Genomic DNA, 122,179 nt, shown 5'->3' on the forward strand with positions numbered 1-122,179 from the left:
TCACTGTACCTAAACAATATGGTTTCTGTGGAACACCTGCTTTTTTTCTGGGAATCTGGAATTTTGATTTGTGCACAATAGACAGTGTCTACATGAGCAGCCCCCCAATAAAAAGCTCAGGCACCGAGTCTCTAAGGAGCTTCTGTGAAAACATTTTGCATTTGTTATCACAGCGTGTTGCTGCAGGAATTCAGCACATCCTATGTGACTCCACTAGGAGAGGATGCCTGGAAGCTGGTGCCAGGTTTCCTCTGCACATGGCCCTGTGACCTCTCCCCTTTGCTGACCTTGCTGTAATAAGTCATAGCTATAGTGTGACTATATGCCAAGTCCTGTCAGTCCTCCTAGCAATTTGTTCAGCCCAGAAGTGTTCTTGGGAATTCGCAATACAGTTGGCATCAGAAGCAAATTTTTTTTACTTCTGACTCTGTCACCCAGGCTGGAGTGCTATGGCACAATCATAGCTCACTGCAGCCTTGAGCTCCTGGGCACAAGTAATCCTCCTGCCTCAGCTGGGACTACGGGTATGTATCCTCCCGAATAGCTGGGACTACAAGCACTTGCCACCATCCTGGGCTCTTTTTCTTTTTTCTGTAAAGATAGGGTCTTGCTATGTTGCCCAGGTTTATCTTGAACTCCTGGCCTCAAGTGATCCTCCTGCCTCAGCCTCTCTAAGTGCTGAGATTACAGGTATGAGTCATTGCACCTGGCCCAGAAGTGGAATTTGCTAGAACAACCCTGACTCACTAAGATTTGGCTCCATCACTGTTTGGGAAAAGGAAGAATGAAAGGGAACGGTGATAAGCCTTTGATAACTGGGTGTCTATGGAGCCCTCCATGGTTTGAGAGCAGCAGCTGAACGGCATGCATCTGCTGTTGGAAGCCACACTGACCTTTGGGGTTAGAAATGGATCCAACCCTGGCTTCTTTGAGCTGTGCTGGATGAAGTGAGGGGCAAAATATACATCTGGGGATTGGCTTTGTTTTTTGTTCTCTTCTCCAGGTGGGAGGAAAAAAAAAACAACGTGACAAATTATAACGGTGAGTCTTAGGTGGCCCCAAAAATGTTAGAAGTTCTCAGGGCTGCAGCAAAGCTGGGGTGGGAGGGTGGGAGGGTGTGGAGGGTGCCAAGACTCCATCCAGCCTCTTCTTCAGCCCAGCTGCTGCCATGTTGCAAGAGCTGCCTCCTTCTTTGCCACCCCCTGTACCCTCCCCCATCTGCTTTCCAATCTGAATCTTTCCCACAGCAGTAATGCTAACTTAACTGCAAATGCTGGATTTACTGCTATGGGTTTAGTTTGCAACAGAAAAAAAAAAATGTTTAATGGCTTTGTGTTTTGTGGCTATTACATCTAGATGTATTAATATGATAAAATTGATATAAAATGTTAAATGCTTTCAATTTCATAAATTCTAGAGGGAACACACTTATCAGGAAAAGCTGCAGAGGAAAGTGAGTGTGACACAACTTCCTTGCTTTTTGCAGCTAGTGGGCAGCTTGGAATTTAAATTCTCAATACTGGAAACAGAACAAGTCTCCAAAATTAACAATTTTTGCTTTAGTTTTTGCCTATTGGAGCCACTGGAGAAAAGGAGACAATATTAAGAGAGGCAATCTTGAGCTAGAGATATGCTTCGGAATTTACAAAGCAGTTTTTCATCTCTAATGAGCTCTTGTAAGATCATATAGCTGACCCTCAGAGGCTGATGATTTTCTGGCCCCATGTGTATAGTTTTGAGTTGGTCAGCTTGGACTCTAAGGTGAATAAGGTAAAAAGAGCCCAACAAAGCCTTGCTTGTCATTCGGCTAAGAACACAACTGTCTGACCCTGCAGCATCTCAGTCTCCAGTTACTGGAAGAACATAGATGTTGGGGAAACTATAAGGCTACAGGGTGATGCTGAATGTTGGCAGGGAGAATTGTTCAAGGTAGAAACTGTGGGGAACAAAGAGAGAGATTCTCATCTGTGTAGCTGCTGCTACATACTTTTTTGGGGGTAAGAAAACTGTTAAGGAATAAAAAAGCCAAGACCTCTGTCCTCACAGGGCTTTCAGGCTAGAAGGGAAACTGGCCACCATACAAATTGCATACAACTCCATTAGTACTTAAGAGGTCCGATTTATTGCTTTGAAACACAAGTGCAGGATGTTTAAGGTTTATCAGCAGCCTTTCCCTTTGCGGAAATTGTAAACTAAAAATGAAATTCTAAGCCCCCACCAACTGAAGGACACTCCCCTTAGCAAAGGGGACCCCAGAAAAATCTTACAACTGAGTTCCTGGCCATGATGAGATGGGAGGTCAGACATGTCTCATTATACCCTCTCATGTTTGTGGTTTAGACACAGCAACTGACCAGCATTAATGTTAAAATAGAGATCATAAGATTGGCAGAACGGACTTTTTGTGGCAATGAGATACCAAATTATAAACAAGACCTAAGACCATGCCAAGCAAGGTTAGGTTAAGCACTCTAAACTTAAAGATTAACAATGGTCTAACCGCCACAAGGTTTTTCTTTTTTCTCTAGCAGCTAAATAAACGCTTGCCTTGACATAAGCAAAATAAAAACAATTGTAGCTCATCACCAGACACTAATTGGCTCCCAACTCCTGTCCCAATCACCGTAACTACAGCTTTAATTAGACAAGAGACTGATTTCAGTAACTTTCTCCTGATAAGAAGACCACCCACCATGAACTGGTTCTGGCTGGGTTTACAGAGGTTGCACATTTGAGTGCCTTTGTGTCCTGTAAAGACATTTTGACTGATGAGGCCTAATTATAATACATTCAAATGTTAGGTCTCCATTCCAAAGTGAACATGGGTCATATGTTACATGCATATTGGTTCAATACACATGCGTCAGGATCACCTTCATGCATATTCATAGCCCCTCTTGAAACCTGTTGAAGATGTATGTTTAGCTAACTTGTCAAGCATAATGCTCCTACCCCAACCTATCTCCTTCAAAGTGCCTGTCCCTGGTCCCTGGTCTTAGCCAGAGGCATTCTTCTCAGCCTGTTGCAGGCTGTAACCCCTTTTAAAAAATAAAGCCTTCTCTCCATTCCAAATAGTTAAATCTTGTGAATTTTTTTGTTGTTGTTGTTTTGTTTTTTTTTTTTTTGAGATGGAGTTTCACTCATCACCCAGGCTAGAATGCAATGGCACGATCTTGTGTCACTGCAACCCGTGCCTCCCAGGTTCAAGCGATTCTCTTGCCTCAGCTCCTGAGTAGCTGGGACTACAGGCACCTGCCACTACGCCCAGCTAATTTTTATATTTTTAGTAGAGGTGGGGTTTCACCATGTTGGCCAGGCTGGTCTCGAAGTCCTGACTTTGGGTGATCCACCTGTCTCCGCCTCCCAAAGTGCTGGGATTACAGCTGTGAGCCACTGCACCTGGCCTAAATCTTGTGATTTTTAAATCCAACAGAGTCAATTAAATGGTTCCTTGACAGAGAAACATTTAAGGCAGACATTAGCTTTTATTGCCCCATAACGCTTCAGTAAGTTTCCCTGAATATTTGCATTTACTTGTCAATCAACTCACAGGGACTGAGGCAGAAGTAAAACCCACAATTACCTTACCCCTGGCCTATGTGATAAAGTAACAAATCTTTTATCACATATTTGAGAGGCATCTCTGCTACTGAGAACTTTTTTTTTAACCTTTTATTTTAGGTTCAGGGGGATATGTGCAGGTTTGTTATGTAGGTAAACTTGTATCACAGGGGCTTGTTGTACAGATTATTTCATCACCCAGGTACTAGGCCTAGTACCCAATAATTATTTTTTCTGATCCTCTCCCTCCTCCTACCCCACCCTCATGTAGGCCCAGTGTCTGCTGTTCCCCTTTGTGTCCATGAGTTCTCGTTATTTAGCTCCCACTTATAAGTGAGACTGGGGGATTGCTGACCTGCATCTCTCTTGGGTGGATCTCCCAGGACATAAGCAAAAGACCCTTGGCCACAACCATTACCAAAGTCCCATTTTCTGCTGCCTCCAAGTTGGGGAGGAAACATAAGCCCTAAGATCACCCCAGAGGTGTGGTGGGAAGCCCAAAAGAGAAAAAAAACCTGAGTAGTTTTAAACTAGAATATGCATGTGGCTTTTTAAAAATGTTTGCAATTTTTTTGCTATTCTCCCCTTGAGATTTGGGGGTCTATGCCCACCCTTACCAGACTGGACACTAGTGCTCACCTGTCACTGACACATGACATGAAAGTGATGCTGTGTGACTTCCAAAGTTATGTTTAAAAAGGCCATGAGCATCTGCCTGGTTCACTCAGGTCACTCACCTACGGTGCCCTTGATCACGAAGTCAAAGCTCTGAATGTCCTGAGACTGCTCTGCTACCTGGAATCCCAGGGTACCTGGCGGGTCCTGCAGCCAAGCCCCATGTCCTCTGCAGACATGTGAGTGAAGTCACCTACAGATGATGCCAACCCTTTGCTGTGGATTCAACTCCAGCCAATGAGTCTTCTCTGCAGTCCCCAAACACCAATAAGCAGCAATAAGCCATCTTTTCTGTTTCTTCCTAGCCCTGTGAACCATGAACAAAATAAAATGGTTGTTTTACGCATTATTTTATGGTGGTGGTTCTTTCTTTTAAAAAAATTCACAGTAAAAGCACCAAGAATAACACATTTGTGGGACATTCACAAGGTACAAAATAACATACATTGAAATCTAGGTTTCCTTCTTTCCCTCTTCCACAGCCTATCAGGTTCTGCCTCTGGAAGTAACAATGGTTAAGTTTCTGCACATCTTTCCAGATTTATTAATTAACAATCATATAGCACTGACACTGTGAGGAAGCTTTTTTTTCTTTTTGAGACAGAGTCTCCCTGTCGCCCAGGCCGGAGTGCAGTGGCACGATCTCGGCTCACTGCAGGCTCCACCCCCTGGGGTTCATGCCATTCTCCTGCCTCAACCTCTTGAGTAGCTGGGACTACAGGCGCCCGCCACCTCGCCCGGCTAATTTTTTGTATTTTTAGTAGAGACGGGGTTTCACTGTGTTAGCCAGGATGGTCTCGATCTCCTGACCTCGTGATCTGCCCACCTCGGCCTCCCAAAGTGCTGGGATTACAGGCGTGAGCCACCACGCCCGGCCTTGTGAGGAAGATTTTTAAGGGCTTTGCTTATATTTATTCATTTACTCTTCATTCACTGTGGACACTCAGGTGGCAGCAGGAAGGAAAGTATTTTGCTCAACCAAATGAAAGTCTGATCTGCTCTTTGAAGGCTGTTCCTTTAATCAGATAATTCTATTTTCTTCATATATTACCAAATCTTTTTTATTTTCTCCCCTAATTGGGCATTCAGAGATGTGACTCTGTTTCTAGTTTTTCTTACGTTTCACCACTAAATCTTAAATTTCATATGAGACAGGCAGCGATGAAATTCCTGTCACTGGACATATATATGTATGTTTATGATGGTGCCTTACACATACACATTTTTCTATCTAGCGATTAACCATTAAAATTCTATACTCAGAGTGAGGAAACATTACACGTTCCTTTCCCAACCTTGTCAACTACCCCATCAATTAAATAATCCCTGAAAAAATGGCAACATCTATATTAACGCAGTTTTTATATCTCATCAATGACCCATTTGATAAAATAGTTCTAGAAACTTGTAATGAATCAGCAGTGATGGAAATCTGTACTGAACTATTTCATATCTAAAAGGGTATCTACTTTGTTTTAGACATGACAACTCTCTCATGTTTATTTTAGAATTTTCCATTGTTGCATGTTTAAAGGGCTTGTCAATTCCCTTCCCTTTCCTAATTCTCATGACCAGATCATAAGAATGTGTGTGATCAGGCTGACTGATGTGCCACAACACATATTTAATACTGGAATTTAGGGTTATCAGAAGTTTCCATTAAAAAAAGTATCATATGCTTTCAAACAACCCACTGTTGAACATATAGTGCTTCATTTTTCTTAATGTCTCAGTGAATAGCCAGCCTTTTATGCATACATGAATAGAGGATCTCTCAATAAATTCAAAGAGATTCAGAAATAAGTACATAAACTTAGTTGCATAGAGAGAAAAAGTAGGTAATATACGTAAGTGATAAAAGAAGGTTTTACATAATTACTTTTTCAAACTAAATTTATAATATTGCTTTTTAAACTAAATCTGGAACAAATGTTAAATTATTTAATCTAGAAATGTCCAGTGATTCAGGAACAGTAGAAATGGTTGAGGAGGGCATTTCAACTCAAGCATGGAACTCCTTTTATTCTCAACACGTTAGCTTTTTCCCTCTTCACTCTAAAATGTTCACTATCAAATATATTTGAGAGGTCTTTTTTCCTCATTTAACATTTATTTCATACACAGAGAATAATACTGTGGGTCTGAGATTCAGTTTTTGAAATGCAACATATACTCTAAGTGACCCTTTTACCCATGTCAAAATAGCAGCAGTTGGACCCCATAATGTGGCATGTATTCATTTGAAAATTCTACAGTGACCTATCACTGTGATCATGTGATGAAGCATATCTTGCCTTCCATTCTAACCATCACTCTGTGAGCTTCAAGCTTCAAGTTTGACAGTATTTGTCAATTTCGGAATGTCATACAAAGAACGCTCAAATATGGGGAATTTTACGTACTGTTGCTGAGGCATATTCACTTTCATCTTCTGATCGTGGTTTCTTCAAATAGGCCAGTTCACTTGTACTCAAAATGTCTTCCTCATTTTTTTGTTTCCCCCACTCCAATTCGTCTATGGATTTATGAACATGTTTTATAGTATTATTACTGATTTGTACTTTTGATTCATCCACCAAGCTTTTTGTCTTAAATATTTTCCTATTTTTAGAAAAATATACTGTTTCCCCACACCACTTTTGTACGCAATGTTTCATGGGATACAGAAAAAACACAACCACACTGCCTTCATCAGCTGAGGAGAATATTGATACCAAATACAGTATGAGACATTCCATGAAAGGGAAATTATAGATCAAAATCTTCTGAGTATAAAAGTCAAAATCTGAAACCAAATATTAGAGTGGTCTAAATCTGGAGATTTTTAGGAAAAGAAACTGAAATTTCATGGTGGGAAATATAATTTTGCTTAGTTTAGAGGTTTTGAGGGATTGTTTTAAAGAAAAATTTAAATGATAAATAACATTAAATGGATACAAAAATTATAAAATAAAAATATAGTTATAAAAATTAAAATAAAAATATATTAATATAAATTGTAGAAATATAATAAAAGGTTATAAAAATATTATAAAAGGTTACAACATTCTTTTGCTGTCAAGATTGATTGGGATTAGATTTGTTTATAAGGTCTTATTAAAATTAGCCATAATATTAAAAATACAGCCGTGTGCGGTGGCTCACGCCTGTAATCCCAGCACTTTGGGAGGCCGAGGCAGGTGGATCACGAGGTCAGGAGAAGGAGACCATCCTGGCTAACAAAGTGAAACCCCGTCTCTACTAAAAATACAAACATTAGCCGGGCATGGTGGCAGGCACCTGTAGTCTGAGCTACTCGGGAGGCTGAGGCAGGAGAATGGCGTGAACCTGGGAGGCGGAGCTTGCAGTGAGCCGAGATTGCACTACTGCATTCCAGCCTGGGCAACAGAGGAAGACTCGGTCTCAAAAAAATAAATAAATAAATAAATATAAAAATAAATAAATAAAAAATATTAAAAATACATTAATATCCAACTAAATTTTTTTAAAATAAGCGTAAGATTTGTTCCCAATGGAACTTAACAAAAAGAGTACGTATTCCCGTGTGCCAGAGTGCCAGGTCACCATATACTATTATGTTGGGTTTGCATATTTGATGATGTGTCGCTACCAGGATGCCATCCGGGTCTTTGCCAACATCCTCCTCTACATCCAGGGGACCAAGAGCATGTTCCAGAGGACCACATACAAGTATGAGATGATTAACAAGCAGAATGAGCAGATGCATGCGCTGCTGGTCATTGCCCTCACAATGTACCCCATGAGTATCGATGAGAGCATTCACCTCCAGCTGCAGGAGAAATACAGGGACAAGATGCTGCACATGCAGAAAGGTGACCCACAAGTCTATGAAGAACTTTTCAGTTACTCCTGCCCCAAGTTCCTGACACCTGTAGTGCCTAACTACAATAATGTGCACCCAAACTACCACAAAGAGCCCTTCCTGCAGCAGCTGAAGGTGTTTTCTGATGAAGTACAAGAGCAGGCCCACCTTTCAACCATCTGCAGCTTCCTCAAGCTCTACACCACCATGCCTGTGGCCAAGCTGGCTGCCTTCCTGGACCTCACAGAGCAGGAGTTCGGGATCCAGCTTCTTGTCTTCAAACACAAGATGAAGAACCTGGTGTGGACCAGCGGTATCTCAATCCTGGATGGTGAATTTCAGTCAGCCTCAGAGGTTGACTTCTGCATTGATAAGGACATGATCCACATCGCGGACACCAAGGTCTCCAGGCGCTATGGGGATTTCTTCATCCGTCGGATCCACAAATTCAAGGAGCTTAATCGAACCCTGAAGAAGATGGGACAGAGACCCTGACGACATTCACACACATTATTCAGGAACCTGTTTTGATATATTATAGGCAGGAAGTGTTTTTGCTACCATGAAACCTTCACCTAGATCAGCCATCAGCCTGTCAACTCAGTTAACAAGTTAAGGACCGAAGTGTTTCAAGTGGATATCAGTAAAGGATCTTTGGAGCCAGAAAAAAAAAATATTTGTTCTCAATGAGATTACACGTAGTAATAATTTTTAATTCTCAAATCTGTTTCTTTTTAAAACTTCTGAGATTTGTATCTCAGAAGTTCAACCTTTACTATATTTTTTTTTACACATTATTTACAGATCACACATCATTACCCTTTGTTTCTTTTCCCCTTCGAAAGGTATATCTTTTTACTTGGCTAGAATGGTAACTTCGTACTTCAACTTTTCCCTCAGCTCTTTTAACTCTTCCCTCATATTCTATGTCTGCTGTTATAATACCAAAATATTGATCTCAAAGGTAAAAAAATTTTTTCTCAGATGTAACATGATTTTGTACTCTTAACTTTTTGATATGTCGAATTGTTACATGTAATCAGGAAACTTCCCATGCTATTAGGTTGGTGCACAAGTAATTGTGGTTTTTGCCATTACTTTCAATGGCAAAAACCGCAATTACTGCACCAACCTCATACTAGGAGCCATATATCCACCTGCTTAATGTGCTAGTTTTCATGTTTACATTCCTCTATAATACAATGTTCACTCATGATCTTGAATACATTGTGCCTATGTCTAATTAAATTCAAGTATCTTTTTCATTAGGTTTGACTTCCAAGTTATTTAAACAGACTTTATCTAGACACTTCCCATTCTCAAGTATGCCTTAGTCCAGGTTGTTCAGATAGTTGCTCAGATTAAGCCAGTGAGACGGTTGGGGTCATAGATTTAATTCATTAAGCCACTAAAGCATCAGCCCAGATAGCTATATTTTCAGTTAATTTCAATTAGCTGCTCATGAAGGGTTGGTCAATTGAATGGAAGTTGATTCTTGGCACAGCCTTCAAGTGGCAATTGGTTTAAAAGGTCCTGAGTTCTGAGCCAACTTGGGGGCTGATACAGGTTGGATATGTGTCCCTGCCCAAATCTTATGGTGAATCGTAATCCTCAATATTGGAGATGACTGGATGAGACGGTGACTGGGTCATGAAAGTGTATGTCTCATAAATGGTTTAGCATCATCCCCTTGTTGCTGCTCTTGCAACAGTGAGATTTGGTTGTTTAAAAGTGTGTGACACCTCCTCCTACCTTGCTCCTGCTCTGGCCTTGTGATGTGCATGCTCCCACTTAGCCTTCTGTTATGATTCTAAGTTTCCTGAGGCCTCCCCAGAAGCCACGCAGATGTCAGTATCATGCTTCCTGTAAAGCTTTCAGAACCCTGAGCCAATTAAATCTCTTTTCTATATAAATTACCCAGTCTCAGGAATTTGTTGTTGTTGTTGTTTTGTTTTGGGGGTTTTTTTGTTTTGAGACAGAGTCTCACTCTGTCACCCAGGCTGGAGTGCAGTGGCGTGATCTCGGCTCACTGCAACCTCCACCTCCTGGGTTCAAGTGATTCTCCTGCCTTGGCCTCCTGAGTAGCTGGGATTACAGACGTGTGCCAGTATTTTTAGTAGAGACAGGGTTTCACCATGTTGGTCAGGCTGGTCTCGAACTTTTGACCTCGTGATCTGCCCACCTTGGCTTCCCAAAGTGCTGGGATTACAGGCGTGAGCCACCGTGCTCAGCCAGGAATTTCTTTACAGCAATGTGAGAACGGCTGAATACAGAAAATTGGTATGGAGGAGTGGGGCATTACTATAAAGGTACCTGAAAATGTGGAAGCACCTTTGGAACTGGGTAATGGGCAGAGGTTGAAAGAGTTTGGAGAACTTGGAAGAAGACAGGAAGATGAGGGAAAGTTTAGAACTTCTTAGAAACTGGTTAAATGGTTGTGACCAAAATGTTGAGAGTGATATGGAAAGTGAAGTCCAGGCTGATGAGGTCTCGGATGGAAATGAGGAACTTATTGGAAACTAGAGCAAAGGTCACGCATGTTATGCCTTAGCAAGAGCTTGGCTGGATTCCATCCAAGTCCTAGGGATCTATGGAAGTTTGAACTTGAGAGTGATGTCCTAGAATATGTGGCAAAAAAAAAATTTCTAAGCAACAAAGTGTTCAAGAAGTGGCATGGGCCAAGCATGGTGGCTCACACCAGTAATCCTAGCACTTTGAGAGGCCAAGGCAGGCAGATTGCTTGAGTCCAAGAGTTCAAGACCAGCCTGGAAAACATGGCAAAATCCCATCTCTGAGCAAAAATATATAAAAAAAAACCTGGTGTGGTGGCATGAGCCCATAGTCCCAGCTACTCAGGAGGCTGAGATGGGACAATTACCTAAGCCTGGGAAGTCTAGGGTGCAGTGAGCCATGATTATGCCATGCCATTTCAGCCTGGGTGACAGAGTGAGACTTTGTCTCAAAAACAAAACAAAACAAAATGAAACAAAGCAAAAAAACTGGTGTGACTGCTTCTAACAGCCTATGCTTGGATGTGGAAGCAAAGAAGTAAATTGGAACTTCTATTTAAAAGGTGACCAGCACATAAAAGTTTGGAAAATTTGCATCCTGCAGCCTGGCCACGTGGTAGAAAAAAAAAAAAACAAACAAATCCCATCTTCAGAAGAATTCAAGTGGGCTGCTGAGTAACCACCTGCTAGAGAAATTTGTATAACTAAAAAGAAGGCAAGTGCTGATAGCCCAGACAATAAAAAGCCTTGAAGGCATTTTAGAGATCTGAGGCAGCCCATCCAAACACAGGATCAGAGGCCCAGGGAAGAATTGTTTTGGAGGCCAGGCCCAGGCCTGCACTGTCCTGCACATCCTCAGGACACTGCTCCCTGCCTCTTGGCAACACCAGATCCAGCTGTGGCTTAAAGGGGCCCAGGGGTAGCTTGGGCTGCTGCTCTGACAAGTGTAAGTCATAAGCCTTGGTGGCTTCCACGTGGTGTTAAGTCTGCTGGTGCACAAAATGCAAGAGTGAATGAGGCTTGGCCCCTCTACCTAGATTTCAGAGGATGTGTGGAAAAGCTTGGGTGTCCAGGCAGAAGCTTGCTGCAGGGGTGGAGCCCTCACAGAGAACCTCTACTAGGGTGGTGTAGAGGAAAGATAGGGGGTTGGAGCCCCCACACAGAGTCTGTACTGGGGCATTTGCTAGTGGATCCACCATCCTCCAGACCCCAGAATGGTAGATCTACTGGCAGTTTGCACCCTGCACACGGAAAAACTACAAGCACTAAACTCCAGCCCATGAGAACAGCTTTGGGGGCTGAACCTTGCAAAGCCACAGAGGCAGAGCTGCCCAAGACCTCAGGAGCCCATTGCTTGCACCAATGCCCTGGATGTGGGACATGGAGTCAAAGGAAATTATTATGGAGCTTTAAGATTTAATCATTGCACTGCTGGGTTTTGAATATGCATGGAGCCTGTAGCCCCTTTCTTTTGGCCTATTTATCCCTTTTGGAATGGGGTTTGTAACCCAATGCTTGTACCCCTACTGTATTTTGGAAGTAACTCTGACTTGTTTTTTATTTTACAGGTGGAAGAGATTTACCTTGTCTCGGATGAGACTTTGGACTTCAGACTTTTGAGACAATGCTGGAATGGGCTAAGATTTCGGGAGACTGTTGGGAAGGCATAACTGTATTCTGAAATCTGAGAAGGACATGAGATTTGGGAGTGGCAAGGGGTGGAATAATATAGTTTGGATATGTGTCCCTTCCCAAATCTCATGTTAAATTGTTATCCCCAGTATTGGAGGTGGGGTCTGATGGGAGGTGATTGGCTCATGGGGGTAGTTTTCTCACGAATGGTTTAGCACCAGCCCCGTGGTGTTGTCCTTGCAAAACTGAGTTCTCATGAGATCTGGTTGCATGAAAGTGTGGGGCATCTTGCTCTCACTCTCCCTTGCTTCTGCTGTGGCTACATGGGATGCCTATTTCCCCTTCACGTTCCACCATGATTGAAAGATCCTGGAAGTCTCCCAAGAAGCAGATGCCACTATGCTTCCTCTACATCCTGCAGAACCATGAACCAATTAAACCTCTTTTCTCTATGAATTACTCAGTCTCAAGAATTTATTTATATCAATGCAAGGATGGACTAATACGGGGCCAAGCAGACCACGGTCCCTTAGGATGGTCAACTGATTATAAGGTGGCTTATACTGCAAGGTGAGGTCAGGGATTAAAACCTAGAGGTTGAAAGATTCTTTTTTCATTATTGTTTCAGCTCTTCTTTTGACTTAGCCACCTCTTCCAGGGCATCAGATTCCTGAAGCAACTTTGGGGTAGGAGCAGTTGAGAAAGCAAGTGAAAATAGCTCTTTGTTCAGGGTTCAGGGAATTATTTCAAGGCCTCAGGTCTTCAGACACCTCAGTCCCCAGAAAACCAATTACCTTCTTATGCCAGATCCATCACTCATCAGTGCTGTGACTCTGGGCAGAGCACTTCAAATCTCTCCATTTCACTTTCCTGAGCTGTCAAATATGGGTTGTAGCCCCTGCTCTGTGCATTCCTCCAGGCTGATGTAAGCATCACAAGAAATAACAGATATTCTCCATGAGCTGCAAAGCATCATACCCGTGGAAAGAAAGAAGAAAATCCCGTCCTCCACTCCCCTGGAGCCACCCACGTTTCTTCTCTGTATTCAACCACTACCAAGGTTCTGGCATATTCTTCTAGACATATGATGATCGAACACTTTAGGGCACTTATGAATCGCCAGTCTTCTAAAGGCTTTACCTCCATTTCAACATTTTTAGCCTTGTAACATAACATAGGCCATATTAACATTTCAATACCTCAGAACGGGAACTGAGGCACAGAGAGGTCTCTATAACTTTGTCAGGTTTGTGCATCTTCTAAGTAGGACTTGAACCCACACCTTTATGCACCAGGCCCAGTGTTCTTGGTCACTCCAATATTTCTATATTGTCTCATCTCAATACAGGTATTTGCCTACACAGTCAGTCTGTTGGTTATGAGTGCAACTCACACTGCAGGTTCTTGTTAAAATCCAACTGAGATTCAGGGGGTTTCGCTATGCAGATGGTGAACAATGGGTCAAACATTTAAACTGTCAATAAATGATTACTCATTTCTCTATGGTCTTTGGCAGGAAGATGTCAAAAGCTGTCTTTTTTATAGTACATTTCCCAGCATCTTGCCTCCAGGATATGACAGTAGATCTTGAGGGATCAAGAGAATCTACTGTCCACACAAAGCTGAGGAAGAGAGTAATCTGCCACTGGCCTCATAACTGGGTGCATCCTGGAAAGCAGTCAATTGAAAGTACTGTGGAAATTTAATTGTTAAGTTCATTCAAGCATAACAATTCTAGATTATTCAGTGTCTCATATTTCAGACAACTCTAAAATTGCTATGCTATATTCTTTATTTCATGTGTGCAAATTTGAGTTTATTAAGCCAAACACTAGTGCTACAACTACATCAGATATATTTACAACTTCAAAATTGTTTCAGCTTTAATAGCATAGAATATCTCAATGTAGTATTTATATATTTAGCTGCTTGTTAAACATTAGCTAAAATGAAACACTTCCTGAACAATGCTGCCACATTTTTAAAATTAATGGACATTATATGAAACTGTTTTGAATTAACATAAAAACTGCAGTAGTAGTACAGGAAGTTCTCATATACCCTTCCCCCACCTCAGCATCCTTTTGGAATCACATCTTACCTGAGTGTGGTAAATGTTACAATGACTGAGCCAATATTGATACATTCTTATTAATGAAAGTCTACAGTTTGGCACAGAGGTAGAGATGGGCAATCTTGATGTCCAGTTTTTTCATAGCTGTATGTATCCAGTGATTAATTTCCCATTTGGTAGGAGGGCAACAGTTTTGTCTTCATCAATATTTGTATCGTATGTTAGTGTAGGTGACATTTCTTCTCCATTAGATGCTGGCTTCATTTCTCCTTGTACTTGAAATTAGACTTCTCACAGACCAGCAAGGGGCCTGCAACCATTCACAGACTACTCAGGGTTGCCATGGTTATGTTGGCCCTACAGGAGCTTGACAAACAGTAGGTGGTCTTCCTATCAGGAGAAAGTTACTGAAGTCAGTCTCTTGTCCAATCAAAGCTGCAGTTATGGTTTGTGGAACAGGGGTTGGAGGTTAGTCAGTATCTGGTGTTGAGCTACAATTATTTTAATGTTGCTTATCTTGAGGGCCAGTGCTTGTTTAGGTGCTAGAGAAAAATTAACTTGTGGCAGTTAGAACACAAGTTTATTCCTTAAGTTTAGGGTGCGTGACTTAACCCTTACCTGTTGTCGTCTTCAGTCCTGTTTATAATTCGGTATCTCATTGCCACAAAGAGTCCATTATATCAGTCTTACGACCTCTAATTTCACAGTAATGCTGGGCAGTTGTGTCTAAACCATAAACATGAGGCAGTATAATGAGATGTGTCTGAACCTCCTCCCATCTCATCATGGCCAGAAACTCAGTTTTAAGGTTTTTCTGGGGTCTCTTTGACCAAGGGAGGGCCTGTTCAGTCAGTGGGGGGTTATAATTTCATTTCTAGTTTACAACTCCCACAAAGGCAAAGGCTGCTGATAAACATCTGCACTTGTGTTTCAAAGCAACACACACACTTTTTTTTTTTTTTTTTTGAGACAAAGTCAAAAGACGGGCACACAGAAAAGTCATGCAACATGGTGGTCCTACCACCATCTACAGCCTCTCCTCCTCATTAAAGTGGCCTGTGGACGGCTTAGCCCAGCAGGCTTAGAGCTTCTACAGAATGGGTATCTACTCCCTGGGAGGATGTTCTCAGGACATCCTTCATTTGCCTGCAGAGATTTTGGGGGTTGTTTTCAAAGCAAAAGTGTGGTCCCTATCAGCTAAGAGCAGCCTATCAGCACTCTCCTCAGATGTGTTGGTCTCCTTGATGGGCCAAAAGAAAGTGAGAAGCCACTGAAAACACATACACTTATTTGCCTTCCCTTTTTTATGTTACCCACTCCACCATCACATTTCCTCTTCCTCTTTGTCTCCATCCTTCATATCTTCCATATCTTCTCCGAGATGGAGGACAAGAAGTCAGAACGTTTGTGTCTCAGTGAGTTATTTCAAGGTACATACCAGTCTCCCCTGAGGCTGATGACATCTGCAGTCATATTTTAAAAGCACTGTGAGGATTACATTATGCTGTGCACTTCACACAGGTCTGTTTTTTCTCTTGACTTTAGAAACCTAGAAGGGGTACAGTGGTTACATCAAAAATCAAGGTTCCCCCAAACTAGCACAGAGGATACCTGTGGAAAAGATAAGACCTTTTCCTGCCACATTTATCTTTCAAATTGATTTAGATGAGCAGTGGCACAGTCCTTAATTCAAAGGGGAAAACTGGTGCTGAGGAAAATGCCTCTATATTACAGTTTATCATGGAAACTGTCAGTTGGTAAGAGATGCCCACCTAATACCACCTCAACCAAGGGTATTTCATGTCTCCCATAATGTACATTTTCAGATTTTTATCTCTAAATTTCACTGGTAAAGAAATAAACCAGGAGAGCAAAATTTCTGTATAAGAAAGAAGCATGGTCTTACATTGACAATGTCTTCTTCATTTGGAGATGACTTGTCCAAAAGTTTCTCCAAAAGCTGGGAGGACACAGAGTGACTGTCAGTGCCCTGGAGGTTGGTGATTATGGATCACTCAGGGAGCTGTGCTTAATGTGGTGCATGGAGGTGTTTGGTTCACATGCATGGACTGAGTTGACACAAGGCCATCCTCCTGGGTAGAGGAAGGATGGCAAAGAGGAGCATCAGGAAAGAAATGAGAAACCGCCAGGAGCCTGGAAGAAGGACAGGTTTCCCCTAGAAGCGTCAGAGGGGACCTGGCCCTGCCTATGGATTTTGCACTACTAGCTCTGAGAACTGCGACATTTCTGTTGTTTTAACCCCTCCCAGTTTATGGTCCATGTGATTTCAGGCCTAGGAAGCTAATACACCAAGACAAATCAATATACCTACATTTTGAATTTGCATGCATTTCTTTCATGTATGCCCCCAGTATTTCCACAATTATGATTATTTTTGTGTTTATCTTTCTATATTTTATATACCACTAGTGTCATTTTAGGTTAATTTAATTTCCCTGGTCGTGAAGACATTATAAGTATATAATGACTGCATAATAATTATATATATATATATATTTTGAGACGGAGTCTCACTGTGTAGCCCAGGCTGGAGTGCAGTAGCACAATCTCAGCTCACCGCGACATCTGCCTCCAGGGCTCAAGCGATTTTTGTGCCTCAGTCTCCCCAGTAGCTGGGACTACAAACACGTGCCACCACGCCTGGCTAATTTTTTTTTTTTTTTTTGAGATGAAGTCTCGCTCTTGTCCCCCAGGCTGGAGTGCAATGACGCAATCTCAGCTCATGCAACCTCCACCTATGCGTTCAAGCGATTCTCCTGTCTCAGCCTTCTGAGTAGCTGGAATTACGAGTGCCTGCCACCACGCCCAGTTAATTTTTGTATTTTTAGTAGAGACAGGGTTTCACCATGTTGGCCAGGCTGGTCTCGAATTCCTGACCTCAGGTGATCCGCCCGCCTTGGCCTCTCAATAATTTTTTGTATTTTAGTAGAGACAGGGTTTCACCATGTTTCCCTGGGTGGTCTCGAACTCCTGAGCTCAGGCGATCTCCCCGCCTCGGCCTCCCAAAATGCTGAGGTTACAGGTGTGAGCCATTGTGCCCGGCCACAATATTATTTTTGTCATAGGTACTAATACATATTGATTTTTAGCTAATTCTAATTGCTTATTAATATCAATAAAAATATGAGGATCATCTTGTTATTGAAGCTCTATGGATCTATGAGCTCAGGGGAGATGCCTCCGTGTGCAGTGGGAAGCCTCAAGTGCAGGATGCCTGGCATCTCTTGCTCAACACAGAGTGCAGGCAGGGAGCTTGCTGGGCATGTTTGCAGGAGGGAGACTAGACTGAGGCATGAGAAACAATCTGTCTCCCACACCCACCAGTGCTTTCACGCCTGAGTCAGACCAGAGCTTTTCAGATGTTACCGTGCACACATGTCATCTGAGATCGTGTAAAGTGTGAATTCTGATTCCGTGGGTCTGGAATAGGACCTGACTTTGCATTTCTAAGGGGTCGTTTCCCCCAAATTTTCCCATACATATTTTAATATCCTCAAATTCATAAGAAGGTTGGAAAACAAGAAAAGAAGCCATGAGAAGACAGAAACCAAAGAGTAATCTCTTGCAGAGAGAACTAAAGACTTTTGACTCAAAAATTTCCCAGTCCAGGGCCGGGCACCATGGCTCATGTCTATAATCCCAGCACTTTGGGAGGCCGAGGTGGCTGGATCACCTGAGGTTAGGAGTTTGAGACCAGCCTTACCAACAAGGTGAAACCCTGGCTCTACTAAGAATACAAAAACTAGCCAGCTGTGGTGGCAGGCGCCTGTAGTCCCAGCTACTCAGGAGGCTGAGACAGGAGAATTGCTTGAACCCGGGAGACGGAGGTTGCAGTGAGCTGAGATTGTGCCATTGCACTCCAGTCTGGGTGACGGGGCAAGACTCCATCTCAAAAAAAAAAAAAAAAAAAATCCCAGTCCAGGCCGGAAGATGGCTAGAGAGGACAGCTGAGATGCTGACAGAGGTTCCACTTTAAGAAACAAACCAGAAATGAAAGTAGACACACCCCAAACCTCGACCTCCCCTTTGACTCCTGTTCAATCTCCCCACTGGTGCCTCCTCCAGTCTTTGATAAAGTGTGGAACATCCTCACCCTCTCCCAATCCTTATCTCTGATTCACAATTTCCCATCTTGACTCTCCAGTCTCTCTTTCCTACCATCTCCTTCTCCCCTGTGACCTCCTCACTTAGTCAGCAAGTTCTCTATGTCCTAAAAGCCATGGGAAGTTTTTCAGATCTTGGAAGTTGTCACTCACATCCCCTTCCTTTAGTGAATCTCTCTAATCCCTCACTTCAGGAAAAGCCCCAAGGCTTCTGATTCTCCAGTACTTTCTCCTTATACTCTCGGGTTCTCCTCACTTGACAGAGAATTCAGTGGATCTATCAATCAGGTGAACTTATCCTCCTCAGCACTCACCAGACTGCTCACTACATGTTGATCTCTTGAGCAATCAAGTGGGGAGAGAGAAACCTGGCTTCATGAGTACCCTGGCAATTGGATTCAGGGCTGAATCGCCCCTGCTTGTAGATAATGTATGTTTATTTCAGCTGCAATTTGTATATGAGACAACCCTTCCCTTAAGAATTCCTTATAAAGTGAGAATTGTGCACCCTGTTCCCACTGAGGAGGCCTACATAGAAAACTAAAGACTGAGACATCAGGAGGCTGCCCTGAGGAAGAATCTCACTCTGTCATTAGGCAGTGAGTGGGCAGGGGTCCTGGCCTAGGTGGAAGCAGGAGCCTCTGTGAAAACCACCCCTCCTCTAGATACAGAGAGGATAGCCTGTGGGCCTGCCCTGAGGGGTCCTGTGGGGCTCTCAGCTGGGGAAATGAGGAAACAGACACTGATCCTGGCCTCCGCTCAGGACTCATTGGGCTAGCAGCTGAGTCCTCCCTGGGCCCCTGCAGAGCCTCCAGCCAGGCTGAGCACAGGCCCACGCCTCCCAGAAATGACACCCAGCCACAGGGCAGCAGGAAAGACCCAACGAGGGTTTGGTTGGCTAAGGATTTGCATGAAGGGCCCCTGTTTCTCCACGGTCTGGAGGGTGGATAAGAGGCCTGCAGCATAGCTGCCTTGGCAGAGCACTGGGGTATCTGGACAGTGGCATACACCCTACTCTTCCTCTTCATCCTCCTCCTTCATGGGACAGGCCAAGATGGCCCTCAGCATCCTGATCCCTGGCTCACTCATGACGGGATTGTCCCCTCTTCTCCTTCATCCAGGATGTAATGAGTTTGTTTTCAGGTTCCCTCTCCCAGCCAGGGAGTCTCAGCCAAGCTCACCTGCACACTGAGCAGTAAGCGTAGCACCTACACCACTGCATGGTAGCATGGCCAGGGAAGCCCCTTTGTGTGTGATGTGGCTTAAGAGTGATGGAAACCACGGCAAGAGGGATGGGATCCCTGATCACTACTCAGGCTCCAGGTCTGAGGCTGACCACTCCTTAACCATCTCTAACATCCAGTCCCAGGACAAAGCTGACTGTATCTGTTGTGTATCTCACAGCACTGCAATGTCATGTGAATGATGCACGGTGACCCAGATGAATGGAGATGTGGGACAAAAACTGTTTTCTCCACTAGGAAGGCTGCCACACAGCTCTCAGAAAATGTCTGGTGTCATAAATTCTAGGAAATGTTGGTGGATTTTTTGTTGTTCCTATTGTTTCCTTTTCAATTTTACAAGGAGTGACATAGATGCATTCTGATTCCTGCCGAGAGTTCCCTGGGAACCAGTTTGCTACACAGATCTTCAGTAATGCTGCAAATATTACAACAGATCTTGACACCCTGCTGGTCATTGTCTCTGCATGGGGGATGCCAGGCCATTCACTCTCCTCTTCAGATATAAACACTGGGACTCAGCTACATGCCTCCCTCCTACTACATCATGGTTCATCCTAATGACCACCCTTCGAAGATAACATCTTTATCTTTTTTTGACAATTTTAAAAATAATTTCTATTTTTATCTTAAGATTCAGGGGGTACATGTGCAGTTTTGTTACATGGGTATACTGTGTGATGCTGAGGTTTGGGGAATGACTGATTCTGTTATTCATGTAGTGAGCATAGAGTGCAACAGGTAGTTTTTCAACCCTTGCCCTATGTATGTTTAACCCAGGAAGTCTAAATTTGGTTTTCACATTTTGAAACTAAACGTTTCATTCAATGTCCCCTTTTTCAACTGGTTTCTGAGTTGTTTGTGTGTAATGTTATGAATGGCATGAGATTCAGTTTTTGGTGTGGATCTCTGGATGAAGGCTATCACCCTTTCTAATCTGTGTAATGCCCTGTGCCCAGTTAATCATGGAGTGTGTATCCAAAAAGTACAAACACAGAGTGACCACTGGGACTCAACACCTTCAACCTGGTATCAGGTATCTGCAACACAGATGTGAATCCACAACAAATCCTTCCCATGGCTTTGACCCATTTCTCTAAACCAGGCTGTCTCCCAAGAGAATCTCCACAAAGAATTGTTTTGAACTCGAGTCAAAAGGATGCCCTTCAAGCATTGTTTAAGCAGAACTCCTACCCTGGCATACCAACCAGAGAACAACTGGCCAAAGAAATCAGCAGTCTGGAGTCTAGGTTACAGGTGGGCTTCTATTTCCATTTCGTTTCCTTGGAGTCAAAGAAAAAAGACAAGCTGGGCTAAGCAGTCTCCAAGCATACCATGTTAAGAATGAACTGAAAGTAAGACCCCTATCTCTGCCTTTTACCTGTCGTGGAACATGTGGTCTGGTGTATTCACTGATGAGGGAAGGAAGTTAAATTGGGCCTTTCTCCTGGTAGGAAGAAATTAAATCATATTTGCATGCTCCAGTGAATATAGGTAATATGGTCACCATGATCATGATAGGTTGTCATTGATACCTGGCACCAATATTACAGAATGCTCAGGACGCTTGTTCTTTAATAGGTAATATTGAGGACAGTGAGGTCAGGGCTGCCATAAAGTCCCATTTCTCATCCCATGGTTTTTGTTTCTTTTCTACTGTTTTGTTTTGAGACAGAGTCTCACTCTGTCACCCAGGCTGGAGTGCAGTGATGCAATCTCAGCTCACTGCAACCTCCACCTCCCAGGTTCAAGCCATTCTCATCCCCTACCCTCCCAAGTAGCTGGGATTACAGGCATGTGCCACACTTGACTAATTTTTGTATTTTTAGTAGAGATGGGGTTTTGCCATGTTGGCCAGGCTGGTCTTGAACTCCTGGCCTCAAGTGATCCACCCACCTTGGCCTCCCAAAGTGCTGGGGTTACAGGAGTGAACCACTGTGCCTGGCCTCTACTAAATGTTTTTATGTGGGCTTTACACACTGGAGAGTTTAATGCCTGATCCCGTTTTGGAATATTTTGAGTGGAATAATGGATATAAAAATAAAACCAGCTGGGAGCAGTGGCTCGTGCCTGTAATCCCAGCACTTTGGGAGGTTGAGGCAGGTGGATCACGAGGTCAGGAGTTCAAGACCAGACTGGCCAAGATGGTGAGACCCCATCTCTACTAAAAATACAAAAATTAGCCAGGTATGGTAGCGGGCCCCTGTGGCAGAGAATTGCTTGAACTCAGGAGGCAGAGGTTGCAGTGAGCTGAGATCGTGCCACTGCACTCCAGCCTGGGTAACAGAGCGAGACTATCTCAATAAATAAATAAATAAATAAATAAATAAATAAATAAATAAATAAATAAATAAAACCATTCTGTTTCTCCAGTTAAGAAATAGCTGGAAAGATCACAATCACACCAGGAGAAGTGTGTCCAGACTGTCAACAACTAAGTAAAAGGGACTCTGTTGAAGAAAAGCCTACGGTCAGGGTTTTATATCCAATGCTATAATCCTGAGTAAGCCCTGGGATACAGGGATCTGAGTTTCAGGCAGGCCAAGTGAAGATGTATTTCCTTCTCTTTATGCACCCAGTCCAGGTGTCAGAGTGCTACATCAAATCCCAGAATGAAAGTGTGGCCCAGGCTGGGGTCAGTGGTTCATGTTGGTAATCCCAGCGCTTTTGGAGGCCAAGGCAGGAGTTCGAGAACAGCCTGGCCAACATGGTGAAACCTTGTTACTAAAAACATAAAAATTAGCCAGGCGTGGTGACATTTGCCTATAATCCCAGCTACTCGGGAGGCTGAGACAGGAGAATCGCTTGAACCCAGGAGGCGGAGGTTGCAGTGAGCCCAGATCACACCATTGCACTCCAGCCTGGGCAATAAGAGCAAAAATCTGCCTCAAAAAAAAAAAAAAAGCGTGTCCATGGGAAGACATGGAGATTGGCTGGAGCATTGGCAACCAGCCCACTGGAATTGATGGTGCTTAAGGAAAGCACAAGAAACCATGTGGAATGAGGCTAGATCCGCCAGGGTGTTCACTGATGTATTTGTTGCCCCCACATTTCCAGCCGTGTTTAAGACTTCTTTCCTGATAATATTTGAAGTGACATATTGAGAGAATAGATGAAACAGTTTTACAAACTGCCTGGGACATAAGAGCAGGTCAACAGGTATTGCTTGTCTTTTAGGATAGAATCCTTATCGTGAGTTATCAAGTCCCCACATGAAACACTAAGGAATGATTAAAAGCACATTCCTGGCTGAGCATGGCAGCTCATGCCTGTAATCTCAGCACTTTGGGAGGCCGAGGTGGGTGGATCACCCAAGGTCAGGAGTTCAAGACCAGCCTGGCCAACATGGTGAAACCCCGTCTCTACACAAAATACAAAAATTAGCCAGGGCATGATGGTGCATGCCTGTAATCCCAGCTACTCGGGAGGCTAAGGCAGGAGAATTGCTTGAACCCGGGAGGTGGAGGTTGCAGTGAGCCAAGATCACACCATTGTACTCCAGCCTGGGCATTGCAGTGAGACTCTGTCTCAAAACAAATAAACAAACAAAAAACTGCATTCCTCTATGCCCTCCAGTAAGGAGGAGGCAGCCACAGGGTTTGATTATGACAGTCACAGTCTATTCAGAGTTAGGTTTTTGGCTCATAGGAGTCTCCTTATCTAGTACTGCATCTGGAACGAATGAACTCTGGGGTATATATGAATGATTCCAGGCTCAGCAGTAAGTATTGGTAATTAGTGAGCTCCTCTTTAAATGAATTTTCATCAAAGGTCCCTTCACATGGATTGTGTTATGAAATGCCTTTGATTATGGGGAGATGACAGAGAGCCAGGGAAAGTCAGTCAGTCCTTGACCAAAGCCTTTGTGAGACCTAAAGAGTGAGAGGGAGGCAGAGAGAGCAAGTGAGCGTGAGACAAAAACAAGTGTGGGGTGGGGAAGAGGTGAAGGAAGAGTGGATACACACCCGTCAGCCAGCTCTGGCTTCAGGATGCCAGCCAGTGTCTCCTAACCCAGGGACCTTTCCTTTGGAGACCACAGATGGGACAGAGAAGGAAATGATTCTCGGTGTTGAGCTCAAATAGATACTTAAAATTATGTAGACTAAATCGGATAAAACTTGAATCTTCTTTTCCCACTTAGATTTCATTTCAAAACCAGAGAAGACACCTGAGGCTGAACTGGCTGCAGTGTGCACACTCCTCGGGAGGACAGCAGCTCCAAGGACACGAGAAGCCTCAGCCTTGGGCCCCAGGTGAGTCCCCAGCAGTGCCAGTGCACTTCCTCAGCACAACTCTTTGAAGTAGAAACGTCTCTTTAGGCTGTTTCCAAATTTGTTGCAGAGAATGCTGATGTCTCTTCCACAGCACGCTAGTGTTGGAGATGTGACCACCATCCCCACCTCGTGGGAAGGTACTTTGGAAGAAGGGAAGGCCATGGAACTTCCAGTTCTGGTGTGGCAGGCAGTACAGAGTCTTCTTCTTCCAGCACTGCACGGGTTTAATCCAAGGGCCAGGATCAGTGCATGAACACGTCAGGGGCCTGGGAGGGAGTAAGGGTGGTGAGAACAGTATTTGAAAATGTCTGTCTTAGGGTTGATGTGAAGATGGCCTGAAAGCCCTCTTTTCTTCTTGTGTTTTCCTACAGAATGCTTAACCAAAGGAGACAAAAGTGATGCCATCACCAAACCACAGCCAGGTGTCCTCCTTCAAGCTTTTCAGAGGAACTGATTCCCTGGAACTGCCATCAAGGAAGAGCTGGCAAAACAAACAGGCATTCCAGAATCCAGAATCTAGGTAAGTTTTCTGTCTGTGGTGCACAATTTGTCCCATAATTTTGGAAGTGGTATTGCCTGCTGAGATGGTACTAGATAAATGTGAGCTGGTATCTTCAAAAAAGTTGAGAGTTCTTTGTTATGAGGGTGCTGTCTTATGTGTCTTATCCGTCTTATGTCATATGTGTCTTATGTCTTATGTGACCTTTATCTCCATCTCAGGCTTCTAGGCACTAGACACCAGTATAGACCTTGCCCTCCACTAACCCCCAGGTGTGATAATCTAATAGTCTAGGGTCTTCACTTTTGTGGGAAAATCTTGCCATTCTAACAAATCAATGTGGGATCCATTCATGGGCCAGTGCAATAATTCCCTTAACTCGTCCATATTTTGCAGACTAAATGCTATGTACAGACAGAATCACCGAGATAAAGCCAAACAGATATCACTTCTGCCTCACAGATGAGAGAATGAAGCTGGAACCTCTTATGTTTTCTGACATCCTTGTTTCCCTTTCTCTTAGATGTAGGATCAGAATCGAAGAGCTCGGCCCCCAGGCCAGAGCAGAGGCAGCCCCGTGAATTCCCTGGCAGCCCCAGTCACAGACCTCACCCTACTGCTCAGCTGCAGCACAGCAACCTGTGCATTGCCCGAGCAGCTCTGCGCACAGGCCTCCCTCCAACTCCCCCAGCAGCCATTGGTCATCTGTACCAGCCCTTCCTCCACTAAGCAGGTCTGTGGAGGCTGTGTGAGCCAGGCACCAAGGGCCATCTTGCACCAGTCCACCTGGGTTGTGCCAGGAGATCTCTCCTCTTAGGACCCATGTGTCAACAGGACCAACTCTTGGAGGGGTACTCTCACCCACTTAGTCTCCTTTCTGGAACGTGTACCAAAGAAATTGCCAGAATGACAAGGACAGGGACGGCACTAGGCTGGGAGTTCTGCCCTTCAAGGACACTACTCAGCCTCCGTCTGGTCATCCTGAGCAAGGATCACAACAACAAGGTCTCCAAGACACAGCTCACCTTAGGCAATGGTGGCCGTGAGCAGCCCCAGGGTGTGGTGATCAAACTGCCACCTGGGGACAGGGTGCTGTTCCACAACATGCTCACATAGACACACCTGCAGCAGCCTATTACATGGCCAAGCAAGGTGCCATCCCGTTCCTTTGACTTTTTTTTTTTTTTTTGAGACAGAGTTTCACTCTTGTCACCCAGGCTGAAGTGCAATGGCACCATCTCGGCTCACTGCAACCTCCGCCTCCCAGGTTCAATCGATTCTCCTGCCTCAGCCTCCTAAGTAGCTGGGATTACAGGCACCCACCACCATGCCCTGCTAAATTTTGTATTTTTAGTAGAGACGGGGTTTTACCATGTTGGCCAGGCTGGTCTCGAACTCCTGACCTCAGGTGATCCACCCACCTTGGCCTCCCAAAGTACAGGGACTACAGGCGTGAGCCATTGTGCCTGGCCTCACCTCATGCCTTTTAGATGAACTCCTGACAACCTCAGAGTTTCAGAAATCAGCATCACCAGTTAGGATTAGGACAAGAGAACCCTCCATGGACTGCAGCCAGGAAGAGTTTCAGGCTCTGATGGATGCCCTGCAGAGCTCACTAGGGCTTCAGGTTTAGGAGGGAGAAGGCGTTTTTCTCACCCCACATCCGGCTCCTCCTCAGGATGAAGAAGTAGTGTGACCCACAGGAGGATAAACAAGGGGACACACCATGTCCTGGAACAAGACTAATGCAAGAGGAAACTGACCACTTGGAAACCCAAAAGGAGTGTCTTTTCTCTGCCTTGTGGAGACCACTTTAGTCTCTGGCCTCACTTCATGGCCTACGTGATTGTTTCTAAGCTCCACACTGTCCTGCAGACACCACAGACACCAGGCAGTGGATACCTTTGCTGAATCCTAAGGAGCCAAAGTGTTTTTATAATGAACACGACCTCTTCCCTGAGATTGTCACATCCTGGGCAGTCTGGACAATGCACCAATTAGAACTGAACCAAGGTGAAAATAGGTAAAAGAGACACATCCACACTTCACTCCCTTTGGTGAGTTCACAGGGTGAGCCTGAAGTGAGGCTGATGCAGAGAAAACGGGGGTGCTATATTTCGTCTTGATGTCAGTTCATCACAAAGGGTTTGCATCTTAGCTCTTACCGGAGGAGATGGGAACTAGAAGTTATCTCACTATCTATCTACCAGTGATTGATAACACAAGCTTAGATGCATAATACTGAATAGTGTTCACATGTAATCCTCCTTTTAAACATGTAGACAGAGAACATGACAAGGAAATGCAAAACAGCAACTCCATGAAATCACTGAACAAAGCAGGATGTTCATCTTCTGACACTGTTAGCATTTTGTATATATTTACATGCACCTTGCTGCCCTTTTTGTTATAAATAAATTTTTTGGCAAGTTTAAGTCTCTTGGTTGTCTTTGTCTGTGTCTCCTCTCTTCCATTCAAGTGGTACCTTGTGAGAATACACCACAGATTACCAAGCTATGTCTGCTTCCACTGGTGCCTTAAAAATATCCTTAAAAAGCAAATGTGATTTATCAAGATGCCTGTTTTTCCCACAATTATTTCATTCATTTGTGCTGTCTCTTTCCATGTGAACCTGTGGGACCAGAGTCAGGATGCCTTGCTCTAGTTCATAGCTTGAATCTGCAGATGCCAGTCTGTTATTACTACACACAGACACAGATGCATTTTGCTTTAGGGTTTCTCTAGGGTGTGCATACTCCAAACCCACTGTTTACTTCCAGATGATCTGCACAGGATAATTTTCCTCAGAATTTTTTTTTTTTTGAGACGGAATCTCTCTGTGTCATCCAGGCTGGAGTGCAGTGGCACCATCTTAGCTCACTGCAAGCTCTGCCTCCTGGGTTCACGCCATTCTCCTGCCTCAGCCTCCCGAGTAGCTCAGACTACAGGTGCCTGCCACCACGCCTGGCTTTTTGTATTTTTAGTAGAGACAGGGTTTCACCATGTTAGCCAGGATGGTCTAGATCTCCTGACCTCGTGATCTGCCTGCCTCGTCCTCCCAGAGTGCTGGGATTACAGGCGTGAGCCACTGCACCCAGCCTTTTGTTTTTCAAAGAGACAGAGTCTCGCTCTGTCACCCAGGCTGGAGTGCAGTGGCACCACCGTAGCTCACTGTAGCCTTGAATTCCCCAGCTCAAGCAATCCTTCAGATTAACTATTAACTGGGGTATTATAAATCTCTCTCCCAGCCCCACCTCACATACACATAGGCTGCACGCGCACACACACACACACACACACAGTCATAACAGTCTCACAGTTTCCCCTGAAAATAATCTGACAAATGTCTTAGGCAGCATTGGGACCATGCCATTAGGTGTTGAGTTTGATTTTTTCAGCAGTGTCCCAACACATTCCTCATGTGCAGAGATGAGAGTGTAGCATGGCCAAATGCCAAATTTCCAAGAGACTTTTTGTCTTCGTCCATTTGTGCGAACCACCTGAGACTAGGTCATTTATAAACAATAGAAATTTACCTCTCACAGCTCTGGAGGCAGGGAAGTCCAAGATGAAAGCACCAAGATGAAAGGTGAGTATCCGGTGGGGACCAGGTCTCAGCTTCCAAGGCAGCCCCTCCTTGCTGTTTCCTCTTGAGGGGAGTGACACTGGGCCCTCACATGTCAGAAAGGCGAGGAGCAAAAAGGGGCCTAGTGTGTTCTCTCCAGCTGGCTCCAAAGATCACTAATTGTTCATGAGGTGGAGTTCTCATGACCTTACCACCTCTCAAAGGCCAAACCTTTGCAAGCTGTTGCACTGAGGATTCAGTTTCAACATGACTTGTTTTTGTTTTGAGACACAGTCTTTCTCTCTTGCCAAAGCTGGAGTGCAATGGTGCCAACTCGGCTCACTACAACATCTGCCTCCCGGATTCAAGCGATTCTCCTGCCTCAGCCTCCCGGGTAACTGGGATTACAGGCGCCCACCACACCCAGCTAATTTTTGTATTTTTAGTAGAGATGGGGTTTCACCATGTTGGCCAGGCTGACCTTGAACTCCTGATCTCAAGTGATCCTGGCCTCCCAAAATGCTGGGACTTGTGCTCAGTCTCCCAAAATGCTGGGATTTGTTCTTGGCCTCTCAACGTGCTGCGATTTGTTGAGCCACTGCACCTGGCCTCAACATGACTTTTGGAGGGGACACAAACACTCAAAGCACAGTGGATGTCACAGTTGCTCTCCCTATGCTCAGGGTAAGGTCATATGGTCTGTGGTCCAGGTGCAGGCCATCAGGCCCCATGATTCCAAGGTTCACCCTGTGGCATGTTGGCAAGTAGCAGTGCCAGGCCATGCTCAGGCACACTGCCGAGAGGTTTTGCATTGGGAGAGCAGGAGAGTTACTTCCTCTGGTAATCTGGGGAGAACTGGTACCTTTTTCTCTTCTCATCAGCACCTGGACCATGGGTCACCATGCATGTGCATCTTGACATTCTTAGGGGTCAGGAAAACGTGTGGTGGCAGCAAGTGAAGGAGCAGCACACGGTGCAGGTACTACCCTTCCTGAATGCCTCCTTAGGCAACTGGAGTGCCACACTCACCTCCCTCAATTGTCTCCTGCCTTTCCACAAACCTCACAATAGGCCATCTGCATGCACAACCCAGGGGTATGCAATAACAAACAATAGTCTATAGGGATGTTCCATGCAGCCAGTGATGATAATCAGAGAGCTCCAGCCAGTCCTTTGGAAAGTGGGGCTCAAGTGCTGATCGGTTCGTGTGCAGTGTGGTCACTACCTTTAGAGGTGGTAGCCTCAGAGACCACCTGCCAAACAGGCTGAGCCCAAGTCAAGTCACGCAGGGATACAGCCAATGGGAGAGAACTCTTGTCCTGCACACAAGAGCATTTTAGGATGGGAAGAGATGTGACACTCACCTCCCCTAAGAAAAGTGCATTACAGCACAGGCAAAGTGCAAACCTGCCAGCAACTGGTGTTTCTGTCCAAGAAGCCTTTGCCATAATATGGAACCTGTCAGTTAGCCAAGAGCAGTTAGTTAAAATTGGACTAGATGACCCTGGCTTTGGATGGGCCATCCTGTTTATGCCAATGGTTGTAACTGCTTCCTTTTCACCCTGATGGTGAAGGAGGGATCCCCACTCTGATGCTATAGACAGGTTGAACACTGAACACTTGACACTGGACAGATAAGATCTAGGTGAGTTTGTCAGTCACACCAACTCTCAGAAAGGTGAGGAGGACATCACATGCTGGGCAGAGCCACAAAGGGTTCCACTTGGGAGCAGAGTGGAAAAGGAGAGGTTGTGGTGAGCAGCTGTATTATCCAGAGAGTACAGTGACCACTGTTTGCTGTGGGAGGATGTGAGGGGTTTGGTGAATAATTCCAAGAGCTGGTAGGGAAGCAGAACTTACTACTTAGGAATAAGCAGGAACTGTGCCTGGCCCCCCTGACAGGGAGGACTGTCTGCTAAGGTACCTCACCTATGGAAGCAGAGTGGGGATGGAAACGAGTTTAGGTCATTTGAGGCCCTTTTGGCTTCAGATGTCAAGAGAACCAAGAATACTAGTCCTTAATTTCAGGTCACAGTTACCATAATTTAAAATATATTAAGGACGTATAAAAGCAATTCAAATGTTCATTAATGGTGATTTACAGGTTCAGTCAGAAACACACGACTAACAAAAGAACACCTTAGCACAGAAACAAGATGTTCTTCAGGGTTGGTTGGTTATTTACTTATTTATTTACTTAATACACTTCATTTTTTAGAGTGCTTTAGGGTTACAGAAAAATTGAGCAAAAAGTACAGAGAATTCTCATATTAACCTTTACCCCTCCCATCCTCCACAGGCTCCCCAATTATTAACATCTTGCATCATTATGGTTCATTTGTTACAATTGATGAACCAATAGTGGTACATTATTAACTGAAGTCCAGAGTTGACATTAGGGTTTACTCTGTGTTTTCCATTCACTGTTTTCCATTCTCTGCATTTTGACAAATTACAGTACCCTAGAGAGTACTTTCACTGCCCTAAAAATCACCTCTCTACCTGCCATCCCTCCTTTCCCCTCAACTCTCAGCAACCACTGGTCCTTTGACTGGCTCGATAGTTTTGCCTCTCCCAGAATGTCATATAATTGCAATCATACAACACAGAAAGCCTTTTCAGATTGGTTTTCACTTAACAATAAGCATTTAGGGTTCCTATATGTCTTTTAATGACTTCATGTCTAATTCTTTTTTATCATATACCTGAGGACTATATTCTGCAACCCTGCTATAATTGCTTATCAGCAGGTTTTTGTTGTTTATTTAGAATTCTCTACAAAGACAATCATGTTATTTGAGAACAAAGACAGTTGTATTTCTTCCTTCCAAATTTATGTGCATTTTATTTCCTTTTTTTTTTGTTTTGTATCACTGCATTAGATAGTACTTCCAGTACAATGCTGAAAAGCAGTGGTGTTCCTTGCCATGTTCCTGATCTTAGTAGGAAAGCATCAAGTTGGAAACATCAAGGATGATGTTAGCTGTAGGGTTTTTTGTAGTAGTTCTTTATCAAACTGAGTAAATTCTCCTGTATTCCTTCTGTGTTGAGAGGTTTTATCATGAATGGATATTGGATTTTGTCAAATGCTTTTTCTGTACCTATTGATATGATCATATTTAATCTTTGAGCTGCTAGTGCATGCAATGGATTGCATTGAATATCAAATGTTGAACAAGGCTTGCATTCCTGATTTGTTAATATTTTGGGGATTTCTGCATCTGTGTTCAATGGAAATATTGATCTGTAGTTTTCCTTTCTTGTAATGTCTTTGCTTGGTTTTGGTATTAGGGTAACACTGGCCTCACAAAATGATTTGGGAAGTGTTATCCCTTCTTTTATTTTCTGAAAGAGATGGTAGAGACTTGGTATCATTTCTACCTTAAGTATCTCGAAAAATGCACATCAGTGAACCCATGTGGTCCTGGCACTTTTTTGGAAGGTTTTATTATTATTATTATTTTTATTGAGATGGAGTCTCACTCTGTCACCCAGGCTGGAGTACAGTGGCACAATCTTGGCTCACTGTAACCTCCACCTCCCAAGTTCAAGCGAATCTTCTGCCTCAGTCTCCTGAGTAGCTTGGACTATACACGCGTGCCACCATGCCCGGCTAATTTTTTGTATTTTTAGTAGAGTCAGGGTTTCACCATGTTGACCAGGCTGGTCTTGAACTCCTGACCTCGTGATCCACCTGCCTCAGCCTCCCAAAGTGCTGGGATTACAGGTGTGAGCCACCGCACCCAGTCTTGGAAGGTTATTAATTATTGCTTCAATTTATTTAATAGATATATATGCCTACTGAGGCCTACCTTGTGTGAGCTTTGAGAGAATGCATCTTGCAAGGAATTGGTCCATTTTAGCTAAGTTATCAAATTTATGGACAGAGTTGTCCATATTTCTTTCTAATCCTTTTGGTGACCATAGGATCAGCTGTGATGGCCTCTTTCACTTTTGGTATTAGCAATATTTGTCTTCTGTTTTTTCTTAATCTAGCTAGAGGTTTATCCATTTTACTGACCTTTTCAAAGAACAGTTTTGGGTTTTATTGATTTTCTCTTTTCAATTTCACTAGTTTTTACTCTAATTTTTTTCCAGGTTACTTTGGATTTAATTTGCTCTTCTTTTTCTAGTTTTCTAAAGTGGAAGCTTAGATTACTTGTGTAATCTAGGGTCACCAGACTGTATAATCTTAGATTATTTGTACGATCTGATCATGTAATGTAGTGTACAATCTTCACACTGTCAATAAAAGCCCCATGCCAGCTTGATTCTGGCTCCGCTCTAGCCTCAACCCTCCTCTTCATATTCTCAAAAGTCTCTGAGGGCCCAGATCCCTGTCTGGGTACAATGAGCCTTGAAATGACAGTCCAACAGCCCTGGGCAGCAACTGGGCTGTATGTGTGGGCCTCCTTCCAGGGCCCTGTCTTGGAGAGCAGCTGCTTAAAGAAAATTTGGACTATCACTTACACTGAAGTCTGGAGTGTTCACATATGTACCCTAGGCACTTCATGGCATGGGATGAGCCATAGGTAGGAAGAGAAAGGGAGTAACATGGAGGCAAGCCTAGATCTTCAAACGTACAAGATAGATTTTTTTTTTAGATAATTTGTTATTTTGATTTATAACTTTTAAATGGATAAACATTAGCTCAGTGGGTCTCTTTTTAAATTGTTTCAGGACATGACAAAAAACTGGGATGGGCCTGATGAAGTAACCACTACTAAATTAGGATACCTACTTCCTATTCACAATTACGTTAAATACCATTACACATATGAAACACACGATTTATATCACATACCACTTGTACATATGTAAGTCCTATGAACTTCAGGGATAATTCACAGATGTGTTTAATGCTATTGCCCTGATTATTCAATTTATCTACGCTTTACAAAAAGCTTCATAGTCAAGTGGATGCCAGGGATAGGGTTGCAGAAAGGGTGTGGTTATTAATACGACAAGGGAACTACTTGAGGCTAAATCTGGATTCCTTTGTAATCCTGATACAATACAGATCTCAGACTCCTTTTCCATTCTGTAAACCAATTGTGTTGTTGGTTACTCAAATGTAAAAGTGGTAAAAGTTTGATATAACCACACACACACACACACACACACACACACGGTGCACGCAAACCATAGCAAAATCTGAGTAAGTCTGTATCTACTAACAAGGTAACATCAATTTCTTGGACTTGACCATATACTATGATTATATATTATCCTTAGAGGAAGCTTGGTGAAGGGTACATGGGAATTCTATGTACTCATTACAACTTCTTGTGAGGTTATTTTAATTATTACTTTTTAAAAAATTCTTAAAGCTTTACATTCCACAATGTACATCTATAAATTATTGTTAGGTACCCTAAAAACTATTATGGCATCAAACTCAAAACAGAACTTGTCATATTTTATTTCTAAGAAAAATTTTCACTTTAGATTTCTTAAATTGACAATTTTCTCCTCAGTGTAAACTCTAACATAATCCTATTTGTACTTTTGCCAAAAACTTTCACAAATTCAAAAAAATCTGTGAGGTTTTATGCCAGTATTAACCATCTGATATTCAACAGAATATCACTTCCTAACAAAAGTTGTCCTATAGTTGTTGTAGTCTATGGGTTTATCCCCTACTGTGACTTTGGAGTAACATAAGGTGAGTTTGTGGACAGTTACTGAACATTCAGGATGTCAACAGGGCTTTCTCCACAGTGTGAATACTCTCAGGCATTATGGAGGCTGACTTGTGGCTGGAAATTTCTAATATCCAATTCATTCATAAGGTTTTTCTCCTATGTGTGTTCTCTGATGTACAATGAGATTTGACTTTTGAGAGAAAGTTTTCCTGCATGTGTTACATTCATAGGGCTTTTCCCCTGTATGTGATCTCTGATGTTTAGCAAGGTCTGATTTACGGTAAAAGATTTTTCCACATTCATTACACCAACAAGATTTCTCTCCTGTGTGAGCCCTGTGATGTACTGTGAGTGATGATTTGTGACTGAAGGATTTCCCACATTGATTGCATTCATAGGGTTTCTCCCCCGTGTGCTTTCTCTCATGTAAAATAAGTCCTGACTTCACACAGAAAGATTTTCCACATTCGTTACATTTATAGGGCTTTTCTTGTGTATGGGTTCTCTGATGTACAATTAGAGCTGACTTATGGCAGAAAGCTTTTCCACACTCATTACATTCATAGGGTTTCTCCCCCATGTGAATTCTCTGATGCTGAGTGAGTTGTGACTTCTGGCAGAAGGTTTTTCCACATTCATTACATTTATAGGGTTTCTCCCCTGTATGTGTTCTATTATGTTTAGTTAGGTATGATTTATTGTAAAAGATTTTTCCACATTCATGACATTCATAGGGTTTCTCCCCTGTGTGTGTTCTATAATGTTGAGAGAGGGTTGACTTATGGCTAAAGAATTTCCCACATTCAGGACATGCAAAGGGTTTCTCCCCTGTGTGCGTTCTCTGATGTACTGTGAGGTCTGACTTCAAGCAGAAGGTTTTCCCACATTCATAACATTCATAAGGTTTCAACCCTGTATGAATTATCTGATGCCTGTTGAGTACTGACTTGTGGTAGAAAGTTTTCCCACATGCATTACATTCATAAGGTTTATCTCCTATGTGAGTTCTCTGATGCTGTGTAAGATGTGACTTTTGACAAAAGGATTTCCCACACTGAAGACACTCAAAAGGTTTCTCACCTGTGTGAGTTCTCTGGTGTACTGTAAGGTGTGAATTCATACAGAAGGATTTTCCACATTCATAACATTCATAGGGTTTCAGCCCTGTGTGTGTTCTCTGATGTTTAGTGAGGTCAGATTTCTGGTAAAAAGTTTTCCCACACGCATTACATTGATATGGTTTCTCCCCTGTATGTGTTCTCTGGTGTAATGTGAGGGCTGACTTATGGCTAAAGGCTTTCCTACATTCATTGCATTCAAAAGGTTTCTCCCCTGTGTGTGATCTCTGATGTTTAGTGAGGTTTGACTTCTCCCAGAAAGTTTTTCCACATACATTACATTGAAAGTGTTTCTCTCCTGTGTGCACCCTCTGATGTCGAGTGAGATGTGACTTCTCCCAGAAAGCTTTCCCACATTCATTACATTCAAAGTGTTTCTCTCCTTTATCACCTTTCTGAAGCTGTGACAGACACAATTTCCTCCTGAAATTATTCCCACTTTCACCACAATCATAGTGTTTCATAGGTACCCCATGATGTTTAGAAAGGGTGGACTTCACATATAAGAACTTCTCACAATCACTAAATTCACAGTGACTGTCCTTTGACAGAGGTATCTGATGGAACAAGAGGGATGAACTATCACACAAAGTTCTCCCAAATTCATTATATTCACAGTTATTCTCTTCTGCGTTCTCGCTCTTCCATGTATTGAATACTGCCTTTTCAAGGAGGGTTTCCTGACATATATTGTATTCAAAATTGTGCTCTAAAGTTTGAATCTTCTCATGCTGCAAAGTGTTCTCATGATGACTCAGAGTTTTCCTATTTTTCAAAACTTCATTTTTCTCTTGAGTACAAGTTTCATCATGCTTAATATTGAATAACAATTTCCCACAGGCATTAAATTCATCAGACTTTTTTCCTAAATAGTTTATCTTACTGATAACCAATTGTGAAACAGTGTTAAAACTCATTCCACATGAGTCACACTGACAGAACATTTTTCTGGAAGGAAAAGAACTTACGTCCATGTTAAATGGTATTCCTATTACATTACCTTGTTCCTTAGTCAGCATTTCATTATTGATGAATACAACTTCCCACAAATGTTTAGATTGGTTTTCTTGGCTCCTCTCTTTCAGGTGATCAGCTGTCCAGACTTCTACAAACAAACAAAATTAATCTTACCATATAAATACCAAAACATCTCTTAGGGAATGAAATCTCTATACAAATGCCCTATGTTGTAGCTGACTCTGGTTTTTTGGCCAATTTCCAGAGATGAACATAATTCTAAGTGCATATTTTTTGTATTTCATGAGTTTGGGGTGAAAAAACAAAAATGAAAACCAGAAACAAAAGGCCTAGGCCAATGGAAAAACAGAGAGGAATTTAACTATTTGAATGCACACATTTGGTTTCTAATGTAAGAATAATAACAGCAACTGCTTACATCTGCATTTCCCCATGCATCCCCCCAAGAACTATAAAGGTCAGCATAAGTGGAGCAAATAATATTATCTATAACAACCCATGACTTTAGCATAACTAGGAGATGGTGAATATTACTAATTTGAAATCACCACTATGCAATAGATATTCAAATACAGCAAAAAGTGACAGCCCATGCCTACAAAGACAGTCAGCCAGAGACTGTGGTGATCACATGGAATAGAGGAGACAGACAGCCCAGAAAGGATGAAACACAAAACTACTCCCAGAAAGGGAAAGTTTTACTATGAGTGGGAAAATACTCAGAAGATGTCTGAGTTCATGTAGATTAAAGCTCAGGCTACTGGGAAATCCAAGAGAAGAGACTTGGATTGTATGCAAACTAAAGAGGCAAAGGGTAATCAAACTCAGGAATGAAGTTGTAAAGAGGACAGAGTAATCACAGAAAATAAGACTTATAATTCAAGTCTTATTAAAGACTTATTAAAGACATTCCTTATTAAGGAATCTGTCATGGACTAAACTGTGCCCCCCCAAAAAATGTGTATGTTAAAACCCCAACCTCCAGTGTGACTGTATTTGAAGATGGGGACTTTAAGGAGATTAACTAAGGTTAAATGAAGTCATAAGGGTTAGACTAATACAATGGCATTCGTGTCCTTATAAGAAGAGGAGGAGACAGGACAGCACATGCATGAGCTCTCTTTCTCCCCCTACCCACCACCCCCAACCACTGGTCATATGCACAGAGAAAAGGCTGTGTGAGGACACCAGAAAAAAATGCCATCTGCAAACCAGGGAGTGAGAACTCACCAGAAACCAACCCTGCTGGCATCTTGACTTTAGACTTCCAGCCTCCACAATTGTGAGAAAATTTATTTAAGCTATCTAGTCTGTTGAATTTTGTTACAGCAGCCTGAGTAAACTAAAAAAGAGCCAAAGGGGAAACTACACTTGACTGAAACTTGAATAAACAGCATTGTAAAGGAGAATCAAACAGAAAAAAGAGAAGAAACAATAATTTTAAAAGAGTAAGAAAAAAGAAAATTGGATCAGAAAGAAAGTTCTGGGTAAAGCTGATCTATAATTAAATAGATAAAATTGTAATACAGTATATATGTTATTGCAGTCCTTAAAAGAAGAAAAAAGAAAACAATGGAATAAATCTAATATTTAAAAGTATAATCTAAGAAAACTGTCCAAAAATAAAAGATCTGATCCATGATGGTTCCTATTCAAAAGAACCATCATGAACCTGGGAAAACTGTTCAGCAACAGTTTTCTCTAAAACATATCTTAATAAAACTACTAGATGTTAAAAATTGAAGAAAAATTACTCTGGACAAAAAGACCAAGTCTCAGCAAACTTTTACTTTGATAATGAGTCTTGAAATCAGGTAATATTATACATACAACTCAGCTTTTATTTTTCAAAGTTTTAGTTATTCTAGTTCCTGTGTATTTCCACATAAGGTTTAGAATTACATAATCAATTACTACAAGAAATCCTGCTAATTACTACATGGAATTATATTATTTTAAATCTGTAAGTCATTTTAATGACAAAATACGTTAGCAATATTGAGCTTTCTGACATAAGCAGGGAGTTCCACTTGTTTAGGTCTTCAATTTCTCTCTGTAGTGGATTATTGTTTCTAGTGTGGTTTTTCACATCTTTTGCCAGACATAGCTGTAAAAAAAATATTTTTGATACTATTGCAAATAGAACTTTAAAAAATTGCAATTTCCAATTGATCATTGCTAATATATAGAAGACTCATTTTTAAATATTTTTCTCCCGCCACCTAGCTACATTTAATAATTCTAGTCATGCTTTTTCCCATATCTTGGGAGATTCCATTAGATTTCCTACATAGATAATCATATCTTTTGTGAATAAAGACATTTCTACTTCTTTTCCACTCTAGTCTCCTTTCTTTTTCTTCCCTGGTTATACTAGGTAGTATATATTATACTATCAAGTATGAATGGACATCCTTGTCATGTTCCTGATATTGGAAAGAAATCATTCCATTTTTCACAATTATATACAATGTCAATTGTACATTTTCTATAGATGACTTTTATCAGATTAAAGTTATCTTCTATTCTTCATTTGAGAGTTTTAATCAGAAATGGATGCTAAATTTTGTCAAATGCTTTCTCTGCATATATTGAAATGGTCACACGGGTTTGACTTTTTTTCTATTTTTTTCTTTTTAATACAGGACAGAGATGACTACATAATTGATGGGGCCAGTGCAAAATAAAAATGTGAGGTCAGTTACTCAGAATGTATAAAAAGAAGTATAGTAAAAGGTAAAATAAATTATGCTTTTTTCTTTTAATATATTTTACTACTTGTAAAATATAATAGGTATAATAGTAATATAAAAGAACATAAATTTACAAATCACAAAAAAGTTTTGTTGTAATAACTTTAAATAATACAATAATTACTAATAGTTTGTTAATATGATATCTTGATTGATCATAAGATTTTCTGGCACTCTTTTTGCAAATTCATTTATTAAGTCATCAAAATTTATATTTTTAGCAACTTCATTTTCAACATATAATTGAAAGTAACATGTATTCTTGGCAAATGCAAGATAAGTAATTTCTGCTAATTTTTAATTTTGAGAAGGTTGATTTTTCAGCTGATGCAATCATTAGGGACCTGTTGGTTCTTTATACGTTGTGACAATATGAGCTAAATTTCTGATTTCTGATACATTACTGCACAATGAAAGTTAAAAAAATACAAGTATTGGTATATATAGACAAAGACTGGAGTAGCAGTTCTCTGAAATTAACTCTTCGTGAATATTAGTTTTGTACAAAACTGAATTCAATTTTACATGTAAATTTATACAATGGCATTTTAATGTTTCCTCTGACATTTCCTACATCTTGTACAAGAAACCAAAAATGGCTTCATGATTTGCATATAATTGGAAACACCTGTTTATGCAGTGTATTGCTGTATTTTCAAATGCAAAAAAAAAACTGTTTTTAAAGTTGGCTTCTTTGTTAATACTTGATTCATCCAAAATTTTAAATGAAAATAATGTTTTCTCCCATCAAATGAAATTCCTATTTCTAAGCCTGTGGATATTTGCTTTGCAATGTTGCAGCAGTTCTTAAGACCAGAGAATCTACACTCCAAAGAATTCTAGTAACTGCCTAGTGTGCCTTAACACAATGTCCACAAGTATGCTTTTATTTTCTAATACTTTACTGACCATGATGACTGCCTGAAAGCTGGAGGTTACTGTCCCAGTACTTAGCCCAGAAAATTAGTACTTCCTAAGAATGTCAGAGGGACAGATTTAGGGGAGAGACAAACCAGCCTCACAGTGTGGGTCCTCTCTGGGGTGCAAATGTTCATGAGTTTGCTGCTGCTGCAACCAATGCAGACAAAGGTCATGGCCTTGGCCACCCATACACAATTCTAGGACACTCCCAGGCCATACTACACAGACCAACAGCTGAGTAGGGCACTGCCTCTCAAGTATCCTGTCTACTTGCACACATAGTCCAGTGTCCATCAGACTTCACATACAAATCACAAGTTCAAAGATAAAACTGTGAAGAACTTCAAGATGACAACAGCAGGGCATTAAGTGAAGTACAGGATCCCTTCTTACAAGAGTGTAGCAACATGTGACTGCACAGGTCACCTAGCCATGAAGTTGGCCTAGACACAGGGAATTACACTGACTGCTTTTCAAATGTTGAAAAAGCCAGCCAGGGATTAACCACACTCGGTCATGAGGTATTAATAACCTTGTTATATACCACTGGTTTCTAATCCTTAATGTTTTTGAATTTATGTTCATGAAGGACACTGGTCTACAGCTTTCTTTCCTTGCAAGGTCTCTGTCTGGTTTTGTTATTAGGGCAATGCTGAACTCAAAGAATGATTTAGGAAGTATTTCCTCTTCTTCAATTTTCTGGAAAAGTCTGTATAGAATTGGTACTATTAATTGTTTGCTGGAATTCACTACTGAAGCATCTGGGGACCTGGGGTTTTCTTTGTGGAAAGGTTATCTATTTGTTTTGGAGTAAGTGGTAGTAGCTGTTTATTTGAAGGAAACTGTTCATGTCATCAAAATCGTCCAATTGATAACTTACAGGTATAGTATTCCCTCACTTCCTTCATAATATCTGTAGAATCTTCAGTGATACATCATTCTTAGTTTTGATATTGATAATCTGTTCCACCTAGAAGTTTATACATTTTATCAATCTTCTCAATGAAACAGCTTTTTGTTTCACTGATTTTCTCAACTGTTTTTCTGGTTTTACAGGTTATATTGTTCTCCATTTTGTTTTTTGTTATTTCCTTTCTTTTACTGCTATATGGATTTGTCTTCTTTTCTACATTCTCAAAGTGGAAGTAGCTAAGACCATTGATTTAGACCTTTCTTATCCAACACAAGTTAAACTTCATACATGCATATATCAGATATATACATAACGCATAAATACATACACATATGAAATTCCCTATATGTGAAATTTACACATTATATATTTAATATATATTACACATAATACATTATATCCCATATATGAGAAACTTCATATATGCATTTACATATTGTGGAAACTTCATATATGCATTTACATATGGTGGATATATATGCACATAATACAAACACACACAATGCTTATTTGTGTTGCATAAGAAAGATCTCAAATCAACGACCTCAGGTGCTTCCACCTTAAAAAGCTAGAAAAAAGCAAATTAAACCCAAAAGTAAGTAGCAAAAAGCAGTAAGGATCAAAATGGAAAACAATGAAATCAATGAGTATTGTATGTATTTTATATTTCCTATAAATTTCCTATATGTAAATTTCCCATAAATTCTGTTTTCATTCACCCAAAGTTCAGAACACTTTCTAATTTCCCCTTCGAATTCTTCTTTGAAGCATCCATTATGTAGACTTATATTCAGTTTCCAACTATTAGGGATTTAATAGATACTTCTGTTATTGATTTTTAATTTAACTAAATTTAAACCCCTTATGCTGGGAGAAAATATATGACTTCAATCCTTTTACATTTATTAAGATTTGCTTTATAATCAAGAATATGATTTACCTTCGTTAATAAATTCATTCATCTGCCCTTGAAAAGAATGTATATTCCACTGTTTTATTTGGGGAGGAGGGTGCAGAAGGATATTTTGTAAATGTCAATTAAGTTATTTAGGGTTAAGTCTATTATATCTTTGCTCCTTTTCCATTTCCTGTTTTATCAATTATTGAAAGGATGCTAAAACCTCTGATTATAACTGTGGATCTATTTCTCTTTCCAGGTCTATCAGATTTTGCTTCAAATATTTCACAAATCTGTTACTAAGTTTAGGATTGTTAAATCTTCTTGATGAATTGATCTCTATCAATATGAAAAAAATCTTTATCACTGGTATTCCTGGCTCTGAAAGCTACTTCATCTGGCTGTCACCGCACTGCAGCCTTGTGAATAATTTTACCATTCTACATCTTTTCCCATTCTTTTTGTTTATCTATTTGTCTTTGAATCTGACATGTTTCCTTTATAGGCAGCATGATTGGATCTTATTTTTATTTATCTTATCCAGAAATCTCTGCCTTTTTTTTTTTTTTTTTTTTTTTTGAGACGGAGTCTCGCTCTGTCGCCCAGCCTTGGCCATGTATTTTTCATCTCCAGCATTATAGTTTTCATTTCTAGAAATCTGATTTCTATCTTTTCTGTTACACTGAATTTTGATTTTTTTTTTAAATCATCTGTGTCTCTAAAGTTTTAGAACATATGGAACTAAATTATAATACTGTTTTCAATGAACTTGTCAGTTAATTCTAATATCTATGGCAATTCTGAGTCCATTTCAATTTCCTGGTTAGTCTCTTTGAGAAAGCTCATGTTTTCCCATATGTCTGTAAGTCTGGTAATATTTCAATGGACTGAGAGTTTTACTTGGTTGGATGCTGGGTACTTTTGGCTTCCTATAAGTATTTTTGTGCTTTGTTCTAGGATGCACTTAAGTCACTTGGAAACAATGTGGCACTTTCAGGTCTTGCTTTTGAGATTTGTTAGGCAAATCTGGAGCAGTGCTCAGTTTGGGGCACATTACTCCTCACCACGGAGAAAAGACCTTTCTGAACACTCTACCCAATACTCTGAATTATGAGTTTTTCCACTCTGGCTGGCAGGATCAGTCCTTTTCCAGGCCCTATGTGAGTACTGTGTACTGTTCCCTCTGATTCTTTTCAAAAGTTATTTCACTCATTTCCTCACCTGCATGAGCTGATTAGTACTTTGCTGATCATTCATGAAGGCCCCTTTACAGATCTCCAGACCTCTCTCTGTGTGCATCTATCTCCTGCAAGCCACCAGCATTCCTCAACCCCCACAGCTTCAAGTTCTAGGAAAGAACTGCCAAAAGTCCTTGAGCCAGCTTCCTCCACCACCCCAATTAAAATATCCAGCCAAGTCATGGCAGTCTGAGAATGGTGGAGTACAATGCCCACCTAGCTCATTGAGAAGAGATTCCAAAAGAAACCAAGAAGACCAGAGACTACTGCCCCAACCCACATCCCTGATGATAAACCACAGTGTCATCCATCCAGAGAAAAGCAAAACACTGCTGTAGTCTCCAGATCCCGAATAATGGAGCAGGACTCTCACCTAGGGCCAGCTGTAAGGACAGAGAGTTCCAAAACTCTCCTCCAGAAAACTCACTTTGTTCAGAACAGAGTGTGGGTGAGTGCAAGCCTAAGGTCACCCTCAAAAAGAATGGAAATTCAATGATAACCAATTAAGAAGAGGGTGGCAGTTCTATGACAGCAACAAGCTAAACCACAGACCAACTGAAAGTTTACTGGAGAGAGCAAGGGAAAGAGATGGCTAAGAAGAGACATCCAGGGCAATTAGATGTGTTCCTATCTACCGGAAACACTCATACAAATACATACACAGATTTTCTACAGTAATGATTTTTAAATTTATGTTTTTTAGGAGGTGACTTTCAGAATGGCAACATAAAAAGCAAACTCAAAGCCTCAAAGACAACCCTCTAGAAGGAACCCAAATTTAACAAGAGCAAACTAAGAGCAACATACGGTTCAGGACAGTGCTGAAAACAATAGAGCAATACGTCAGCAATCAGTAGCGGCTATCAGCAAAGTGTAACAGCAACAGAGGCAGACAGGCTAACACAGCAATCACAGAAAGAGACACTCAAAGAGAGCACTGTTAACACCACTGCCATCCTAAAGATAGTGTGCATTTCCAAGGTGGAGCCCTCTGACAAGCATCATCAGTGGGAACCCAATGGGGGTGAAAAAGCTTCTCTCAAATAGTACAGTCAAATCACCTAAATAAATAAGAAACAACAACAAGGCCTAGAAAGAACAGAGGAACCAGTATCTAGAGAAAATACAAAGTATTCTCTAAAATGTTTATTCTTCAACAAAAAAATTACAAGACATACAAAGAAACGGGAGACTGTCATCTACATACAGGAAAAATGGCAGGCAACAGCAACTGCCCTTGAGAAGATCCGGATATCAGACTTAGCTGACCTCAAAGCAGTTATTATAAATATGTTCAGGCCAGGCGCAGTGGCTCACACCTGTAATCTCAGTACTTTGGGAGGTCGAGGCAGGTGGATCATCTGAGGTCAGGAGTTTAAGACCAACCTGGCCAACATGGTGAAACCCCATCTCTACTAAAAATACAAAAATTAGCTGGGCGTGGTGGCTGGCACTTGTAATCCCAGCTACTCTGGAGGCTGAGGCAAGAGAATGGCTTGAACCTGGGAGGCGGAGGTTGCAGTGAGCTGACATCATGCCTCTGAACTCCAGCCTGGGTGACAGAGCAAGACTGTATCAAAATTATAAATAAAAATAAAAATATGTTGATAAGGAAACACTACTTAGAAAAGGGAGGTATGATGATGTCTCATCAAACAGAAAAATATTAGTAAGAAGACAGAAAAGAATACAATGCAAATTCTGGATTCAAAAATTATAACTGCAATGGAAAATGCACTAGAATGACTCAACGAAAGACTGGGCCAGGCGGGGTGGCTCATGCCTGTAATCCCAGCACTTTGGGAGGCCAAGGCAAGCAAATCACCTGAGGTCAGGAGTTCGAGACCGGACTGACCAACATGGTGAAACCCCGGGGTCTCTACTAAAAATACAAAAAAGTTAGCTGAGTGTGGTAGTGCACACGCCTACTCTGGAGGCTGAGGCAAGAGAATCGCTTGACCCCACGAGGTGGAGGTTGCAGTGAGCCGAGACAGTGCCACTGCACTCCAGCCTGGGCAACAAGAGTGAAATTTCATCTCAAAAAAAAAAAAAAAAAAAAGAAAAGAAAAGAAAAGAAAGGTTGTACCTGGCAAAATAATCAGTAAACTTGAAGATGGATCAATAGAGATTAAGTAATCTAAAGAACAGAGAGAAATAAGAGTGATGAAAGATGAAGAAACCCTCAAAAAAATGAGGAATACCATTAACTACACCGATATATTAATAATAGGAAGTACCAGAAGGAGTGGAAAAATATCAAGTAGCAGAAAAAATATTCAAACAAATGAATGGCTATGCTCACCTTGCAACACATATACTAAAACTGGAACAATATCAAGAAGATTAGTACAGTAGCTACACAAGAAAGACACAGAAGTTTGTGAAGTGTTCCATTAAAAAAAAAAAAAGCCAAAAACTTGCAAATCTGTTGATTAAGAGAAAATCTTCAAAGCATCAAGAGAAATACAACTGCTCACATGCAAGGGAATGTCTTAAGATTAGCATATGGCTTCTCAACAGAGACAGTAGAGGCCAGAAGGTGGCAGGATGACATATTCAGTGTACTGAAAAAAAATTTTTTTTAATAACTTGTCACCTAAAATAGCAGAACTATTTGCAAAACAGAGGGTGAAAATTTAAAATCCTGAAATTAAAAAACAAATAGAAACCAAAAAAAAACTTGAGAATCCATTGCTAGTAGACTAAGCATAAAAGAAAGAAAAGAAGTTCTTTAGGGTGAAAACAAGTGATTTCAAACACTAGTTCAAATCCACAATTATTGTGGGTAAAGGCAATGACATGAGAGAGTAAAAAAGGCACATTTTTTCTCCTTTCTTTTCCTACCCAATTTAATAAGCAAATATGTATGTCAATGTTTATAATTGTACTGTTGGACCTATAACATATAGAAATGCAATACATTTAACAATAAGGCAGGCCAGGCACGGTGGCTCACGCCAGTAATCCCAACACTTTGGGAGGCTGAAGCAGGAGAATCACTTAAGCCCAGGAGTTCAAGATCAGCTTAGGCAACATACTTTGACCCTATCTCTAAAAAAAAAAAATTTGTTTAATTAGCTGGGCATAGTGGCACACACCTATAGTCTCAGCTACTCAGGAGGCTGAGGTGGGAGTATTGTTGAGTCCCAGAGGTTGAGTCTGCAGTGAGCTGCGATCCTACCACTGCACTCCAGCCTCAAGGACTCAGAGAGACCCTGTTTCAAAAAAAAATAAATATATTGATAAACAAGGAAACAAATAATAAAGCAAAAAAAAAAAAAAGAATAAATCAAAAAAATAAGCAAAGTGGCTGGGTGTGGTGGCTCACGCCTGTAATCCTAGCACTTTGGGAGGTCAAGGCGGGCAGATCATCTGTGGTCAGGAGTTCGTGACCAGCCTGACTAACACGGTGAAACTCCGTCTCTACTAAAAACAAAAATCAGCTGGGTGTGGTGGCGCATGCCTGTAATCCCAGGTACTCGGGAGGCTGAGACAGGAGAATCACTTGAACCCAGGAGACAGGGGTTACAGTGAGCCCAGATCATGCCACTGCACTCCAGCCTGGGCGACAAAGCGAGACTCCATCTCAGGGGTAAAAAAAAGAGGAACAAATCTGTACTGGAGTAAGGAAATTACACTAGATGGTAACTCTGAATCCACACAAACAAATGAATTAAAGCAGAAATGATGACTAAGAAGGTTAGTATAACAAACTCTACAAATAGATACTTCCTATCTTTCTTTCAGCTTCTTTAAAAGACACCAACACATGAACACAGGGAGGGGAACAACACACACTGGGGCCTGTTGAGGGGTTGGGGGCGAGGGGAGGAAACTTAAGAGGATGGGTCAATCACCATGGAACACATATACCTATGTAAAAACGTCCACATTCTGCACATGTATCACAGAACTTAAAGTAAAAAAAAAAAAAAAAAGACATCAAATGACATAAAGTAACAATTACAGAGTATCCCTTATCTGAAATGCTTGGCATCAAAAGTGTTTCTGACTTTAGATTTTTTTCCAAATTCTGGAATATTTACATTATACTTACTGGTTGAGCTTCCCAAATCCAGAAATCTAAAACCTGAAGTGCTCCAACAAGCATTTCCTTTGAGCATGTTGAGCATGTTGGCACTCAGTTTCAGATCTTGGAGCATTTGAGATTTTTGGATTTGGGATGCTCAGCCTGTATAACAATATATTGTTGGGTTTTAAATATATATGTAATATATTTAAAAATAACAAATGGAGAAGAGGAAATAGAGCTATATATAAGTAATGTTTCTGTATTTTACTAGAGTTAAGGTAGTAGAAATCTGAAGTAGATTTTGATACGGTAAGATTTATTGGGTAAGTTCTAGAGCAACCACTAGGTAAATAAATTTTCAAAGAGACATAGTAATTTTAAAAATTAAAACGTTATACCAAACTATATTCATTTCATGTTGTGTACACATAAACATAGAGAGTGGAATGAGAGACACTAGAGACTTGGAGGGGTGGGGAGGAGGGTGAAGGATAAGAAATTACTTGATGGGTGCAATGTATACTATTCTGCTGATGACCACACTAAAAGCCCAGACTTCGCCTCTATTGGATATGTCTGGGTAACAAAACTGCACTTGTACCCTCGAAACCTATAAAAATAATAAAATAAAATATATTCATGTCATGCAAAAGAAAGCAGAAATAAAAGGAATAAAGTATCAAAAAAGCATGAGACCGAAAACAAAAATGGCAGAGGTCAATCCAACTACAGATGCTCCTTGACTTATGATCAAGTTACATCCTGATAATAGTCAAATTAGTTGAAAATATTGTTTTTCCACTTAAAATGGGAACACATTCTAGTAAAGTCAGAAAAAATAGTTAAGTTGAACCTTTGTAAATCCTGAAAATACAAAGGGGTTTCAACCCAATAAACCCATTGAAAAGCTAAAAAATCATAAGTCAAACCATTGTAAGTCAGGAACCATCTGTATAGCAATAACAACAGGAAAAAGGGAATGATTTGAAAATCCAATCAAAAAGCAACAATTCTCAGGTTGTCGAAAGTGTGAAAGTCCAAACATGTGCTGTCTATAAGAGATAGATACAAACAGGTTGAAAATTTGAAAACAGAAAAAGATGTATCAGGCACATGGCACCTATAAGGCTGGAGTAGCTATCCTAATATCACACAAAATACACTTTAATACAAAAATTTTACTAATGATAAAAAGGGGAATTTTATCAATATAACAATAAAAGGGTCAATCTATAAAGGAGGCATAGCAATTCTAAGCATATGTTACAGAGCCTCAAAGTATGCATAGCAAAAACTGACAGAATTAAAAGAAAAAATACACAAGTCTACGATACTCATTGCAAACTGTAATAACCCATTTTCAATAATGGTTAGGACAACTGGGCAGAATATAAACATGGAAACAGAAGATATAGATGACACTCTAAAGCAACCAGATCTAAGAGATATAGACAGAACATTCCACTCGAAAACAGTGGAATAGGTATTCTTTAAAAGTACACATGAAACATTCCCCAGAATAAATTTAAAATGATTCTCTAACCACAGTGGAAATTACAAATCAGTAAGACAAAGGAATTTTGAGAATGCACAAACATGCACAAATTATATAACACATTCTAAAGTTAAAAAAAAAGTCAAAGAAGCAATAAGAAGGGAAATTAGAAAAAATGCTATGAGGTAAAAATGAAGACATACTGAAACTTATGGAACACAGATAAAGCAAAGCTTAGAGAGAGATTTGTAGCTGTAATAACCATATTAAAAAAATCTCAAATCAATAAACTAATTTTCCACCTTAAAACACTGGACAGGAGCAGCAATACAAACCTAAAGCAAGCAGAAAGCAGGAAGGAAAGCAGAAAGATTATAGAGTAAAAATTAATGAACTAGACAACAGAAAAATAGCTGATTTCTGGAAAAGATCAACAAAATATACAAACCTCTAACTAGACTGACATTGAAAAAAAAAAGAGAAGATTCAAATTACTAAACATAGGGATTAACAATGTATTACTAGTACTCTTACAGAAATAAAAATAATTACAAAGAATGGTATGAACAATGTATGTCAACAAATTATTTAACTTCAACAAAATGGAAAAATCTATAAAACAAAAACGACTAAAACCAACTCAAGAAGAAAAAGAAAAATCTGAAATGACCTACACAAGTAAAAAGATTGAAGTTGTAAATTTAAAACTCCCCATTACAGGTGGGATGCAGTGGCTCATGCCTGTAATCCTACCACTTTGGGAGGCCAAGGCAGGCAGATCACTTGAACTCAGGAGTTTGAGACCAGCCCAGGCAACATGGTGAAACTCCATCTCTACAAAAAAATTACAAAAAATTAGCTGCATGTGGTGGCATACACCTGTAGTCCCAGCTACTTGGGAGGCTGAGGTGGGAAAATTGCCTGAACCTGGGAAGTCAGGCTGCAGTGAGCCATGACTGCACCACTGCACACCAGCCTGGGTAATATAGTGAGGCTCTGTCTCAAAAAAGACAAAAAACAGACAAGAAAACTTCCCATTACAAAAACAAAAACAAAACCCAGGCCCATATGGCTCACTGGAGAATTTTATCAAACATTTAAAAAGAATTATCAATTACTCAAAAACTCCAGGAAAATAAGAAGAAACACTTGCCAGCTCATTCTATGATCCCAATACTACCCTAGTACCAAAATCAGACATGAAAAAACTACAGATCCATGTGTCATGATTACAGACCTACAAATCCTCAACAAAATACTAGCAAATTTCATCTAGTAGTATATAAAAAGGATTACATACAATGATCAAGTGGGATTTATACTAGTAATGCAAGTTTGGTTTATCATTTGAAAATCAATTAATACACCACACAAGCAGAAACGAAACAATAATCACATGATCATCTCAGTATACAGAGAAAAAACATTTAACACAATCCAATGCCTATCTTCTCTATAAAAACAATCAACAAACCAGGAATAGAGTTAAACTTCCTGAGCCTGATTAAAGGCATCTACAAAAAGTCCACCACTAACATCATACTAAATAATGAAAGGTACAATGATTTTACTCTAAGAACAAAAACAAGACAGGAATGCCCTCTTGCTGGTTACACATCATGCAGGAGATTCTAGTCAATAAAAGCAAGGGGAAGGGGAATTCAGATTGAAAAAAAAAAAAGTGAAACTATCTGTCTTTGCAGTTGACTGCTCATGCATATAGAAAATCTTAAAGAATCCACTAAAACGCTATTAAAACCAATCAAAGAGTTCAACAATGTTGTAGTGTGCAAGTTCACTAACAATAAAAAAATCATAAATGAAATTTAAAAAAGAATTCCGGCTGGACATAATGGCTCAAGCCTGTAATCCCAGCACTTTGGGATGCTGAGGTGGGTGGATCACCTGACGTCAGGAGGTTGAGACCAGCCCGGCCACCATGGTGAAACCCTGTCTCTACTAAAAATACAAAAAAGTTAGCCAGGCGTGGTGGCACGTGCCTGTAGTCCTAGCTACTTGGGAGGCTGAGACAGCAGAATCGCTTGAATCCCAGAAGCAGAGGTTGCAGTGAGCCAAGATCACACCATTGCACTCCACCCTGGGCAATAAGAGCAAAACTCTGTCTCAAAAAATAAATAAATAAGTAAATTCCATTTACAATAGCATCAAAAAGAATAAAATACTTATAACTTTAATCAAGGAAATACAGAGCTTATAGTGTGAAAACCACAAAACGATGGAAGAAATTAAAGACAGCCTAAATAAATGGAAAGGCACTGAATAGCGCTCATATGGTTAAGATGGCAATAACTGCCAAATTAATATCTAAATTCAACACAATCCCTACCAAAATCCCATCTGCCTTTTTGAAGAAACTAACAAGCTGGTCTAAAATTTTATGTGGAAATTTAGGGAACTGAATATAATCAAAACAATCTTAAAAAAGTAGAAAGTTAGAAGACATACACTTCTCAATTTGAAAATTTACTACAAAATTATAATAATCAAGATGGTATGATACTGGCATAGAGGTAAACATTTGAAATAAAATTGAGAATTCATAAATAAACACTACTATATATTATGTTCAGTTAATTTTCAACGATGCCAAGAAAATTTAATGCTGAAAAATCACCTTTTTGGCTGGTCGTGGCAGCTCACGCCTGTAATCCTAGCACTTTGGGAGGCTGAGGCAGGCAGATCACAAGGTCAGGAGTTCGAGCCTGGCCAATATGGTGAAACCCCATCTCTACTAAAAATACAAAAAAATTAGCCAAGTGTGGTGGCGCACGCCTGTAATCCCAGCTACTCGGGAGGCTGAGGCAGGAGAATTGCTTGAACCCGGGGGGCAGAGGTTGCAGTGAGCCAAGATTGCGCCATTGCACTCCAGCCTGCGTGACAGAGTGAGACTCTGTCTCAAAAAAAAAAAAGGAAAAAGAAAAATCACCTTTTCAAGAAATGATGCTGAGACAACTGAATATTTGTATGCAAAACAACCAAAATTATTCCTTTCCTCACACCATATACAAAAACTAATTGAAAATGTATCACAGGTCTACATTTAAAAGCCATTACTTAAAGAAAATATAGGAGTGGATCTTCATGCCCTAGGGATAGACAGAGCCCTTTTAGATAAAGTACCAAAAATACAAGCAACAAAAGAAAAAACAAATTAGACTTCATGGAATGAAAAACTCTTTTGCTACCAAGTACAAAGTAAAGACAATAAAATGACAACCCACAAATGGGAGAAAAATATTGGCTAATAATACATGTAATTAGTGACTGGTACACAGAATATGTAAAACACTCTTACAACTCAACAACAAAAGGACACATAACACAACTACATAATAAAAAAAGTAATTGATTTTTCTATATTAAGCTTCTATCCTCCAACTTGGCTACAAAGACAATAGTTTTGGGAGTTCTTTAGAATTTTCTCCTTAGGCAATCATGCCTGTACGAACACAGAAAGTTTTATTTCTTCCTTTCCCATCTGTATGCCTCTTATTTTGTTGTCTTATGGCATTACCTACAATTTCCAATGAGATGTTGAGTAAGAGTGAAGAGACAGGACATCTTGTTTCCTTATATCAGGGAGAAAGTATCCAGTGTCTCACCATTAAGTATGATCTTAGCAGTAGGTTTCTTGCAGACTTTTTTTTTATATCAAGTTGAGAAAGTTCCTCTCTATTCCTAGTTTGCTCAGTTTTATCATGAATGGGTGTTGGATTTTATCAAATGCTTCTTGTCCATCAATTGACATGATATGGTTTTCTTCTGTAGCCTGTTGATATGGCAGGTTACAGAATTGATTTTTTTTTTTTTTTTTTTTTGAGACAGAGTTGCCCAGTCTGAAGTGCAGTGATGCAATCTCAGCTCACTGCAACCTCTGCGTTCCAGGTTCTAAGCGATTCTCCTGCCTCAGCCTTCAGAGGAGCTGGGAATACAGGAGCGCTCCACCACGCCCAGCTTATTTGGTATTTTTAATAGAGACAGGGTTTTACCACGTTGGCCAGGCTGGTCTTGAACTCCTCACGTCAGGTGATCCATCCGCCTCAGCATCCCAAAGTGCTGGGATTACAGGCGTAAGCCACTGCACCCAGCCACATTAATTGATTTTCAAACTCTGACCAGCCTTGAGTGGTCATGGCATCTAATTATTTTTATACAATGTTGGATTCTACTTGGATTTTTGCATCTATATTCATGAGGGATATTAGTGTGTGGTTTTTCTTCTTCGCAAGGTCTTCATATGCTTTTAGGATTAGAGAAAAAATAGCCTTTTAAAAAGGTGTCAGGAAGGTTCCCTCTGCATCTCTTTTCTGAAAGACACTATAGAGAATTGGTATATTTCTTCCTTAAATGTTGCACAGAAATCACCAATGAAACCAAAAAAGTCTGATAATTTATTTTCTTTCTTTCTTTTCTGAAAGCTTTATGGATTCAATTTATTTAACTGATATTGGTCCATTTGAATGGTTTATTTCTTCTGTGTAAGTCTTGGTAGTTTGTGTATTTCAAGGAATTACCCATTTCACCTAAGTCATGGGTTCAGAAGAAGCCAGGAATAAAGGCTTCCTGTACCAAAACCATCTAATTGCATTACAAATGCAAAAAATAGTATCAATGAAGGACCCCCTTCAATGCAGGAGGAAGTCTTGACCTTAATTGCTTTGGAAAGAGATAGAAGTCTGTGAGACTAAAGGCAAGTCTGCACATAAGTACTATATTTTAGTTGATAAAATTATAAAATTATTTTCCACATGGGTATGATTAACAATTCTGACAGTGCTACACATGTATACAGGGAAAGAATAATGAAGGTAAATGGAAGGCCAGGCTTGGTGGCTCACATCTTTAATCCCAGCACTTTGGGAGGCCGAGGTGGGTGGATTACCTAAAAGATCACAAGTTCGAGACCAGCCTGTCCAACATGGCAAAATCCCATCTCTACTAAAAACACAAAAATTGGCTGGGTGTGGTGGTAAGCACCCATAGCCCCAGCTACTTGGGAAGCTGAAGCAGGAGAAATACTTGAACCCAGGAGGCGGAGGTTGCCATGAGCCGAGATCACACCACTGCACTCCAACCTGAGTGACAGAGCGAGACTCCATCTCAAAAAAAAAAAAAAAAAAGAAAGAAACTAAATGGATGATGGATGGTTAGAGCCATATTTCTTACTTATTTCTTACTGTTGGGTATGGTAATTTACAGTGAAGCAAGGGAAGAAAGCTAGAATGACCCATGTGGTAATGAAGAGTTGAAGGTGTAAGTATAAACACGTTTAGCTTAAGAGAGATACAGATGGTTACATGTAGAACTATTTATAAGTAAGTATATTACATGGTTTATGCACATGTATATTTCCCCGTTCTGCGAGCTGAGACGGCCACACCCTACTGCTGTAAGCAGACTATTAGCCCCTATCTCAGTTTCTAATACCATTGTCAAATAAAAGGAATCAGGGTTACCTGAAAAATAGTGGCTGATTTCAGAAAGGAAATACATAAGATGAGCCTGCACCATCTTGTAGTGACAGAAAGAAAGTTCTCTAAAAAACAACGGCAACAAAATTCATAAATCTCCACTTCTTACGTGTGAGTTGTGTAGAGTAACATTGTTCCAATGTGTACAGTATGGAAAATAGGAAAAAGGTGTAACTTTATAGCGGACAAACTGTATGTTTGCCAACACTTTTAAGGCCAACATCAAAAGTCATAAAACATGGTGACAGTATGCATGCTTGATATAATGTGACAAAAAAGGTACTTTACCACTGTGGCCTTTTTCCCCAAAACCTATAATCCCAGTCTTATCTTGAGAAAAACATTAGACACATTCCAAGAAATGGAATTTATATATACCTCACCAGGACTCCTCCAAACTGTCAAGGTCATCCAAAACAAGGAAAGTCTGGGAAACCACCATAGCCAAGAGGAGCCTAAAGAGACATAACAACTAAATGTAATATGGTGCCCTGGAAGGGATCCTGGAACAAAGAAGGACATTAGGTAAAAATCAGCAGACCCTAAATAAAAATATGGACTTTAGTCAATAATCATGTACCAATGTTGTTCAACAGCTGTTGCAAACATACCATCCTAATATGTTAATAACAGCAGAAACTGGGTAAATGGCAATTCTCTCTACTACCTCCCCAATTTTCTATAAGTCATGAAATAAAGTGAATGTTTTAAATAGACAAAGGAGACACAGAAATAGCCAACGAGTGCATAAAAAGATGTTCAACATCAGGCCAGAAGCAGCGGCTCACGCCTGTAATCCCAACACTTTGGGAGGCCGAGGCGGGTGGATCATGAGGTCAGGAGTTCAAGACCAGCCTGGCCAACATGATGAAACCCCATCTCTACCAAAAATACAAAAATTAGCTGGGTGTGGTGGTGGGCACCTGTAATCCCAGCTACTCAGGAGGCTGAGGCAGAGAATTGCTTGAATCCAGGAGACAGAGCCTGCAGTGAGCCGAGATCGCGCCACTGCACTCCAGCCTGGGCAACAGAACGAGAGTCCATATCAAAAAGAAAAAAAAAAAAAAAGACGTTCAACATCATTAGCCATTAGGAAATGCAAAAAACCACAATGAGATACCTCTTTACAACTACTGGATTGGTATAATAAATAATAATAATAATATTAATAAAAAGTGTTGGCAAACTGGAGAAACTGGAAAATTCATGCATTGCTGGCAGGATTGTAAAGTATTGTGGCTGTTATGAAAAACAATCGGGCAGTTCCCAAGAAAGTTAAACACAGAGACACCACATAACCAGCATTCTACTTCTAGGTATATATCTGAAATGACTGAAAATACATGTCCATGTGAAAACTTATACATGAACAATTACAGCAGAATTATTCATAATAGTCAAGAAGTAGAACTAAAACCAAATGTCCATCCACTGACAAATGGATACATAAAATGTAGTATATATCTATACACCATGTTATATGGCTATAAAAAACAAGTGAAATATTGATACGTGCTACAACATGGATGAACCTTTATGTTATGCTAAGAAAAAGTAGCCAGGCAGAAAAAGTCACATACAGTTCCATTTTTATGAAATATTTAGATTAGGCAAATCCACAGAGACAGAAAATTCAATTTTGGTTGCCAAGGGCTACAGGAAAGGGGAAAGAGAAAGTAATTGCTAACAGATATTGGCTTTGTTTCAGGGATGATGACAATATTCTAAGAAACATTGTCAGCTGGGCGCGGTGCCTCACGCCTATAATCCCGGCACTTTGGGAGGCCTATGCAGGCAGATCGCTTGAGGTCAGGAGTTCCAGACCAGCCTGGCCAACATGGTGAAACCCTGTCTCTACTAAAAACACAAAAAATTATCTGGGTGTAGAGGTACATGCCTGCAATCCCAGCTACTCGGGAGGCTGAGGCAGGAGAATCGCTTGAACCCAGGAGGTGGAAGTTGCAGTGAGCCAAGATCGTGCCACTGTACTCCAGCCTGAGCGACAGAGTAAGATTCTGCCTCAAAAAAACAATTGTCGGCCAGGTGCGGTGGCTCACACCTGTAATCTCAGCACTTTGGGAGGCTGAGGCACATGGATATTCTGAGGTCAGGAGTTTGAGACCAGCCTGGCCAACATGGTGAAAATATAAAATCAGCTGGGTGAGGGGGCATGCGCCTGTAATCCCAGCTACTCAGGAGGCTGTGTAATCCCAGCTACTCAGGAGACTGGGGCAGGAGAATTGGCTTGAATCCGGGAGGCAGAGGTTGCAGTGAGCTGAGATCGCGCCACTGCACTCCAGCCTGGGCGACAGAGCAAGACTCCATCTTAAAAAAAGTAAAAAAAAATTGTCAGGAAGGTTGCACAATCCTGCAAATACACTAACAGTGATTGATTTATACACGTAAAATTGGTGAAGAGTACAGTATGTGAATTATATCTCATATAATTCTCAAGAAAATTGTTTCTTATTTACCTGTTTCGTGGTGTATAAATAACACAACTGATATGCATTGTTCTTACAGCCAACCACCTAATTTTTTTTAGTAATTTAAATCACTTCTGTGTAACACTTACTTTTGCTTGTACAGATAATCAAATCGTCTGCATACAAAATGACAATTTGCCTTCCCAAACTTTATGTTTTATTATTTTTTTCTTGTCTATGTAATGGACAGTAGATCCTCTATGAGATTCAGTAAAACTGCTGATACAAGAGATCCAGCAACTCTCATATAGAAAGTGTGCTGTGATTTTTCAACAAATAGTGTACAATATGTTTTTGTCCATTACCTTTATTTTATTTTTTGAGACGGAGTCTCGCTCTACTGCCAGGCTGGAGTGCTGTGGCGCCATCTTGGCTTACTGCAACCTCCGCCTCCCGGGTTCAAGCAATTCTCCTGCCTCAGCCTCCCGAGTGGCTGGGACTATAGGCGCACACCATCATGTCCAGCTAATTTTTTGTATTTTAGTAGAGACGGGGTTTCACCATGTTGGCCAGGATGGTCTCCATTCTCCTGACCTCGTGATCTGCCCACCTCAGCCTCCCAAAGTGCTGGGATTACAGGCATGAGCCACTGCACCCGGGCTGTCTATTATCTTTATTAAAGATTAAGATGCTGAATTATTTATAGTTGGTAGGCAATTTACAAAACTTTTTATTTGAAGACAATTCTTTTTTTCTTCTTTCTTTCTTCTTTTCTTTCTTTTTTTTTTTTTTTGAGGCAAGTTCTCACTCTGTCACCCAGGCTGGAGTCAAATGGTGCCATCAAAGCTTACTGCAGCCTTGACCTCCTGGGCTCAAGCAATCCTCCCACCTCAGCCTCCCAAGTAGCTGGGACCACAGGCATGCACCAGCACACCTGACTAATGTCTTTACTTTTTGTAGAGATGGGGTTTCACCATGTTGCCCAGGTTGGTCTCAAACTCCTGAGCTCAAGTGATCCACCCACCTTGGCTTCCCAAAGTGTTGAGATTACAGGCATGTACCACTGCACCCAGCCTGGAGACAATTCTTAAATTGACATGCAGCTGGAAGAGATAATGAGAAGATTCTGTATACCCCTCATCCAGTTTTCTCCATGGTAAAAATTTGCAGAACTATAGTCCAATATCAGCCAAGAACTGACATTGATTCATTCAATCAACCTTATTCAGATTTCACAAGTTTCACATGCCTTAGTTGTGTATATTTAGTTTTATAAATTTTGCCACATGTATAGATTTTTGTGAAAATCACAACACTGGGGATACAGAACAGTCCCATCACCAGGATCCCACACACGGTAACTACAGCCATCTCCCACCCTCTCTGCCTTCCTAACGCTGGCAACCACGAACCTGTTCTCCATCCCTATGCTGTCATTTCAAAACTGTTACACAAATAACAGATCATGAGGTATTATGATAAACAGCCTAACTGCCTTTGTGATAATTGGCTGATAATAGATTTCAAATCCCACCCATCTCCCTTCTTACCCTACATTTGGGCAAGCCAATAATAAAGCCTAGGTGGTCTCTCCCTCAATGCCAGTAGGAAACTCAAACCACACAAACTCCATCCTTTTTGTGTGTGCTCACCCCACCCCAAATTCCTAATGACAAGCAACCATTCTTCTCCCTTCTTTCTCAATCCACATTTAGACCTGCTTAGGAGCCTTCTCTGGTCTCCCTAGAAACCTGTCTCTATAAGTAATAAACTCTTTTTTACACTCTTGGTATCATTACCAGTTTTGATATCTAAACCAAACACAGGGGGTAAGAGGGTTCATCCCAACTCTGTGGGGTGGACCAGAACCAACATGTAAATTTTTGAGATGGGGTTTTTTAAAACTCAGCTTAATCTCTTGAGATTCATCCATAATGTTACATGTATTGGTCATTCATTCCATTTTAATGCTGGGTAACACTTCATGGTATGGACACACCACACATTATTTATCCATTCAAGAAGATCTGGATTATTCAGGTTTGGGCTATTACCCATAAAACTGCTGTGGAATTTTTTTGATGGAACACTAAGTTTTTATTTCTCAAGGATAAATGTCTAACAGTGCAACTAGTGGTTCACATGCTAAGTTTGTTTTTAGTTTTAAATGGAACTGACAAACTACTTTCTAGAATGACTGTAGATTTTATATACCATCAAAAATGTATGAATAATTCAGTTTAAATCTTCACCAGCACTTGTATTATCACTTTTATAAGGCAGGTCAAATAAGAGCATGATAAAAACATCTTTCATTATGACGTGTCTGGGTATAAGTCTCTTTGCATTTATCCTCCTATGAGTTTGTTGAGCTTCTTGGATGAATATATTAGTGTTCTTCAACAAATTATGGGTGTTTCTGTGAATTCTTCAAAAAATTTTTCTTTCCCTTTCTGTTCTCTCATATTGATACTCCCATTTGTATATGCTGATGCACCTAATGATATCCATTTCCCAAGGTTTTGTTCATTCTTCATTATTTTACTGGCTCTTCCTCAAATTACACAATATACATTGATCTGCACCAGACAACCCAGTTTCTGCCAACTTAAATGACAGTTATTATTGTGTTGCCTGTTGATAGTCCTGTGCATGGGTCACATTTTTCCTGTTTCTTTGCATATCTCATTTTGTTGTTGTTCTTGAATGGACAACTGGGCCATTCAGTTAACAGTGTTGAGTGACATAATCAAATGGTGGAGTACACAGCTCCAAACTGTCTCCACACAGAAACACCAAAAAACAAGAACTATAAAAACCAACCTTGTTAGAACTCTGGAAAACAATTAAAGGTTTACAGTAACCAAGTGAATGCTAAATCAGGAAAAAGGCGACTTCAAATGGTGGGAAAGTTTTGTGGCATTTTTACTTTACAAGAGATCCTCATTAATATTAGGAGCCGATATCTCCTCAGAAATCAATTGAAGGCCTGAAGACAGATGGATGACACATATAAATCCTGAAAGAAAAAAACTATCATCTGAGAATTCTCTAGCTGGTAAAACTGTCCTTCAAAATGAAAGAGAAATGAAGATAATCCCAGATAAACAAATTCTGAGAGAGTTTGTTACTACTAGGCCTGCTATACAGGAAACACTAAAAGGTGTCTCTCAAGATGAAATAAAAAGAAACTAGACTCAAATCTGGAGGAAAAAATAAAGATTTCCAATAAAGTTAACTATATAGACAAATACAAAAGCCAGGGTCATTATATGTTTGCTTTGTAACTCCATTTTTTTACTTCCTGCAAGACTTAAAAGACAAATGGATGGCCGGGCACGGTGGCTCACGCTTGTAATCCCAGCACTTTGGGAGGCCGAGGCAGGCGGATCACGAGGTCAGGAGATCGAGACCACGGTGAAACCCCGTCTCTACTAAAAATACAAAAAATTAGCCGGGCGTAGTGGCGGGCGCCTGTAGTCCCAGCTACTCAGAGAGGCTGAGGCAGGAGAATGGCGTGAACCCGGGAGGCGGAGCTTGCAGTGAGCCGAGATCGCGCCACTACACTCCAGCCTGGGTGACAGAGCGAGACTCCGTCTCAAAAAAAAAAAAAAAAAGACAAATGGATAAGAACTAAATGTAAATTTACATTATGGGCACACAATGTATACAGATGTAATCTGTGACAGCATAAAGGGGATGAGTAAGGTGCTAGGTAGAAGCCAGGTTTTCATACGATATTGAAGTTACGAGAGAATCAATTTAAACTAGATTGTCATGAATTTAGAATGTGAAAGTAATCCCCATGGTTAACTACAAAGACAATAATATCTAAAAAAATATACACAGAAGGAAATGAGAAGGGAATAAATATAAAAATCAGGCCAGGCGTGGTGGGCTCATGCCTGTAATCTCAGCACTTTGGGAGGCTTAGACGGGTGGATCACTTGAAGCCAGGAGTTCAAGACCAGCCTGGCCAACATGGCAAAATACCATCTCTACTAAAGACACAAAACTTAGCTGGGTGTGGTGGCACGTGCCCGTAGTCCCAGGTACTTGGGAGGCTGAGGCATGAGAATTGCTTGAACCCAGGAGGAGGAGGTTGCAGTGAACCAAGATCATACCACTACACTCTGGCCTGGGCACCAGAGCAAGACTTTGGTCTTGAAAAAAAAAAAAAAATGAAACACAAAGAAGGCAGTAATAAAGGGAATATGGGACCAAAGAAGGTATACAACATACAGAAAACAAAATACAATATGGCAGAAGTGCTTCCTTGTTGGTGATTACTTTAAATGATAATTGCTTGAACTCACCAATCAGAAGACAGAGCCTGGCAGAATGGATTTATTTATTTTTTAGACAGGGTCTTGCTCTGTCATCCAGGCTGGAGTGCAGTGGCACAAACAGGACTCACTGCACCCTTGACTTCCTGGGCTCTAGGGATCCTCCTGCCTCAGCCTCCCAAGTAGCTGGAACCAAAAGCGCACACCACCACACCCAACTATTTTATTTTTTATTTTTTTTGTAGAAACGGAGTCTCACTTTGTAGACCAGGCTGGTCTCCAACTCCTGGGCTCAAGAGATCTACCCAAAGTGCTGGGATTACAGGTGTCAACCACCCAGCTTCAGAATAGATTTTTTAAAAACATGATCAAACTACACATTGTCCAAAACAAACTGACTTAAAATCCAAAGACACAAATAAATTAAAACTGAAAGGCTGATAAAAGATATTCCATGAAAATAGCCACCAAAAGAGAACTGGGGTGGCTATACTAATTTCACTCAAAATAGATTAAGTCATAAGCTGTTACAAGAGACAAAGAAGAATACTATATATGAATAAAGGGTCTTTCCATCAATAAGATATAAAAATTATAACTATATATCTACCAAGCAACATCCTGAAACATGTAAAGCAAACACTGACAGAATGCAAGGGAGAAAATGACAGTTCTTACAGTTAATAGTTTTAGACTGAGGCTGGGCATGGTGGATAGCACCTGTAATCCCAGAGGTTTGGGAAGCCAAAGTGGATCACTTGATGTCAGGAGTCCAAGACCAGCATGAGCAACATAGTGAGACCCTGTTTCCACCAAAAAAAAAAAAAAAAAAAAAGATAGCTGGGCATAGTGGGCATGGTAGTATACAGCTGTAACCCCACCCCCTCAGGAGGATGAGTGGGGAGGATCACTTGAGCCTGGGAGTTCGAGGCTGCACTGAGCCATAACTGTGCCACTGCACTCCAGCCTGGGCAACAGAGTGAGACTCTGTCTCTTAAAAAAATACAAATGCAAATGAATAAGTGAATGAATGAATGATGCATATGAATACACATACAAAGCTACACAAACACATACACACACACACAAATACCAGTAAAATATATTTAATGGTATATTAAGAGGAGTATACACCATGACCAAGTGACCAAGGCGGACTTATCCTGGAAATGCCTGTGTGGTTCAACATAAGAAAATCGATGTAAAAAAAAAAAAAAAAAAAAAAGAAAAGAAAATGAATGCAATACACTCATTAATAAAACAAGTAAAAAAGGGACACGATCATCTCAGTTCATGCAGGAAAGGCAGTTGACAAAATCCAACCCCCTTTCAGGATAAATACATTCAGAAAACACAAAACAGAATAGAACTTCTTCAACATGATACACGGCACATATAGAAAATTCACAGCTTTACATCATATTCACTGATGAAAGAAAGCTTTCCTCTTAACATCAGGAAGAAGACAAAAATACCCACTTTTGCCGGTGCTATTTAACACTGCAGTAGAAGTTCCAGCCAAACAAGAAAAAGAAAGAAAGGCATCCATTGCAAAGGAAGACATAAAACTATGTCTACTCACAGGTGACACAATCCTAAAGATAGATCATAAAGAAACTACAAGAAAGATGCTATAGCTAATGAATGAATTCTGCGAAGTTGCAGAATACATCAAGACACAAAAATCAGTTGTGTTGCTACACACCTGAAAAGAACAATCTGAAAAGAAAAGTAAGAAAACAATTCTATCTATAGCACCACCTAAAAGAATAAAATACTATCTAGAAATAAAGTTAACCAAGAAGGTGCAAGACTTCTATACTGAAAACTACAAAATATTGATGAAAAATATTAAAGAAGGTGTAAATAAAGGAAACAGTATCTCATGTTCACAGTTAGACAGATGTCATATTGTTAAAAGGATAATACCATCCAAAATGATCTACAGATTTACCACAATCCCTATCAAAATTCCATCAGCATTTTTACCAAAATAAAAAGCTGATCCTTAAAGTCGCATGGAATTATAAGGGCCCTGAATAGCCAAAACAATTTTTAAAAAGAACAAAGTCAGAGGACTCAAAATGTCCAATTTCACAACTTATTAGAAAGCTACAATAATCCAAACAGTGTGGTCATGTCATAGGTGCAGACATACAGACAGATGGAATACAAGTGAGAGCCCAAAAATACACTACCTATGGTCAATTGATTTTTGACAACGGTGTCAATTCTATTCACTGCGAGAAAGAAAAGCCTTTTCTTTCAGTTGATGCAGGCCACATATTGTCATGCTACTGACATGAAATGTAACAGTCATACTCACAGACAAAATAGATTAGAGGTTACCACAGGCTGGTGGGAAGGGGCAATGAGTAGTTACTGCTTAATGGCGATACAGCTTCTGTTTGAAATGATGACAAATGACCAAAAAATGATGCTCGGTTAACTGGATTTCCACATGATAATAAAGTTAGAAAATAAAGTTAGATCCCTACTTTGACTATACACAAAAATGAATTGAAAATAAGTTCTAAAAAAATAAAATGTTTAGAAGAAATGTTCAGAAGAAAACATAAGGAAAACTTTGGGTTTGATGATGGATTCTTAACTATGACATAAAATGGATAAGCAACAAAAGAAAGAGTAGGTAAGGCTGGGTGCGGTGGCTCACGCCTGTAATCCCAGCACTTTGGGAGGTCAAGGCGGGTGATCACCTGAGGTCAGGAGTTCAAGACAAGCCTGGCCAACATGGTGAAACACCGTCTCTACTAAAACCACAAAAATTCGCTGGGCGCTGTGGCATGTGCCTGCAATCGCAGCTACTCGGGAAGCTAAGGCAGGAGAATCACTTGAACACAAAAGGCAGAGGTTGTGGTGAGCTGAGATCGCGCCACTGCACTCCAGCCTGGGTGACAGGGTGAGACTCTGTCTCAAAAACAAATATCTGTGTATATATACACATTAAAAATAATTCAGTGGTACCCCAAAAAGCTAAAAGAAATACACTTTGATAAAACAATGCTACACCTAGGTTTATATCCAAAAGAACTGAAAACAGGAACTTTGAGCAGATATTAATATTCCAGTGTTCACTGAAGCATTATTCACAACAGCCAAAAGGTACACCCAAGTGTACATCAACAGATGAATGGATTAAACAGCCAGAAAAGAATGTCTTGGTACTTGTTACAATACAGATGAAAGCTGAAAGCATCATGCTAAGTGAAATAAGGCAGACACAAAAGGCCAAATGTTGTCACACTACTGACATGAAATATTCACAACAGTCAAAACTCACAGAGACAAACTAGATAAGAGGTTACCATAGGCTGTTGGGAGGGGGGAATGTGTAGTTACTGCTTAATGGCAATACAGTTTCTGTGTGAAATAATGCAAATGTTTTAGAAACTGTGGTTATGGCTATACAACATTGTGAGTGTAATGCCACTGGACTGTACACTTAAAAACTGTTAAAATGGCAAATTTCATGTTATATATATTTTACTACATACAAAACAATATATTGTCAAAATGCCCCAGCATCATTTGCTGAATACCTGACTGAATTTCTTTTGCATTTTTGTCAACAGTTTGTCAAATGTCTTAGCTTCAGCTGCCATAACAAAATACCACAGACTGTATGGCTTAAACAACAGAAGTTTATTTCCTCATGGTTCTGAACGCTGGAAGTCTGAGATCAGGATGCCAGCATGGCCAGGGCCTGGTGAGGGCCTCTTCCCAGCTTGCAGTCAGCCACTGCATGTTCGTGTCACCTTTCCTCTATGCACACGGAGAGTGAGCAAGCTCTCACTTCCTCTTCCTGTAAGGCACTAACCTCATTGTGAGGGCCCCACCCTCATGACCTAATCTAACCCTAATTACCTCCCAAGGGCTCCACATCTCCAAATGCCACCACACTGGAGATGAGGGCTCCAACATATGAATTTTGGGGAGACATGAACATATAGTCTATAACAGCATAATCAATGTTGAAGTTTTCTATTCTTTTCCATTGTTCTACGTGTATATTCTATTAATGTGTATATTCAACCAACATCCTGTCCTCTTGATTATAGCTATTAATACATACATACAGTAGTCACTCCTTATCCAAGGGGGACACATTCCAAGATGCCCAGTGGAAGCCTGAAACCTCAGATAGTATTGAGTCCTATAAATACTATGTTTTTTCCTAAATATACAAACCTATGATAAAGTTTAATTTATAAATTAGGGACAGGGAGAGATTAACAACATCATAAAACAGAAAAGTTATAACAATATGCTGGCATCACTACTCTTGCGCTTTAGGGCCATTATTAAGTAAAATAAGTGTTACTTGGATACATATAGTGACAGTAAATAATCAAGGCAATTACTAAGTAATTAACTCATGGGTAGCATATACAGCCTGGGTATGCTGGACACAGGGTTGATTCATGTCCTGGGACAGGACAGTGCAAAATTTCATCATGCTACTCACAACAGTGTGCAATTTAAAACTTAGGAATTATTTATTTCTGAAGTTTCCTATTTAATATTTTTGAAACACAGTTGACCTCAGGTAACTGAAACTGCAGAAAGCAAAACTACAGAAAAGGGGAGACTAAGGTAATAAGCCTTAACACTGGATACAATAATTCCTCCTACTATTCTTTTTCTCAAGACTTCTGATAAAAAGTTTCTCAAAATTGTTTCATATTATATATATATATATATATAGTTCCTTTGACTGTTTATGGAAATTTTGGAATAAGCTTATTTAAAGCTGAGAAAAACCTTCCTGGAATCTTGACAGGAATGCCATTAAACTGTAGGTCAATTTGGAGAGAACTGGCATACTTACTAAGTTGAGTTTCCCAGTCTATCCAGAGACCATGTATCTTCATTTATTTCAGTATTCTTTTATTTCTTTCATCAGCATTTTGTAATTTTCAGCACAAAGGTCCTATACATATTTTGTTCAATTTATACCAAAGTATTTAATTTTCTATGGAATAAGTGATATTATGTTTTTAATTTAGATTTGCATATGTTCATTATTAGTGGAGAGAAATTGATTATATGTGTTCATCTTGGATCTTGAAACCTTTTGGAAATCATTCATTCATCCTGGGAGGTTTTCATTTTGTTTTGTTTTCTTTTTTTTTTTTTTTTTTTTTTGAGATGGAATTTCACTCTTGTTGCCCAGCCTGGCGTGTAATGGTGTGATCTCGGCTCATCACAACCTCTGCCTCCTGGGTTCAAGCGATTCTCCTGCCTCCCGAGTAGCTGGGATTACTGGCATGCGCCACCACACCCAGCTAATTTTGTATTTTTAGTAGAGATGGGGTTTCTCCATATTGGTCAGGCTGCTCTTGAACTCCCAACCTCAGGTGATCCACCCGCCTCGGCCTCCTAAAGTACTGGGATTATAGGCATCAGCCACCAGGCCTGGCCTGAGGTTTTTATTTTCTAAGATTCCTTGTAATTTTCTACATATACAATCACGTCAAATGTAAAAGTAAACAGTTTTATTTCTTCTCTATGTGTATGCCTTCTATTTCATTTTCTTGCCTCATTGTGCTTGAAAGAAGTTACAGTACTACAATGAATAAGAGTGGCGAGATCAAACATCCTTGCCTTGTTCCCAGTTTTACAGGGAAAACAATTCATCTTACCAGCAAATATATCTGCTATAGATATTTTGTGCATGTTCATTTATCAAAGTGAGGAAGATCCTCTTAATGTCTTGTATGAGATTTTTTATCACGGATGGATATTGCATTTTGTCAAATGCTTCCTCTATATTAACTGATGTATCATTTTTCTTCTTTAGCTTATGGTGGGTTAATTACATTGATTGATTTCTGAATGTTGAACCAGCCTTGCTTGTATAACTCAAGTAAATCCCACTTGGTTATAGTGTATACTTTTTACATGACTATTTTCTATTTGCTAGTATTTTGTTAAAGATTTTTGCTACTAAATTTATGGGAAGTATAGGTCTGTAGTTTTATTATTTTTGTACTGCCTGTATGGTTTTGACATCAAAATTATTTTTTAAATGTGTTAAGAAATATTCTCTCTTGGCCCGGCACAGTGGCTCATGCCTGTAATCCCAGCACTTCGGGAGGCCGAGGTGGGCAGACCACAAGGTCAGGAGTTTGAGACCAGCCTGGTCAACAAGCTGAAACCCCGTCTTTACTAAAAATACAAAAATTAGCCAAACGTGGTCACATGAGCCTGTAGTCCCAGCTACTTGGGAAGCTGAAGCAGGAGAATCACTTGAACCTGGCAGGCAGAGGTTGCAGTGAGCCGAGATCGCAACACTGCACTCCAGCCTGGGTGACAAAGCAAGACTCCATCTAAATAAATAAATAAATAAATAAATAAATAAATAAATAAATAAATATTCCCGCTTCTATTTTCTGAGGACATTGTGTAAAATCATCATTAATTCTTGTGTAAATGTTTGGTAGAATTCTCTAGTGAGAACAACAACTCTCTTGTACTTGGAAATTGGTTTTTTGGAGGTTTTTATTTAAAATTTAAATTCTTTGATTCAAATTATGTCAACCTGTATGAAAACCTGTGGGTCATTCAAATTATCTATATCACCCTAATTGAGTTGTAATAGTTTGTGGTTTCTGAAGAACTGGTACATTTCTTCTATGTTGTCATTTTTCTTTTTCTTTTTTTTTTTGGAGACAGAGTTTTGCTCTGTTGCCCAGGCTAGAGTGCAATGGTGCAATCTCAGCTCACTGCAACCTCCCACTCCCTGGGTTCAAGCCATTCTCCTGCCTCAGTCTCCTGAGTAGCTGGGATTACAGGCGTGCACCACCATGCCAGGCTAATTTTTGTATTTTTAGTAGAGACGGAGTTTCACCATGTTGGCCGGGGTGGTTGCGAACTCTTGACCTCAGGTGATCCACCTGCCTTGGCCTCCCAAAGTCCTGGGATAACAGGCATGAGCCACTACACCTGGCCTACGTTGTCATACTTATGAACATAAAGTTGTTGACAAGATTCCCTTATTATACTGTTAAATGGATGGTGGAGTGATATTCCCTGTTTCATTCCAGATATTGATGATTTGTCATCTCATTTTATATTTTTAATCAATATTGCTAGATATTTATCCATTTTATTGATTCTTTTCCAAAGAACCCTATGTTTCATTAGTTTTCTCTACTTTTTCCTATTTTCAATTTTACTGATTTCTGCTTCCAGTGTTATTTTCTTCCTTCTACTTAACAAAGGTTTTGTTTTGCTCTTTGCTAGTTTCTTAAGGTAGAAAGTCAATTATGGGTTTGCGACCTATCATCTTCTCTAATGTTAGCATTTAGTGCTGTAACTTTCTCTATCAGCGCTGCTTTAGCTACCTCCCACATATATTGATATGGTATGGTCTCATTTTCATTAAGTCTATGCATTTCTACTGTTGAATTTGAGGCTCCTTCTTCACTCCAGACTTTATTTAGAAGTCTGATGTTTAATTTCTAAATGATTAGATATTTTCCTATTGTCATTCTATTACTGATTTGTAGTTTGGTTTCATTATGGCCAGAAAACATACATACTCAGAATGATTTCAATTCTTTTAAATCTGCCAAGGCTTATCTATGGCCCAGGATATGGTCTATCTTTCTGAATATTCCATGGACACTTGAGAAAAAAATTGTATTTTGCTGTTGTTGGGCACTATTCTTCTTCCTTTTTTTTTTTTTTTTTTTTTTTTTTTTGAGACAGAGTCTCACTCTGTAACCCAAGCTACAGTGTAGTAGCACAATCTTGGCTCACTGGAACCTTCACCTCCTGGTTCAAGAGATTCTCCTGCCTTGGCTTCCTAAGTAGGTGGGACTACAGGCATGCGCCACCATGCCTGGCTAATTTTTGTATGTTTAGTAAAGACAGGATTTCACCATGTTATCTAGGCTACTCTTGAACTCCTGACCTCAAGCAATCTGCCCACCTCAGCTTCCCAAAGTGCTGGAATTACAGGCATGAGCCACCGCACCTGGCCTTGTTGAGCACTATTCTACAATGATGCTTCAGTCCTGTTGGCTGATGTTGCTGTCCTGTTCTTCTATATCTGCTAGTAATCATATGGCTAGTAATTCTATCAATTGCTAAGAGGGAAGTGATGAATTTTCCAACTACAATTAAAAATGTGCTTTTCTCTTTTCAGCTCAATCAGTTTTGTTTGGTGTACTTTGAGGTTTGCTAGAGACATTTAGGATCATTGCATTTTTGTTGGATTGATTCTTTTATCATTATTTAATGTTCTTTTTGTCTAATAATTTTCTTTGCTCTGGAGTCTACTGTATTTTCTTTTGATTAATGTTTGCACAGTTTATCTTTTTATATACTTTATCAACCTATGTTGTTCACTATGAGTTTCCTAAGAAAACATTTTTAGGATGGGTGGAGTAAGATGGTGGAATAGAGAACGCCACTGATCATACCCACTCCCCCACAGGAAGACTAAGATTGGCAACTATCTACACAAAAGAAGCAGTTTCACAGGAACTAAAAGTCAGGGGAGCACTTACAGAGCATGGTTTTCACTTCATATGGCTGAAAGAGAACAGTTTGGAAGTTCCTGAAAAAACTAAAAATAGAGCTATCATATGATCCAGCAATCCCACTCCTAGATATATACCCAAAAGAAAAGAAATCAGAACATCAATGAGATATCTCTGCTCCCACGTTTACTGCAGCACTGTTCACAAGAGCTAAGATTTGGAATCAACCCAAGTGTCCATTCACAGATAAACAGATAAAGAAAATGTGGTACATATACACAACGGAGTACCATTCAGCCATAAAAAAGAATGAGAGATCCTGTCATATGCAACAACCTAGATGGAAATGGAGGCACAGAATGTTAAATTTTGCATGTTCTCACTTATCTGTGAAAGCTAAAAATTAAAACAACTGAACTCATGAAGATGAAGTAGAAAGTAAAAGGATGGTTACCAGAGGCTGGGAAAGGTGGTGGGGTGGGGTTGGGGGAAGGTGAGGATGGTTAAAGGGTACAAAAAAATAGTTAGAAAGAATGAATAAGACCTAATATTTGCTAGCACAACAGGATGACTACAGTCAAAAATAATTTAATTGTACATTTCAAAGTGACTAAAAGAGTGTAACTGGATTGTTTATAACACAAAAGATAAATACTTGTGGGAATAGATACCCAATTTACCCTAATGTGATTATTACACATTGCGTGCCTGTATCAAAACATCTCCTGTACCCCAAAAATAAATACACCTACTATGTACTCACAAAAATTAAAAATTTTAGAATTATGTTTTATGTTTTTTCCACTCTGCCAATTTATATTTTAATTAGTGTACTTTGATCATTTACATTTAAGGTAAATATTGCTCTGTTAGGCTATTTGTTTTATTTTCTGTTTTCCATTCATCTGTTCCTTTTTTCTTATTTTCCAATTAGTTACCTAAATTTTTTTTTAGACTCCGTTTTGGTTTATTTATAGTGTTTCTAAGTGTACCACATTTTATAGTTTTCTCAGTAGTTGTTCTAGGTATTAAAATGTACATAAGTTATCACAGTCTATCAAGCATTTTACCACTTCAAGTGAAATGTACCAAGTTTCATTCCACTTAGGCCCCTTTACCCTCCTCACTTTTAAAATATAATTGTCTTAAGTGTTTCCCCTACATACAGAGCATTTTGCTGCAACCATCAAAAATGATTCTAGAAACTCATGAGAAAAATATATTTATCCCCATTTTTGCCAAACTCCAATCTTCTTTCTTTCCTGCATTCCAAGCCTTCTTGTGTTATTTCCTTTCTATTTAGAGAACTTTCAGCCAATTTTTAAAGCTAGGTTTGCTAGCAACATTTTCTCTTAGCTTCCCTGTCTAATAATGCCTTTAGTTCCCCTTTATTCATGAATATGGTTTCAAAAGATACAGAATTTTTATTTGATAGTGCTTTTCTTTCAGTACTTGAGAAAATATACTACTTCCTTCCAGCCACCAGTTTCAGAAGAGAAACCCACAGTCATTCCCTGTAGGAAATGTGTTGTTTCTCTCTGGCTACTTTGAAAATTTTTTTTGTCTTTAGTTTTCAAAAATTTAATTACAGTGTGAGTTTGCCATGGACTTAACTTATGTGATGTTACTTCAGACTTGGGAATGTGTAGTTTTATATCTTTTGCTAAATTTGAGAACGTCCAGCCATTACTTCTTCAAATACTTTAAACACTTCTTCCCCTTCCTTCTGATGTTACAAATGTTAGTTCTTTTGTTATTGCCCCACTCACTTTCTAAATACTGAAAGAATCAAACCTCATCCCATTCCCTCCTGCCTTCTAGCTTTGTCTAAGCTACCATAATCACTTATAAGCAAAACTACCACAGGCCATTAATGAGCTCTCTATGCCCTATGCCACACCCAGTATTTTCTCTACAAAAGTGAGAAAGATCTTATAGAAATATAAATCAGATATTGCTCATCTGCTGAAAATCTACCACTAAACAGATTGTAACCAAATAAGGCTTATGATACGCTCACCTTTGGACTCTAGCTGCCTCCCTCACCTCACCTCATGCCCTTCCTCCAATCAAGCCCTCCCTTCAGCCACTGTGACTTTTTGGCTATTCCTGAAAACCACCAAGCACATTCCTGTCCAAGGCTAGCAGCTGCTATTACCCCTGCTGAAAAGGGGCAGAATCCTCACGGCTCACACAGTCATTTCATTCAAATTTCTGCTCTAATGTTGACCACAGTAAGGTTTCCCCAACTGTTCCTTAAAGTAATCTAACTTGCTTTAATTTCTTTCATAGTCTTTAAAACCACAGAACATTTAATATATATAAACATAAGTATACATAATATACTTAGAGACATAATTTTATTACTATTATTTTTTATATTTATTTACTTATTTTTGAGACAGAGTTTCGCTCTGTCACCCAGGCTGGAGTGCAGTGGTGCAATCTCAGCTCACTGCAACCTCTGCCTCCCAGATTCAAGTGATTCTCCTGCCTCAGCCTCCCAAGTAGCTGGGATTACAGGTACCTGCCACCATGCCCAGCTAATTTCGTATTTTTAGTACAGATGGGGTTTCACCATGTTGGCCAGGCTGTTCTCAAACTCCTGACCTCAAGTGATCTGCTCACCTCAACCTGTGCTGCGATTACAGGTGTGAGCTATCACACCCGGCCTAAGTTTTTTCATTATCATATCCTCAGCACACAGCAAGTACTCAAAAATTATGTGCTGAGTTTAAAAATGAGTGAATAAAAAATTCTGACAACTGAATAAACACAAAACAATGGAGGTTAAGGTGGGACACTGAAAGTGCTTTGAGAAAAACAACCAAGAAAAACAATAGTAAAGTTGAGATGGGCAAAGACTGAACTATTGGCAGGTATAAGAATAGTAAACATTCAAAAAATGATTCAAAAAGGAGGAATTTTTTGTGAGTAGTATCTGGAGGTTTGATTTAGGAATCAGCATTCTCCATCACTTCCAGAGGTTAGGACCCCTATGGAGATGTTCTTGAAAAATGTTCCAAAGTTGCCAAACCCTGAATTAACTACTGGGAAACAACAAATCCCCTGATGTGAATCTGTGCAGTACATATTAACTCACCTGGAAAGCTCTGGCTTGGGAATTCTTCCTCCAGTCTCCATGGCTCTTCTCCTTGTTCCAGCCTGAAGATCACTTCTGGTTTGTGAACACAATACCCTGTTAACAGGAAATAATTTAGGATTTGGACCAAGCAGTCTAGACTTCAGGCCTTTGAAGCAGGAAGAAACTTCTGGGGCTGCTTCAAGTTGTCAGTGGAACATTTTCACTGGAGAGGTGAACACAAGTATCTTCTGGTGCTCAGAGATGATCAATCAACACTGACTCCTGAAGCCCAACCTAAGCCTAATTAATGTCATTAAACTAGACAGACTGCCTGTACGCTTCATAATCAAAATAAACAAATGCTATTTAGAATGATACAGTGAAAAGACCTTACCCACTGAGACAAGGTTGCTGTAGTTCTCCAGCATCACATCTCTATACAGAGCCCTCTGACTAGGGTCCAGGTGCTGCCACTCCTCCTGGGTGAAGCCCACAGTCACATCTTTAAACGATACTGACCCCTGGAACTTCTGCTCTACCTGAAATGTTCAGAATTAGGTGGCATGAAGAAAGAAGTATGGGCTAATCCTTACCATGATTATTATTCACAGAATATTTGTTTTGCTTTATACTTTTAGGAAAAAAATCGTAACAGAAATATTCTGCCATTAATGCATTAAGATATTAATTCATGCAAAAAAATAATCAAATTCCCACAATGTACCTGGAACTATCATCACTGCTGGAAACACTAAGATTAATAAAAATCTTCCTGTATTCAAAGAACACACAGAGTGGTAAGAAATATATGTGGTAATGTGTTACAAGTACTAAGGTGAAAGTACAAACCCAATAGACTAACGTTAGGAGCAAAGTTAGCTCTGCTTCGAGTTTCACTGAGGAAGTAAAGCTGTTGGTTGAATTATGAAGAACACTCTATTACGTTCTTCGTAAGCACAGGGCCATGATACAAGCAAAGGTGAGGGCTTCCAACACACTGCAGACATCAACAAAAGGGCAGACAGCACAGGAAATGGCCTGGTGCTGTCTTGAGAAGAGAAGCCAAGGAAATGGGTTATAGAGTAATTTTACACCAATGGTCTCTGAAGTATTTGATCATTTACCATTTTCAAGAATATTACTGAGAACTACAGATTTATATTTACAAATCACACAAATAGTACATTTATTACGAATTCTAATTTAATTCTCATTTAGATTTAAAAATGTAGAAAGCCTGACATTTTCTTCATTGCAATACATATTCTGGGTTCTAATCCTTTAATTCAGAGACAATAATAAGGATGTGTAGAAAATGGAAAGATTTTGGAACTATTATACTTGAAACCTCTGTGGAGTACATAGGAGAAGACACCCAATTGGATTGTTCTGGATATCCTCTAGGGCACATCTTTTAGGGATCACTGCTGTGAAAAAGGGAAAGCCAAAGATGAGATGTGAGCATATACTGCAATTACGTGACCAGGTTTTGTTTACAGAACCAATTCTATTGAGAACGGCAAAGGACAAAACAACATTTACATAAACTACTGTAGAAGAAACCGGGATGCAAATAGGGCACGGATAATAGGAGGCAGAGAAACAAAATGTGGTCACCAATTCATTAAGAAAAAAATGTTTCCTCTGGCTATCTCCATGAACAGATACTAGGGCCACAGTGTAAACCAGGAAAGTTAGGGCAAAATAGGTTGGATGCAGTATTCTAGCAAGAAACATCCAATTATATTAAATTTGAAGCATAGGCTGGGCGCAGTGCCTCATGCCTGTAATCTCAGCACTTTGGGAGGCCGAGGCGGGTGGATCACCTGAGGATAGAAGTTCGAGATCAGCCTGACCAAAATGGTGAAACCCCATCTCTACTAAACATACAAAAAATTAGCCAGGCATGGTGGCAGGCGCCTGTAATCCCAGCTACTCAAGGGGCTGAGACAGGAGAATCCCTTTAACCTGGGAGGCAGACATTGCAGTGAGCTAAGGTCGGCACCACTGCACTCCAGCCTGGGTAACAAGAGCAAAACTCCATCTCAAAAAAAAAATGAAGCATAATATGAAGGTCAAGAATGAAATAAGGACTACAGAGAGAATGAAACAAGGACTACAGAGACATTTATAATATAGTGGTGTTCAAAGCCATCATGGGAAAATCAGAAAGATGTCAGAAAACTGGGGAAAGAAAATAAGAATGGAACTGGAGGCCAAGCACAGTGGCTCACATCTGTAATCTTAGTACTTTGGGAGGTAAAGACAGGCAGCTCACTTGAGGTCAGGAGTTCAAGACTAGCCTGGCCAACATGGAGAAACCCCATCTCTATTAAAAATAGAAAAAAATTAGCCAGGCATGGTGGTGGGTGTCTGTAATCCCAGTTCCTTGGGAGGCTGAGACAGGAGAATCACTTGAACCCAGGAGGTGGAGGTTGCAGTGAGCTAAGATCGCACCACTGCACTGCAGCCTGGGCAACTCTGTCTCAAAAAAAAGGTAAGTAATTCCTCCCAAATTTATATATAGGTTCAATTCAACCCCAAAGAAAGTCTCAGCAAGTTATTTTAAGAATACTAACAATATTTGTATGGAAATGCAAGGAACTAGGAAGAGCCAGGATTTGCTGAAGAAAAAATGTGTTAAACTGACTACTAGACACTAAGATGTTTCACCAAGTGTGGCACTGGCACAACCAACCAACAGAACATAGTCCAAAAAACACACAGACATATATGTACACATAATTGATGACAAATATCACAATGTAAAACAGTGGGGAAAGGATGGTGTTTTCAAAAATAATTCTACATTAACTGAATGAAAAACAGGAATCTGACATCTATCTCATACAAAAGTAGACACCTATTCCAATGAAAAAGAGGTAAATGTGAATGCTAAAACAATAAATATTTTAAAAGATAACAAAAGAGATTATCTTCATGACCTCAAAGTAGGTAAAGTCATCTAAAATAGTACACACCATCAACAAATAAACTTAATAAACTAATCTCGGGATTGGTAAACTTTTTCTGTAAAAAATCAGACATTAAATATTTAGCCAGGCATGATGGCTCACACCTGTAATCCCAGCATTTTGGGAGGCCAAGGCAGGCGGATCACTTGAGGCCAGGAGTTTGAGACCAGCCTGGCCAAGTGAAACCCCATCTCTATTAAAATACAAAATTAGCCAGGTGTGATGGCACATGCCTGTAATTTCAGCTACTTGGGAGGCTTAACCAGGAGAATCCCTCGAGCCCTGAAGGCAGAGGCTGCGGCAAGCCAAGATCGCACCACTGCACTCTAGCCTGGGTGACAGAGTGAGACACTCTCCAAAAAAAAAAAAAAAAAAAAAAAAACATCAGACATCATTATATTTGTGGCTTTGCAGGCCAAAAGGTTCCTGTCACAACTAGTCAACTCTGCCACTGAAGCCACAGATTAAATGTAAATGAGTGAATGAGCAGGGAGGTGTCAGGATTGTGAGGGGGACAAGATGGCAGCTGCAGGAGTGCTAGCAATGTTTGTTTTGACCTATGTATTCATTACTTGCGCCATGGATTTGTAATAATTCATTAAGTTCTGTATTTGAAATTTAGGGGGTTTTCTATCTATCTGCTACACATGTAGAAATAAGATTCATTAAAAATTAAAATATGTAACCTAGCACTTTGGGAGGCCGAGGCAGGCGGATTGCCTGAGCTCATGAGTTTGTGACCAGCCAGGGCAACACGGTGAAACCCATCTCTATTAAAATGCAAAAAATTAGCCAGGCGTGGTGGCGTGCACCTGTAGTCCCAGCTACTCGGGAGGCTGAGGCAGGAGAATTGAAAATTGCTTGAACCCAGGAGGCAGAGGCTGCAAGGTTGCAGTGAACGGAGATGGGGACACAGCGCTCCAGCCTGGGCGACAGAGCAAGACTCCATCTCACAAAAAAAACAAAACAAAAAAAAAACAAAAACCATATTGACTCTTACAAATCTCAAAGTAAAGTAGGGAATTAATAAACGACTTACCTTGTTCATTTTGTTCTGTTCTTGGACAGACGGAGACAACTCTGAAGATACAGCTGAGTTAGAAAAAGAGGAATGGGGTCATGAAAGATTTGGCCTGCCTGGCAACTCCCGGATTCTTCTGCCCTAAGAAGCCATACACACCCACTAGGTAAAATACTCCCTCTGGAAGAATATCAATGTCCTCTGACACTTCGGAGCAGGGGGCAGACATGGTGAAAGACCACCCTAATATAACTCCAACATAACCATGTAGCTCTTGGGCACAAGATTTTTCACCGGGTGAAAGTAAATATTTGCTTCCTAAGGATTTCAATCTCCCTCGGTCTTCACAAAAAATGTATAATGACAATATTGGCCAAACAAGTTAACAATACATTTAATGAAGAAACATTAACACTAAAACCATTGTAAAAAATAGGACTAAGCTATCGATATTCCCAGTAGTGTTACTTAACCTCTGGTGAGTGACTCCACAGAAAGCCATAAGTGGCAGTGCTTCAAAGAAAAAATCCGGGCCGGGCGCCGTGGCTCACGCCTGTAATCCCAGCACTTTGGGAGGCCGAGGCGGGCGGATCACAAGGTCAGGAGATCGAGACCATCCTGGCTAACACGGTGAAACCCTGTCTCTACTAAAAATACAAAAAATTAGCTGGGCATGGTGGCGGGCGCCTGCAGTCCCAGCTACTGGGGAGGCTGAGGCAGGAGAATGGCGTGAACCCAGGAGGCGGAGCTTGCAGTGAGCCGAGATCCCGCCACAGCACTCCAGCTTGGGTGACAGAGCCAGACTCTGTCTCAAAAAAAAAAAAAAAAGAAAAAATCCGTTTTAATTTCTTCATCTAACTTTGTTGTTATTTCACAAAAGGATGTTTTAAACTTGCTTTGATGTGTGTGGAAAAGTAGACAGTACTGGCTCAAGTTTTCCCTACTAACAAACTTTGATCCTGAACAAGTCAGTAACCTTGACAAACAAGAAACAAAAAAATTATTTTTTATTCTAACAAATGAGGCAAAATTAGGTAACTCTTTTTTTTTTTTTTCTTTTTTTTGAGATTGAATTTCGCTCTTGTTGCCCAGTCTGGAGTGCAATGGTGCAATCTCGGCTACCTGCAACCTCCGCCTCCCGGGTTCAAGCAATTCTCTGCCTCAGTAGCTGGGATTACAGGCATGTACCACCACGCACGGCTACTTTTAGTATTTTTAGTAGAGACGGGGTTTCGTCATGTTTGTCAGGCTGGTCTCGAATTCCTGACCTCAGGTGATCCACCCTCCTCGGCCTCCCAAAGTGCTGGGATTACAGGAGAGAGCCACCGCGCTAGGCCAAAATTATGTAATTCTTGAAGATCCTTCCTGAGTGCAAGATCAAGTTAGGACAGAGGAACAGCAAATAACAAGATGTAGTGATGGACATGACTGGAGGGCAGTTGGGAACCTAAACAGGATGAATGCAGAATCGGGAACGGAGTCTATAGGGCGGGCGGGCGACTGCACCCGCCCTTCCCTACCCAGGTAGCGCAGCACCCTAGCACACGCGCGCACGCTCGGCCAGAGAACTGCCCCTCCCGCAAGGCTCAGCGCTCAGACAGCGCAAGCGCACATGCCCTCCTCCACGGCCCCTACAAACAGGGCGACGCACACGGCGTTGCCCGCTCCGCAGAGGCTGCGCCTTTGAGGAACCGGTCTAGGGTGCTGGCAGACATGCTGCAGCCCCGCCGTCCCCGGCTTCCCTGTGAGGTCCCCTGCTTCCCTGTGAGGTCCCCGGGACTCCTCGCCACCACTTGGCACTGGCCCCCTGCCGCCCGCCCCCGGAGTCGCGCGGGGCCCCCTCTCCGTCCCTGCCCAACCCGCCGAGGCTTACCCCGCTCTCTCATCGGGGTGCATTCGCCATAAAAGAGCCCGTAGACCTTGAAATCCCGGGACCGCCTCCCACGCAAAACGTGAGACAAACAAAAGGAAAGGCGGAAACGCAGAAACGCAGAGGTAGCCAGTGGACGAGGCATGCGCAGAGCCCACGCGCAAAGCCTGGCGCTGTCGGCGCCCAACCTGGAAACTACCTTTCCCCTGAGGCTGCGAGAGCAGCCCTTCGGGATTGGCGGAGAGGTGCCCCGCTAGGCAGTGGGCGGATGCAGTCTGAGTTGGTGTGGGAACTGCCCGCAGCCCTGGCTCCCTCGGGGCGAACCAAAGGGATGCACTGCAGGGGAGGTCTGTGTGCAGCCAGTGTGCGGGTTAGACACAGACGCCTCAAAGAAAGGACAGCTGCGTGTCAGTTTCACTTTAAATGTTAGGAAGTAGCTCTCATCCATACAGTTTAAAAGACTTTGACACTATCAGCGATTCTTTGGGAGCGGGGGTGGGGGGGATGGGGGAGGTGTCACAGGAAAGCTACTTCATCAAAATCGTTAATGCAATAGAAATTGAAAAGTCAAAAAATAGACATAATCCGAAAGAAAATGTCACATATGATTTCCTCTGTGACATTAAAATTGCTTGACTAAATGGAAATACATTTAGTCTATCTGTACCTTTCTTAGGAAGACAAAATTCCTAAAAGAATATCAACAAATTTTTGTATGTATTTTTTCTCTTTGATCTTTAGTGTATTGTGCACTTTACAAAAGCATTCTCAACTTTATCCGGAGTAAGTAAAAACCTAAATGAACAGCCAGTATACCTTTTAAAAAGCTGGAAAAAATGCCTGAGAAATATCTATATCTATCTATATATATAATATTGCTCTATTCAAAGTAGTTTGGCACCTGCTCCATGGAAATAAGACACCATGATTAAGAGTACTGTTTAATTGTAGTAAATACAGCATTTCAAAACAGTGAGGGAAAGAATGGAGTATTCCAAAGAGCATGTCATTCCTAACAATTTGGAATATAGAAATATACATAGATCACACGTGATAAAATTCACATTATACAGTATTGAAACATTTAAACCACTAAACGAGTATAAATTTTTGAAAATTGACATGTGGGCCAGGCACAGTGGCCCACACCTGTAATACCAGCACATTGGGAGGTGGAGGCAGGAGGACCACTTGATCCTTGGAGTTCAAGACCAGCCTGGGCATTATAGTGGGACCCCCATCTCTACAGAAAATTAAAAATAACAATTAGCCGGGCATGTAGGCAGGCACCTGTGATCCCAGCTACTCAGGAGGCTGAGGTTGGACGATCACTTGAGCCCCAGGTTGCAGTAAGCCATCATGGCACCACTGCACTCCAGCCTGGGTGACAAAGTGAGACCTTGTCTCAAAAAAAAAAAAGGGATGCGATGCCAAGGACAGAAACTATAAATTTAATGTCAGTTACATTTTATAATAGAGGAAAATAAGCAGCTCCATTGCAGCAAAACTTTTTAAGTCCATTATGAGAATTGAAAGAAATGCGAATATGGCTGGGCATGGCAGCTCATGCCTGTAATCCCAGCACTTTGGGAGGCTGAGGCAGGCAGATCATGAGGTCAAGAGATCGAGAACATCCTGCCCAACATGATGAAACTCCTTCTGTACTAAAAATACAAAAATTAGCTGGACATGGTGGTGCACACCTTGTAGTCCCAGCTACTCAGGAGGCTGAGGCAGGAGAATCGCTTGAACCCGAGAGGCGGAGGTTGCTGTGAGCCAAGATCGCGCTACTACACTCCAGCCTGGTGACAGAGTGAGACTGCATCTCAAAAGAGAAAAAAAAAAAGAAATGCAAATATTTGAGTAAAAATATGTGAAACATTTATTGAAATTTACATTTTTAAATTTATGCTTTATATACTGAAAAGTTCACTTTATTTGGTGCATAATTTTATGAGTTTTGACAAATTATAGATTTGTGTAACCACCACCACAAGCAAGATACAAAATTGTTTCACCTCTGTCAATAAAATTCCTCCATGCTACCTTTTGAAAGTCAGATTCTCTCACCAGTCTTAGCCTCTTGCAACCACTATCTAGTCTTTGGGCCTATATGTTTGCCTTTTTTAGAATATTATATAAATGGAATCATACAGTATGCAGTCTTTGAATCTGGTATCTTTTACTTAACACAATGCAGTTGAGATCCTTCCATGTTGTTTTGTGTACCAATACCTGTTTGTTTTTCTTGCTGTTAGAAACAAGTGCCCGGTGCTGCAGAGAAAACCAGCACATAGGCAGAAAATTCCTCAGCAAGGCAAATTCACTTCTGCAGAAGGGTGCAGCTTACACCAGTCATGATCACAAGAGAACACCGAGAGGGGTAGGGCAGGGGTTTTTATCCCTGATGCAGTTCCTAGCACGTCTGTGTCCCTTCCCCATTGGCTGGGGTTGGACCTCACCATCAAAGCTAACTTGATTGGCTAAGGGTTAAAACTGAATAGGGTCTATTAGGCGGGAGGGAAGGGGGGCTGTCCATTACTAAGTGGGAAGGCATATCCGGACTTGTCTGTGCATGGCAAAGGCAGGAAGGTTATTTACAGAACAGGTATCTAGGAGACAAGGAAGTACAAGGAAGTTAGTCTTAAGCAACAAACAACAGGGAACTAAAGTTTTTGAAGAGGAATTTGTCATCTCTGACATTGCTGACTCCCATTTCTTGGTATGGATTTACCAGCTTCCTTATCCATCGCCAGTCCAGGGATATGCAAGTTGTTTTCAATTGGGGGAAATTGTAAATAAATAAAATATTTTTAAGTTTAAGATTCGAAAAGATTGAAAAAAACACTAATATACACCTGTGGTATGGGCTTGGGGAAATGTTTATTCCCAGTGTATTAGGATTCTCCAGAGAAACAGAACCAATAGGAGGGAGTAAGGGAGAAACAGACATTGATGATGAGAAACTGGTTCACATGTCTATGGAGGCTAAGTCCAACAATCTGTCATTTGCAAGCTGGAAATCCAGGAATGCTGGTGGCGTAATTTTGGTATGAGTCCAAAGGCCAGAGAATCAGGGAAGCCAATGGTGTAAATCCCAGTCCAAGGACAGGAGAGGATGAGATGAAATGTCCCAACTCAACAATGAGGCAGAAAATATGGGTGAATTCCTCCTTTCTCTGCCTTGTGTTCTATCTAGGCCCTTAGTGGATTGAATGATGTCCATACACGAGGAGGGCAATCTTCTTTACTGAGTCCACTGATTCAAATGCTAATCTAATCTGTAAACACCCTCATAGATGCACCCATAAGTAATGTTTAATCCGGACACCCTGTGACCAAGTCAATTTTACACATAAAATTAACCATTAACCATCACAGCTATTTTTTTTTTTTTTGAGACAGAGACAGAGTTTTGCTCTTGTTGCCCAGGCTGCAGTGCAATGGCATGATCTTGGCTCACTGAAACCTCTGCCTTCCGGGTTGAAGTGAGTCTCCTGCCTCCACCTCCCGAGTAGCTGGGATTACAGGCATGTGCTACCACGCCTGGCTAATTTTTTGTATTTTTCCTGAAGACAGGGTTTCTCCATGTTGTTCAGACTGGTCTCGAACTCCTGACCTCAGGTGATCCACCAGTCTCGGCCTCCCAAAGTGCTAGGATTACAGGCATGAGCCACCACACCTGGCCACAGCTATTCATTTTTATTGTGAATTTGATTAACTCTGGAGGCTCATTTTTTCCTCTCATTTCTTCTTCTGTTTTTGTACCTTTTTCCCTTTTATATTTAGTTGACATCTAATAATTGTGTATACTTAGGGGATATAGACTGATATTTTGACATGTGTATAAAGTGTATAATGATCAAATCAGGCTAATTAGCATATCCCTCACCTCAGACACTTTTGTGTGTGTGTGTTGTAAACATTCAAAATCCTCTCTTCTAGCTTTTTGAAAATATACAATACATTACAGTCAATTATATTTATCCTACAGGGCTGTGGAACACCAGAGCTCATATCTTCTATCTAGCTGTAATTTTGTATTCATATACCACCTTTCCCCATCCTGCCCTCCCCACTACCCCCTCACCCTCTAATGCCCATAATTCTACTCACTGCTTCTATGAGCCCCAATTTTTTTAGCTCCCAAATATAGGTGAAAATGTGCAGTAATTATCTTTCTGTGTCTGACTTATTTCACTTAATGACATCCAGGCCCATCCATGTTGTTGCGAATGACAGGATTTCATTTTTATAGCAGAGTAATATTCCACTGTGTTTATATACCAGATTTTCTTTTTCCATTGATCTGTTGGTGGATGTTTAGGTTGATACTACATTTTGGCTATTGTGAATAGTGCTGCCATAAACACAGGAGTGCAGGTATCCCTTTGATATATGGATTTCCCTTCCTTTGGATATGTGCCCAGCAGTGTGATTGTTGGATTGTATGGTAGTTCTATTTTATTTTTTAAGAAACCTCCACACTGTTTTATATAGTGGTTGTACCAATTTACATTCCCACTAACAGTGTCTAAGAGTTCCCTTTTCTATGCATCCTTACCAGCACTTATTTTTTGTATTTTTTATAGTAGACATTCTAACTAGGGTGAGATGATGCCTCATTGTGATTTTGATTGGCATTTCCCTGATGATTAGTGATGCTGGACATTTTTCATACATTTGTTATCCATTTGTATGTCTTCTTTTAAGAAATAATTATTCAGATCCTTTGCCCACATTTTAATCAGATTACTTGTTTTTGTTTTTGTTTTTTTTTTTTTGCTGTTGAGTTGTTTGAGTTATTTGTATATTCAGGATATTAGTCCCTTTTGGATAAATAGTTTGCAAGTATTCCCTACCATTCTACAGGCTGTCTCTTCACTCTCATAATTGTTTCCTTTGCTGTACAGCTTTTTAGTTTAATACAGTCCCAGTTGTCTCTTTTTGTTGTTGTTATCTGTGCTTTTATTTATTTGTTTATTTATTTTGAGACAGGGTCTCACCCTGTTGGGCAGGCTGGAGTGCAGTGGTGTGATTATAGCTCACTGTAGCCTCTACCTCCTGGGCTCAAGTGATCCTCCTGCCTCGGCCTCCCGAGCAGCTGGGATTACAGGGACACACCACCATGCCTGGCTAAATTTTGTATTTGTAGTAGAGATGGGGTTTCACCATGTTGCCCAGGCTGGTCTTGAACTCCTGTGCTCAAGAATCTGCCCACTTCACTCTCCCAAAGTGCTAGTGCTGGGATTACAGGTGTACGCCACTATGCCTGGCCTGTCTGTGATTTTTTTTTTTTTCTTGAGATGGATTCTCGTTGTGTTGCCAGGCTGGAGTGCATTGGCGTGAACTTGGCTCACTGCAATCTCCGCCTCCTGGGTTCAAGCAATTCTCCTGCCTCAGCCTCCCAAGTAGCTGGGATTACAGGTGTGCACCACCACACCCAGCTAATTTGTGTGTGTGTGTGTGTGTATTTTTAGTAGAGACGAGGTTTCACCGTGTTGTCCTCAATCTCCTGACCTCGTGATCCACCCACCTTGGCCTCCCAAAGTACTAGGAGTGAGTCACCATGCCTGGACCTGTCTGTGCTTTCTAAGTCTTAGTAATAAAACTTTTGCCTAGAACAATGCCCTGAAGAGTTTGCTCTAGGTTTTCTTCTAGTATTTTTACAGTTTTGGTCTTATGTTTAAGTCTTTAATCCGTTTTGAGTTGATTTTTGTATATGGTGACAGGTAAGGATCAAGTTTTGTTCTTCTGCATATGGATATCCAGTTTTCCCAGCACAATTTATTGAACAGGGGGCCCTTTACACAATGTACATTCTTGGCATTTTAATTAAACTTTAAAGGACTTATAATATTGTAATTCCACTTATATGACTTTGTAATAATAAAATAAATTATTGTTGATATATGTGCAAGTATATTTACATCAATCAGGGTTCAAATGGTAAAAGAGAGATCACTCAAGTATTACAACTGAGAGAATTTGATGAGGATTATTTAAAGCAGGTTTTTTAATGGTAAAAATGAACACTGAGCTAACACAGGATGACAACATCAGGTAGCAGCTACCTGTCTAGGGCTGGGAAACAATGGAAAAGATTAAGGTTCTCAGAACCTAGAAACTCACAAGAGTGGCCCCAGAGAGCTAGAATTAGACAGACAGTGGAGGCAGGGGCAGTGCCAGGATCATGCTGGTACCTCAGGTATTCAGAGAAGAGCTTTGCAGAACTGGAATTCAGGTGCTGTCCAGTTGCTAACTGAACTTTCAGAAAGGCATGTTGAAACATATTGTGTTCACCTCTGAGAGTCATTACCGTCCAGCTGGTGCTGCTAGCCAGAGTGGGATCAATGTGGAGAGTTCTGGGAGAGCTAAAAGAAGCCGGAGGGTGATCAAAATGTTCTGGAATTAGATAGTGGTGATGGTTGTATAACTTTGTGACTATAATTATTGAATTGCACACTTTTTTTCATTAAACAGGCATATTTATTATAATCTTATGTTCTAGTACTGATGATTTGTTTGCTAATATTAAATGTTTCTCTGTTGATTTTAGACTGCATAATTACATAACAAAGTCTTAATGGAACAATTATATGGACAACTAAAATGTAAAACTCTTACATTAAATAATTGTAAAGAAACTATTTGGGGCACCAGATACATGCCATACTTTTAAAAAAATTCTTACACTTTTGAATAAGCATCATATCTCCACATGACATCCAAAAGTGGTGAATGAGGACCTGATTATAAACATGAAAATACATTAATTAAAGTTCAAATATTCCTTATTGCCCCATATATGAATGTCAATGTATAACTTGTAAGTGCCTATTCAGTCATACATTCAAAGAACGTTTTACGTTTTTACATTAAATCCGTTGAACAATTCTCAAAGACTAAATATCACTATACTTTGTACATGAAAGAAAACTATTTGGTAGAATATAAAAATATTTTGATTTTAGAAAGATGATGCTAAATGTATCTAAGTTATTCTACTTTCCTAAATTCAAATTAATTTTAAATAATGTTAAAACCTTTTTGGTGGTTATTGTAGCCACATTTTTAAATTTTATTATTATTATACTTTAAGTTTTAGGGTACACGTGCACAATGTGCAGGTTTGTTACATATGTATACATGTGCCATGTTGGTGTGCTGCACCCATTAACTCATCATTTAGCATTAGGTATATCTCCTAATGCTATCCCTCCCCCCTCCCCCCACCCAACAGACCCCGGTGTGTGATGTTTCCCTTCCTGTGTCCATGTGTTCTCATTGTTCAATTCCCACCTATGAGTGAGAACAGGCAGTGTTTAGTTTTCTGTCCTCACGAAAGTTCGCTGAGAATGATGGTTTCCAGTTTCATTCATGTCCCTACAAAGGACATGAACTCATCATTTTTTATGGCTGCATAGTATTCCATGGTGTATATGTGCCACATTTTCTTAATCCATCCTATTGTTGTTGGACATTTGGGTTGGTTCCAACTCTTTGCTATTGTGAATAGTGCTGCAATAAACATACGTGTGCATGTGTCTTTATAGCAGCATGATTTATAATCCTTTGGGTATATACCCAGAAATGGGATGGCTGGGTCAAATGGTATTTCTAGTTCTAGATCCCTGAGGAATCGCCAGACCGACTTCCACAGTGGTTGAACTAGTTTACAGTCCCACCAACAGTGTAAAAGTGTTCCTATTTCTCCACATCCTCTCCAGCACCTGTTGTTTCCTGATTTTTTAATGATGGCCATTCTAACTGGTGTGAAATGGTATCTCATTGTGGTTTTGATTTGCAATTCTCTGATGGCCAGTGATGATGAGCATTTTTTCATGTGTTTTTTGGCTGCATAAATGTCTTCTTTTGAAAAGTGTCTGTTCATATCCTTTGCCCACTTTTTGATGGGGTTGTTTGTTTTTTTCTTGTAAATTTGTTTGAGTTCATTGTAGATTCTGGATATTAGCCCTTTGTCAGATGAGTAGGTTGTGAAAATTTTCTCCCGTTCTGTATGTTGCCTGTTCACTCTGATGGTAGTTTCTTTTGCTGTGCAGAAGCTCTTTAGTTTAATTAGATCCCATTTGTCAATTTTGGTTTTTGTTGCCACTGCTTTTGGTGTTTTAGACATGAAGTCCTTGCCCACGCCTATGTCCTGAATGGTATTGCCTAGGTTTTCTTCTAGGGTTTTTATGGTTTTAGCTCTAACATGTAAGTCTTTAATCCATCTTGAATTAAATTTTGTATAAGGCGTAAGGAAGGGATCCAGTTTCGGCTTTCTCCATATGGCTAGCCAGTTTTCCCAGCACCATTTGTTAAACAGGGAAGCCTTTCCCCATTGTTTTTGTCAGGTTTTTCAAAGATCAGATGGTTGTAGATATGCACCATTATTTCTAAGGACTCTGTTCTGTTCCATTGATCTATATCTCTGCTTTGGTACCAGTACCATGCTGTTTTGATTACTGTAGCCTTGTAGTATAGTTTGAAGTCAGGTAGCGTGATGCCTCCGGCTTTGTTCTTTTGGCTTAGGATTGACTTGGCAATGCGGGCTCTTTTTTGGTTCCATATGAACTTTAAAGTAGTTTTTCCCAATTCTGTGAAGAAAGTCATTGGTAGCTTGATGTGGATGGCATTGAATCTATAAATTACCTTGGGAAGTATGGCCATTTTCACAATATTTATTCTTCCTACCCATGAGCATGGAATGTTCTTCCATTTGTTTGTATCTTCTTTTATTTCATTGAGCAGTGGTTTGTAGTTCTCCTTGAAGAGGTCCTTCACATCCCTTGTAAGTTGGATTCCTAGGTATTTTATTCTCTTTGAAGCAATTGTGAATGGGAGTTCACAATGATTTGGCTCTCTGTTTGTCTGTTATTGGTGTATAAGAATGCTGTGATTTCTGCACATTGATGTTGTATCCTGAGACTTTGCTGAAGTTGCTTGTCAGCTTAAGGAGATTTTGGGCTGAGACAACTGGGTTTTCTAGATATACAATCATGTCATCTGCAAACAGGGACAATGTGACTTCCTCTTTTCCTAATTCAATACCCTTTATTTCCTTCTCCAGCCTAATTGCCCTGGCCAGAACATCCAACACTATGTTGAATAGGAGTGATGAGAGAGGGCATCCCTGTCTTGTGCCAGTTTTCAAAGGGAATGCTTCCAGTTTTTGCCCATTCAGTATGATATTGGCTGTGGGTTTGTCATAGATAGCTCTTATGATTTTGAGATACGTCCCATCAATACCTAATTTATTGAGAATTTTTAGCATGAAGGTTGTTGAATTTTGTCAAAGGCCTTTTCTGCATCTATTGAGATAATCATGTGGTTTTTGTCTTTGGTTCTGTTTATATGCTGGATTACATTTATTGATTTGCATATGTTGAACCAGCCTTGCATCCAGGGATGAAGTGCATTTGATCGTGGTGGATAAGCTTTTTGATGTGCTGCTGGATTTGGTTTGCCAGTATTTTATTGAGGATTTTTACATCAATGTTCATCAAGGATATTGATCTAAAATTCTCTTTTTTGGTTTTGTCCCTGCCAGGCTTTGGTATCAGGATGATGCTGACCTCAAAAAATGAGTTAGGGAGGATTACCTTTTTTTCTATCGATTGGAATAGTTTCAGAAGGAATGGTACCAGTTCCTCCTTGTACCTCTGGTAGAATTTGGCTGTGAATCCATCTGGTCCTGGACTTTTTTTGTTTGGTAAGCTATTGATTATTGCCACAATTTCAGAGCCTTTTATTGGTCTATTCAGAGATTCAACTTCTTCCTGGTTTAGTCTTGGGAGGGTGTATGTGTCGAGGAATTTATCCATTTCTTCTAGATTTTCTAGTTTATTTGCATAGAGGTGTTTGTAGTATTCTCTGATGGTAGATGGTATTTCTGTGGGATTGGTGGTGATATCCCCTTTATCATTTTTTATTGTGTCTATTTGATTCTTCTCTCTTTTCTTCTTTATTAGTCTTGCTAGCAGTCTATCAATTTTGTTGATCTTTTCAAAAAACCAGCTCCTGGATTCATTAACTTTTTGAAAGGTTTTTTGTGTCTCTATTACCTTCAGTTCTGCTCTGATTTTAGTTATTTCTTCCCTTCTGTTAGCTTTTGAATGTGTTTGCTCTTGCTTTTCTAGTTCTTTTAATTGTGATGTTAGGGTGTCAATTTTGGATCTTTCCTGCTTTCTCTTGTGGGCATTTAGTGCCATAAATTTCCCTCTACACACTGCATTGAATGTGTCCCAGAGATTCTGGTATGTTGTGTTTTTGTTCTCGTTGGTTTCAAAGAACATCTTTATTTCTGCCTTCATTTCGTTATGTACCCAATAGTCATTCAGGAGCCGGTTGTTCAGTTTCCATGTAGTTGAGCAGTTTTGAGTGAGTTTCTTAATGCTGAGTTCTAGTTTGATTGCACTGTGGTCTGAGAGACAGTTTGTTATAATTTCTGTTCTTTGACATTTGCTGAGGAGAGCTTTACTTCCAACTATGTGGTTAATTTTGGAATAGGTGTGGTGTGGTGCTGAAAAACATGTATATTCTGTTGATTTGTGGTGGAGAGTTCTGTAGATGTCTATTAGGTCCACTTGGTGCAGAGCTGAGTTCAATTCCTGGGTATCCTTGTTAACTTTCTGTCTCGTTGATCTGTCTAATGTTGACGGTGGGGTGTTAAAGTCTCCCATTATTATTGTGTGGGAGTCTAAGTATCTTTATAGGTCACTCAGGACTTGCTTTATGAATCTGGGTGCTTCTATATTGGGTGCATATATATTTAGGATAGTCAGGTCTTCTTGTTGAATTGATTCCTTCACCATTATGTAATGGCCTTCTTTTTCTCTTTTGATCTTTGTTGGTTTAAAGTCTATTTTGTCAGAGACTAGGATTGCAACCCCTGCCTTTTTTTGTTTTCCACTTGCTTGGTACATCTTCTTCCATTCCTTTATTTTGAGCCTATGTGTGTCTTTGCACGTGAGATGGGTTTCCTGAATACAGCAGAGTCATGTGTATTGACTCTTTATCCAATTTGCCAGTCTGTTTCTTTTAATTGGAGCATTTAGCCCATTTACATTTAAAGTTAATATTGTTATGTGTGAATTTTGTCCCGTCATTATGATGTTAGCTGGTTATTTTGCTCATTAGTTGATGCAGTTTCTTCCTAGCCTCAATGATCTTTACATTTTGGCATGTTTTTGCAGTGGCTGGTACCAGTTGTTCCTTTCCATGTTTAGTGCTTCCTTCAGGAGCTCTTTTAGGGCAGGCTTGGTGTTGACAAAATCTCTCAGCATTTGCTTGTCTGTAAAGTGTTTTATTTTTCCTTCACTTATGAAGCTTAGTTTGGCTGGATATGAAATTCTGGGTTGAAAATCGTTTTCTTCCAGTTTGTTGAATATTGGCCCCCACTCTCTTCTGGGTTGTAGAGTTTCTGCCGAGAGATCAGCTGTTAGTCTGATGGGCTTCCCTTTGTGGGTAACCCGACCTTTCTCTCTGGCTGCCCTTAACATTTTTTCCTTTATTTCAACTTTGGTGAATCTGACAATTATGTGTCTTGGAGTTGCTCTTGTCAAGGAGTATCTTTGTGGCATTCTCTGTATTTCCTGAATCTGAATGTTGGCCTGCCTTGCTAGATTGGGGAAGTTCTCCTGGATAACATCCTGCAGAGTGTTTTCCAACTTGGTTCCATTCTCCCCGTCACTTTCAGGTACACCAATCAGATGTAGGTTTGGTCTTTTCACATAATCCCATATTTCTTGGAGGCTTTGTTCATTTCTTTTTATTTTTTTCTCTAAACTTCCCTTCTTGCTTCATTTCATTCATTTCGTCTTCCATCACTGATACCCTTTCTTCCAGTTCATTGCATCAGTTCCTGAGGCTTTTGCATTCTTCATGTAGTTCTTGAGCCTTGACTTTCAGCTCCATCAGCTCCTTTAACAATTTCTCTGCATTGGTTATTCTAGGTATCCATTCATCTAATTTTTTTTCAGAGTTTTTAACTTCTTTGCCATTGGTTTGAATTTCCTCCTGTAGCTCGGAGTAGTTTGATCGTCTGAAGCCTTCTTCTCTCAACTTGTCAATGTCATTCTCCATCCAGCTTTGTTCTGTTGCTGGTGAGGAGCTGTGTTCATTTGGAGGAGGAGAGGTGCTCTGATTTTTAGAGTTTCCAGTTTTTCTGCTCTGTTTTTTCCCCATCTTTGTGGTTTTATCTACTTTTGGTCTTTGATGATGGTGACATGCAGATGGGTTTTTGGTATGGATGTCCTTTCTATCTGTTAGTTTTCCTTGTAACAAACAGGACCCTCAGCTGCAGGTCTGTTGGAGTTTGCTAGAGGTCCACTCCAGACCCTGTTTGCCTGGGTATCAGCAGTGGTGGCTTCAGAACAGCGGTGGCTGGACAATAGTGGATATTGGTGAACCACAAATTCTGCTGCCTGATCGTTCCTCTGGAAGTTTTGTCTCAGAGTAGTACCCGGCTGTGTGAGGTGTCAGTCTGCCTCTACTGGGGGGTGCCTCCCAGTTAGGGAGCTTGGGGGTCGGGGACCCACTTGAGGAGGCAGTCTGCCCATTCTCAGATCTTCAGCTGTGTGCTGGGATAACCACTACTCTCTTCAAAGCTGTCAGACAGGGACATTTAAGTCTGCAGAGGTTACTCCTGTCTTTTTGTCTGTGCCCTGCCCCCAGAGGTGGAGCCTACAGAGGCAGGCAGGCCTCCTTGAGCTGTGGTGGGCTCCACCCAGTTCGAGCTTCCTGGCTGCTTTGTTTACCTAATCAAGCCTAGGCAATGGCAGGCGCCCCTACCCCAGCCTTGCTTCTGCCTTGCAGTTTGATCTCAGACTGCTGTGCTAGCAATCAGTGAAACTCCGTGGGCATAGGACCCTCCGAGCCAGGTTCGGGATATAATCTCGTGGTGTGCCATATTTTAAGCCCATCGGAAAAGCACTGTGTTAGGGTGGGAGTGACCTGATTTTCCAGGTGCCATATGTCACCCCTTTCTTTGACTAGCAAAGGGAACTCCCTGACCCCTTGTGCTTCCCAAGTGAGGCAATGCCTTGCCCTGCTTTGGCTCGCACACGGTGCACTGCACCCACTGTCCTGCACTCACTGTCTGGCACTCCCTAGTGAGATGAACCTGGTACCTCAGATGGAAATGCAGAAATCACCCGTCTTCTGCGTCGCTCACGCTGGGAGCTGTAGACCAGAGCTTTTCCTATTCGGCCATCTTGGCTCCACCCCGTAGCCTCAATTACACACTTTTAAGGGAGTAAATTTTGTATGTAAATTGTATGCCAATGTTACAAATACTTTTTTTTTTTTTTTTAAGACGGAGTCTAGCTCTGTCACCAGGCTGGAGTGCAGTGGCACGATCTCGACTCACTGCAACCTCCACTGAAGAAGGAATTCTTGAATTTTACAAGTATAATCAAAGACCACCAAGAAATTCTTACTTTTTCCTTCAAAAGCTAAGTGTAGCATAGCACCCCCTGCCCATAGTCTAAGTTAGAGAAGAATACTAACTGCCTGTTTTTCCTTCTGTGCTCAGTGAGCCTTATCTGTACTCACCAGTTTCACATTCCTTGAGGCTCAGTGGGTTCCTGCTGCACCTCACTAGCACAGCTGCAAAGTTACAAGGTTGATACACATATGTTACAGAAACATAGCTTCCCAAGGATATGGAACATGTAGTATAGATAAATGTAAAAGACTGATCAACTGCCTGTGTTCTCGCTTCTGTAAGTACACTTCATGCATCACATAGCTCCCGGCCACTGACTGCTTAAAAAGTGGCTGCATTCTTTGTCCAGGGCTCAGACTTTCCTGGACGCTAGTCCTGCTGAGCCAGGTGATCCCCTTAATAAAGGCTTTCCTGAACTCTCTTTGGTCTCTCTCCCATCTCTGATTGTCCTGTAACATTTCTGGGGGCCTGTCTGGGATTGGAGATGGCAAGTTTTTGTCTCCTTTGCCTGTGGGCTAAAGCCACAGGATGCGGGAGATTTGGGAACTTTGGCACCACTGGGGAAGACTTAGCCCAGAAGGAGAACGGCTCCCGTGTCTTGGAGCCTCACCCTGACAATGCAAACAGAACCGACTCAGGAGTTGCAAGACAGTCACAGGAGCAGCGTGCCGGCAGACTACTCTACTACAGATATTTTTCAACTGGAAACAGAATACTCCCTCCTATACAGAAAAACCCCAGGCTCTTATCGACCTGATGCAGTCCATCTTCTTAACTCACAACCCAACCTGGGCTAACTCCAAGCAGCTCCTTCTGTCACTGTTCAATACAGAAGAACACTGCAGAGTAATACAAGCGGCTCATCAGTGCCTAGAAAGCAATGCTCCAGTGGGCACAGGAGATGTCAGAAAGTATGCTCAGTGGGCTTTGCCAATAGAAACTGACCCAGTCTGGGACCCAAATCAGGCCCAAGGGCTGCTGAACTTGCTGAGATACCAAGAGGCTCTGATACAAGGAATAAAGCCTGGAGGGAAAAAGGCAACAAACATTGGAAAGGTTTCAGAGGTCCATCAGAAACCAGATGAAAGTCCCAGTGAGTTCTGTGGGAAGCTTTGTGAGGCTTACCAGCTCTACACACCTTTTGACCCAGAAGTGGCAGGAAATCAGTGCATGGTTAATGCGGCATTTGTGAGTCAGGCACAAAATGACATTAAGTGAAAGTTGCAGAAACTGGAGAGGTTTGAAGTTATGAACATTTCCCAGCTTATCCAGGTGGCAACCAAAGTGTTTGTAAATTAAGATGAAGAAGCAAAGTGGGAGGCCAAGTGTAGAGTGAAGGAAAAGGCAGAGTTCTAGGCTGCAGCTCTGGTTGAAAGAGACGCTGGATTTGCAAGAGGACATGGACATGGTCGTGGATGCGGTCATGGTAAAGAACAAGCTAGGGCTAGGCCAGGTCAGGAGACCAGGACAGGTCAGGAAGTTTGGCCTAGACTAGAGAGAAATCGATGTGCGAGATGCAAGCAAAGAGGGCATTGGAAAGATGAATGTCCAGAGAAAGAAAAGGATAAAGGCAACAACCAGGGACAGAATGGCTGGACAAGGCCTCCTTCTGCCACTGTGCAAGGCATAGTAGGATCCGATGTGGATCTAATTGGGCTGGCAGGAGCCAGTGACTACCTTGAAGACTGAGACAGACTGGCTTCATCTCATTAGGTCCCACAGAGCCCATGGTCTCAATGGTAGTATTGGGCCAAAAAATAGGCTTTATGGTAGACACAGGTGCTGAACACTCAGTTGTGACTCAAACAATTGGGCTGTTATCAAAACACTACACTAACATTATCAGGGCCACAGGTATCACAGAATAAACACTTTTTTTCACATCAAAGAGAGGTATAATTAGAAACCGAGAAGTCCAACACAAGTTCTTATACTTGCCAAACTTCCCAGTGCCCTTGTTGGGAGAGACTTGTTGCAGAAGCTGCAGGCTCAAATCTCCTTCACACTGAATGGAGATATGACCCTGAGCCTAGGGCAAAAGAAGGCTATGGTACTAACTCTTACAGTACCCAAGGCAGAGGAGTGGAGACTTTATGAAAGTAGTTGCCAGGAGTGTGGAAAGGAGTACAGCACAGCTGAGAAAGAAAAGCTGTTCACAGACTTACTCCTTAAGTTACCAGGAGTCTGGGTGGAGGACAATCCCCCAGGGTTAGCAGTAAATCAAGCACCTGTCATAGTAGAGCTACTACAAGGAACCTACCCAGTGTGGATCCATCAGTATCCCATTCCCATAGAGGCTAACCAAGGGATTTCAAAACACTTAAAACGGCTCCTTGAATTTGGAATAATGATGTCTCTCCTCATGGAATACTCCCTTATTGCTGGTGTTAAAACCTTCCAGCAACTACCAGCCTGTACAAGATTTAAGGACAGTCAACAAGGTAGCTGCTACACTGCATGCTATTGTGCCTAACCTGTACACTATGCTTGGACAAATACCTGCTAGTGCTGCCTGGTTCATATGCTTGGACATTAAAGATGCATTCTTCTGCATCTGATTAGCCCCTATAAGCCAAGACATTTTTGCCTTTGAGTGGGGCCCATCTCAGTATACCTGGACTAGACTTCTGCAAGGATTTAAAAACTCCTCAGTTATCTTTGGAGAAGCACTAGCCTCACACTTAAGGCTTTCACACCACCAAGTGATTGCTTGTCTTACTGCAATATATAGATGATCTGCTGTTAGCCAAACCCACAAGAAAATAATGTATCCAAGGAACAGAGAGTCTCCTTTGAGTGCCGTGGGAAGCTGGCTATAAAGTGTCTGAGAAAAAGGCACAGATCTGTGGCCAAGGAGTTCAGTATCTTAGCTTTTACATCTCCCAAGGGCAGCGTGAGCTTGGGCAGGAGCAAAAAGAGATTGTCTGTAGCGTTCCTCAGCCAGACAGAAGGCAGCAAGTGTGGGAATTCCTAGGGGAAACTCGTTTTTCGCAATTATGGATTCCTGACTACTCGCTCTGAGCAAAGCCTTTATATGAGGCAACCAAAGGAGGGGAAAAGGAGCCCCTCCTTTGGGGAAAAGAACAGGACATGGCTTTCAAGGAAATCAAGAAAGCTTTAATCCAGGCCCCAGCACTAGGACTGCCAAACATGACAAAGCCCTATTACCTGTATGTTCATGAAAGAAAAGGAATGGCTACAGGAGTCTAAGTGCCAATGCTAGGGTTGTAGTATCAGCCTATAGCATATTTGTCTAAGCAGCTAGACTTGGTGGCTATGGGATGGCCACCCTGTTTCAAGGTGCTGGCCACCACTGCCTTGTTAGCCAAAGATGCTAACAAGCTCACATTTGGACAGAAGCTGATAATTCGGGTGCCCCACACAGTTGTCACCTTGATGAAACAGAGAGGACATTGTTGGCTCTCTAACCCTAGGATGCTAAGATACCAAGGTCTCCAATATGAGAATCCATACATCACCTTAGAGACTGTGAATACGCTAAATCTGGCCACACTGTTACCAATAGAATGTGCAGAACATGGATAGCCCCTATTATGTGCCCCAGGGTACCACTGCTGTGTAGAAACAATGGATGAAGTATTTTCAAGCTGGAAAGACTTAAAGCATCAACTCTTGAGAAACCCAGATGTTGAATATTTTACTGATGGAAGCAGCTTCATATCTGAGGGTATCAGAAAGGCCAGATATGCCATAGTCACATTAAGCTCCGTGGCCAAAGCCTGCCCCCTACCAGTAGGAACCGCAGTGCAGAAGGCAGAACTAATAGCTCTCACAAGAGCACTATTTCTAGTGAAGGGAAAGTCAGTGAATATACTGACTCAAAATATGCTTTTGCCAACTTGCATGCTCATGGAGCCATTTACAATGAAAGAGGACTGTTAACTACTGAAGGAAAAGAAATAAAGAACAAAAAGGAAATAGAGCAGCTCCTAGAGGCTGTGTGGCCTCCAAAGGAAGTAGCAGTCATCCACTGTAAAGGACAGCAAACAGGGGGATGTGATAAGGCTACAGGAAACAGAAAAGCAGACAAGGAAGCAAGAAAGTCTGCAATGACAGAAAAAACAAAGAAAGAAGAGACTTATGCCATGCCCTTATTAGAGCCTCCCCTTGCAGACACTCCTAATTACTCATCCAATGAGAAGGCGTGGTTTGCACAGGAAAAAGGGAGTTATCAGAAAGAAGGCTGGTGGAAGTTTTCAGATGGGAGGCCTGCCATTCCAGAAGCCATTGCCCCCTGATTTATAAAGCAGTTTCGCCAAGGAAAACACATGGGAAAACAGCTTTAGAGATTCTCATAGGGTGGTATTTCTATGTGCCATGCCTAACTGCCATCACTCGAGCCATCTGCGAGTAGTGTGTTACTTGTGCCCAGAATGACCCAAGGCAAGGGTCTACTTGGCCTCAAGGAATTCAGGAAACAGGAGAAGTGCCATGTGAAAACCTACTTGTAGACTTTACCGAACTGCCTCAGGCTGGAGGCTATCGGTACATGTTAGTGTTTTTCTGCACCTTTTCAGGGTGAGTTGAGGCATTCCCCATTAGGACAGAAAAGGTATGAGAAGTAACCAGGATATTATTAAAAGACATTATTCCTAGATTTGGACTACCTCTAACCTTAGGCTTGGACAATGGACCAGCTTTTGTGGCAGAAGTAGTACAGCAACTAACTCAGATGCTAAAAATTAAATGGAAACTGTATACAGCCTATCACCCACAAAGATCTGGAAAGGTTGTAAGGATGAACTGGACACTGAAACAACTGTTGAAGAAGTTTTGCTAAGAGACACATTTAAGGTGGGACCAGGTATTGCCCATGGTCCTTCTCTAAGTCAGGTGTACCCCTACAAAATTAACTGGGTGGGCACCTGTGAGATAGTGTACGGCCCACCACCCCCACTTATATCTCAATTAAAAGAGATTTAAAGGAAATTGGAGAACTGACCCTAAGAAGACAAATGCAGGCATTAGGTGAGGTAAAGCAAGAAGTACAAGGGTGGGTAAGAGAAAGAATACCTGTTAGCCTTACAGATGCAATACATCCCTTTCAACCTGGGGACTCTGTATGGGTTAAATGCTGGAATCCTACCACCTTTGGGCCCTTATGGGATGGCCCCTATATTATGACCATGTCTACCCCTACTGCTGTTAAAGTTGCAGGTATTACACCTTAGATCCATCACAGCCGACTGAAACTTGCAGCTTCAGTTCAAGACCAGGGGACGAGTCAGCAAGACCCAGATCATCCAACTCAACTGATCTTCCAGAGGAACCAAGGCGCAGCAGGAAAAGACAACCGCCCTGCTCTGACCACACCAGAGGTTGGTCGGTCAATGCACAGCTGAAGCTTAAGGAAACGTCAAGCCCTGCTCTAGTCACACAACTGGAAGGTGACTAGTCTATGCATGGCTGAAGCTTAAGGAAAAGTCAAGCCCTGCTCTAGTCACACAACCATAAGCTGACTAGCCTATGCACAGCCAAAGCCTGAGGAAGCCAGCACTAGATAAGTAAACGTAGATTGAATTTGCAAGTGTAGTTATACTATTGCTTATACTGATTGTCTTGCTGTCATGCTATCTTTGCAATTGCTATCAAACTTTTTGCCTGGGAGGATGCCCGTGCATAGTATAAACTTAATCGCACTAATGACAATAATGTTAAGAGGCATGGGAGAAAATCAAGATAGGAAGTTGGTCTGGTAAAGGTATAATTAAAACCCTGTTATATCAAACTTATTATGAGTGTACAGGAACTCCCCTGAGGACATGTGTTTATAATCAAACCAGTTACTCCATCTGTAACCCAGGAAATAGGCAACCTCAAGTGTGTTATAATTCAGGCCTCCTATCTTATGACTTCTGGTTTGAAATTAAAATAGGGAAACCTTTATTACCCTCATATGCCAATCTTAAAGATGTTAGAACTGGGAAACTCATAAGCAAAACACAGCTATTCCCTTATTTACATAAAGGATCTGTTTCTATATATTTTGATGCCTGTCAGACTGCACACCTCAGCAACCTAAACAACCTAGGAATAGTCTGCAAGAACTTAGGACAAGAAAGACTCAGCAGCTAGGCTGCTAAGATCATAACAGGAAAACCAGAAGAAGAATGTCCTGATTGTAACATTCAATGGACCACACATGAGTTCAGCCAATGCCTTTATGCAGGGAGAGTAGCTCTGCTAACCAGCCAAGAAGCAAAGATTGGTTGTGCGACTAAAATATGCAACCCCCTTAATCTGACCATATAAAAGCCAAACATGCCTTTTTGGGACTAAAAACACCAAGGAGAGCTAAGCTGTGCTCGAGAAGGAGCAAATCTGGGTGTTCTGTTAATCATTATTAAAAAGACACAGTGAGCTAAAGCTCAAGTCAGTCCAATGTCACAGTTCAGATTTTTCAAATCCTTCAATAAACATTTTAACCCCAAGGAGCCAAAAGTTCAGATTCCACCAATGTCAGCCAAGAACCTATTCACTCAGCTAGCTGAAAGTATTGCTACTAATCTTGGAGTCATCTCATGTTATGTATGTGGAGGTACCAGTGTAGGTGACCAATGGCTCTGGGAGGCTAGAGAACTAATACCACAAGATAACTTTACTGTACCAGAATTTGTTATAAGGTTCAATTGAAACCCAGGTGTCTGGCTATTAAAAACCCCTATCATTGGAAGATACTGCATAGCACAATAGGGAAAAGACTTTCAAACTCAGGTAGGAGATATGACTTGTTTAGGTCAGCAATATTTTGAAGAGTCTAAGAACAAGACACAGTGGAGAAGCTTTATAGACAATTTCTCTACCATATTTTAACTCTCTCTCTCAGTTACCAGTGTTAAATCAGTCATAGCATCAACTAGAAGCTCCAAATGTTTGGAAAGCACCGGCAGGACTATATTGGATCTATGGGACAAAAGCCTATCAACTATTGCCCGAGAAGTGGACCTGAGCCTGTGTTTTAGGGACAATAAGGCCATCCTTCTTCTTGCTCCCACTGAAACAAGGGGAAGATTTTGGTTACCCAGTCTATAATGAAGAAAGGAAAGAAGACCAAAAGAAATGTCTTTACTCAGATAAGTACTGTAGAAAAGATAAGCACAAACATAAAGGACATTGAGATAGGTAGCTGGAAAGATAAAGAATGGCTTCCTGAAAGAATTATCAAATACTATGGGCCAGCTACATGGGCGCAAGATGGATCATGGGGTTACTGCACCCCTATTTACATGTTAAACCAAATTATAAGATTGCAAGCGGTACTAGAAATTGTAGCCAATGAAACAGCCTGAGCCTTGGATCTGTTAGCCATACAGGCCACTCAAATGAGAGATGCTATATATGAAAATAGGCTAACATTAGACCACCTCCTAGCCTCAGAAGGAGGAGCCTGTGGCAGGTTTAATTTGACCAACTGTTGCTTACAAATCTATGATAATGGAAGAGCTGTTATGGAAATTACTGCTAGAATGTGGAAGTTAGCCCATTTCCCAGTCCAGACTTGGTCTGGGTGGAGCCCAAACTCACATTTTAGAGGATGGTTCTCATGGTTTGGAGGCTTTAAAACCTTGATAATTGGTTTTATAGCTATAGTAGGAAGATGTCTAATACTGCCTTGTCTTTTACCTCTCCTCATCAGAAGCATCCAGTCTACTATTGAAGCAATAGTGGACCGAACAACTACCACCAAAATAATGGCATTACAAAAATACCAACCTGTCCCCTAGGAAGAATATGAGCCTACACAGGAAGAGATAAATGATTGTGATGCTCTCTATTAATCTACATTTATGGTGAGCACCAAAGCTGGGGGATGAAGAAGGAATTCATGAATTTTACAAGTATAATCAAAGACCAAGACATTTTTACTTTTTCCCTCAAAAGCTAAGTGTAGTGTAACCCCCCTCCCCGCTCCGTAGTCTAATTAGAGAAGAATACTAACTGCCTGTTTTTCCTTCTGTGCTCAGCAAGCCTTATCTGTATTCACCAGATTCACATTACTTGAGGCTCAGCGAGTTCATGCTTCACCTCCCTAGCACAGCTGCGAAGTTACAAGGTTATACGCATATGTTACAGAAACACAGTTTCCCAAGGACGTGGAACATATAGTATAGATAAGTGTAAAAGACCGATCAACTGCCTTTGTTCTCGCTTCTGTAAGTACACTTCCTACATCATGTAGCTCCCAGCCACTGATTGCTTAAAATGTGGCTGCTTTCTGTGTCTGGGGCTCAGGATTTCCTTGATGCTAGTCCTACTTGAGCCAGGTGGTCACCTTAATGAAGGCTTTCCTGAATTAGAGTTCTATGCGGTCTCTCCCATCTCTGATTGTCCCACAACACCACCTCTTAGGTTCAAGTGAATCTCCTGCCTCAGCCTCCGGAGTACCAGAGATTACAGGCATGCACTGCCATGCCCAACTAATTTTTGTATTTTTAGTAGAGATGAGGTTTCACCATGTTGGTCAGCATGGCCTCGATCTGCTGACCTCATGATCCACCCACCTTGGCCTCCCAAAGTGCTGGGATTACAGGCATGAGCCACTGCGCCCAGCCCAAATACTTTTTTTAAAATAAGAAGCCAGAGACTAGAACTATTGGATAAAGTAAAGGGCTATTGCTGGGGTGAGATTAACAAGAGCATACTGCAGACAGGAAGGAAGAAATTCCTTAATCTGTTATCCTTCCTATAGTCATCATTATAAAATTTAAAAATTAGGCCAGGTGGGGTGGCTCACGCCTGTAATCTCAGTACTGTGGGAGGCCGAGGTGGGCAGACGACTTGGGGTCAGGTGTTCGAGACAAGCCTGGCCAACATGGTGAAACCCCATCTCTACTAAAAATACAAAAATTAACTGGGCATGGTCACAGGTGCCTTGAATTCCAGCTACTCAGGCAGCTGAGGTGGGAGAATTGCTTGAACCTGGGAGGCAGAGGCTGCAGTGAGCAGAGATGTGCACCACTGCACTCTAACCTGGGCAACACAGCAAAACTCTGCTTCAAAAAAAAAAAAATTAGGCTGGGCATGGTGGCTCACACCTGTAATCCCAGCACTTTGGGAGGCTGAGGCGGTTGGATCACCTGAGGTCGGGAGTTCGAGACCAGCCTGACCAACATGGAGAAACCCCGTCTCTACTAAAAATACAAAATTAGCCAAGTGTGGTGGTGCATGCCTGTAATCCCAGCTACTTGGGAGGCTGAAGCGGGAGAATCACTTGAACCTGGGAAGCGGAGGTTGCGGTGAGCCAAGATTGCACCATTGTACTCTAGCCTAGGCAACAAGAGCAAAACTCTGTCTCAAAAAAAAAAAAAAATCAGAATGATGTTAAATGTTAAAAACAAAATACTTCATTAGCTCACCCAAGAAAGATTCCAAAGCACATAAGACAAGCCTATGCTTTATTTGCAGGCCCTTGACATAAATGAAGTTAAGGGCACCACCACTTAGCTTTCACATAAACATGGGTCACAAGCCACTGTTGACACTGTGAAATTCTGTAATTCCTAAGACTCTTTCAAAAATTTTGAGGGAATTGAACTATTTCAACTTTTGAGCATAACATGAGAATTTATTTATAAACATGATTTAGAATTCCCTTAAAGTATGACAATTTAAATTCTTATAAAATATGAGAGAATATATGTTTTCTATAGGCTCATGTATAATGGATAAAATACAAGGGAAAAGTTGAAAAGAGCCTCACGAAACTGAGAGCAGTCATTACCTTAGTGGAAGAGGCTACACTGGGAACGCTGGTCAAAAGGGATTTTGTACTTACATGAAAAGGCAATGCATTTTTACTATTACTTGTGACAGTGATATTAATAATTTTAAACAGTAGACAACACAAACCTGATACATACACTCACATTTGGGATGGCAGGAGGGGGACAATCTAACATGGCTCTTTCTCTATGGCATGGGAACTTCCCCTCTGGTTTTCACTCTTGCCATCTTCAAACTGGGTCAATCTATTCTACCACCCAGGGCTCTGAAAATAAAATGTAGGAGCTCCTAGCCCAAGGCCTACCTGGAATATTGTAATTCCTCATTAAATGTGCTTTAAGTATTATACCAGAGTTCTCCAAAGAAACTAAGTGTGCGTGTGTGTGTGTGTGTGTTTGTACACTTGCATATATATGTGTGTATATATTTATGTATGTGTACATATATATACGTACACACACACCCCCACCCCCACACACCCACACACACACACACACACACACACACACACACACATATATATGGGAGAGATTTATTATAAGGAATTGGCTTATGCAATCATGCAATTATGGAGGCTGACAACTCTCAAGATCTGAAGGATGATGAGTCCATGTTTGGGGACCCAGGAGAGCCAATTGTGTAGTTCCAGGCTGAAGGCCTGCAGGCTTGAGACCCAGGAAGAGCATATGTTTCAGTTCAAGTCCAAAGGCAGGAAAAAGCTAATGTGTCAGTAAGAAGGCCTGTTTTATTCAATCCTTCAACTGACCAGATGAGGCCCACTCACATCAGGAAGACAGTTTACTCAGCCTACTAGTTTTGTTTTCTCTTGTTTTAGTGGGGGCTTTTGCTATTTTTCTTTGGGGGGGAGTTATTTTTAGCATAAGCTTTTTACGTTTTTAACTTTGTTTGATTTTAGATTCGGGGGTACATGGGCATGTTTGCTACATGGGCATATTGTGAACTAGTGGGGATTGGACTTCTAGTGTACCCATTACCTAAATAGTCAACATTATCCAAATAGTGAGCCCTCACACCCTTTCCACCCTCCCCTCTTTTGGAGTCCACTGTTGTCTATTATTTCCATCTTTGTGTCAGTGTGTACCTATTGTTTAGCTCCCACTTATAAGTGTGAACATGCAGTGTTTGGTTTTCTGTTTCTGAGTTACTCTGTTTATGATAATGGCCTCCAGCTCCATCCATGTTGCTGCAAAGGACATGATTTCATTTTTTTAAAAGGCTGGGTAGTATTCCATGGTGTATATGTACCATATTTTATTTATCCAGTCAACTGTTGATGGACCCTTAGCTTGGTTCCATGATTTTGATATGAATAGTGCCGCTAGGAATATATAAATGCTGGGTTTTTGTTTTTTTTTTTGAGACAGGGTCTCACTCTGTCACTCAGGCTGGAGTGCAGTGGTGCATTCCTGGCTCACTGCAGCCTCAACCTCCTGGGCTCAAGGGATCCTTCTGCCTCAATCTACCAGGTAGCTGGGACTACAGGCACATGCCATCACACTCGGCTAATTTTTGTATTTTTTGTAGAGATAGGGTTTTGCCATGTTACCCAGGCTGGTCATGAACTGCTGGGCTCAAGGGATCTGCTCACCTCAGCCTCCCAAAGTGCTGGGATAATAGGCATGAGCTACGCACATCCTTTTTTTTTTTTTTTTTTTTTTTTTTTTTTTCCTTTTTTTTTTTTTTTTTTTTTTTTTTTGAGATAGAGTCTTGCTCTGTCGCCCAGGCTGGAGTGCAGTGGTGCTATCTCAGCTAACTGCAACCTCTGCCTCCCAGGTTCAAGCACTTCTCCTGCCTCAGCCTCCCAAGTAGCTGGGATTATAGGTGCATGCCACCATGCCTGGCTAATTTTTTTTGTTTTGTTTTGTTTTGTTTTTGAGATGGAGTCTTGCTCTGTCGCCCAGGCTGGAGTGCAGTGGCATGATCTTGGCTCACTGCAAGCTCCGCCTCCCAGGTTCATGCCGTTCTCCTGCCTTAGCCTCCCGAGTAGCTGGGACACCAGGCACCTGCCACCATGCCTGGCTAATTTTTTTTTTTCGTAGAGATGGGGTTTCGCCATGTTAGTCAGGATGGTCTCGATCTCCTGACCTCGCGATCCACCTGTCTCGGACTCCCAAAGTGCTGGGATTACAGGCGTGAGCCACCATGCCCAGCCTAATTTTTATGTTTTTTTTTTTGGTAGAGACAGGGTTTCACCATGTTGGCCAGGCTGGTCTCAAACTTCTGACCTTGTGATCCACCCACCTTGGCATCCCAAAGTGCTAGGATTACAGGCATGAGCCACCACACCTGGCAGTCTTTTCTATGTAATGTCTTCTTTTCCTTTGGGTAGATAACCAGTACTGGGATTGCTGGTTCTATTTTTAGTTCTTTGAGAAACCTCCACACTGTTCTGTAGAGGTTTATACTCCTATCAACAGTGTGTAAGTGTTCCCTTTTCTCTGCATCCATGCCAACATCCGTTGTTTTTTACTTTTTTTTTTTTTTAAGACTAGTCAAGTGCAGTAGTGAGAAGGGGAGAAAGAGTAGAACAAGGAGTTCAGTCTATAACTGACTGGGAACAATCAATTGAGAAAACTCAGTACCTTCAGACCAGCCTTGACTTTTTAATAGTAGCCATTCTGCCAGTCTACTGGTTTAAATGTTAATCTCATTCAGAAACTCTCTTACAGAAACATCCAGAATATCTGGGCACCCTGTGACCACGTTAACACATAAAATTAATCATCACAAATATTAACCCTCACTGTTGTGCGTAGGAGGAATCTGAGCCCAGAAAAGCAAAGTAAGATCACAGAGCACTCACTGACAAACTGGAACTAGCACCCCAGTTCCCTAATGAGGCCCCATTCATTGCTCCACAGGGACAACCTCCCAAGATGTGAAGGCTAATCCAAATAGCCATGCAGAGACCTGGAATCCAATTCCCACAAACCCTGGCCCCACTCCCATCTGTGACTCCATTTGGGATCCTTAATTCATTGACCATCTTTTCTGTCACCTGGAGTATGTCCTAGAGCTACGTTGGTACCAGCCATGTCTACATCAGTGTTTTGAGCTGGAACAACCTGAATATGTATCCTGAACCCCCTCCCTGCTGCTTGGAGATCTTGAGTTCCTTGTAGGAGGAAAAAGGGATGACTTGGCGATGAAATTCTTAGAATATACTTGAGGTTATAACCCTTCATCCAGCTGGGGAATGACTTTGAAAGATGGGATGCTAAGAACAAAGTTGTTAATGACAGGTCCAGAGTCAAAGGTGGGTAGCAACCATTGCCTCCCTACTCCCTTAAATAAAAGAACTGCAGGCCTCATCCCCAGAGAGGCCCTTTACTTCCAGAAGAAGCAGCCCCTCTTACCAGGATCTCCTTCATACCTATTCCCCCTGAGCAAAAGGGGCTTGCTGGCTGCTGCAATCTGCCTTGCTCCCACAAACACAGTGGTAGAGCCCCAGAGAACTTGCAGCCTCAGAAGAGGTACTGGAAAGACTAGGGTACTATGGCAGCCTCAGAACAGCCACAAAGGCTAACTCCTGAACATGTTGGTGGTGGGAGCAACAGGTTCAGTGTGGACAGTGGTACAATACAGTAACATACAATGATCATGCCTTTGCTTCTCTTTTTTTCTGGAATATATAAATGGCTATGGGATTTACACTTTTAGCCAAGATGGAGTAACAGGAACCAAATTTATCCTCCTATCTGAAAGAACTAACAGCAGACAAAATATAGGAAATGGTGATGCACCAGACCATGGACATCAGGCAGTTGAAAGACAGCACTCCCGAGAGACAGGGATCAAGTGAGGTGAGCCCCTGACTGCCCCAGCTTACAGCCTGAGACCTTCTAGGCAGTGGCATGGGGAGGAGAGCCCCAGACAGAGCCCAGCGCTCTCCCTGGTTAAAGGAAATGAAGCTGGGGCCAGGTGCGGTGGCTCACACCTGTAATCCCAACATTTTAAGAGGTCGAGGGGAGTGGATCGCTTGAGGTCAGGCATTCAAGACAAGCCTGGCCAACATAGCAAAACCCTATCTCTACTAAAAATACAAAAATTAGCCGGGCGGCAGCGACATGTGCCTGTAATCCCAGCTACTAGGGAGGCTGAGCAGAACTACTTGAGCCTGGGAGGCAGAGGTTGCAGTGAGCTGAGATGGTGCTACTGCACTCCAGCCTGGGCGACAGAGCAAGACTCTGTCTCAAAATATAAAATAAAAATAAAAATAAAGGAAATGGAGCTGGCATTTGCAGGACTGAGTCTGCAGGGGAGGGAGCTGCACCAAGAGGAAGCTCCAGAGATGATATGCAGAGGTAAAAAGCAACCAGAAGAACTTAAGGGAACAGTGTCAAGCTTTAAACTCTAGCTTTTTAAATATACTTCCCCCATCATTCTGTCCTTTTCAGCTGGGCTCACTTAGCACATCCAAGTTCCCAGGGAAGTTCTGGAGTGGGTGTGGCACTGGAACTTCCCGGATACAAGTTATCTTTCTGTGATTTGCTCCCTTCAGAACCCTGGGACTTACACATTAGTCCAGTGCCACTCTCTGTACTGGGAGAGAAAGGTTCATCACTCTGTGCCAAGGAAGTCCCCAGGCAAGCAGGCAGATTCCCTTGGACTTGTCTCTGGAAGCTACCACACAGTCATGGCCCTGATGACACCCAAGGGTATGTAGAGCACAGGACTCCAGATGGAGCTCTGAGAGCAAATCTACTCTCTTACTTTCAAAATCAGGTAAGTGAGATTTGTGGATAGGTCAGAATTTGAATCTCCTTTGGAAAGTGACTCTTTTGGGGAAAGGGGGCACAGGTTAAGAATCTGATGTGTGCTATGAGCTGTCTCTTCAGAAACATGAACTTACTCAAGCAGCCACACAATTTTGCTCATTCAGTGAAGTTCATTAACTTCCTGCATCTCCTTAGCAGGCACCAGCTCAACAACTGCTGGAGACAAAGATGTCAGTTTCCTGCTTATCTGCAGATGGAATCTGTGACTGTTCTTCCAAGTGGGGACTTGAGGAGCCTGAGCTTGATAAAGAGAGCCAGCTGGTCACCCCCGGCCATTCCCTTCCATCTGGGTTAGGTGCATATGGCCTCTTGCTGGCCATTCTGATCCTAAGGCCAGAGAAAGGGTTGAAGGTAGTCATTTAGCCACTTAGTTATGCAGGTGCTGAGTGAAGTCTGTACGTGGTCTAGATGTTAAGGCTATGTTGGTGACAGCTGGGCAGGTGGTTGGTTAGAATTCAGTCAGCCAGTCAGCCAGGCAAGCAAGAGGGGTTTGGCAAGGATCAAATCATCAAGCCAAAGTTTCCCACATGCAGCAGTGTGATTACCTCTGTGTACAGATCCCCTCCCTCTGTGATGAGCTGAACTGCATCCCCTTCAAAATTCCCATGTTCAAGTCCTAACGTCCAGTACCTCAGAATCTGACATTTCCAGACAAGACCTTGGAAGATGTAATAAAGTTAAAATGGGATCATAATCCAATATGACTGGTGTCTTTATACAAAGTAGAGATTAGAACACAGACACACACACTGGGATGACCATGAGACAGACATGGGGAAAAGATGGCTATCTAAAAACCAAGGAGAGGCCTCAGAGAAACCAACCTGCTCCTTGATCTTGGCCTTCCAGCCCCCACACAGTAAGACCATAGATTTCCATTGTCTTTGCTGCCCAGGCTGCAGTGCTTTGTTACGGCAGCCAGAGCCACGCTGCCACCCTGCCACAGCGCACTGAAGATGCTTTAGCATGGGTGTCCAAGGGAGAGAATACAGTCATGGATTCTTAGTTTCTGTTTCTGGTTGGGCCAGCAAAGCCCATTCCTCATTCCTCTTTTCCACTTATCACTAGAGACAGAAAATAAAAACCATGGCCTCAGGCTGCTAAAATCCTGAAACAAAACAAAACAGGACAACAACAACAACAACAACAACAAATAGGGTGGGTAGGACAATTTTGGGAGAGTAGACCGAAAGTCTGACTCCTCCTAGGAGTCCAAATGAGACTTCCGTTTGCTGAATGAAAGACAGAGACTTGGCTAGGTACAGTGGCTCCTGTCCATAATCTCAGTGCTTTGAGAGGCTGAGGAAGGAGGATCACTTGAGCCCAAGACTTCAAGACCAGCCTGGGCAACATAGTGAGACTCCATCTCCACTAAATATTTTTAAAAAAAAAACAATGGCCAGGCATGAAGTGGCTCATGACTGTAATCCCAGCACTTTGGGAGGCTGAGGCAGGAGGATCACTTGAGGTCAGGAGTTCAAGACCAGCCTGGCCAACATGGTAAAACCCCGTCTCTATTAAATAATACAAAAATTAGCCAGGCACAAGGATGGCACATGCCTGTAGCTACTAGGGAGGCTCAGCTGGGAGAATCACTTGAACCTGGGAGGAGGAGCTAGCAGTGAGGTGAGATCATGTCACTGCTCTCCAGCCTGGGTGACAAAGTGAGACCCAGTCTCAAAAAAAAAAAAAAAATAGGCATGACAGTGCATGAGTAGACAGTGCATGACAGAGCATGCAATAGTAAAAAAATTAGGCATGACAGTGCATGAGTAGCTGTAGTTCCAGCTACTCAGGAGGCTGAGGCGGGCAGATGGCTTAAGGCCTAGAGGCAAAGGCTGCAGTGAGCCAACATTGTGCCACTGCACTCCCACCCTAGTGACAGAGCAAGACACTTGTCTCAAAAAAAAAAAAAAAAGACAGCGACTTGATAAGGAGGAGGAAGGAGACCCAGGCAGGGAAAGATGGCACTCATGACCATGGCCCAGAGAGTCCTCTTCAGAAGACAATGTGGGGTGGGGTGAACAGTGGGAGAGAGGAAATGGGGACGGGCAATTGCAGCTCAAGCCCCTAGCCACTGGCTCTGTCTCCTGGTCTTCATGAAATGGCTCTAGCAAGCTTGTTCTATCCAATTAAATGAAAATTGAATCCAAATCTTAACATCCCAAAGCACTAAAATCCCAAAGCGCTGGGATTACAGGCATGAGCCACTGCACCCGGCCTACTTTATTTCTCCCTCTGTTGGCCAGGCTGGAGTGCAGTTGCTTGATCTTGGTGATCTCGGCTCTCAAAAATTCCATCCCTGAAAGAAGAGGTGGGTATCAAATGGATTCTAAGAATTCTAATACATTCTACAATATATTAAAAAATATTAAAGTCAGCTGGGTGCAGTGGCTCACCTCTATAATCCCAGCACTTTGGGAGGCCGAGGCGGGTGGATCACCTAAGGTCAAAAGTTTGAGACCAGCATGGCCAACATGGTGAAAACCCATCTCTACTAAAAATACAAAAATAGCCGAGTGTGTTGGTACATGCCTGTAATCCCAGCTACTCGGGAGGCTGAGGCAGGAGAATCACTTGAACCCAGGAGGCAGAAGTTGCAGTGAGCTGAAATCGAGCCATTGCACTCCAGCCTGGACAACAAGAGCAAAACTCTGTCTCAAAAAATAACTAAATAAATAAAGTCATAGTAATTAAAATATGTTTAGCACTGTATCAATGAATAATTGATTGCAGCAGAACTCAGAACAGATGATGATACACGGAAAATAGTGATATGTATGTATGCATTAAGTATTTAGAGACAGGATCCTGCTCTGTCACCCAGGCTGGAGTGCAGTGGTGCGATCACAGCTCACTGTAACCTTGAACGTGTGGACTCAAGCAACCTGCCACCTCAATCTCACGAACAGCTGGGATGACAGATGCACATCACCCCACACAGCTAATTTTCTTTTATTTTTTTCAGAGATGGGGTCTCATTACGTTGCCCAGGTTGGTCTCCAATTCCTGGCTTCAAGCAATCCTCCCAAAGCACTGGGATTTGAGGTGTGAGCCACACATGCCCAGCAAGATATTGGTATTTATTGGCTTCATGATGAAGCCACAGCAGAGGTATGGTGTGGGTCTTTGAGCTATAGAATCAGCAGCTCAAACAGTGCTTGAACCTGTTCACCATCATGCTTCTCTTTGCTTTCCTACATTTCCACACATTTTTTCTCTTACTGAAAATGCATTCCAGTCACCAAGTAATTGGAACATAAACACCTCCATTATGAAAATCTTAGGATAAGCTCTCAGTGGTTCAATTTAATCAAATACTCATCAATGAAATCTTCAGTGTGAGACTAGGAGGGTGAGGTCCTGTGACTGGCCCATCTGGGTTAAGCACCAGCAGTAGAGTACTGTGAAAAGTAATGCAGAGCCTACAAATGCAATAGCCACTCCGAAGGATAATTTTGTATACAATAAAAAAGAAATTTCAAATGCATGAAATAACAGTGAATGAATTTTAACAGTGAAAGATCAACTGGCTATTATCATTTAGAAGAAAACAAAGCTTCTTAGTTCACACCATATTTAATCAAGTAATAACAGACAGGGTTCAAGAGAGTATTCTATTTTTTAAAAAAGAGAGAGTATTCTATTTAAATTAAACACAGTTGTTTCATATGTTTTAAGTAGAAGAAAAACCTGAAAAAAATGCAAATTTTAAAAAGAATCTCGGCCAGGCACGGTGGCTCATGCCTGTAATCCCAGCACTTTGGGAGGCTGAGGCAGGTGGATCACTTGAGGTCAGGAGTTTAAGACCAGCCTAGCCAACATGGTGAAACTCCTTCTGTAGTAAAAATACAAAAATTAGCAGGATGTGTTGGTGCATGCCTATAGTCTCAACTATTTGGGAGGCTGAGGCAGGAGAATCACTTGAACCTGGGAGGCAGAGGTTGAAGTGAGCCGAGATCACACCACTGCAATCCAACCTGGGCAACTAAGTGAGACTTCATCTCAAATAAAAAATATATATATATAAATATAAAGGAATCTCATATTAACACAAGAAGAAGAAACTTCTTTCATGTAACGGAATGACCACCAATTTTATTTCTAATTTTTAAATTCTGAACTTAAATGCCTTTATCTCTAATAACAGAAAACTCCATGTCCAACTGTTCAGTATCTGTGAGATAGGCAATATTATCTTCACTCTGCAGCTGAGATAACTGAGATACAGAAAGATTAAACCACCACATAGGTCACACAAATAATAAATGGCAGAGACAGAATAGCCTGTCTGGGAAAACTATACTGTGGTGCATACTCCTAGGAAGGAAAATATGGCATTACATCACAGTAAATACAAATGCAGAATGTTCTTGGTTTATATCCAGTCTGGGCTTCAGACAAATTGAAATAGGCACATCGTTTAAACATACCACAAGTATAAAGTAGGAGTAATTTCTTCAAATAACATGCTTTTAATCTGCACAATGTAATAAGTACTAGTGTTCAAGGTCACTTTTGAAAATTAACTCAGATATGTGTTATAAACAATTATGTGCCTGATATTTGCATATTTTATGTAAATTCTGGTTTTACTAAACATTGTTTGGCTTATCTGCCGAAAGGAGAGTTCTGTAACAATGTCTGTACACATTAATATGTAATAGGAAAGAGAAGATAACATATATGACACACAGTACTTTGTATGTTCAAATGTTTCTTTTCTTTTCTTTTCTTTTTTTTGAGACGGAGTTTTGCTCTTCTTGCCCAGGCTGGAGTGTAGTGGCACAATCGCGGCTCACCGCAATGTCCGCCTCCCAGGTTCCAGTGATTCTCCTGCCTCAGCCTCCTGAGTAGCTGGGATAACAGGCATGCATCATCACGCCCAGCTAATTTTTGTATTTTTAGTGGAGACAGGGTTTCACCATGTTGACCAGGTTGCTCTCAAACTCCCGACCTCAGGTGATCTGCCCACCTTGGCCTCTCAAAATGCTGGGATTATAGGTGGGAGCCACCATGCCCAGCCAAAAACATGTACTTTAAAAGAAACATTTGAGGCCAGGCTCAGTGGCTCATGCCTGTAATCCCAGCACTTTGGGAAGCCCAGGAGGGCAGATCACCTGAGGTAGAGAGTTCGAGACCAGCCTGACCAACATGGAGAAATCCCGTCTCTATTAAAAATACAAAATTACCTGGGCGTGGTGGCTCGTGCCTGTAATCCCAGCTACTTGGGAGGATGAGGCAGGAGAATTGCCTGAATCTGGGAGGTGGACGTTGCGGTGAGCTGAGATTGTGCCACTGCATTCCAGCCTGGGCAACAAGAGCAAAACTCTGTCTCAAACAAACAACAACAACAAACAACTTTCAAAAACATTAAATGGTTGTTTAAAAAAAAATTCACCAGGTAAGGTTGTTTCACTAGAGAGAAGATTCATGGAAATCATTTTGCCATTCCAGAAGTCAACCACTTTATTTTTATTTTTATTTTTGACACAGAGTCTCCCTCTGTTGGCCAGGCTGGAGTGCAGTTGCCTGATCTTGGTGATCTTGGCTATCTTGGCTCACTGCAACCTCCACCTCCTAGGTTCAAGCAATTCTCCTACCTCAGCCTCCCGAGTAGCTGGGATTACAGGCAGGCACCACCACACCTGACTATTAGTAGAGACGGGGTTTTGCCATGTTGACCCGGCTGGTCGGAAATTCCTGAAATCAGGTGATCTGCCCGCCTTGGCCTCCTAAAGTGCTGGGATTACAGGCATGAGCCACCGTGCCTGGCCAACTACTTTATTTCTTTTCTTTTCTTTTCTTTTTTTTTTTTTTTGAGACAGAATCTTGCTCTGTCGTCCAGGCTGGAGTGCAATGGTGCGATCTTGGCTCACTGCAACCTCCACCTCCTGGGTTCCAGTGATTCTCCTGCCTCAGCCTCCTGAGTAGATGGGACTACAGGTGTGTGCCACCACACCCAGCTAATTTTTGTATTTTTAGTAGAGACGGGGTTTCACCATGTTGGTCAGGCTGGTCTCGAACTCCTGACCTTGTGATCCGCCTGCCTTGGCTACATAAAGTGCTGGGATTACAGGCATGAGCCACTGCACCCAGCCTACTTTATTTCTTTATCTTGCCTGAATGTACTAGCAGATCCTCCAGAATAATGTAGAATAGATGCAGTGTGAATGGAAATCCTTGCCTTGTTCCCAATCTTGGAGAGATTTTTGTACTTTTAGTAGAGGCAGGCTTTCATCATGTTGGCCAGAATAGTCTCAAACTCCTGACCTCAGGTGATCTACTCACCTCAGCCTCCCAAAGTGCTGGGATTATAGGCGTGAGCCACGGCGCCCAGCCCCTTGCTTAATTTTAATGTCTGTAGAATCTGTACCTTTTTTTTTTTGAGACAGAGTCTGGCTCTGTCCCCCAGGCTGAGCGCAATGGCATGATCTTGGCTCACTGCAACCTCCGTCTCCTGGGTTCAAGCAATTCTCCTGCCTCAGCCTCCTGAATAGCTGGGATTACAGGTGTGAGCCACCACCCCCGGCTACTTTTTGTATTTTTAGTAGAGATGGGGTTTCACCATGTTTGTCAAGCTGGTCTTGAACTCCTGACCTTGTGATCTGCCTGCCTCAGCCTTCCAAAGTGCTGGGATTACAGGCGTAAGCCACTGCGCCTGTCAGATATAACCACTCTAATTCCTGATATTAGTCATTTGTTTGTTCCCTCGTTTCCTAATCGCTCTGGCTGGAGGCTTGTCAATTTTATTTCTCTTCTCAAAGGACCAGCTTTTCAGTTAATTTATTTTCTCTATTTTTTTTTCTATTTCATTGATTTCCACTCTGGTGTTTATTATTTCCTTTCTCTTGCTTACTTTTAGCTATTTTTGCTCTTAAATGTTTCTAGTTTGTTAAGGTGGGAAGCTGAGGTCATTCATTAAAGACTTCTTTTTTGAATGTTTAGTGCTATAAATTTTCTTCCAAGTGCAGGTTTAATGGCATCCCATAAATTGTGATGTGTTTTTATTTTCATTCAGTTCAAATTACCTTCTAGTTTTCCCCCTTTAATTTTCAATTTGACCCATGGGTTATTTTTTATTTTTTGAGATGGAGTCTTGCTCTGTCACCGAGGCTGGAGTACAGTGGCATGATCTCAGCTCACTGCAAGCTCTGCCTCCCAGATTCAAGCAATTCTCCTGCCTCAGCCTCCCGAGTAGCTGGGACTACAGGTGCACGCCGCCACACCCAGCTAATTTTTTGTATTTTAGTAGAGATGGGGTTTCACTATGTTGGCCAGGCTGGTCTCAAACTCCTGACCTCCTGATCCACCCGCCTCAGCCTCCCAAAGTGCTGGGATTACAGGCTTGAACCACCGTGCCCGGCCTGACCCATGGGTTATTTAGAAGTATGTTATTTAAGTTGTGTGCAGTGGGTCATGCCTCTAATCCCAGCATTTGAGAGGCCAAAGCAGGAGAATAGCTTGAGTCCAGGAGTTTGAGACCAGCCTGGGCAACACGGTGAGACTCGCCGCCTACAAAAAATAAGAAAAACAGCTGGAGGCATGGTGACACATGCCTATAGTCCTAGCTACTAGGGAGGCTGAGAGTGGAAGATCACCTCATCCCAGGGTGGAGGCTGCAGTCAGCCATGATCACACCACTGCACTCCTACCTAGGCAACAAAAAAGAAAAGGAAGAAGAATAAGGAGAAGGAAAAAGAGGAAGAAGGAGAAGGAGAAAGAATAAGAAAGAGGAAGAGGAGGCAAACGGGGAAGGGGAGAAGGAGGAGGAGAGAAGAGGAAAAGGAAGAAGAGGAGGAGAAAGAAGAAGAAATGTGTTTGGTATTTAGTTTCCAAATATTTGATTATTATCCAAATATAATTAGGTATTAATTTATAATTTAACTCCATATGGCCAAAGAATATATTTTGAATGACTTGAATTCTTTTAAATTTATGAGACATCTTTTATGGCCTAAATTATAGTCATTTTTGGTAAATATTCCATGTGTACTTGAAAAGTTTTCCCCCTTTAATTTTCAATTTGACCCATGGGTTATTTTTTATTTTTTGAGATGGAGTCTTGCTCTGTCACCCAGGCTGGAGTTCAGTGTTTTTGTTGTTGGAAAATGGAATTTTTTTTTTTGAGATGGAGTTTCGCTCTTGTTGCCCAGGCTGGAGTGCAATGGCATGATCGTGGCTCACTGCAACCTCTGCCTCCTGGGTTCAAGCGATTCTCCTGCCTCAGCCTCCCAAGTAGCTGGGATTACAGGCATGTGCCACCATGCCTGGCTAATTTTGTATTTTTAGTAGAGATGGGGTTTCTCCATGTCGGACAGGCTGGTCTTGAAGTCCCAGCCTCAGGTGATCCACCCACCTCAGCTGCCCAAAGTGCTGGGATTATAGGCATGACCCACAGCACCTGGCCAGGAAAATGGATTTTTTAATAAATATTAGGTCAATAACCTAACATGGTTGATAGTGTTGTTTAGGTTTTTGATATCCTTGCTGATTTTCTATTCCACCAAATATTGAGAAGGAGTATGAGATCTCAAACTATAATTGCAGATTGTAGTTTATCAAGCTTCCTGGTTCTCCCAACTAGGGTTTTCATAAAACGTATAAAATATCTGGCCATTAATGTTTCAAATAAAAATTTTACCTTCCTCTTCTCCACCCTCTTCTCCTTGTGGATTTCAATTACATATATGTCAGACAGCTTAAAGTTGTCCCACAGCTCACTGATGCTTCTTTCTTATTTTTTATATTATTGTTTCATTTTGAACTTTCTTCTGCTATCTTAAAATGTACCAATCTTTTCTTCAGTTTCTAATCTGCTATTAATCACATTCAGTGTATTTTTCATCACAGATGTTGTAGGTTCCATCTCTACGTGTTCGGTTTGATCTTTTAATATCTTCCATGTCGGCCAGGTGGGGTGGCTCACACCTGTAATCCCAGCACTTTGGGAGGCCAAAGTGGGTGGATCACTGGGTCAGGAGTTCAAGACCAGCCTGGTCAACATGGTGAAACCCCGCCTCTACTAAAAATACAAAAATTAGCTAGGCATGGTGGCATGTGCCTGTAATCCCAGGTACTTGGGAGGCTGAGGCAGGACAATCGCTTGAACCCAGGAGGTGGAGACTGCAGTGAGCCGAGATTGTGCCACTGCACTACAGCCTGGGCAACAGAGCATGACTCCATCTCAAAGAAAAAAAGAAAAAATATCTTCTATGTCTCTGCTTGTTTCTGAACATCTAGAACACAGTTATGGAAACCTGGTTAATGTCCTTATCTGCTAAGTCTGACATGTGTATCAGTTCTGGGTCAGTTTTGCATAGTTGATTTTTCTCCTCATAGTGAGTTGTTATTTTCCTGTTTCTTCGCAAACCTGCTGATCTTTTTTTTTTTTTTTTTTTTTTGAGATGGAGTCTTGCTCTGTTGCCCAGCATGATGGGAATGCAATGGCATGATCTCAACTCACTGCAACCTCCACCTCCCTGGTTGAAGCAGTTCTCCTGCCTCAGCCTCCTGAGTAGCTGGGACTACAGGTGCCCACCACCACACCCAGCTAAATTTTGTATTTTTAGTAGAGACAGAGTTTCACCATGCTGGCCAGGCTGGTCTCGACCTCCTGACCTCAGGTGATCTGCCCACCTTGGCCTCCCAAAGTGCTGGGATTACAGGCATGAGCCACTGCTCCTGCCAAGCCTGCTAATCTTTGAATGAGATTAGCAGATATTATGAATTTTATGATGCTTTTAGCCCCATAAAATGTTTTTGTATTTCTCTAAATATTCTTGAGGCTTCTTATGGGGTGCAGTTAATTGATAGTATTGGGTCTTGCTTTTAAGATTTGTAGTGTTTATTCTAAGGCTAATTATTCTTTGTTGCTGAGACAAGACCATTCTGAGTACTCTACCCCATGTTCATGAATCATGATTTTTTCACTCTGGCTGGTGACAGCAGGCACTTTTCCTGGCATCATGGGGCTCTATTCTCCTCAGTCTTTTTGGATGATTCCCCAGCCTCAGGCGGTTTCCTTATATGCATGTTCCAGACAGCACTCTGCTGAGCTATCAAGGGGACCTTCTGAAGATCACCAGAACTGTCTCTCTGTGCAGCTCTCTTCCTTGGTAATTTGTCCCACAAACTCTAGCTGCCTTGGTCTCTCTGGACTCTCAGCTGCGTCTCCTCAATTCAAGGAGTCTACGATGCTCAACCTGGGATCCTCCTCCTTGTGCCACAGCCTGGAAACTCTTTTAAGGCAGTAAGCTGTGGCAAATGTAGAGCTTACTTATTTCATGTTTCATGGCTCATTGTGCTCATTGCCTGATATCCAGTGACTTGAAACCATTGCTTCATATATTTTATCTGGTTTCTTCAGTTGTTTTAGGCAGGAAGGTAAATCCAGTCCCTGTTACTCTACTTTGGCCAGAAATGGTTTTTGTTTTGGTTTGTTTGTTTAGACAGAGTTTCCCTCTATTGCCCAGGCTGGTGTGCAGTGGCGTGATCTCAGCTCACTGCAACCTCTGCCTCCTGGGTTCAAGCGATTCTCCTGCATCAGCCTCCTGAGTAGCTGGGACTAGAGACGTGGGCCACCACACCCAGATAGTTTTTGTATTTTTCATAGAGATGGGGTTTCACCATGTTGGCCAGGCTAGTCTCAAACTCCTGACCTCAAGTGATCCACCTGCCTTGGCCTCCCAAAGTGCTTGGATTATAGGCATGAGCCACCACACCCAGCCCAGAAACAGTTTTTGAATTGGATCTTGAATCAGAAAAACAATTATCTATAAAAGTCTTCATTGAAGGCTGGGCATGGTGGCTCACACCTGTAATCTCAGCACTTTGGGAGGCCGAGATGGGTGGATCACGAGGTCAGGAGATCGAGACCAGCTTGGCCTATATGAGAATTCTTTATCCTACTTTGCAATTTATTTTCCAAGTTAAAGATTACTTTAGGCCAGGCACAGTGGCTCATGCCTGTAATCCCAGCACTTTGGGAGGTGGAGGCGGATGGATCACCTGAAGTCAGGATTTTGAGACCAGCCTGGCCAACATGGTAAAACCCCAAATCTACTAAAAATAGAAAAAATTAGCTGGGTATGGTGGCACACACCTGTAATCCTAGCTACTTTGGAGGCTGAGGCACAAGAATAGCTTGAACCTGGGAGACAGAGGTTGCAGTGAGCTGAGATTGCACCACTGCACTGGCCTGGGCAATAGAGTGAGACTCTGTCTCAAAAAAAATTAAAAAATAAGATTACCTCAAAATAAATGAGTAAAAGAAATTGCAATAATAAATTGCAAAACTGGTCTTTATTGTTAGAAGTGAGGATGGGGGCCGGGCATGGTGGCCCACGCCTTTAATCTCAGCATTTTTGGAGGCCGAGGTGGGTGGATCATCTGAGGTCAGGAGTTCCAGACCAGCCTGGCCAACATGGTGAAACCCTGTCTCTACTAAAAATACAAAAAATTAGCCAGGCATGGTGGCACATGCCTGTAATCCCAGCTACTCGGGAGGCTGAAGCAGGAGAATCACTTGAACCATGGAGGCAGAGGTTACAGTGACCTGAGATTGTGCTATTACACTCCAGCCTGGGCAACAAGAGAGAAACTCCATCTCAAAAAACCAAAAAACAAAAAACAAAAACAAAAACAAAAAAATAGAAATCAGGATGGGGCTACTTTTGAGAAGGAGAGTAATAATAGAGAATGGGTCCTTCAGGGAGACTTCAGGCACTGGTAATATTATCTTTCGACTTTTTGGTGTTTACATGGTTGAGTTTAGCTCTCTTCATCATTCACTTATCAATTATACAGTGATACACATGCCATTGCATACTTTTGTATTTTTTTATACTTCAATAAAAAAATTTTTAAATAAAAAATAAATTATTCAGATATAATACCTTGAGGATTGCTTTCTTTCTGTGTCTTCTTTCCTGAATCCCTAGTGAAGTCCTCAGGTCAGGGTGATAGTCTCCTAGGTGGTTCTCTTCTTCATTTCAAAAGAACAGTTTTATTCCTTATGCTGTCGAGAAACCCAAGGTAAAAATTCACCTTGTGTGAAGCCTTCGCCAGTGATCTCAAATTGCTACTTCTCTTGGAACTTACTGACTTCTAAAAATTAAGGGTGGCTCCCAAGACTAAACCAGGAAGAAGTTGAATCTCTGAATAGACCAATAACAGGCTCTGAAATTGAGGCAATAATTAATAGCTTACCAATCAAAAAAAGTCCAGGACCAGATGGATTCACAGCTGAATTCTACCAGAGGTACAAGGACAAGCTGATACCATTCCCTCTGAAACTATTCCAATTAATAGAAAAAGACGGAATCCTCCCTAACTCATTTTATGAGGCCAGCATCATCCTGATACCAAAGCCCGGCAGAGACACAACAAAAAAAGAGAATTTTAGACCAATATCCCTGATGAACATCCATGCAAAAATCCTCAATAAAATACTGGCAAACCGAATCCAGCAGCATATCAGAAAGCTTATCCACCATGATCAAGTGGGCTTCATCCCTGGGATGCAAGGCTGGTTCAACATATGCAAATCAATAAACATAATCCAGCATATAAACAGAACCAATGACAAAAACCATATGATTACTTCAATAGATGCAGAAAAGGCCTTTGACAAAATTCAACAACCCTTCATGCTAAAAACTCTCAATAAATTAGGTATTCATGGGATGTATCTCAAAATAATAAGAGCTATCTATGACAAACCCACAGCCAATATCATACTGAATGGGCAAAAACTGGAAGCATTCCCTTTGAAAACTGGCACAAGACAGGGATGCCCTCTCTCACCACTCCTATTTAACATAGTGTTGGAAGTTCTGGCCAGGGCAGGCAGGAGAAGGAAATAAAGGGTATTCAATTAGGAAAAGAGGAAGTCAAATTATCCCTGTTTGCAAATGACATGATTGTATATCTAGAAAACCCCATCATCTCTGACCAAAATCTCCTTAAGCTGATAGGCAACTTCAGCAAAGTCTCAGGATACAAAATCAATGTGCAAAAATCACAAGCATTCTTATACAGCAATAACAGACAGAGAGCCAAATTATGAGTGAACTCCCATTCACAATTGCTTCAAAGAGAATAAAATACCTAGGAATCCAACTTACAAGGGATATGAAGGACTTCTTTAAGGAGAACTACAAACCACTGCTCAATGAAATAAAAGAGGATACAAACGGAAGAATATTCCATGCTCATGGGCAGGAAGAATCAATATCGTGAAAATGGCCATACTTCCCAAGGTAATTTATAGATTCAATGCCATCCCCATCAAGCTACCAATGACTTTCTTTACAGAATTGGAAAAAGCTACTTTAAAGTTCATATGGAACCAAAAAAGAGCCCGCATTGCCAAGTCAATCCTAAGCCAAAAGAACAAAGCTGGAGGCATCATGCTACCTGACTTCAAACTATACTACAAGGCTACAGTAACCAAAACAGCATGGTACTGGTACCAAAACAGAGATATAGACCAATGGAACAGAACGGAGCCCTCAGAAATAATGTCGCATATCTACAACCATCTGATCTTTGACAAACCTGAGAAAAACAAGTAATGGGGAAAGGCTTCCCTGTTTAATAAATGGTGCTGGGAAAACTGGCTAGCCATATGTATAAAGCTGCAACTGGATCCCTTCCTTACACCTTATACAAAAATTAATTCAAGATGGATTAAAGACTTAAATGTTAGACCTAAAACCACAAAAACCCTAGAAGAAAACCTAGGCATTACCATTCAGGACATAGGCATGGGCAAGGACTTCATGTCTAAAACACCAAAAGCAATGGCAACAAAAGCCAAAGTTGACAAATGGGATCTAATTAAACTAAAGAGCTTCTGCACAGCAAAAGAAACTACCATCACAGTGAACAGCCAACCTACAGAATGGGAGAAAATTTTTGCAACCTACTCATCTGACAAAGGGCTAATATCCAGAATCCACAATGAACTCAAACAAATTTACAAGAGAAAAACAAACAACCCCATCAAGAAGTGGGTGAAGGATATGAACAGACACTTCTCAAAAGAAGACATTTATGCAGCCAAAAGACATATGAAAAAATGCTCATCATCACTGGCCATCAGAGAAATGCAAATCAAAACCACAGTGAAATACCATCTCACACCAGTTAGAATGGCGATTATTGAAACAACAGGTGTTGGAGAGGATGTGGAGAAATAAGAACAGTTTTACACTGTTGGTGGGACTGTAAACTAGTTCAGCCATGGTGGAAGTCAGTGTGGCGATTCCTCAGGGATCTAGAACTAGAAATACCATTTGACCCAGCCATCCCATTACTGGGTATATACCCAAAGGATTATAAATCATGTTGCTATAAAGACACATGCACATGTATGTTTATTGCAGCACTATTCACAATAGCAAAGACTTGGAACCAACCCAGATATCCAATAATGATAGACTGGATTAAGAAAATGTGGCACATATACACCATGGAATACTATGTAGCCATAAAAATGATGAGTTCATGTCCTTTGTAGGGACATGGATGAAGTTGGAAACCACCATTCTCAGCAAACTATCAGAAGGACAAAAAACGAAATACTGCATGTTCTCACTCATAGGTGGGAATTGAACAATGAGAACACATGGACACAAGAAGGGGAACATCACACACTGGGGCCTGTTGTGGGGGGCGCAGGGGGGAGGGATAGCATTTGGAGATATACCTAATGTTAAATGACGGGTTACTGGGTGCAGCAAGACAACATGGCACATGTATACATATGTAACTAACCTGCATGTTGTGCACATGTACCCTAAAACTTAAAGTATAATTAAAAAAAAATTAAGGGTGGACTTTTAGTAAATTTGAAATGAAACTTTTAACATATGGCACACCAAATATACATGACACCTAATCCCAGGAGTCCCACAGGGATAGTTTATAGCCAACCTCAGGAGAGACAGACCTCAAGACCAAATTAGAAAGAAAAGAAAAAAAGTATGTGTATATACATATCTCCACACTATTTTGTTTTCAATGAAAATTTTAACATATACTAAATTCTCATGTATATTTGGATCTTTCTGTGCTTTTTCGAAACTAGCACAAAACTTAAATTACTTTTTATTTTATTTATTTATTTTTTGAGACAGAGACTCACTGTGTCGCCAGGCTGGAGTGCAGTGGTGCTATCTAGGCCCACTGTAACCTCTGCCTCCCAGGTTCAAGTGATTCTCCTCCATCAGCCTCCCGAGTAGCTAGGACTGCAGGCACGCACCACCACGCCCAGCTAATTTTTGTATTTTTAGTAGAGACGGGGTTTCACCATGTTGGCCAAGATGTTCTTGATCTCTTGACCTCGTGATCCGCCCACCTTGGCCTCCCAAAGTGCTGGGATTACAGGCGTGAGCTACCGGGCCCAGCCTTAAATTACCTTTTAAATTTGCATTTTCAAAAAAAGTTTTGTCGATGAAAAAAGTCAACTCTGTAAAATATTTAGAGAGATTTATTCTGAGCCAAATGTGAGTGACCATGGCCTGTGACACAGCCCTCAGGAGGTCCTGAGAAAGTGTGCCCAAGGTGGTTGGGGGTGCAGCTTGGTTTTATACATTGTAGGAAGGCATGAAACATCAATCACATACATTTAAGGAATACATTGGTTTATTCCAGAAAGGCGGGACAACTTGAAGGGTGGGAGTGCTTCCAGGTATAGGTAAATTTAACCATTTTCTGGTTGACAATTGGTTGAGTTTTTGTCTAAGGATCTGAGATCAACAGAAAGGAAATGTTCAGGTTAAGATAAAAGATTGTGGAGACCAAGGTTCTTTTGAAATCTCATAGTGGCTGTCCTTAGAAACAAGAGATGACAAATGTTTCCTATTCAGACCCTTTAAAAGGTGCTAGACTCTCAGTCAATCTATTCAGAATTGGAAAGGCCTGGAAGGAAAAGGTCTCGCTATGTTAATAGAGATTATTTAGAGATGCGAATTTTCCCCCACAAAGGACGGCTTGCAGGACCATTTCAAAATGTGACAAAGAAACATGTTTTTGGGGTAAAATATTTTATTTTCTTCCTCATCTCATAATGTTATGCCAGAGTCAGGTTGGAAAGTAAGTCACATTACATAGGGTTAAATAAAACCCATCTGATGTGAATTTATGGTTTGTAGGGCATAACTCCTCAGACCCCTTAGATAGAAATTTGGGTAAGATAAAAAAAATCAGAGTTTAGTCCTCAGTTCCTTTCTATTCCCTGAGGTTGTTTCCAGAGGAAGTTAAAAATTATTTTATCAAGTAAAACAAAACTAAGGTCCCCATTAAGAATTTTTTATTTAAATTTTGATTCAAATTGTGTTAAATTTTATAGTTTTCTGTAAGGGCAAATATAAATATAAAAATTTGGGCCAGGTGCGGTGGCTCACGCCTGTAATCTCAGTACTTTGGGAGGCTGAGGTGGGTGGATCACGAAGTCAGGAGTTCAAGACCAGCCTGGCCAAGATGGTGAAATCCCATCTGTACTAAAAATACAAGAAAATTAGCCGGGTGTGGTGGTGGGCGCCT

General features: G+C 41.3%; 2 protein-coding genes across 5 annotated transcripts; one reads left to right on the plus strand and one right to left on the minus strand.

The window, feature by feature from the left end:
• The first annotated feature begins 7,747 nt into the window (after positions 1-7,747).
• Positions 7,748-8,651, plus strand: LOC116461453 (eukaryotic translation initiation factor 3 subunit L-like). The gene has a single exon (XM_032754869.2). It carries the CDS (start codon positions 7,748-7,750, stop codon positions 8,552-8,554), a length of 807 nt encoding a protein of 268 aa, XP_032610760.1. The 3' UTR covers positions 8,555-8,651.
• A 21,495-nt stretch (positions 8,652-30,146) lies between these two features.
• On the minus strand, positions 30,147-77,904 carry LOC116461437 (zinc finger protein 33B). Of its 4 annotated transcripts, XM_058436524.1 has the most exons (6): positions 77,639-77,904; positions 75,784-75,836; positions 72,164-72,308; positions 71,788-71,883; positions 48,724-48,804; positions 30,147-35,846 (listed from the first exon to the last, which is right to left on the minus strand). In XM_058436524.1, exons 1-6 carry the CDS (start codon positions 77,778-77,780, stop codon positions 33,760-33,762), a joined length of 2,604 nt encoding a protein of 867 aa, XP_058292507.1. In that variant the 5' UTR covers positions 77,781-77,904; the 3' UTR covers positions 30,147-33,759. The 4 variants fall into 4 exon arrangements, with proteins under 4 accessions (XP_058292507.1, XP_031999062.1, XP_031999058.1 ...); XM_032143171.2 differs by lacking the exon at positions 48,724-48,804 and having other exon boundaries at positions 30,147-35,843; positions 77,639-77,903; XM_032143167.2 differs by lacking the exon at positions 48,724-48,804 and having other exon boundaries at positions 77,639-77,903.
• Positions 77,905-122,179: the final 44,275 nt, after the last annotated feature.

Source organism: Hylobates moloch, unplaced genomic scaffold, assembly GCF_009828535.3.
Source record: "Hylobates moloch isolate HMO894 unplaced genomic scaffold, HMol_V3 SCAFFOLD_3, whole genome shotgun sequence".
NCBI lineage: Eukaryota > Metazoa > Chordata > Mammalia > Primates > Hylobatidae > Hylobates > Hylobates moloch.

Bases quoted from the DNA above. Each gene is read 5' to 3' on its own strand.
- LOC116461453 (XM_032754869.2), top strand. From the start codon at position 7,748: ATGGAACTTAACAAAAAGAGTACGTATTCCCGTGTGCCAGAGTGCCAG.
- LOC116461437 (XM_058436524.1), bottom strand. From the start codon at position 77,780: ATGCCTCGTCCACTGGCTACCTCTGCGTTTCTGCGTTTCCGCCTTTCC. The intron at 72,309-75,783 runs GTAAGTCGTTTA...TGAACATTTCAG, and splicing joins AACAGAACAAAATGAACAAG to GTAGAGCAGAAGTTCCAGGG. The intron at 48,805-71,787 runs GTGAGTTAATAT...ATTTTTTTGTAG, and splicing joins CCCAAGCCAGAGCTTTCCAG to AGATGGAGTTTCACCATGTT.